Source organism: Arachis hypogaea, chromosome 12 (assembly GCF_003086295.3).
Source record: "Arachis hypogaea cultivar Tifrunner chromosome 12, arahy.Tifrunner.gnm2.J5K5, whole genome shotgun sequence".
Classification (NCBI taxonomy): domain Eukaryota; kingdom Viridiplantae; phylum Streptophyta; class Magnoliopsida; order Fabales; family Fabaceae; genus Arachis; species Arachis hypogaea.
In genome coordinates, this window is record NC_092047.1 from 6,452,438 (window position 1) to 6,596,616 (window position 144,179).

At 31.3% G+C, this 144,179-nt stretch overlaps 12 protein-coding genes and 1 non-coding gene across 19 annotated transcripts; 10 read left to right on the plus strand and 3 right to left on the minus strand.

The window, feature by feature from the left end:
* Positions 1-2,108: 2,108 nt before the first annotated feature.
* On the plus strand, positions 2,109-6,663 carry LOC112729575 (uncharacterized). The gene is made up of 7 exons (XM_072210125.1): positions 2,109-2,505; positions 2,993-3,178; positions 4,114-4,246; positions 4,968-5,085; positions 5,241-5,277; positions 5,789-6,056; positions 6,217-6,663. Exons 2-7 carry the CDS (start codon positions 2,993-2,995, stop codon positions 6,300-6,302), a joined length of 828 nt encoding a protein of 275 aa, XP_072066226.1. The 5' UTR covers positions 2,109-2,505; the 3' UTR covers positions 6,303-6,663.
* A 105-nt stretch (positions 6,664-6,768) lies between these two features.
* On the minus strand, positions 6,769-13,861 carry LOC112726593 (granule-bound starch synthase 1, chloroplastic/amyloplastic). 2 transcript variants are annotated; one of them, XM_025776035.3, is made up of 14 exons: positions 13,537-13,861; positions 12,198-12,574; positions 11,806-11,886; positions 11,609-11,707; positions 11,428-11,517; positions 10,959-11,022; positions 10,777-10,877; positions 10,574-10,683; positions 10,132-10,375; positions 9,855-10,031; positions 9,048-9,239; positions 8,843-8,929; positions 7,919-8,047; positions 6,769-7,079 (listed from the first exon to the last, which is right to left on the minus strand). In XM_025776035.3, the coding sequence occupies exons 2-14, from the start codon at positions 12,546-12,548 to the stop codon at positions 6,963-6,965; spliced, it is 1,842 nt and encodes a 613-aa protein (XP_025631820.1). In that variant the 5' UTR covers positions 12,549-12,574; positions 13,537-13,861; the 3' UTR covers positions 6,769-6,962. The 2 variants fall into 2 exon arrangements, with proteins under 2 accessions (XP_025631820.1, XP_025631821.1); XM_025776036.3 differs by having other exon boundaries at positions 13,611-13,730.
* Positions 13,862-16,996: 3,135 nt separating this feature from the next.
* Positions 16,997-17,992, minus strand: LOC140176593 (protein MAIN-LIKE 1-like). The gene is made up of 5 exons (XM_072208116.1): positions 17,861-17,992; positions 17,671-17,815; positions 17,538-17,634; positions 17,233-17,320; positions 16,997-17,140 (listed from the first exon to the last, which is right to left on the minus strand). Exons 1-5 carry the CDS (start codon positions 17,990-17,992, stop codon positions 16,997-16,999), a joined length of 606 nt encoding a protein of 201 aa, XP_072064217.1.
* A 2,086-nt stretch (positions 17,993-20,078) lies between these two features.
* On the plus strand, positions 20,079-29,727 carry LOC112726595 (uncharacterized). Of its 2 annotated transcripts, none has more exons than XM_029290532.2 (20): positions 20,079-20,263; positions 20,356-21,796; positions 22,231-22,542; positions 22,669-22,908; positions 23,026-23,143; positions 23,204-23,361; positions 23,460-24,099; positions 24,313-24,377; positions 24,510-24,611; positions 24,712-24,854; positions 25,436-25,491; positions 25,601-26,256; positions 26,383-26,573; positions 26,671-26,968; positions 27,072-27,359; positions 27,468-27,577; positions 27,715-28,045; positions 28,434-28,841; positions 28,920-29,166; positions 29,379-29,727. In XM_029290532.2, exons 2-20 carry the CDS (start codon positions 20,378-20,380, stop codon positions 29,402-29,404), a joined length of 5,808 nt encoding a protein of 1,935 aa, XP_029146365.1. In that variant the 5' UTR covers positions 20,079-20,263; positions 20,356-20,377; the 3' UTR covers positions 29,405-29,727. The 2 variants fall into 2 exon arrangements, with proteins under 2 accessions (XP_029146365.1, XP_029146366.1); XM_029290533.2 differs by having other exon boundaries at positions 20,114-20,234.
* A 582-nt stretch (positions 29,728-30,309) lies between these two features.
* On the minus strand, positions 30,310-30,381 carry TRNAC-GCA (transfer RNA cysteine (anticodon GCA)). Its single transcript has one exon. It is a non-coding gene; the product is annotated as a tRNA-Cys (tRNA).
* A 1,477-nt stretch (positions 30,382-31,858) lies between these two features.
* LOC112726596 (pyruvate dehydrogenase E1 component subunit alpha-3, chloroplastic) lies at positions 31,859-34,666 on the plus strand. The gene is made up of 3 exons (XM_025776042.3): positions 31,859-32,356; positions 32,899-33,679; positions 34,084-34,666. Exons 1-3 carry the CDS (start codon positions 32,123-32,125, stop codon positions 34,359-34,361), a joined length of 1,293 nt encoding a protein of 430 aa, XP_025631827.1. The 5' UTR covers positions 31,859-32,122; the 3' UTR covers positions 34,362-34,666.
* Positions 34,667-35,670: 1,004 nt separating this feature from the next.
* On the plus strand, positions 35,671-42,335 carry LOC112726597 (uncharacterized). Of its 2 annotated transcripts, XM_072210127.1 has the most exons (5): positions 35,789-36,915; positions 37,281-37,594; positions 38,714-39,440; positions 39,546-40,556; positions 41,833-42,335. In XM_072210127.1, exons 3-5 carry the CDS (start codon positions 38,727-38,729, stop codon positions 42,160-42,162), a joined length of 2,055 nt encoding a protein of 684 aa, XP_072066228.1. In that variant the 5' UTR covers positions 35,789-36,915; positions 37,281-37,594; positions 38,714-38,726; the 3' UTR covers positions 42,163-42,335. The 2 variants fall into 2 exon arrangements, with proteins under 2 accessions (XP_029146367.1, XP_072066228.1); XM_029290534.2 differs by having other exon boundaries at positions 35,671-36,915; positions 37,281-39,440.
* Positions 42,336-42,473: 138 nt separating this feature from the next.
* Positions 42,474-46,314, plus strand: LOC112729576 (uncharacterized). Of its 2 annotated transcripts, none has more exons than XM_025779749.3 (3): positions 42,474-44,074; positions 44,180-45,211; positions 45,816-46,314. In XM_025779749.3, the coding sequence occupies exons 1-3, from the start codon at positions 43,331-43,333 to the stop codon at positions 46,143-46,145; spliced, it is 2,106 nt and encodes a 701-aa protein (XP_025635534.1). In that variant the 5' UTR covers positions 42,474-43,330; the 3' UTR covers positions 46,146-46,314. The 2 variants fall into 2 exon arrangements, with proteins under 2 accessions (XP_025635534.1, XP_072066227.1); XM_072210126.1 differs by lacking the exon at positions 45,816-46,314 and adding an exon at positions 45,331-45,733 and having other exon boundaries at positions 43,190-44,074.
* Positions 46,315-53,212: 6,898 nt separating this feature from the next.
* Positions 53,213-57,178, plus strand: LOC112726598 (two-component response regulator-like APRR9). 2 transcript variants are annotated; one of them, XM_025776046.3, is made up of 9 exons: positions 53,213-53,399; positions 53,561-53,762; positions 54,416-54,577; positions 54,664-54,794; positions 54,902-55,048; positions 55,264-55,417; positions 55,507-55,924; positions 56,064-56,616; positions 56,786-57,178. In XM_025776046.3, exons 2-9 carry the CDS (start codon positions 53,588-53,590, stop codon positions 56,897-56,899), a joined length of 1,854 nt encoding a protein of 617 aa, XP_025631831.1. In that variant the 5' UTR covers positions 53,213-53,399; positions 53,561-53,587; the 3' UTR covers positions 56,900-57,178. The 2 variants fall into 2 exon arrangements, with proteins under 2 accessions (XP_025631831.1, XP_025631830.1); XM_025776045.3 differs by having other exon boundaries at positions 53,230-53,399; positions 53,484-53,762.
* A 229-nt stretch (positions 57,179-57,407) lies between these two features.
* LOC112726599 (NDR1/HIN1-like protein 12) lies at positions 57,408-58,823 on the plus strand. Its single transcript, XM_025776047.3, has one exon. It carries the CDS (start codon positions 57,668-57,670, stop codon positions 58,412-58,414), a length of 747 nt encoding a protein of 248 aa, XP_025631832.1. The 5' UTR covers positions 57,408-57,667; the 3' UTR covers positions 58,415-58,823.
* Positions 58,824-97,958: 39,135 nt separating this feature from the next.
* LOC112726600 (metal tolerance protein A2) lies at positions 97,959-101,758 on the plus strand. The gene is made up of 3 exons (XM_025776048.3): positions 97,959-98,240; positions 98,498-98,585; positions 100,096-101,758. The coding sequence occupies exon 3, from the start codon at positions 100,096-100,098 to the stop codon at positions 101,380-101,382; it is 1,287 nt and encodes a 428-aa protein (XP_025631833.1). The 5' UTR covers positions 97,959-98,240; positions 98,498-98,585; the 3' UTR covers positions 101,383-101,758.
* A 25,181-nt stretch (positions 101,759-126,939) lies between these two features.
* LOC112726601 (transcription factor bHLH67) lies at positions 126,940-131,211 on the plus strand. 2 transcript variants are annotated; one of them, XM_025776049.3, is made up of 4 exons: positions 126,940-127,607; positions 128,205-128,948; positions 129,499-129,981; positions 130,759-131,211. In XM_025776049.3, exons 1-4 carry the CDS (start codon positions 127,575-127,577, stop codon positions 130,837-130,839), a joined length of 1,341 nt encoding a protein of 446 aa, XP_025631834.1. In that variant the 5' UTR covers positions 126,940-127,574; the 3' UTR covers positions 130,840-131,211. The 2 variants fall into 2 exon arrangements, with proteins under 2 accessions (XP_025631834.1, XP_025631835.1); XM_025776050.3 differs by having other exon boundaries at positions 126,982-127,823.
* Positions 131,212-136,763: 5,552 nt separating this feature from the next.
* On the plus strand, positions 136,764-141,734 carry LOC140176594 (uncharacterized). Its single transcript, XM_072208117.1, has 6 exons — positions 136,764-136,856; positions 138,628-139,703; positions 139,797-140,086; positions 140,424-140,484; positions 140,564-140,618; positions 140,814-141,734. The coding sequence occupies exons 1-6, from the start codon at positions 136,764-136,766 to the stop codon at positions 141,732-141,734; spliced, it is 2,496 nt and encodes an 831-aa protein (XP_072064218.1).
* Positions 141,735-144,179: the final 2,445 nt, after the last annotated feature.

Sequence of the window (144,179 nt, forward strand, 5' to 3'; positions counted from 1 at the left end):
TAGACGTCAGAATGTGAGGAGAGATTTCAAGTTTTGAAGTAGAAATTGACTGTAATACCTGTGTTAGTATTGTCTGAACCTAATGAACTTTTTGAGGTGTATTGTGATGCATCGTTATTGAAAGATTTAGGGTGTGTGCTGATGCAACACCGAAATATTGTGACATATGTTTCACAACAGTTGAGACCACACGAAATAAATTACTCAACTCACGACCTGAAATTCGTTGTAGTTGTATTGGCGCTAAAAGTTTGGAGATATTATCTGTACGTAATTAAGTTTCAAGTTTTCTCTAACTACAAGAATTTGAGATATCACTTTGACCAAAAATTTAAAAATATATTAAGCATGTCATTCAATCATTTCAAAATTAGAATTATTTAGAATTGTTGGAGCATAATATTTTTTTTTCTCGCTTATGATGAAGATATATTAAAAAGGTTTTACTACCAAATATACAGCTGTTATCTGCCTATATTACCATTTTTATGAGAAAATCCGACAATCACAACAAAAATATAAACATTCAATTATTTATCGTTGGATATTACAATTTGTCGCTAAAATCAACACAAATATAATCTTGCATTTATCATCAAATTGTTCCAACAAAAATTTCAACAGTAATTCCTGTCCTAAATTCTAAAATGTGAACCCTAATAATATATCAAAACAACTTATTATTAGCCATATATGGCAGTAAACTCTTCTTTTCTCTTTCTCAGTTTCTCACTTTTTTCCCCTATGGCATTGAGTTATATATAGATAGCCCTACAACTTTCGGTGATACTTGATTACATTTTGAAACGGGGTGTTAATCATATAATGATGTAGTCTATTCTAATATAATAAAGAAAGAAAGAAAAAAAAAACTAAAATCATTTCAAATGAAATGCCTTTATTCTTTATAGCCCTAGCACAACAAGAAACAAACTTTGACCCTTTATTTTAGATTCACAACTTTAGGATTAACTTTCTCCATAAATGATGAAATGGATTGAAAGGCATTATACAAATATAACTTTTTTTGGGTTGCCCACATATCCTCCAACCTGACATGTCAAGGACTAATTTGTCGCGGATCGGACCTCCATTTAAGAGTCTGCCGTTGGCCAATAAATTGCTACATGCACAAGCCGGGATTCAAACTCCCGATACTTGCTTAAGTGAACAAGTGAACTGAGTACTCGACTAACCTATGTTGGTTGTTATACAAATATAACTACTATAGCACACTTTAAATTAAAAGGTGTACTTCGCTTCCTATGGGTTCTATCACTACATTTTCATTTCTGCATGAACTAATCAATTAATTATGATCATAGTTTAGTGACACATTCTAGTTTTCAAAAGCAATAAATCTAAGAAACAATTAAAAAAACATATAGTTAATAATCAGTTGATATAAATTTTGATATGTACTTTTCGGAATTTGAACATAAATATTTTGAATATTTAGATGTGCAATTTTTTTTAACTAGTTTTCATTATCCCCTAACAAGATTACTAGATTAGTTTCAAATTAAAACAAGGACTATTCACTTCACATTGATTGGTAAGGTTTACTCAAATCAATGGCCAATCAATTACAATGATAGAGACTTGAAAGAACCTAAATTCTGTAGTTTCTTTTCATTTTAGAATGTTCAAATTTGACATAAGCAAAATTGAAATAAAACTACTTGCAATCTCAAGTTAATGACATATTTTGAAATGTATAATGAGGCCAAATATATAACTCTATGAATATTTGAATAATAAGTTCTTATATTCCCTCAAAACTCTTTTCTTTATTATTATTATTATTATTATTATTATTATTATTATTATTATTATTATTATTATTATTATTATTATTATTATTATTATTATTATTATTATAAAACATTTTATGAACCCAAATTTCTAATAAATAAAAATGAAATTTTTTTCTAAACATATCTATGATCTAATTATGAGAAGTGATTAAATAAAGAAAGTGACAGCGAAAAGTGAGAAATTTGCTATTAACTTAGAAACTAAAGATCCCTATATTGATTTTCCAAAATGTATTTTTTTTTTCTGGAAAAAATAGAAAAAATAGCCTGTTTTAATATGATTATAATAATTTGATTCTCTGTAATACTCTCAGAAATAGAAATTTATCCTGTCATGACCCCATTTTCATTTTCACCACCTTCTGGGAAAAAAGTAGCTGAAGAAAGAACTATACACAAAGAAATAAATTTGCAAAGGAAAAGAAGAGTAAAAGGGGAACACATACACATTATAGAAAAGGATTATTATTTTATGTAATATCAAAATTATTATCATCATCATCATCTCCTCAAGTTCTACAACAACTTCAAATGAAGCAAGCATTTTGAAGATACATGCATATTTGGGAGAAGAAAGTTGAATAGAGGAACATGAATTTTAGAGCACAAGATAAATATGTCTAGTGCTCCTATACAAAAACAGCATAAATTATTATAGCACAAAGAAAGTGGTGTTATAGAAGAAAAGGTTTGGTCCTTTACAATTTTTTATTATTTTATTTTATTTTTATATATATTGTATTATTATATTCTCTTTTCTCCTTTGTGTTGCAATTGATTTATGTTAGAGATTTTATTATATATGATGCCTCATCTAATATGAACTCAAAAAAGAAAAATGATGAAGCCAATGAGTTTCTGAGAATGATGAAGGAAATAGCATTTAGTTTAAGCTTACTTTCATTTTTTATTATTTCTTGTTTCAGTTATACATATAATTATTCATGTGTCGTCTTCTTTTATTAATTTAAATTTTTAAAATAAATAATTTTATGATAATTTTATTTTGTAGATTTTTCTTGCCGCCTAATTCAATTTTGCTAATTTTTCATTTTAAATTATTGTTTGGACCTTATATTATTTTTAATTTTTTTTAAGCCTTTGTTTTCTTGCTGTGTATTATTAATCACATACATCATATCTCCCAAAAATTAAAAGAAAAAAAATTATTCCAGATGGTGGATTGTAACAACAATACAAGGAAACACAATGATTCAAGTTCTAACAAAATATTTGTTGGAGGGTTGGCTTGGGAGACTCAAAAGGAGACACTGAGAAGATATTTTGAGCAATTTGGAGATATTATAGAGGCTGTTGTCATAACAGACAAGAACACTGGAAGGTCCAAGGGTTATGGCTTTGTAAGATTAGTTTCTCCTATTTAAAGGGTTTTGCTCAATTTATAATTAGATTTTATATTTTTAAATTTTGTAATTTATTATATTTTATAAATTAATTAAAAAAACAGGTTTTATTAAGAATAAATATTCAAATTGATTTTTCTAAAATTTTGAATCAGACAATTTGATTTTTAATAAATTTTTATTTTTTATAAATTCTCAAAATTATTTTTCTCAGATAAATTGATCCTTTCGTTATTTTAAAAAAAGATTAATTTATTTTATAGTGATATTTTTTAATTTGGACCTAATTATTTTATAATACAATTTGTTACTAATTTGTAACATGCATATTAAAAATGAAATGAATGACCAAATTATTTGACGAGGATAATTTTGAAAAGATTTTTAATAAATAAAAATTTGTTAGAAACCAAATGTCTCATCTAAAATTTTTGGAGACCAATTTGATTTACTCTTTTATTAACTTAAATATTACTAATTAATTGTTTATATTTTACAAACTTTTTTCAACTGATTCTCTCTCATTTAAAATTTTTATGATCCAAGCTCCTACACTATTAAATTTGCTTTTAAAAAAAGTAATTAAATAATACAGGATTTTGATTAATAAAAATATAAATATGTGAAGTATAGAGATCTAATTAAAATATATATATATATATAATATGAAACTTTTAATTATCACAAACTTTTAAACTATGTAAAACTAATTAAAAATTGCCCTAAAGTAGAGGGACTCATTTAACCTTCTATTTTAAATCCTCACATATATCTTCTTTATATGGTATATTTGCTTTACTAATTGATTTCATTTAGCATATGATCATATATATAGTCAACAATTATTATTATTATTATTATTATTATTATTATTATTATTATTATTATTATTATTATTATTATTTGGTAATAATTCTCTGTTTTTGCAATAGGTCACATTCAAGGATCCAGAGGCAGCAAAGAAAGCATGCCAAAATCCATCTCCAATAATTGATGGGAGAAGGGCAAATTGTAATATTGCATCAACTGCTGCAAACAAGAAACACTCACAAACTCCTCAACATGGTCTCAATTTCCTTCCATTCTTTTTTTTTTCCCAACCTTATTTAATTGCTTTTTGTTTCTCTTTTTTCCTTTTCTGTTTTAATTTTGTGAAAAAATAATTGTTTCATTTATTTTTCACAATATTTTAAAAATAAATAACACTTCAAATAAAAACAAGAACAAAAAATCTTACTCTTTCTTTTCAATATAATGATGACATACCTTTCTTTTCTTCATTTTGAGTCCTTTCCATCAGTTTAATCTATTTATCTCATTCTAAGAGGTAATCTATTGCAGCCTTTAACATTGTTTATCATTTATCAATTAAATATTAATTAAATATTTATTATTTAAATTAATTTTCAGGGATATATTACTCTAGTTTGGATAAACAACTTAATTAAGCTCTTTTTGAAAAAATAATTTAAACAATAAATAACTATATTAAAAGTAACTTATAAATAAGTTATTTTATGTTTGGATTTTTGGTTTTAAAAGTGCTTATTTTATAAAAATGTGGTAAAAAGTAATAATATTATGAGAGAAGTTATTTTTTTTTACTTCTCTATAAGCTCATAAATAGCTTTTTAGAAAGTCGCAATTTAGTTTTGAAAATTGCACCTGACATTAATACTACTACTTTTCATAAGTCAAAAGCTCAAAAAAGTTACTTTTAAAGCTTCCCGAACAGCCCTAATAACAATAACAATGAAATTAACTTCTCATCTTCAATTTGATGCAGAAAGGTTTAAACCAGTGGCTGGAATATTGGCTTCCCCTTCTCATCATCATTTTGTTCCTTCATCAACATTTTTCCATCAACCTAATGAACAATTCAGAATTCCTTATCCAACTTATAGGTAACATATAAAAGCACCAGGCAATGTGTACTCTTTTTTTAATATATTATTAATAATAATAATGATTAGTTACAGGTTAATATTTTGCCTTCTTCCTATATTGTCTATATTTTCATTATTAATTTGCCTTTTTTTTTAATATCATCTATTACCAGATATAATGGATACTCACAAGAAACAATGGTCCCTATGGTAAGTATTCATGTGCAAGTGGATGCTTAAATAATAGAAAAAAAATACTAATCTTCTCGAAAAATTTTGCCCAAAATTTCTTTTTCTTTTTCCACTCCTATTTTTTCATATTTTTTACTCTAATATTTTATAATATATTGACATGCATGTGACTAGTTTGGTTTATGATTTAAGATTTAAAAGAAAATTTTAATTTTGATGCATTGTCGATATAAAATAATTTTACACGTATATCTAATTTTTATATCGTCATATCAACAAAAATAACTATTTTTTATATTGATCACGTGAATAATCATTCAAAAGAACGAATGTAATTGAATGATTGTGTAAAATATTTTACATTATCAGTCCATAAAAAAAAACCTTAAAAAAATAAAAATTATTATTACATAATATAAATTTAAATTACAATTCTTTATTTCATGGTGCATATTATTGACTATGCCTTATATATAGTGGGCAGATTTATTTCTTTTGATTTTTTTTTTTTTTTTTTTTTTGGTTTCAGAATTGTTATGCTATCTATGGAGGTCAACAATTCTCACCTTACTACCCTTCCAATAATGGGGCAATAGGGCCATTAGGGTTTATCCCTAATATTTACCCTTTGAATGCTCAATATGCACATAGATATCATAGTCATCAAGGTCATGGTTTTAGGGTTCAATATCCACAAATGATGCAAATTCCAGTTTTACCCCCTAGAAGACCATATGGCTCACCTGGTATCTTGACTTTTCCTCCTTCAATGCCACCACCACCAATTACTAATTCAGGTGAAAAAATATTTTGATCTTTTATGTGTATATTATGATTATTATTTTTTTAAATTTCTGTAATAAAAAATAAAATTGATTTTGAATTTTAATATTGAAAATTTTGAAATATCTTGCTTTAATAATTGACATTGGCTATTTCTATTATTAAATGTAACAGTGACAAGAACTGCTACTAAAAAAACAGAAGTGGCAACAAGAAAAGGTGCAAGTGCTTCAAGACCCAAAAGAACTTCTTCTATCTAAAATTCATCAACTTAATCTCCATATGGATAGAGAAATTATGTGTTGAAAATAATGATGAAGATGAGAGAAGGGTTCAAGGACAAGAAATTAAAGGGTTGATAATAGTGATATATACTTGAATACTTGGTGATATGATTCATCAAAAAAGAGGAGGGACATAGATTATTATTATTATCAGCAACATATATATCAATCAAGGGAATGATTCCAAGAATGATTCAACTTGGAAGAGTTAATTGCTCAAGGAATAGAAAAATGTACATTATTTTATATGAGAATTAATATTGTAATGTTGTGCATGCCACTAACTGACCTTATCCCAATAATACCCAATAATTAATGGATAATTTCAAATTGTTAATTACTAAAAGTTATTATAAAGGGGTAAGTATAGTAGCATCCAATGATACATATATAGTCCTACTTTTTGACAAAAAAATAATTAAAATATGTGAAGATTATATGATGGATAAACGCCGCTAATTGATTTGAAATTAATAAAATTAAACTACTTTTATCAAATATACAGAAAAACCAAAAATGGAAGGAGGAGTATATATAATTCATCAAACTCAGGCTATATATATAGAGTAGGAATTTTTTCCTCATTATATGAAGGAGAATTTTTTCCTCATATATCCTTGTTGATGTTCTTATAAATTATGGAGCTGCAACATTCTCCTTTGCTTGTGGAGCAATTTCTTCTCCATCAATTCCAGGTTCATTGCCAGGAACTCCCAAACTTAAAAGTACTTCCTCCCACTTCTTAGCAGGACCCTAAAAATCCCAAATAAATAAATAAATAAATAAAATAAAATGAAATATCATGTCCAGGTAAAAAATATAGCTTGGATTGTCTCTAATAAAAGCAATATTTATAATTTCAAAAGAAAATAGAATATCTCAAATTTAGACGTGCTCTTTTATAAAAGTAGATACTAGATAGAGCTCTAATTGAACAAGCGAAACCAATATAGGTTGACGTTGGTTTGGTCTTGTTCTATTGCGAGTGTACATTTAAATATGACCATGTTAAATTCGTATTATTTATATATATAGATGAGTTAAAATCCATTTTGGCCCCAAATTTTTGACCGGCTTTAATTTCGACCCTCAAATTTATAGTTATCCAATTAACACCCTCAAATATTAGATTGTATCCCAGGTTTACCCTGTAGCTATCTCCATTAATGGAGATCTGATGCGGCACGTTAAGTTGACAAAGTGTGTATTCACGTGGCACCCAACTTGCCAGAATGGATGTTGTGATGAGTGAATGACGTGGCAAAAGTTGAATGAACTCAATTTCTCCAGCAAAGTCTAGAGGGTTGCAAATTGAGTTTATTCAACTTTTGTCACATTATTCACTCATCACACATCCATTCTAGCAAGGCCACGTGGATATACACTCTGTCAACTTAACGTGCCACATCAGATCTCCGTTAACGGAGATAGCTACGGGGCAAGCGTGGAGCACAATCCAATATTTGAGAGTGTTAATTGGGTAATTATAAATTTGGGGGTCGAAATTGAAGCCGATCGAAAATTTCAGATGCTAAAATGGGTTTCAACTCAGAGATAGATGCTTTATTTTGGTTATTATTTTGATTAGTCACCTTCCATGAAAGATCTTGAGCCATGCAATTCTTGATCATTTCTGTAAAAGCTCCAGTCCCATACACCGCAAGAGCCCTTTTAACGGTCTTGGCAATTGCATCTACATCCGAAGGATCCACAGCTTCACACTAAAACAAAGCACTCAAAATTTATCAGAGGAATATTAGGAAACCAATATTTTTTAGACAATATCAGTTAATTTTTTTAAAATTATTTTGTTTATATTTTAAATTCTAGATCCTAAACTATAAATCTTTAATCTTAAATATTAAATTATAAATCCTAAATCTTCCAAAAGATAAAAATTTTAGAATTAAAAAAAATTAACTAATGTTAAATAACTAAAAATTAATTTCCTATATTTTCTTTAATAATAATAATAATAATAATAATAATAATAATAGTTTGTGCTAGTACTCAAGGACTTGTAATTTAGTCTTCTATTTAAAATTTTGTGAAGGAAAAATATGGAAAAAAATATTTTATTGTTTTCACTTTTTTTCCATGAAATTCTATAAATAATACTGAGAGTAACAGACTCTAAAATTACACTTAGAAACTAATTCATTGGATAGAAAAAAAGAAGATAAGAAACAAAAATAACATAGAGAAGTTATATATGTTTCTGTCCATGTATGTTGCATTGTCTAGAGGCCAGTTTTTTATATAGACTGAAAATTAGGAACAAAATGCACCTTATTAAATTGTGAAAACAATAAAGTTCTGTCTTTTATTTTCATCTCGTATTTTTATTTATTTTTTTCTTCATAAAATTCTGAAAACTGAAAATACAAACTACATGCATCTTAAATTTCCTATCCTAAGATATTGTCTCTAAGTCTAAATACCTGTGTCTCTGCTACCAAATGCAACCAAAGCTAGCATGGGAAATTTTCACATTATGAAATGATAAAAGGTGTTACCTCAACATTGAAGGGACCCATCTGAAATCCTGTGAAACCTTCTTGAACTGTGTCAACTAATCCACCAGTTGAGGCAACAATAGGTACCTAGCATATAATGAAAAATAATACAAAGTTTAAGAAATATATATATATATATATATATTACCTTAATGATTGGATTAATAATAAATATCATAGCAAGTAAAATTTAATTTAATCATACAGTTCCATAGCGCATAGCTTGTAGTTGAATAAGACCACAAGGCTCAAATCTGCTAGGAACCAATAGAAAATCAGCACCAGCAATGATCATATGAGCTAAAGGAACATTGAATTTTGCAACTCCTCTGGCCTTGTCTGGGTATAATGTTTCAAGTTGTTGAAGCTGTTTCTCCATTTGTTTCTTTCCTGTTCCCTAATAAGGCAATATAGGAATAACACTAATACACCATACGGATACGGAGATACGGTAATATTACAAGATATAATACGATTTTTTGTATAGCATATAAAGTTAAAGAAGTAATTATAGGGTGTTTATTATTCACATGAAGATATCTTTATACGAAGATAAAAGTTAAGATGTTGATACATGTTATGTTAAGCAGTTTAGTCAAACATGTCAAAACTATTTAATAATTTTTAGCTATCATCTTTATATGAAAATATTTTTACGTGAATAATAAAATCAAAACTTATTCAAGTACAAAATTTTTTAAAGTTAGCATGAAAAACAATCTAAAGGGTAAAAGCGTTTTTGATTTGTGTCAAAACTATCCCTGAAAATTTTTTATTTTGTCCCTAACATTTTACATTGAGGTAACATCTAGGGACGTTTTTGACACAAATCGAAGACGTTTAGGACAAAATTAAATGCAACTAAACATTAAGAGTATTTTAACAAAAATTCATAAATATTAAGGAGAAAAAATATAGTTTACCCTAATCAGAAGTATCAATGAAAAAGGGTTGCATATTATGTCACATTGATTTTTTTTTAAATAAAAAATAAGAAAAGAAAAGAACTTACAAGGGCTACTATCTGAACATTCTCCTCAATCAATTGGGGAATAGCAGCTACAAGAATATCAGAACCTTTTTGTTCTTCAAGCCTACCAATGAATCCAATGAGAGGAATGTTTCTATCTATTGGCAATCCAACTTCAGCTTGGAGAGCTTCTTTCAAAATATATTTTGCTTCCAACACCTAAATTACAAGACTTTGTAAAGGATTTTTCATATCTTTAGACAATCTTCTTATGATCCATACATAACAGAGTTTAAACACAACTATTTCCAGTTATTACCGTTGAAGTGTCGTATCGGACAGCAATATATTTATCGGTGGACGGATTCCACTCCTGCACATCCATGCCATTGACAATTCCAATGATGCCGGTTCGGCGAAGGATGTTGTCCAATTCAACTCCTTTGTCAGGACCTGAGACTAGTTCTTTAGCATAGTATGGACTAACAGTTAACACCATGGATGATTCTATGATTGCAGCTTTCATCCAATTAATTTTCCTTCCTATTACTGGTTTAACATGTCTGCATGATTAGATCAATATAAGTAGTTAGAATTTGTAATTGGATACAATGGTAACAACTCATAACTATTGAAAATCACTAAGGTTTTGACAGGTATTATGTTAAGTAATTTAGTCAAATATATGAAACTATTTAACGATTTTCAATTATGATCTTTACATGAAAACATTTTCGACTAATTACCAATATTAATCATACCCATCAATGAAGTCAAATGAGCTTTTAAATTGGTCAGGGAGATTGAGAAGCGAGAAGTCTTCGAATGCGAATCTTCCTTGGTAAGCAATGTTGTGGATACAAAAAATGACCTGATAAATTGTAGCATTCACTGAAAATGAGTTGATTATCAATGCATAATTAAGTATTAAGTAACTAATTAACCAATGTTATTTAGACCTTACTTTTGCATTCTTATAGATGCCTCTTGATTGGTACATGGATTTCAGGTAGCAAGCGAGAAGGGCCGTGTGCCAATCATTGGCGATAAAAATGACATCTTCGCCTACGTAAAATATAAAATAAAATAAAACAAAACATCATAATTAAGGATCTTATGCTGATTGATTAAGAACTTAATTCTTACCATATGGCCCAGAAAAGTATTTATTGCTCTTAAGATTCAGAACCCTTGGTGCTTCCAATGCTGCCTACAACATTGAAAATATGGGAAAAGTAGGAACATAAATTAAACTAAGACATTTGAATTCAGATTTAGATACAGAGACATTAGATTAATGTAAGATCTTTCATGTAAGGTAGCCTTGTTACACTTATAAACTGCTTATAACTGATAAAAATTGAGACAAAGAGTAGATTTTCCATGGCGAATAATGTGTATCTTTTTTTAAACCATCAATCTCATCCCAAATTAAAAGTATGTAGGATAAAGTTTAATAATGTTAATTTCGTCCCTAACGTTTTAAAACAGGTGACAGATTAGTCCTTTCATACAAATATCCATACATTTTGCGACGAAATTATGACTTTCAAATCTGAACGGACCCTTAATCTATAGTGTTTATTTTTTTGTCAGAAAAGAGATATAGAAGTACCTGGCAGAACAAGCTAAAACGTAGTTCATTGTCTTGGTAATCTTCCCCTGCATAAGGTCCATAAACTTTGGTTCCGGTTTTGCCCCAAACCTTCAAATTTAGTCCTTAATAAGTTCTTGAATTTCCCAACATATTCAGAGCAGAGTATAAGGGAAAAAAAAATCAAGGAATATTTTCCAACCTTCTCAAGAAACATAGGGTGATCGACGAAGACACGATCAACTCCTCTTTTATAGCAATGGAAGAACCGAACCTTTTCTGTTCTGTCTCCTACTTTTACCTGTAATAAGAAAAATCATAATGCATTTAGACATAGAAAGAACACAAACTTGGTGAAAAACATGATTCTTCATCATATTTTCAATTCTAGGATTATACCTCAACTTGAATACTTGTATCCCATGCATCTTTGTACTGATCATATCGCGGCGTGATTGTCATAACTCGATGTCCATTAGCCTAGACAAGGATTAATTAGAGGTAGTCTTGCACTCATTGAACCCCAAACATGCCAATCAGTGCAAAAAGCTAATGTTATAGGAAAGAATTAAAGCTTTTACTTTGGTTATTGACTTTGTAATCACGATTCATCTTAATCCTTGAATATTTCCAAATGAGATTCGTCTCGTCATTATAGATCAGTTGATGTATCACGTTAAATAACATGGTCAGACCACATGTCATTTCACGTGACACATCAATGAAGTATAATAATAAGACTACAATGACCTACAGAACATAATTCAAGTGACTAAAAACAAGAAGCTTACTGCCAATGCTGGTGGCAGACCTCCGATTACATCGCCTAAGCCGCCGGTTTTGCTCCAAGGAGCAACCTCAGTTCCCACAAAGATCAAAGTCATTCCACATATGATAACACCTTTAGGCTTACCTCTCTTGCTTTGAAGTCCCATCCTCTTTGATTTTGCTGCACTAACTTTAATTTGGGTTCTGTTCAGAATCTCATCCACTTGGTTCAAGACTCTTAGTCCATTATGATTGTTGGTGTGCTTTAGTTCCATGGGTGACACTTTAGACTCACATGAGAAAATTGGTCCATGGGAAACATATGATGAACTTCTTGAGACTAAGTTGCTTGAAGCAGTCATCATTGTTGCCATCTTTAATTCCTTTGATTCTCAAGAATCTGAAGGACATCAAAGATTCCATCAAAATTAGAATGAGTATCAAAAAGACGAGCCAACCCGTGTACGCTTGACTAAAAACCTTTTAACTCGCGAGTTATATGAGCCAAGCCAAATTGACCTCCTTCTAAACGAGTTGTGATTTTAGTGGCTCAACTCGTCCATTTTTACGAGCAATCCGAGCCGACTGCTTGTTTTGAGGGCTCTAAGCTGCGTTTGTTTATAGAGACAAGCACTGAGACAGGGACACAGAGACACAAAATCGTGTTTGATAGAGGAAACATGGAAAGAGACATTGTATCCAGAGAGACTGAATTCAGTGTATTTTGTGTCCATTCTAATAAGAATGACACGAAGACACTAACAATGACACAATTTATTTTTCATTTTTTCTTTTATTATTCTTGTTAATTTTTCATAATTATATTTTTTATTATTATATTTTTTATTTTTTCTTTTGTGTCCACTCTAAGAATAAATTGGATTTTTATAATTTTGTGTTTCTGTCTTTTATGTCTTGTTCTCAGTGTCTTGTCTTGTCATGTTCTCATAAACAAACGCAACCTAAGAAACATTCACCATCATAGTCACTCATTTTGAGTTGTAACATTTTCATGTTGTATGACAAATTAAGACTCAGGTCAAAAATGCTTATTAAAACACACATTCAATGCTAATCATTACATGTAAATATTTCTAATCATTACATGCAAACAATGCTAGCCATCATCCCAAAATCTCAACACTATTTCATTATCTCTGAACTCAAATTACTGTGTACTACTAAATCTTCACTAAGTTGTCATGATTTCAAAGTTCTTAGCTATTAGATATTCAAGAATGGAAGCTAATTGAGGAACCATTTGTTCCTCATAAAACTCTGTTCAATTGAATGAACATTGCCCATTAACAGAACTTGAACATATAATAATACTCAAACATGGAATTGGAAGTTAGCACTAACCAGAATATGAAGCACAAAGAGAATTTGAGGGAAGCAGAAGATAGAGGTAGTTGAACTCAGCTTCAAGGACTAACCTGAAGTTTCCACCATTAACGCAGAACAATTATTAATTAATATTATATTGTATATTTTATTGCTTCTAAACGATTCACATGAGGCTGCAACATTATTTATAGTGTACTTCTTAGTACAGTAACATGCTTCTATATTCCACGTGGCAACCTTAGAATAATTGTGGTGTACTACATTGCTTTTGACGCCTCAAATATTACTAGAGGCTTAAATCATTTTGAAAAAAAAAAAGAAAAAAATTGGGGATGTTTCTAATTTTAGGGACCAATGAATAAAAATTGGAATATGCCCTCGTGTAGAGTAAGGTCAATTTTTCGTTTTGGGCTTTTTCTCTGTTTTGATAGCAACATTTTTCGGCTAATTTTTTTGGTAATGGATTGGAGAGGTGTATAATGTATAATTATGGAGAATTGGTGTATTTTTTATGGATATGGAAATAATTATTTTTTTTAATTAGAAATTATAAATCAGAGATTTAAATTTGGGTAAGGGTAGAAAACTGAGGGTCAGATTTTGGGTAGAGTAAAAAATTGAGTCTCGATTTTTGGGTAGAGATAGAAATTTGAGGATAAATTTTGAGTAAAAAAAAAAACATTCAAAATTTCCAAATCGAAGAGTCCGATTTGCATGTTTCAAAAATTTTTTAATGTTAAAGCACAAATTTAAAGGTTAAATTTGTAAAAAAAAAAAATTTAAAAATTAAAAATCACAAAAATATGCTAACTATCCACGTTATTTTTACCAACTACACTCCAATACAAAAAATAAAAAGCGACATTTTTCATTGGAAGTTTCTCTAATTATTTTTACTTTTTTAATTGTTATTCAACTGCTCGTATACTTGTCTGTCTGTGATTTTTTTAAACACAAATACAGAGACAAATACATGAAGTAAAATTATAAAAATGGGACCGAGGTAAGAAAAAATAAAATAATAATGTTATAATATACATCACTTTTGGTTAAGTAATTTTTTTTCTGCCATGATATTTTTTAACTTGCTAGATCAATTACTTATTTGTCACAAATTAAAATTTTATTTAAAAATTTGTAGTTAATTATTAAATTACTACATGTATAAAATAAAATTTAAATTTTTTATATTTATTTAAACAAATAAGTACAGTAACCCAGATGAGTTGGTTTTTCGGTTAAGTGTTTTTGATAGAGCTAGATAGATGTAGCATGTTATGAATGGTGATAATAGATAGAACTTAGAAGCACAAAAGAGGTAAGTTGGGTGGATAAGTTTGAAAAACTTTGGTTTTCCACAACAACTTGGTGGAGACATATCCATCTATGTATACCCAAAGCACCCAAATGTAACAGAATGGACTGGTCCCTAACTCAAACTGAAGAACTTGTTGGTAGCGTTTGTTTTGAGGTATTGAGACAGAGATTGAGAGACTGAGATTCAGTATCGTGTTTGTTAGTTCAGAGACTGGTACTAAAATTTCTGTTTCTGTCTCTAAAATTTCAGTATTTCAGTACCTCCAAAAAATAGGGACGCAGGGGACTGAAATTTTTAGAGATGGAGACTGAAACTTTAATAACATTTTATACCTAAAATACTTTCATTTCAATTAATTAATTCCAATTTTATCCTTTGTGCAAATTAAATTAGAGTTCTATTCTTGTTTCAATTCCTGTCTCCCATTTTGCACCAAACAGAATACTGAGATTTATTTCAATCACTGTCTCTTAGTCTCAGTCTTTCCGTCTCTGTCTCTCCACTAAATGCTACCGTTAAGTTTATGGTCCAAAAAATAAAATATTCTAATGACCAAAATAAAGAAAAAGATAATAAATGAAGTTGAATTGATCTAGTAGTTAATTCATTTATCTACTTAAATAAAGGGCAAAAAATAGAAATAAGCCAATAGGGGGGAATTTACACAAATCAGCCAAACTGAAAATTGCTTCACGAATGAGCCAAAGCACATTACTATATAATTCGAACTAGCATAGTTCGAACTACAATAACACATAATTCGAACCGAGTAAGCTCGAATTGCTTAGAAAAAATTCACACTAATTCGAACCAAGATGGTTCGAACTAAAAACACACATAATTCGAACTAGGTGAGTTCGAATTATACAAGGAGAAGCTTCCCAAAGTAATTCGAACCATGTTGGTTCGAATTACACAAACCATATTTCGAACTAGGCTGGTTCGAATTAGTGAGCACCAGACCTGTATATATATGGTTGTAAACGTGAGTTGCTCTCATTAGAGGGTGTAAGATGGCTAGTGAGGAGAGTTTCGTAGTGTTGGTTCACCACAAAGGATCGATTAAGAGGAAAACTCGTTCCGGTGTGAAGTTCACCGATAAGGATCCTCTCTGTATTATCGTGAGGCCTACGACGAGCTATGATGACCTTGTTAGGTCTGTACTGATGAAACTTGGTCTGGAAGGTGCGAAGCGGGTTAAGAAATTTTTCTATCGCATTCCAATCACGGTGCTCCAGGAAACCGTGAAGTATGATTGTTTCACGATCGGGAGTGATGAGGACTTGCAAGTCATGTTTCATTGTCGCCGGCAGTTTCTGGAAGTGAGGACACCAGAACTGTTGGCAAAGTTGGTTGATGTGGTATCCAGCTCAGGGGATTCGAACCGGAATACCACCACTTTAGCCACAGCAGCCAGTTCTAGCTCCAGACCTGTCGTTGCTTCTTCGTCCGTCCCTGCGTACGAGCCACCGGTCCAACCTGTCGCCTCCCCTTCTTTCGCTGTTGATCTCAATGGCAGCGTAGGCGACGAGGTCAGAACAGGAGAATTTCTGCCGACCTCTTTACAGTGCGCTGCACCGCTTGGGGTTGGAGATGGATTGTTGGGTGATGCAGAGGACGATGACGTCAAGTCGGATATGATTGATGATGACAGTGACGATGATATTGGAGCGAGTAAGCCTGCCGGGGCGGGAGGTAGTTCTAGCTCTGGCACACAGCAGTATCTACCACATTTTTCCTCTTTGGACTTGGATGCCATGAGGCAGGAGGGGGTTTCTGGGCAGCCTGTTGGATTTGGAGCTAGAGATGCGGAAGGGACTGCTAGTCTGACAGAGTTCCAGGTTGGTCAGTAATTTCAGGATAAAGATGAGGCCCTGTTAAGTGTGAAGACTTACAGCATCCGCCGAGGGATACAGTACAAGGTAGTGGAGTCTGACTATCGCCGGTATGTGGGCAAGTGTTCTAAGTTTGGGAATGGGTGCACATGGTTGATTCGGCTGAGTCTCCGGCAGCGCAAGGGCATTTGGGAGGTCAAACGGTACAATGGACCTCATACCTGTCTTGCCACCTCCATCTCGAGCGACCACAGGAGTTTGGATTATCATGTGATATCGGCGTTCATTATGCCAATGGTTAGGGCTGATGCATCCGTCAGCATCAAGGTGCTCCTAAATGCCACTCTATGATGGCAAAGTATATCAGTGACGTCACAGACCGCCACAACGCCGTATGCCGAGGCTCCAAAGCCTCTGGATGCACAACCTGAAGTACCTCGGGGCTACTATACGGCATCCAGATAAACTGCACAGAGAACTCAACATTGTCAGGCCAACTCATGCACCCAATTCATAAAGTTTGGTTAACTAAATAAACTTAGGCAGTAGCGTACTCACCTCCCTGTCCTGTAACATGTCTATCATCAGCCTCCACATCTGCACTCTAGGACCCTTCTCGCTACCGAAAGGGTTGTAACCTGACCACCTGCATCTCACATGTGTCTTATGGCTAATTAAATGTGTGAGAGATTTGTAATACATTATTAATAAACATGGAATTAGCTATGTTAAATTGAAATAGAGAAGCCAGAATAAAGTACCTCGAGGCCAACGGCCAGCTGAACGTGTCATACCCTGCAGGCCTAAACCTAGGAAAGCGCCAGAAGATCCAGGACTGAAGTAGCTATAGTGGGCCCGCTAACTTGACCACATGTCTGTTCGCCACTCGGCACATACACCAGTACAACCATGCCAGTGCTGCAGACCCCCAGCTGTAGGTACCCATCTCATCAAGCCTACCTACGTAGGGAAGCCATCTGATGTGAATGCGGTTACCGGACTTGTCGGCAAACAGCTGCGTGCCTAACAACATCATGATGTAGGCACGAGCAAATCGCCGCACAGTCTCCTCATCGGCTCCCTCGGGGCACTCTCCAAAAGTCTCCTGGAACCAGCTGCAGTTTACTGCGTACTTCTGAACCTGGCTCGGAGGAGGAATCACTCCAAGCAACTCCTGGAACCACACCCAAGCTGGACGGCCACCCTGGATGTATATCTGGAAATCTGAAAGGCAGTCGCTGACATAACGCCTGTCCACTGGCAACCCCAACTGGTATGCCACGTCCTGAAGTGTGATCGTGCACTCTTCGAACGGCATATGGAAGGTGTGCGTCTCCGGACGCCAGCGCTCGACGAAGGCACTGACAAGGGCCTCATCTAACCAGAACTATCTATCGTTCAGCCTCGCAAGATGGTATAATCCGGCCATCTGCAAGTACGGAACGTATCTCTCATCGAGTCGCATGCCCTGCTGCCGCCGCATGCTCCTGATGCATCGCTGTGGCTGCGCATTACATGCACCACATTATTAGAACCAACTTGATAACCAATGACAAAAATAACCAATATATCAAACCACTAAAGGAAACCGCTAACAGAATCTACATGCAAAACCAATATATCAAACCACTCTGAAAACCACATGCTCAAACTGCTAACATAAACCACAAAGAAATCCACTTATGTCAAACACATGCAAAACCACTATCACGAACCGCTTACAAAAGCACATGGTCAACCACTTCCAATACCACCAAAATAAACCGCCAAAGTAAATCATCAACAAAACCGCATACAAAAGTACTAACAAAACCAATACTAAAAACACCTTACCTAAACCGCCAACAAAAGCACATGAATAAACCACTATTATAAACCGCATAAAAATACATTAACGAAAACCACATGCAAAACAACTATCATAAACCACACAACTAAACCACTAACATAAAACCACTAACATAAAACAACTAACATAAACCACTAACATAAAACAACTAACATAAACCACCAACTAAATCACCAACTAACCCGCATGCAAAACCTCTCAACTAAACCACTTGCAATACCACTACGATTAACCGCTAACATAAACCGCCACTAAAATCGCATGCAAAACCACTAACTCGGATATACCGCTAGCACGAAGTTTTTTATGTACTAACCTCGTCGTTGATGACCCCGCCTATATGAGCAACTCCGTCCAACCAATATAACCTTGTCGGATCATCCCCCATTGGCTGAGTATTCCGTTCAAGTCTTTGTCGGATCGAACCCGGGTCGTTTTCTCTGGGATTTAGTGGGGTATGAGGATGGAAAAGTGATTCGAGTGGGGCTGATTCGAACTCCTTTTATAGCTGCAAAACGTGTAATTCGAACCAGCCCAGTTCGAATTACTACTCGACGAAAACTTTTACTAATTCGAACCATGTAGGTTCGAATTACTTTGTGAAGCGTGCAAGTACGTAATTCGAACAAGCCTAGTTCGAATTACTCTCAAATCTAGTTCGAACCATATTGGTTCGAATTACATTCATCAAGTGTTATATCCTAATTCGAGCTACCCTGGTTCGAATTATGTGTTATTGTAGTTCGAACCATGCTGGTTCGAATTATATATTAATGTGCTTTGACTCATTCGTGAAGCAATTTCAATTTTGGCTGATTTGTGTAAATTCTTTCCTCCCTTGGCTTAATTCCGTTTTTTGTCCTTAAAAAAATATTGGAGGTTTAAATCCCACTTTATACATATAACAATTTATTGACTAACTAAAAACTCTTAAATATAATACTACTTTAATTGGATAGCCAAATATATAATACTACTTTAATTGGATAGCCAAATATATTGTCTCGTAGAAAATCATCTCTATTATTATTATTATTATTATTATTATTATTATTATTATTATTATTAGTAATAGTAGTAGTAGTAGGCAAGAACAATGAAATTTTTTATATGATAAATTACTAAAATAATATACAAATAAGAATTTAATTTGAATGCATTAATAGTACAAACAATTTTATACAATTGTCTAATATATTTATGTATTTAAATGATCTTTTAATTAATAAATTTAAAAATTAATTATTTTTATTGATATAAAAATACATAAGTAATTATGTGTATAAAAATTTTATATTGATAATACATGAAAATTTTAAAATAAATTAATAAAATTTGGTAAATAAAGATTATAAAAAAAAGGGTTTAAAATAAAAAATGTTGCACAAAATATCAAATAATCTCATTTTTATTAACAGAAAATATTAACTAGACAAATGTAAATAATAATATGTCAATATTTTTTATCAACAAAAATGGTGATTTGAGGATTGATTTTGTTTTTTTATGTTTTTTCTCCAACATCATATTTGTAAAATGAAATCTAAATGTCAGTAGTTTTCGTAAATGTAAATAATAAATTATTTTTTTTGGTGGAAAATTTTTTTTATGACATATCTGAAAGAAATTTTTTACAAAAAATAATCTAAAAGTATTTTGGAATTTGGATACAAAGCTGAGGAGGTTGATCATTAACAAAGAAGGAAGCTGTGTAAGTTTCACTGAATTTGATTATGCTGTGTAAGTAATCATGTTCTTCTTCTTCTTCTTCACTATTTCAGTATATTGTGCTGAGAAATTTAAAAATTAAAAAAAAAAAAAATTGAAATCAGAATTGTGAAAGTTGCATTGCCAATGGAGCTCGACATCCACTCCTTCCTCCCTTCCGACGAAGAAGATGACGCCGCCGATCACCACCGCCGCACCGTCGACGACATCCTCAACGACTGTTCATCTTCCTCTTCTTCTCCCTCTCCTCCTTCTTCGCCTTCCACTTCTTCTTCTAAACCCTTCCACCCGCTGCAAAATTCCCAAACTACCCTTCCGATCCCTCAATCTCATCTTCATCAGTATAATTCAGCAAGACCCGCTTCCTTCTCTCGGGTCAAACCTCATGACCCGTTTTCCAACCGAGTCACGCGCCCGCCGCCGTTTTCCTCGCTGCTGGGCGGTGTTAGGTCTAATGCCAAGCCTGGAGCCGCGCTGGCGGCGGCTGCAGCAGCTTCTAGATCCGTCCCGACGCCGCATGCCGCGGCGATTAAGTCACGGAGGAGTTTGCAGAAGCTCGCGGCGTTGGGAAGTGGGGAATTGAGTAGTTCGATCGGTGGAATTGGCGATGATTCTGATGTTTCTTCTAGAAGTGAGTTGGGAGAGGGGACTAGTGACAGATTCGAGGGGTTTGAGTCTGGTGTGGTTGAGAAATTCGATGAGTTAGAAAGGAAAGTTGAGGATTTTAGGGATCATAGTGAGCGTAGCGATGGTGTTGGTGTTGTTGATACTGAGGTTGATGTTGGTGCTAACATTGGGGTGGAGAATGATTCTGAGAAGAGGGATTTAGATGAGGTTGACAATGAGAATGATGATTCTGAGAAGAATGTAGTTAGTTCTGCACCTTTTGACCATGATGATGATGATGTTGATAAAGAGAACGAGAAGAAAATTGATGCAACTATTATTACTAATGTTGTTGTTGATGATGATCTTGATGTTGGTGAGAAGAGGATAACTGAGGATGGATTGAAGAGTGAGATCATTATGGTAAGAGAAGAGGTAGTGAATGATGGTGCTTTTGTGGAAGAGAGTAAGAGTGAGGTGAATGATATTGTAGGTGATGGTGATGGTGATGATGGTGGTAGTTTGGTAAGTGATAATGTTAGTGAGTTGGTTGAGGAGAGGCTTGAGGAGCTGGAAAGTAAAACGGCTGCTAAGATAGCAGAGAAGAAACTAGAGTCTTTGAAGAAGCCGCTTGAATTGGCGGAAGAATTGGAGAAGAAGCATGCTTCCACTGGTATGCATTTGGAAGAGGGCGCTGCTGCGCAGCCTATGAGACTAGAGGGCATTAGGAGGGGCTCCACAACACTTGGATATTTCGATGTTGATGCAGATAATGCTGTCACTAGGGCCATCTCTTCCCAAGCATTCAGGCGGGAACATGGTTCTGCACAAGTGTTGGCAGCTCATGCCAATTACATTGCAGTAGGAATGGCCAAGGGACTCATTGTTGTAGTGCCAAGCAAGTATTCCATTCATCATGCTGACAGCATTGATGGAAAGGTTGGTTTCTAATCCGGTGATGCTTTATTTTATGCTACTTCAAGTTCATTGCTCAATGAATCATGGAGGTTTACATTTTTTTCTTGCAAATATCTAGTGTAATATGCTAAATGATCTATAACTTAGTTAACATTTCATTTCTGTATTTTAACATCTAAAATTTCTATATTGGATTTTATGTGAGAGCAGATTCTATCAGTTTTTGAGCTGAAATATTGGAGTTGCTTCCCATAATGAATGAAAAGTTAATATTGCAAGACAAAAGGTTTTATATGTATATTAAAAATAAGAATTAAACTAATGAAAACAAATTTTTCGTAAAGATTGAGAGATAAAAAAATACTGGTCATGCTTTCCTATACGCATTTGTTTTATGGTAAGATTTGAGTTCAGGCGATAATTCCATTTATCAATATATTTCATTTCCTTGTTAGATGTTGATGCTTGGTATGCAAGGTGATCGAACACATGCTCCTGTAACATCCATGTCTTTCAACCAGCAAGGAGACCTTCTTTTAGCTGGTTATGGGGATGGTCATGTCACAATTTGGGATGTACAGAAAGGTGTAGTGGCAAAAGTTATTAGTGGAGAGCATACATCACCGGTGGTACATGCATTTTTTCTTGGACAGGATCCTCAGAATACTCGTCAATTTAAAGCCGTCACTGGTGATTGTAAGGGTCTGGTTCTCTTACACAGTATCTCAGTGGTCCCTTTGCTTAATAGGTTCACCATTAAAACTCAGGTAAATGGAATTTGTTATCCATGTGTAATGTATATAGCGTAGTATTATCTAGAGGACTTGTGAGTTAATTTAATATTCAATAATCTCATGCTTCTGTTCTTTGTGGAACTTGTATTAATTCTTTAGTGTCTTCTTGATGGGCAAAAAACGGGCTTGGTACTGTCAGCTTCACCACTCCTTCCTGATGAATATAGTGGTAGTGCGTCACCTTATTCCCAGGGGAGCACCACAGCCGCAGCCAGCAGTATAAGTAGTATGATGGGAGGTGTTGTTGGAGGAGATGCTCCTTGGAAACTCTTCAACGAAGGCTCTTCTTTGGTTGAAGAAGGTGTCGTTGTATTTGTCACACATCAGACTGCTTTGGTGGTATGAAGCTCAGATGTTTGTGCTGATTCCATGTACTTTTTATACTTTAATTTTTCCTTCATCTTTGTGGAGATCCTTTGTGTATCGTCTACTGAATATGCTAAATCTTTGTTATAGGTACGACTAAGTCCTACATTGCAAGTTTATGCCCAACTTTCTAGGCCAGATGGAATTCGGGAGGGTTCCATGCCATATACCGCATGGAAATACATGGCACAAACATGTAGTTCTGCTGGTATGGATTCATTATGTTATATATCATGTTGACTTGTTTCTAAAGATTCCTCTCTTGCAGAAAATACGTCGGCTGATGCTGTTGAAAGAGTATCGTTGCTTGCAATTGCCTGGGAAAGGAAGGTTCAGGTTGCGAAATTGATAAAATCTGAATTGAAAGTATATGGAAAATGGTCTCTTGACAGTGCAGCCATAGGTCTGGCATGGTTAGATGATCAGGTACTAAATCATCAATTGTCTTCCCTTTTTCCCTTCCTTTATCTCTTTCCTTGATGTTTAGTCATAAGGGTATTTAAGAAGATTTTGATCTTCTTCAGATGCTGGTAGTTCTCACTTCAACTGGACAAATGTATCTATGTGCCAAGGATGGAACTGTGATTCACCAAACAAGCTTTGGTGTAGACGGTATTGGAGGCGATGATCTGATTTCTTATCATACTCACTTCATCAATATATTTGGAAACCCTGAGAAAGATTATCATAACTCTGTTGCTGTAAGAGGAGCTTCTATTTACATACTTGGTCCGATGCATCTTGTTGTTTCCCGTCTTCTTCCCTGGAAAGAACGTATTCTAGTTTTGCGGAAAGCGGGTGACTGGATGGGTGCCTTGAACATGGCAATGACTCTTTATGATGGCCATGCTCATGGGGTTGTTGACCTTCCTAGAACCTTGGACGCAGTGCATGAGGCCATAATGCCCTTCTTGTTGGAGTTGCTTACATCATATGTTGATGAAGTATTCTCCTATATTTCAGTGGCCTTCTGCAATCAAATTGGAAAACTGGATGAATCGAGTGATTCAAGTAGCAGAAGTAATTCGGTGCATTCTGAGATAAAGGAGCAATACACACGCGTTGGTGGAGTTGCTGTTGAATTCTGTTGTCATATCAAACGGACAGACATCCTTTTTGATAAAATTTTCTCGAAGTTTGTGGATGTTAATGTTCAACAGAGAGGTAACTTATTGTCTTAGTTTTGTCTGGTAAAATGGTAGGATATCTAATAAAGCTTCTATTTTCACTTCTTATTTCTCTCTTTTTGTGCACAAGCCTCAATAATTCTTTTGGTTAGTGAAAGATCAATAGTTTGTTGGCATGCTCTCACATTTCAAATACATTCTTTTCCTGTTCAAATGGATAATACTGCAAATATTTTTAATATTTTTCTAGAAACATTTTTGGAGCTTCTGGAGCCATATATTTTGAAGGACATGCTTGGATCTCTACCACCGGAGGTATTAGCTCATGTCAGGCTTTTTGGCACAGTTGGATATGATACAATAGCAAAACTAAGTTTTGGCTTTTGAATTTTCATTCTTAATTCTTCTAATACCTTTCTTCTTTGTATTTCTGTCCCTCTTCTCAAGATTATGCAAGAACTGGTAGAGCATTATAGTGCTAAAGGTTGGTTACAGCGGGTTGAGCAATGTGTACTTCACATGGATATTTCATCATTGGATTTTAATCAGGTTGTTGTTAGCTCTTCTAAAACCTCTTTCCTTGCCCTTTATTTCTTCTATTGGCCTAACTGTCTAACTGTTGAGTGCTTATATTTGATACATTGTTTAGGTGGTCAGATTATGCCGGGAGCATGGCCTGTATAGTGCCCTGGTGTATCTCTTTAATAAAGGACTAAATGACTATAGGGCACCTCTGGAGGAGCTCTTTGAAGTCTTACAAAATAGCCAAAAGGATAGTGCTGTTGCACTTGGGTATGTTACATCTGTCGTTTTTAATATATTATTCTTGTTTGCCTTCACTCTATCCATGTAAAACATGTTGATGCAGAACATTTGTGGACTTGAGAAATACAAAGATCTTGTCAATAGACTTATACATTTTCTTTCAAAAAAGACATATATAAAAAAAAAAGTTTTGAGAAATGTAATTATCATTTATGAGTTGTAAAGTTGTCTTGATGACAATGTTAGGAACCTAATTAATCATGGAAATATCTCTTAAACATTACGATTGAAAATGTTCCTCCTCCTTGTCAAACATCCTGTGGCAGAATAACGTAACCATTTCAGTATTTCTTTTTCACTGGTTGTGCCATTAAATAAAAAGGATCTTCTATTGAAAAATGAAAATATGCCTTTCTTATTTGAGCCTAGTTCTGATATTCCATTGGCCTTCAAATGCTAATAAAGTGTCTAGGCTTACTTGGTGGCTGTCTCTACTCTCTAGTACGTACAAGTAAACTGACAGCAATTTATTTACTACATGTAGGTTTGTTTCTGCTTCTAGCAGGTGATTAAATATACTTTACTTCTTTTGCCTCTTGTTTTAACAGGTACAGGATGCTGGTTTACCTCAAGTACTGTTTTACAGGTCTTGCTTTTCCACCAGGTAATTATTTTCTCGGTTCTTTTATCTTATTTCATTTTATTTGTCGTCTCAATTAAATGTATTTCAATAGTTCTCGCTAAAGATTATCCCTCCCTTCATATATTTACAGGCCGTGGAACTATTCCTCCTACACGCTTGCAATCTCTTAGAAAGGAACTTGTAGAGTTTTTGTTAGAAGACTCTAATGCTTCGAAATCACAGGCAAAATCAAACTTAGTTGCAAAACAACCCTGTCTGAATGTATATCTTCTCTTAGAGTTGGACACTGAAGCTACATTAGATGTCCTTAGATGTGCGTTTGATGAAGATGAAATTTCAATTACTGGTTCATCTTCACTGAACTCGGTTGATCAATCCATTGAAGAAGCAAAAGAGGAAAATGGTGTTACTGAACATCAAAGTACTTTGGTTCAGAACACAGTAGATGCTCTTGTTAAATTAATTGATATGAAATCTGTTTCACCAGACACGACCTCTACCAGTGGTGATGATGGGTTGAAGTGGCCATTGAAGGACATGGGTTATCTGTTTGAGTTCATTGCCTATTATGTCGCTCTCCAAAGAGCTAAAATCTCAAAGGATGTACTGTGTCAAATATTTGAATATTTGACATCAGAGAGGTACTCTGCAACAAATGTCTTGGTTCATGGTTCAACTCCAAAAAATAGAGAGAAACAAGTGCTTGCACTTTTGGAAATACTGCCTGATTCAGACTGGGATTCATCATATGTACTAGAACTTTGTGAGAGAGCTCAATATCACCAAGTGAGTACATGGACCCTTTTGATCATATTAACCTCTTGTTGCCCCAGATGTTTAGGGGTACCAAATATTAACTTTTATCTGGCTAAGTAGTTATTATTTAACCATTTTATTTTTGATGGGTTTTAGGTTTGTGGATTTATTCATTCCATTAGACATGAGTATGTGGCTGCACTGGATAGTTACATGAAAGATTTTAATGAGCCTGTTCATGCTTTCTCCTTTATCAACACAATGCTCTCACGGTTGACTAACAACGACCATGCTACTATTCGATCAGACATCATATCTCGAATTCCTGAGTTGGTTGAACTAAGCAGGTGATCCTCCTTTATGCTACATTTATGATTTATTTATTTCTATTTATCTTGCCTAATATTCCTTGTTTACATTTATTCCTTTTTCAATTGCATGCAGGCAGGGCACATTTCATATGGTTATCAGTCATTTTAGTGATGAAAATTCTCGTATCATCACTGAACTTCACTCTCATCCAAGAAGTCTGTTCCTTTATTTAAAGACACTCATTGAGCTTCACTTGTTTGGTACCCTAGACTTGTCTAATTTGAGAAAGGGTAATCTTTCTAATGAAAAGCCAGTTAAGGATGACTCACAAGTACTAAGTGATTATATAGAAAATATATCTAATTTCCCCAAATACATTCGTGAAAATCCTATCCATGTACCGGATGATCTGATTGAGCTTTACCTAGAGGCGAGTACTTGTACCAATGTTTTTTCTTTGACAAGATAAAGTGATTTTTCTTATTTTATTATGATTAGTTGTGGTGGGAACTTACCTTAGTTTGGTTTTGCAGTTACTATGCCAGTATGAAGGTGGTTCAGTTCTCAAGTTTCTTGAAAAGTTTGATAGCTATCGCGTGGAACATTGTTTACGCCTATGCCAACAATATGGCATTATAGATGCTGCTGCATTCTTACTAGAAAGAGTTGGTGATGTGGGTAGCGCTCTTGTACTTACGCTCTCTGATTTGAATGATAAGTTTGTTGAAGTTGATGATGCTGTGGAAGCTGTAGTCTCAAAACGTTCCTTACGTGGTTCTTCCCATACAGAAGTTTTCAACGCTGTCTTAAGAATGAAAGAGGTTTGTATAGCTGTTTCTGGAATCTTTAAAGACGCAACTGTGTTGGTTTTGCTTATATATTTGAGGGGTTAAGTAATCTAACATGTTTTATGGTCATTAATCCGACAGGTAAATGACATGCTCAATTTACTACGTGCCTGTATTGGTCTGTGTCAGCGGAACACCCCTCGACTAAATCCTGAGGAGGCAGAAGCTCATTGGTTTAAACTACTTGACTCGTAAGATTAATATCAATATGTTTTTCCTTTTTGCTTATGTTTTTATTTATTAGTTGATTTGTAGCTTAGTTACAAAGTGCTTAATAAAATGAAAAGTTCTATTATTTGATATTAACTACCTTTCGGTTATCATTCAGATTTTGTGAGCCATTTATGGATTCAAATGTTGAAGAGAGAGCATATGAAAGAAAACATTATTTTGGGATGCTAGATGGACCGGAAAATTCACTACTGGATAATGAAAGCTATAAGAGCAGATGGAAAATCTCTAAGTCTCGTAATGGTCATATAATGAGAAAACTGCTAAGCCAGTTTATCAAAGAAATTGTTGAGGGAATGATCGGTTTTGTTCACCTTCCAACTATCATGTCTAAACTGCTTTCTGATAATGGAACTCAAGAATTTGGGGATTTCAAATTTACCATATTGGGCATGCTGGGAATATACGGCTTCGAAAGAAGAATTCTGGTAAGTTAAACATGTTTCATATTTTTAATTGGATCCTCTTATCAAACTCTACAAATGTATATGCGTCTCTCTGTGTTCACTGAAAATTCACTATTGAAGGTTCAAATAGAATTTTGTCAAAAGTTGCTTCAATAAACATGGCAATATGTCTTCAATATGTGTTTCAAAACTTCCATTCTTTCTTGTATTTGTGGGAAATTCATTTTGTACTGAAAAATTGTCTTAAACTTGAAGACCTACATCAGTTTTTTAATGGATTTGAATATTGCTGAGAAAGTTGCTTGTTGCATTTTATTATCACATTTGGAACTTCTCGTTACTTGCATTATGACCTTAAATCTTGAGGTAATTAATCAAAATCTCGTCTTTCTGTTTCTTCTGCCCTTAGGATGCCGCGAAATCCTTGATAGAGGATGATACATTTTATACTATGAGTTTACTCAAGAAAGGGGCCTCTCACGGATATGCTCCGAGGACTATACTGTGCTGTATTTGCAATGGCCTGCTTACGAAGAACTCCACTAGCTCTGGAATTCGAATTTTCAACTGCGGTCATGCAAGTCATCTACACTGCGAAGGTTTAGAAATCGAGTCATCAAGAAAAGGATCTATATCTGGATGCCCGGTATGCATGCCTAGCCAGAAACCCCAGCAGTCTAGAAACAAATCAGCCATCGTTGACAATGGCTTGATCAGCAGATTCTCTACAAGACGCCAACCCCCACGTGGAAGCCCCATTCCTCCGCATGAAAATGATTTAGCAGAGAATTCTTATGGACATCAACAGATATCACGGGTATTTACACACAAATCACTATATATCAAGGTCATGAACTTTCTGGAGATTTTATTAACCTTAGTGTTGGTTTTGCAGTTTGAGATCTTGAACAGCTTGCAGAAAAATGAGAGATTTATTCAGATAGAAAACTTGCCTCAATTGAGGCTTGCCCCACCTGCTGTATACCATGAAAAGGTAAATAAGGTGATAGATTTTCATGCCGGGGAAAGTAGCAGTAGTAGTTCTGCAGTTTTGGAGAAACAAAGTAGAAACAACAAGCAAAGCCGGGAGCTAAGAGTTAAGGGTTCATCAATCAGATTTCCCTTAAAATCAACTATATTTGGTAAGTATAATTTTATTCAAGAAAACCAGGGGCTGATTGGTGCCTATTTTTACTGTTTGGTTTAGTATAATTTTGTTTTTTGTTTTTTTTCACAAAATCTTAAAAATAGAAATTATTGAAAGTGAAAATAGAAAATAAAAATCGAAACCAAACGTGTTGATTTTACTTTTTGCTGGTGTTTTAAGATTTCTAACATGGGAACCTGTTTGCAGGCAAGGAGAAGAATAATAAGAGGTGATTTCTATTTTTTTCAAGGACAGAGGGAGCAGTGTTTTATGTGAGACAGAGGTTTAACACTAACCAACTAACTGTACAGGCTAACATTAGATACATCTTCCCTTTTAGTTTTGTCTATAAAGCTTTGGATTTCAGTAGTCGCTTCAGGAAGACAGGAACCATTATTATTCTTTTTGTATCTTATTCTACTTTATGTACATGCTACTAACTGTTGTAACCACACACACAAGGTTTTATGTGTATGCTGGAAAGGTCATTGTAGTAAGTGTGAGATATATTCTAATGTGATGAGGGAAACTTTTGATTCCTCTCCTTATTTTGTAACTTTCACACTTTCCTTCCTCCTTTTGCTTGGATAAAAAAAAAGAAAGGAAAAAAAATAAGAAGAAGAAGAAAGATTCATTATTGACATATATGTAAGGCTTTTGGTTGGGTTGATATACCCCTTTTTAATGTTCAAAGACCAATGTTCAGCCAGAAACTGAGTTTAACTAATTAAACTTTCCTCAAACAAACTAATTCATTAATGTTTTTCTTATGCGCCAGATATCAACATTTTGTAATTATAAAAGAGTGACCCCTTTTTATATTTATTTTTTCCTCTCATAATAATCATAGTTTTAGAAGAAAAATCAAAAGGAGGAAAACAGAAAGAGCAGTCATTTACAATATCATAATCAAACCGGGGAAAAGGGGGTAGGATAATCAACAAATTAATCAGACATTCTTAAACTTGTAATTGTCTACTTACAATGAGAGATGAGTGAATGTAGCAAAGAAAAATAAAGGCAGGCATCATCATAGAATACCATGGAAGAAGAACAAAATTGTAATAACTTAGAAGAAAAATAAAGGCAGGCATCATCATAGAATACCATGGAAGAAGAACAAAATTGTAATAATTTTAGGGCCCAACCGGGTTCAAACCGGTGACCTCTTGATCTGCAGTCAAATGCTCTACCACTGAGCTATGGACCCAATGTTGTTAAATAAAAAGACATTAAAATTCTTATAGGAAGTTAAGATCTTACAGAATTGTTGTGATTATGAAAAGGACTTGAAAGATCCATTTGCATTGCCAGGTCGACAGTTAACAAGGATCACATGATCATGCCATTGCACTCCATTAGCTTTATTAATTTAGTTCAAGCCACCCTCCCAATTTCTAACATTGCCTTTGTCTCTATCCTTAAAGTTCATGATCACACATCATTTTACAGCGACCCTTGAATAGTTGCAATTGCAAACCAGTCAAATATTTTATCCGTCAACATTAGTTTTCTCTTCCTAAAATATAAATGCATGTCCTCATATTGTCTATGTAGAATGAATAATGTTGGTCATTATAGGATTTAGGAATTTCCACAAGAAATTACCAAAATTTGAAGCAATCCCATATCATAATCAATTCCTTTACATTTTGCTCCAATGTTTTTGGATGTGTGATGTAATAAGAGAATTCATACTACACTAATATAGTAATATCTAAGTCCTTCCCTAGCTGAGAAAATAACAAAGGACGTTACATATTTGTATAAGAAATTTCACTTACATTCAAATGCCTTTTCCCAAGTTCATACCTCCTCAACCATAAGATTGCAAGTTTATTATTTTATTATTAACTTATTATGTATCAAATTTATATAAAATTAACTTACCAATAGGCTTATCCTCTTGGTAACTAGAAAAACAAAATAATTAATATAGGGTTGAGATTTATTAGAGTACTTTTTATAAAGTATCTTTTCTTTATTTTTTTATACAAAATCCAAATATTAAATTTTAATTAAAGAAAAGAAAAATGCAAAATCATTCATACATTTATGAATTCTTGTTGAGGAGTGGACTAAATTATAAGAGTATGCGAATAATTCTAGCAAATGTAGGAAAAGTTGGTTGGATTTTTGGTAGCATCGGCTTCCTCCTCTTTATTACATTATTTGTTGGCTACCACATGAAATTTGCACATTTTATCGTGAGTTTAATTTTAATATATTTATGTAATTGATATAAAAAATAATTATTTTTATTAAGATAATGTTATATAATAAAATATACATATAAAATTATTTTATATTAAAATTGTATTAAAATTAAATTGGTATATTATTTATACACTAATAAATTAATAATAAAAAAAAAATAAATATATTCTTAAATTTTTAGTTCGTAGATATTTAAGTTTTTAAAAATTTAAAAATACATTTATGTTTTTTATTTTTTCAAAATCTAAACACATCGATTCTTTCCTTCACTGGATCTGACATATCTAACAAAAAAATCAAACATAACTTTTGTTATACTAATTTGGCCAATATAAATGTACAAGTAAAAATTTTTTAAAATAAAACAAATTAAATTCAAAAATTAATGTGTCTAAATTTTAAAAAAATTAAAAATTTAAATATATTTTTAAATTTTCAAAAATTTAAATGTTTGCATTCGAAAAAAAATCACTGATCAATTTATTCTTTCCTCTTGACAATATTACATATCCAAATTCCAAAGCTTAATTCGATTATTGCTAAGTGGCATAGCTTCGTTTCCTCCGCCACCCCCTTTTAGGCTTTCAGTTCCCATTTTGGTTCTTGTGAATATAACTTCTCATTTTTCCCTTCCATTCATTCACATTTCTTCTCTCAGTTTCTCTCATTCCCAACATAAACATTGCAGTTGCAGACATTTTCCTCGTTCCCTTTTTCGTTGCAGTCTAGAAAGAATGTCTTTGTCTGCAACCAAGTTCGTGCACCCCATCACAGCTCCTCCCTCTACCAGATCCAGTGACAAGCCTCTCTTTTCCACTTTCTTTGGATCCAATCATACCAAGCTTCGCTTCAATAAACCTATTGTAGCTGCTCAACGCCGTTCTTCATCGGCAGCATCTACGTCTTCGCCTGTTGTTGCTGTCTCCGATGTTGTCAAGGAGAAGAAGCTCAAATCAGCCTCCAATCTGGTGCCCCTTTATCCTTGTTTCTTCATTTTGTCATTCAAAATATCTTCTTTTTGTGAATAGCATTATTTTTATGTGATGGGTTTTGGTTAAAAAACCGAACTTTTCACTCAATTCATGTCCTTTTGAATTGTACCCAGTTGGGTTTATATGCTGCATGATTCGAATCAACCTCCAATTTGGTCACCCTTTATTATTGTTTGCTCATTTCACGTTCAGAATCTCTAAATTACTGAACTTTGCACTCAATTCAGCTACTTTGAGTTGGTACCCAATTGGGTTTATAAGCTACATGAACTTCGCTCAATTTATAGAAAAAGGGAGATGTATAGTTTGGACTCAATTTACTTTTTACTATATTTGAGATGTATAGTTGCTTCACACTTTGCTGATGTAGATTTATTTGTTTTGTTTTTGTCTTGTTTTAGCTAACTGGCTTCTTAGTATTGAGAATAGTATTCTTATGATGTTTGGTATTGCAATATTGGTTTGGGAATATGATTTTTGATTATATAGAGATTTTTATTTTGACTTTTTGTGAGCAGCTAATTACTAAAGAGGAAGGCTTGGTGCTCTATGAAGACATGATATTAGGTAGGTTCTTTGAAGATATGTGTGCCCAGATGTATTATAGGGGCAAGATGTTTGGTTTTGTTCACTTGTACAATGGCCAAGAAGCTGTGTCAACTGGATTCATCAAGTTTCTTAAGAAGGAAGATTATGTGGTGAGTACGTACAGGGACCATGTTCATGCCCTTAGTAAGGGGGTCCCGGCTCGTGAAGTGATGAGTGAACTCTTTGGGAAGGCAACGGGTTGCTGCCGAGGTCAGGGCGGTTCGATGCATATGTTCTCAAAACAGCACAATTTGCTCGGTGGGTTTGCGTTCATTGGTGAAGGAATTCCAGTGGCCACTGGGGCAGCCTTCTCCAGTAAGTACAGAAGGGAGGTGTTGAAAGAACCAGGTGCTGATGAGGTGACATTGGCATTTTTCGGAGATGGGACTTGTAACAATGGACAGTTCTATGAATGCCTTAACATGGCAGCTTTATGGAAATTGCCAATTGTGTTTGTGGTGGAAAACAATTTGTGGGCTATTGGTATGTCACACCTCAGGGCAACTTCTGATCCGCAGATATGGAAGAAGGGACCGGCGTTTGGAATGCCCGGGATCCATGTCGATGGGATGGATGTCTTGAAGGTCAGAGAGGTCGCAAAGGAGGCAATTGAAAGAGCTAGAAGAGGAGAGGGACCTACTTTAGTGGAATGTGAGACTTATAGATTTAGAGGACATTCGTTGGCTGATCCTGATGAGCTTCGTGACCCTGGTGAGTATTTAGATTAAGATATATCTAGTTGCAATATGTTATTAATTTTGAAGTAAATATGTTGATCATGATCCTTTGCATTTATCTGCAGTTACATTATGCATGACTGCATTTGTTTAGGTCATATAGATTTTGATGTGTGCACCCCATCTTCAAGGTGGATAAATTTTTTGCATTTGTGCATACTAAAATTTGTTGATGATGGAAAGTCGTCTCACTTTTTCATTGGCTCTTTGTAAAGGCTTATAACTTTGTCTAAGAGTTCTCTTGACTAAGCAACCAGTTCTCTTGATCACTTAATATTTAATTGCTTCTTTGTTTGCCAAATTTTCGTACTCATAAACTATGGTGATGGCTTAATGCTCTGAATAATTGCTAATCAGAATCTGTTTCTTCTTTGGCAGCTGAGAAGGCACACTATGCAGGCAGGGATCCCATCACAGCACTGAAGAAATATCTTTTTGACAACAAGTTAGCCTCTGAACAAGAATTGAAGGCCATAGACAAGAAAATCGAGGAGCTACTTGACGAAGCGGTCGAGTTTGCCGATGAGAGCCCTCTCCCTCCCCGCAGCCAGCTTCTGGAGAACGTATTTGCCGATCCAAAAGGTTTTGGAATTGGACCGGATGGAAAGTATAGATGCGAGGATCCAAAATTCACCCAAGGCACTGCTCATGTCTAATCCTTTCAATTCTGACTATCTATCTGCTTGGTGGTTTCATTTTTGTATGCATGTTCTTATTTATATGCTTAGTAGTCATAAAAAAGTTACTTACAGAATGTATTATTGTTATTATTACCTTTTTCTAATATAAACAGGATTTGTTCTCTAGGTTGGTTTATTGTTGGTTGAACTAGTGTCAAGAATGATAATCCCCTATCGTTTGATTATCTTGCTTTGCAGCCTTTGTAGCTTTTATATTATCTGGACCATGTAAAATAACATTGTAGTTTTACATCATTTTGCTATTGCTGTTGGTTCATTCACCTTTTAAGTTGTCCCAAATTTGCTAATTATAGTTGGTGTTTGATTTGGTTTAGAGAAAGCTCAAACTATGATTTGGTGAGTGTAGACTTTGTTTTAACACATTTGAACACAAACATTGGTGTTCGGTGTTTCTGCATTCTGCAATACTTGAGTTGAATTTGTTGATGATTATTATCATTATTGAACCTTGAATTTATTGTTGTGTTGCTTAAAAAATCGGTTAGCTAAATATTTTGTTGCCGTAAATATTTTGTTTTTTTGGTTGCTGAGTTGAGTAACAATGCTAGGAAAGATATAGATGTAAATCAAAATAAGGAAAATGTTTATCAAATCCAAATTTGTTCTATAAAGATATAAATGAGGAAAATATTGATCAAATCCAAATTTGTCTTATAAAGATATAAACACTGACTTTGAAATCATCTTTTGGATTTGATTTACCAATTATGTTATATTTTTACTCGTTCTTGCTCATTTAAATTGAGAAATTATTTTGTTTTAGAGACTAGATTATTATCACTTTTTGCATCATTAGTTATGTTTAAGAATTGATATTTGATTATTATATTTGTAAAGACTTGCATTTTAAGTTTCAACACATTTTTTTTAATTTTATATATTTTTTAATTATGATCTTAACTAACCCTACTTTCCTGCCTATGATACTACACAGTCCTAACAACCAGAAAGCATTTCAAATTCAAGATAAACAATACCCACGTAAATAACAAACTGCACTTATTCAGGAACTGGATTTCTTTCAAACACCTCCCCCTTTACACGATCTATTTCTCCAATGAATAACGGTATTTCATCTCTTTCAACTTCAGTACCTTCGTATACCTTCGTATATATAGTCTGATTTTTATTAATAAAGTGACCATTATTATTATTATTATTATTATTATTATTATTATTATTATTATCATCTAGTTTACTAACAAATGGCCCATTTATTTATTATTCTGATATAAGGAAAATATATATTCGTTACCAAAAGAAGGAAAAATATAGTCACCAAAAAAAAAAGAAAAAAGAAAAATATATATTCCAAAATTTGCTGCTTGTTTTAGATTTGAAATTTGAAATAAATCACATACATAGTGGTTCCAATTTTCATCGATTTTCAACTTCCTGATCATAAACTGAATCGCCGTCACCATGGCCAAAAGCAACGACGTAGGATGATGTTGATGATGAATTGATGATGATGTAGGTTTCTAAGCATTACCGTAGAGCATATGATCTGATAATATGTGATTCGGCTGCATTCAAACATGTCTGCTCATTTGACCACACTTGGATACCTCATCTTCATCAGAAGCAGAAATTCTTTCGGGAAGAGGCTCGTCAGAGGAAATCATTCATCCTACCCAATTCCAAGCGACCTAAAACATCCTCATTGGTACAATCTTGTCCTCTTGATCATGATGCAGAATCCATCACGGAAAAATTAGTTAGAGGGATTTGCAGGCACTCGGACCTATGGACACCCAAGCAACAACTAATATACCTTGACCTCCTCCTCTCCGAGTACAGCCCTTTCAAGATTATGGATGGTGGAAAGCTGCTGGCTAACCCATGGGACATGCCTCCTCCTTATCCAACAAATTTTGCAATCCTCTCTTCGTCGTCTTCGTCTTCGTCACATCTTATGGCATTCCCTTTGAAGAAATGTGAGCCCTTGGACCTCTATGAGTCCCTTCGGAGTTATGTTGCCCTTAAATACTCTGAGAGCGAGGCAGAGAGAGTAGAAGGCCTTTTCAAAATGGTAGACAAATTGCGCAGTGAAATGCAGCGTGATGACCTCTCTCTACCCATTCGCCGTGACTGCCTCATCCAGTATTTGAAATGCGTTTGCATGATTGAGCCTTTGTTCCCCATGACTACCTCACCCAATCCACCTATCTTTGTTTGGTACAATGCATTCAACCCACAACAGGACTCTTCTCAGCACAACATCCATTTCGAGAAGGCCTCTGTTCTCTTTAACCTGGGAGCCCTCTCCACCCAAGTTGCTCTCTCCTGCGATCTCACCACCATCCAAGGCCATCGCCTTGCCAAGGACGCCTTAAATGATGCTTCACATTGGTTCTCCAAACTGTCGCATGAGGCTGAGAAGGCATCTGCCACCATTGAATTGTCAGTAAACTGTGCCAAGATGCTGCGTGAGATAATATCCGCTCAGATTGCCGACTTGGACTGGAATTTTCCTCATTCCTGTTCTGTTCGATCATCATCATCTCCGGTAGGCGATAATATGAACTAGCACATGAATCTAAATTAAGTTCTTAAAATTTCAATTGTCTTTATTTAGTCCCTAATTGTCTCTATCTAATTTCCAAACTTTACTAACGAACTCATGTTAGTCCTTGAAACAATTTTCAATGCACCGGACAGCTAGATACCACATTGGACTCTGTGAAAATTGTCCCAACTACTAATCTAAGTCACGCTTGTAAAGTTTGGAAACTAAATAAAATCAATTGAAACTTCATAAACTAAATTAATTCTATCCTGTATATATAATCATCTAGTTCTTCAGCTGATTATTTTAATTGATATCATCATATCAATCTTGATTTGTTTAATTGTGTGATTGGGATGATGCAGGCTCTTCTGCTTTATCAGAAAGCTTTTGATCTGTCGACACTTGAGCCTTTAGCTGAGACTTTTGTTCAATCCTCGATACCTCAATATCTGAAGATGAAAACCTGCCCTGTTGTAACTGATCCAGGTGATATCACTGAACAATTTCTTTCAGGGTATGGTAAGGCTAAATCCCTGCTTGTAGAGGGATGTCAACCACCATGCTTGGATATTAAGGATGGGAATCTTGTGGCCAATGCAACCTTGGAGGCAGTAAGGTTGGCGTTGAAGGAGATGAACTTGCAGGAGTCCAAACCACCACAATAACATTACCATATGTAAGCTTTAGGAATCAACTTTTTTTTTTCTTTTAAACTAAATAAGCTTTAGGAACTAATTACTCTTGTTCAAAACTATTCCTTCAAAATTTATTGTTTCTATCTACACAATTTTTATGATGTGCTGCAAGGTCCATTGATGAGTTCTGCTTTGTTCACTGCGGTTTTCTTACTTAACCAGGTTGAAGGTTCACTAATCATTTTGTATTGTTGGTAAACTATTCATGATTAAATTAGTTTGATGTCATCTGGTATAAATTTCTTTTCTGATGATATGTGTTTCTATAATAACTTAGATAATCCCAAATTCAAAGTAATAAAACAAAAAAATAATGAATTTCTTCTCTGGTATTGAATAATTTTGTACAAAATCCAATTTTACTGTGCAGATGAACAAAATTTCTTCTAATTTTTTGGGCTTCACCACTTTGTATTTTGTAAAAACTTTGCCTGTGTCAACATTTTTTCTATGAAGGAGATGATGATCATGAGATTAATAATGATATTGATGTTACGTGGGATCAAGATTATTCATCCTGCTTTGTTCAAACCATTTTTTTTTTTTTGCTTTAATTCATTTCAGAAAATTGTTCGGTTCATAGTTTAGTCTTTATGTATAATTGACATGAGTTTCTTTCTTTTGTTGGCTTTTCATTAGAATAGTTATTAACTACATATTTTCTTCTTTTACTCTTATTATTTATTATGTTTGTAAAGACTTACATTTTAAGTTTTAACTTTTAACACATGTTTTTAATTTTATTTATATAATTTTATATATTTTTTAATTATGATCTTAACTAACGCTACTTTCCTGCCTGTGATACTACACAGTCCTAACAACCAGAAAGCATTTCAAATTCAAGATAAACAATACTGACGTAAATAACAATACTGCCTATTATTATTAGCTCTACGTTAAAACTCAAATTTAGTCTACTAACAAATGACCCATGTTTTTTATTAATCTAATAAAAGAAAAATATATATTCCAAAATTTGCTTATTGTTTTAGATTTGAAATTTAAAATTTGAAATAATCACATACATTGTGGTTCCAATTTTCATCGATTTTCAACTTCCTGATCATAAACTGAATCGCCGTCACCATGGCCAAAAGCAACGACGTCACCATGGCCACGAGCAAGGAGGATGTGGGATTGCTGAACCCGAACCTGGACAAGATGCTATCAATCCCACTGAAAAAGAGTGATCCGGTGGAGCTGTACCAGCCGTTACGCAAGTTGGTAGCTACAAAATTCTCAGAGAGCGATGCAGAGAAAGTTGAAAGCGTTCTGGAAACCCTAAACAAATGTCGCAGTGACATGGTGGAGCGAGGGGACCTCTCCCTTCCCATGCAACGTGATTGCCTCATCCACTACTTCAAATGCCTCTGCATGGTTGAGCCACTCTTCACCGCTGACTCCGACGACTCCGACGGCATCATGTTTTTCTGGTACGACGCCTTCGACCCTGACTATATATGTGTGGATGGAGTCTCCTCCCATAAGAGTATCCAATTGGAGAAGGCTGCTGTTCTCTACAACCTTGGCGCCATATACAGCCAGATTGGAGCCTCTTGCGACCGCACCACCGCCCTTGGCCGTCACCTTGCAATGGATGCCTTCAATGCCGCCGCCAAATTCTTCTCGGAACTCTGGAAGGGTTTCGCCAAGGACATCTCCGCCACCTTCGACTTGACTCTCCTCTTCACCGAGACGCTGCACCAGCTCTTCTCCGCTCAGGCTTCCGAGCTCAAATTACAGCAACAACTCGACGACGACAAAAGCAACAACGACGCCAGTTCCGCTTTCCAAAAACATCGATGTGCCCATTTGTTTAAATCGGTCTGTCTTGACTCTTAACACTTACTGATTTTGCATTTATTTTTTCACTTTGGATTTTCAATAGGATGATGTTGATGATGAATTGATGATAATGATATGACGTAGGTTTCTAAGCATTATGGGAGAGCATATGATCTGATACTAAGTGATCCGGCTGCAACCAAACATGTCTGCTTATTTGACGAAACTTGGATACCTCATCTTCATCAGAAGCAGAAATTCTTTCGGAAAGAGGCTCGTCAGAGGAAATCATTCATCCTACCCGAACCCAAGCGACCTAAAACATCCTCATCGGTCCAATCTTGTCCTCTTGATCATGATGCAGAATCCATCACGGAAATATTAGTTAGAGGGATTTGCATGCACTCGGACCTGTGGACACCCAAGCAACAACTAATATACCTTGACCTCCTCCTCTCCGAGTACAGCCCTTTCAAGATTATGGATGGTGGAAAGCTGCTGGCTAACCCATGGGACATGCCTCCTCCTTATCCAACAAATTTTGCAGTCCTCTCTTCTTCGTCTTCGTCTTCGTCACGTCTTATGGCATTCCCTTTGAAGAAATGTGAGCCCTTGAACCTCTACGAGTCCCTGCGCAATTACTTTGTCCTCAAATACTCTGAGAGCGAGGCAAACAGAGTAGAAGGCCTTTTCAAAATGGTAGACGAATTGTGCAGTGGAATGCAGCGTGATGACCTCTCTCTATCTGGTCGCCGCGACTGCCTCATCCTCTATTTGAAATGCCTTTGCATGATTGAGCCTTTGTTTCCCATGACTAACTCACCCAATCCACCTATCTTTGTTTGGTACAATGCATTCAACCCACAAGAAGACTCTTCTCAGCACAACATCCATTTTGAGAAGGCCTCTGTTCTCTTCAACCTGGCAGCCCTCTCCAAACAAGTTGCTCTCTCCTGCGATCTCACCACCATCCAAGGCCATCTCCTTGCCAAGGACGCCTTCAATGATGCTTCGCATTGGTTTTTGAAACAGTCACATGAGGCTGAGAAGGCATCTGCCACCATTGAATTGTCAGTAAACTGTGCCAAGGTGCTGCGTCAGATAATATACTGGAATTTTCCTCATTCCTGTTCTGTTCGATCATCATCATCTCCGGTAGGCGATAATATGAACTAGCACATGAATCTAAATTTAGTTCTTAAAATTTCAATTGTCTCTATTTAATTTCCAAACTTTACTAAGGAACTCATGTTAGTCCTTGAAACAATTTTGCTGTCTGACTTAGTTGTAATTAGAGCTTTTGGCTTAATTATGCCAGGCTTTGCTCTAGTAACCATAGGATGCTGATTTCTTGGTAAGGGATTAGTAGAAGTAGGGGGAAGGGGAGTTGTGTTTCAATTCTAGAATTTGGAATAGAATTTGGAGACACTGAACTAGATGTGGCCTCAGAAGATATGTCAGTAGTGTTAGTATTGAAATGAAGGTATGAGGCAGTGTGTGAGGCTTCATCAGAATTAATTGTAGAGTGAGGGTTATTGGAGACTAAATCTCTATTAATAAAAGGCATAGAGTTAGTAAAAGAGGGATAAGTGACATATTCATGAACATTTTGTTGAGATATTTGAGTTAGCATTAGTGCAAAATTTAGGAACGTTTTGATAAAAAAAACAATTGATAAATCATCATTAGAAGATGTATTAGGTAAAGAAAATAAAGTAATAAAGGAGAAAATATGTTCATCAAAAAGCACATTTCTAGATATATAAACTTTACCAAAAGGGGATAAGCACTTATATCCCTTATAATTTTGCCCATAACCAATAAAAATGCATTGATGTGATCTATAATTGAACTTATTTTTGTTATATGGTCTCAAGTGTGGATAACAGAAACTACCAAAGACCTTCAAATGATTATAATCTGGAGGTTGATTAAACAAATTCTCAAACGGTGACTTACCATCCAAGATAGTTGTAGGCAGTCTATTAATCAGAAAAGCTGAAGTTAAAACAGCCTCATTCTAGTAAATTAGAGGCATTTTAGCAGTAGAAAGCATAGCTAGAGCCATTTCTGTGAGGTGGCAATGCTTTCTCTTAGCCCTGCCATTCTGTTCATGAACATATGGGCAAGAGAATCTATGCTCTATGCCATGTTGTTGTAAAAAAGATGTAAAAGCATTTGATAGGTATTCCTTTCTATTATCTGCAAGTACTTCATAGTATATCTTGTAAGGTTCTTAATATATGCTTTATATTGCACAAAAGCGTGAAAAACTTCAGATTTGGTAAGGTTTGGGGACTACATAAAAGGAATTGAAACTTCATGAACTAAATTAATTCTATCCTGTATATATCATCATCTAGCTCTTCAGCTGATTATTTTAATTGATATTAATCTTGATTTGTTAAATTGTGTGATTGGGATGACGCAGGCTCCTTTGCTTTATCAGAAAGCTTATGATATGTCGACACTTGAGCCTTTAGCTGAGAATCTTGTTCATTCCTCGATACCTCAATATCTGAAGATGAAAACCTGCCCTGTTGTAACTGATCCTGGTGATATCACTCAACAATTTCTTTCAGGGTATGGTAAGGCTAAATCCCTGCTTGTAGGGGAATGTCAACCACCATGCTTGGACCTTCTCTCGGAGATCAGCCCGGTCAACATTAAGGATGGGAATCTTGTGGCCAATGCAACCTTAGAGGCAGTAAGGTTGGCATTGAAGGAGATGAACTTGCAGGAGTCCAAACCACCACAATAACATTACCATAGAGAAAAACTATGTAAGCTTTAGGAATCAACTTTTTTTTTTTTTCTTTTAAACTAAATAAGCTTTAGGAACTAATTACTCTTGTTCAAAACTATTCCTTCAAAATTTATTGTTTCTATCTACACAATTTTTATGATGTACTGCAAGGTCCATTGATGAGTTCTGCTTTGTTCACTGCGGTTTTCTTACTTAACCAGGTTGAAGGTTCACTAATCATTTTGTATTGTTGGTAAACTATTCATGATTAAATTAGTTTGATGTCATCTGGTATAAATTTCTTTTCTGATGATATGTGTTTCTATAATAACTTAGATAATCCCAAATTCAAAGTAATAAAACAAAAAAATAATGAATTTCTTCTCTGGTATTGAATAATTTTGTACAAAATCCAATTTTACTGTGCGGATGAACAAAATTTCTTCTAATTTTTTGGGCTTCACCACTTTGTATTTTGTAAAAACTTTGCCTGTGTCAACATTTTTTCTATGAAGGAGATGATGATCATGAGATTAATAATGATATTGATGTTACGTGGGATCAAGATTATTCATCCTGCTTTGTTCAAACCATTTTTTTTTTTTTTGCTTTAATTCATTTCAGAAAATTGTTCGGTTCATAGTTTAGTCTTTATGTATAATTGACATGAGTTTCTTTCTTTTGTTGGCTTTTCAATAGAATAGTTATTAACTACATATTTTCTTCTTTTACTCTTATTATTTATTATGTTTGTAAAGACTTGCATTTTAAGTTTTAACACATGTTTTTAATTTTATTTATATAATTTTATATATTTTTTAATTATGATCTTAACTAACCCTACTTTCCTGCCTATGATACTACACAGTCCTAACAACCAGAAAGCATTTCAAATTCAAGATAAACAATACTGACGTAAATAACAATACTGCCTATTATTATTATTATTATTATTATTATTATTATTATTATTATTATTATTATTATTATTAGCCCTACGTTAAAACTCAAATTTAGTTTACTAACAAATGACCCATGTTTTTTATTAATCTAATAAAAGAAAAATATATATTCCAAAATTTGCTTATTGTTTTAGATTTGAAATTTGAAATAATCACATACATAGTGGTTCCAATTTTCATCGATTTTCAACTTCCTGATCATAAACTGAATCGCCGTCACCATGGCCAAAAGCAACGACATCACCATGGCCACGAGCAAGGAGGATGTGGGATTGCTGAACCCGAACCCGAACCCGGACAAGATGCTATCAATCCCACTGAAGAAGAGTGATCCGGTGGAGCTGTACCAGCCGTTACGCAAGTTGGTAGCAACAAAATACTCAGAGAGCGATGCAGAGAAAGTTGAAAGCGTTCTGGAAACCCTAAACAAATGTCGCAGTGACATGGTGGAGCGAGGGGACCTCTCCCTTCCCATGCAACGTGATTGCCTCATCCACTACTTCAAATGCCTCTGCATGGTTGAGCCACTCTTCACCGCTGACTCCGACGACTCCGACGGCATCATGTTTTTCTGGTACGACGCCTTCGACCCTGACTATATATGTGTGGATGGAGTCTCCTCCCATAAGACTATCCAATTGGAGAAGGCTGCTGTTCTCTACAACCTTGGCGCCATATACAGCCAGATTGGAGCCTCTTGCGACCGCACCACCGCCCTTGGCCGTCACCTTGCAATGGATGCCTTCAATGCCGCCGCCAAATTCTTCTCGGAACTCTGGAAGGTTTTCGCCAAGGACATCTCCGCCACCTTCGACTTGACTCTCGTCTTCACCGAGACGCTGCACCAGCTGTTCTCCGCTCAGGCTTCGGAGCTCAAATTACAGCAACAACTCGACGACGACAAAAGCAACAACTACGCCAGTGCCGCTTTACAAAAACATCGATGTGCCCATTTGTTTAAATCGGTCTGTCTTGACTCTTCACACTTACTGATTTTTCATTTATTTTTTCATTTTGGATTTTCAATAGGATGATGTTGATGATGAATTGATGATAATGATATGACGTAGGTTTCTAAGCATTATTGGAGAGCATATGATCTGATACTAAGTGATTCGGCTGCAACCAAACATGTCTGCTTATTTGACGAAACTTGGATACCTCATCTTCATCAGAAGCAGAAATTCTTTCGGAAAGAGGCTCGTCAGAGGAAATCATTCATCCTACCCGAACCCAAGCGACCTAAAACATCCTCATCGGTCCAATCTTGTCCTCTTGATCATGATGCAGAATCCATCACGGAAATATTAGTTAGAGGGATTTGCATGCACTCGGACCTGTGGACACCCAAGCAACAACTAATATACCTTGACCTCCTCCTCTCCGAGTACAGCCCTTTCAAGATTATGGATGGTGGAAAGCTGCTGGCTAACCCATGGGACATGCCTCCTCCTTATCCAACAAATTTTTCAGTCCTCTCTTCTTCCTCTTCGTCTTCGTCACGTCTTATGGCATTCCCTTTGAAGAAATGTGAGCCCTTGGACCTCTACGAGTCCCTGCGCAATTACTTTGTCCTCAAATACTCCGAGAGCGAGGCAAACAGAGTAGAAGGCTTTTTGAAAACGGTAGACAAGTTGCGCAGTGAAATGCAGCGTGATGACCTGTCTCTACCCGTTCGCCGCAACTGCCTCATCCAATATTTGAAATGCATTTGCATGATTGAGCCTTTGTTCCCCATGACTACCTCACCCAATCCACCTATCTTTGTTTGGTACAATGCATTCAACTCACAACAGGACTCTTCTCAGCACAACATCCATTTCGAGAAGGCCTCTGTTCTCTTCAACCTGGGAGCCCTCTCCACCCAAGTTGCTCTCTCCTGCGATCTCACCACCATCCAAGGCCATCTCCTTGCCAAGGACGCCTTAAATGATGCTTCGCATTGGTTCTTGAAACTGTCGCATGAGGCTGAGAAGGCATCTGCCACCATTGAATTGTCAGTAAACTGTGCCAAGATGCTGCGTGAGATAATATCCGCTCAGATTGTCGACTTGGACTGGAATTTTCCTCATTCCTGTTCTGTTCGATCATCATCATCTCCGGTAGGCGATAATATGAACTAGCACATGAATCTAAATTTAGTTCTTAAAATTTCAATTGTCTCTATTTAGTCCCTAATTATCTCTATCGAATTTTCAAACTTTACTATTGAACTCATTAGTCCTTGAAACAATGGAAGCTCCTCAAGATGAAAAAGGGTGTGAACAATGAACAGTGTTCTGGATGAAAGGTACCCATGGAAGCTCCTTGATTGATTTGTTCTTTGTTCAAGCCCATGGTACCCATGCATTGATTGAACTACACTGGTACTGCAGGAAAAAATCCGTAATCTCCTGCCTTGACACTGCCGATACCAAATACCAACCAATGTTTAGTCCCTTCTTGAGTGTTTCAATTGCTGTTCCACAGCATGAATGTAATTTAAATATGATATTTTACAAAATTGTCATTTTGAACACTGATTTTCGATGCAGAGACTGTGAAAATTGTCCCAACCACTAATCTAAGTCACGTTCGTAAAGTTTGGGGACTAAATAAAAGGAATTTAAACTTCACAAACTAAATTAATTCTGTCTTGTATATATCATCATCTAGCTCTTCACAATTTAACTTGATTTGTTAAATTGTGTGATTGGGATGATGCAGGCTCCTCTGCTTTATCGGAAAGCTTATGATCTGTCGACACTTGAGCCTTTAGCTGAGAATCTTGTTCATTCCTCGATACCTCAATATCTGAAGATGAAAACCTGCCCTGTTGTAACTGATCCTGGTGATATCACTCAACAATTTCTTTCAGGGTATGGTAAGGCTAAATCCCTGCTTGTAGAGGAATGTCAACCACCATGCTTGGGCCTTCTCTCGGAGATCAGCCCGGTCAACATTAAGGATGGGAATCTTGTGGCCAATGCAACCTTAGAGGCAGTAAGGTTGGCATTGAAGGAGATGAACTTGCAGGAGTCCAAACCACCACAATAACATTACCATATGTAAGCTTTAGGAATCAACTTTTTTTTTTCTTTTAAACTAAATAAGCTTTAGGAATTAATTACTCTTGTTCAAAACTATTCCTTCAAAATTTATTGTTTCTATCTACACAATTTTTATGATGTGCTGCAAGATCCATTGATGAGTTCTGCTTTGTTCATTGCGGTTTTCTTACTTAACCAGGTTTAAGGTTCACTAATCATTTTGTACATGATTAAATTAGTTTGATGTCATCTGGTACAAATTTCTTTTCTGATGATATGTGTTTCTATAAAAACCTAGATAATCCAAATTCAAACAATACAACAAAAAAATAATGAATTTCTTTTCTGGTATTGAATAATTTTGTACAAAATCCAATTTTACTGTGTGGATGAACAAAATTTCTTCTAATTTTTTGGGCTTCCCACTTTGTATTTTGTAAAAACTTTGCCTGTGTCAACATTTGTTCTATGAAGGAGATGATGATCATGAGATTAATAATGATATTGATGTTAGTGGGATCAAGATTATTCATCCTGCTTTGTTCAAACTTTTTTTTGGCTTTAATTCATTTCAGTAAATTGTTCGGTTCATAGTTATAATTGACAAAAGTTTCTTTCTTTTGTTGGCTTTTCATTAGAGTAGTTATTAACTAACTACATATTTTCTTCTTTTACTCTTATTATTTATTATTTGCAACTCTATAAAAACTCGTTATGTCTATTTTATAATTCTATTTTGTAAATCTCTCTTTTATTATTGGCAATTTGCTAGATCCTCTAATGATTGACAATAAAATCTTAGTAAATCATTGTATTCTATCGCGATTTACATAAATTAGAAATCATTGTGCAACGATTTACATTCATATAAATAAGAAAATATATAACCGATTTTGGTTTAGGATATTTAAATAATATTGGTTTTTAAATATTTTATTTCAATTATTTATCCTAAATAAATCATGCATTTAAATAGCTAAAATTAAAGCCATGCAAGTATTCTTTCTCCTTCGTTCTTTTTCTTTTTTTTATAAATTTTTAAAAGGTGTTATTCAACCAAAAATTAATTAAAAAAACAAAAAAGTTCAGAAGAAAAGAAATCAAAAGGATAAGTATTGTTTTGGTTCCTTACGTCGGAGTCGAACTCGTTCCTGGTGTATATTTTGATTTAAAATCATTTTTAAAGTCGTATTTAAATTTAAAATCGTCCTTTCTAATAAAATTTTTTAATTTATTTCTAAACTACCCCTATAATAAAAAAATTATAAAATTAAAAAAAAAAAACACGTTGAGGGAGAAAGAGAAAAGGGTATTCGAAAGGGGGGGAGGAAAAGGGGGAAGGGGGGAAGGAGAAGGGGGAAGGGTGGGCATCACTGCCACGGTCGCCGCCACTGTGCCGTTAGGAGGGAGATCCGAGGGAAAGAGAGAGAGCGTGGAGTTGAGGGAGCAGAGAAGCGCGCCGCCACCTCCAGACGTCCTTGCCGCCGCCGAGGAGAAGGAGAGGAAGAGGAAGGGATGCTGTCCGCGCCCTGCCACCGCGTCAGTTCCCCGCCGCCGTGCTGCTTCGCCGTCTATGGGGAGTCACTGCCGATCCGCCACGAGCCGCCATCGCAAGTCAACAACGAAGAGAGAGAGAGCCGCGAGGAGGAGGATCGCGCCACCCAGTCGTCGTCGTCCTCGCCGCGCCGCCGTCGAGCCCACTGAGCAGAAGCCCATCACCGCCGTTTGCACCTCTATCGCCGTCCGAGAAGCTTCCATGGCCGTTGCTGTCGAGCCCACTGAGCAGAAGCCCATCACCGCCGTTCTGCTTTCTTGCTTTCTGTTTTCTTGCTTTCTATTTTTTGTGTTCTTGGTGGTGGTGTTGTTGTTGGTGTTGGTGTTGGTGTTGGTGGTAGTCTTGCTTTCTGTTTCTGCTTCTTGGTTTGGTGTGGTTTGGTGTTGTTTGGTGTTGTTGCTGTTGTTTGGTGGTGGTGGTGGTGGTGGTGGTGGTGAGGGTATATTTGTCCAAAAAAATTAAAAGGACGATTTTAATACGAAAAAAAAACGTTAAGTATGATTCTAAATCGGAAATTACGTTGGTTTCCATGGTATTCTTTATTTGATTAAGCCAATGAATTGCTGCATGCACAAAAAGAAATTTGAAACCATTACTAAACCCATCTCATCTAAATCTAACATAATTTTTGTTAAAAAAATATTCAAGCAGTAGTAAAATTTATTATTTTTAATTAGTATTTTTTGTTATTAATTTAATTTTTTTATAAATAATTTAATAATATATTTTTAATTTATATTTTTAAATATTAATAATCAATTACTAGTCAAAAATAAATTTTTGACTTTCTATCATTCGCCCTAAACTTTTTCTTTTTTTTATTATTATATTCCTCCTATAATTAATTAAACTAAGAGTCCATTTGAAAAGTAGCAGAAACTATTTTTTTTTTACTTTTGAATTATGAAAAGTCACAGTACGCGTGTTTGGTACTATTTTAAAAAGAGCTTTTAACTTTTCAAAAAGTTAATTCATAACTTTTTGAAAAAATAGAAATATATGACTTTTCCTCCTCGATAAGTCATTCCATCGTTTACGTAAAAAAAAATAACATCAAAACAAAAAAAATCTACTTTCATTCTTGGCTCTCTAAAAAAATACTGAAAATATTAGCCCTCCACCACTATTTTCACCCAAGGTTCCATCTGCTAGAAGCATTGGCCTTCCACCATTATTTTCACGTAATGATATCTGCTGAAAATATTGACCCTCCATTACCATTTTAAAACAATGTTCCATCTGACCACCTATTGTATATATTTTTCCAGTTTTTTTTTTATCATTTTACCCCTCTATTTTTATTATTAAATTTGTATTTAACATTGTGTGTGGTATAAAATCGACTAAATCCCCAAAATGATCCCTCAGATTGGGCCCCTGCACCAATTTCACCCCTGAGTTTCCAATTACACCATTTTGGTCCTCGAGATTGAACTCCGAGCACCATAAAAGTCCCCAAACCTATTTCCGGCCTGAGTCAACAAATCGGAGTGCTGATCTGGCAAGTAGCTGCCACGGTGGATGTAGAAACGGCTATATGACATGGACATTTGGTGAATTTGCTCCAATATAGTCCCTACTCCCATTTATAAACCCTAAACTCAATGTGAACCCTATCTTTTTCATCTTTTTCTTCCACTTCCACTTCTGTCTTCTTTCTTCTTCTTCTTCTTGTGACAAATGATGGGTAGTGCTAGTCACGTAGTAGGGAGTTCGAGCCGCTCCTCTTCAACCAGGAACTGGACAAGAACATCAAGTGCAAAGTCTTTTTCCCAAATCAACATGGTTTGTAGGATGACCATGCACTTCGAATTTCTCATAACCATTATCACCAGCCCAAATTAGATGTCAATTTTTAGACTCCTTCCTAACCTTCTCAAGCCTACTTTTGATAACTAGTGGTAGTGTTCCCACGTGATTTTCCATCTTCACTTTATTCTTAGCCATTATGCGCATTACAAACATTCTGATTTTCTCGAGCAGTGTGATGATTGGCTTTTCTCGTGCTTCCTTTATCTTTGAGTTAAATACTTCACATGCGTTGTTGCAAATAGAGTCCAACTTCAGCTTGTGACTGAACTTTAACCTTGTCCATGAATCCTCTGGCCATTTTTCTAGATATGCCCAGGCATCCTCGTTAAGCCTCTTAATCTTATCCATTAACTCCTTGAACTCCTGGTGCGTAGTGACCCGTGCACAATCCCACAACAATCCCCTTAGCTTCAAGTCTTTCCATTGTTTGTTGAAATTACACCACAAATGTCACACACAGAAACGGTGATGCACATTAGGCATCACCTCCCTCATGGCTAGAATCAGACCCTGCAACAGAAATTGAGATAACATAGCCATGTTGAGTGAGAACACATAATGATTCACCATAACAGTCCCTAACTTTTACCCCGTGCACTATAATAGACCCTGACTTTTAAAAAATGCACCATAACAATTCCTAACTTTCACACTGATTCACCATAATAGACCTTAACATTTATATCGTGCAAACAACATAGTCCCATTCCAATTTTGCAGAATCAGTTCATATTCAACCCAAATAAAATTCACCAAATTGATTTCAAGAACAACTCATAAACGGTTGCTTATGCTATTATGCAGACTTCCTGATTTCAAGAATCAATAATCAATATATCATCATTATTAACCAATGTTAGTCACACACATACAAAATCAAATAAATAATCATTATTTCAATAATCATTAAGCTTTTTGGTGAACAAGCCACCAACATTCCTTCATCTTGTCATACCCAAGCTTTTTATGGTAATTTCTAATATATAAAACATCTAATGTATCTTCATCAATATCAGCCAAACAACTTTTCTTATTAGGAGAATAAACCATTCTTCCTTCTTTATTTTTTTCAAAGCTACCCCATGATGGAACATAATGTCAATTAGATTTTTCATCTGCATCAGAAATAAAAGTTGTACACATTAACTCAATGACCATGGTCACAACCCAAAAATCAACAGATTGCATTTTATGGATGGTAAAAAAAAAACTTTCCCCTGTTTCATTAGGCAAAAGCAGAGCATGTTTAAAACCCATATCCTAACAGAACAATATATGAAACCCTAAACCTTTATCAACGATGAAAACACCCCACCACAAACAAACAGAAAGCCAACTAAACCCTTGAAAATCAAGCTATGATTTGTCGAAAAAAAATAAGGGCACTATGTACTCACCTCAATAACAACAACAATGATGTTTCCTCAATAACGGCACTGTGAATTCCACGGCGATACTAGCAGTCCCGCAAAATTGTTGAACTCGCAAACCCTAAATCACCACACAGCCTTCACCATTGTCAGAGGAAGAGGGAGTCTAAGTGTTTCAGTGTTGGAGAAAGGAAGGAGAAGATTGTGAGTGATCAAAACCCATATGGCTCTAACGTTTTGTTTTCTTCATTCATGTAAAACGGTGACGTTTTACTCTCCTTAGGCGCCAAAACCCTAAACGACACCGTATGGAACATCCACCGTGGCAGTCACTTGCCAGATCAGCACTCCGATTTGCTTACTCAGGCCGAAAATAGGTTTCGGGACTTTTATGGTGCCCGGAGTTCAATCTCGATGACCAAAATGGTGCAATTGGAAACTCATGGGTGAAATTGGTGCAGGGGCCCAATCTGAGGGACCATTTTGGGAATTTAGTCGTATAAAATCTTAGTTTTAATTTTTTTTCATGTGATTTTATTTTTATATAGCTGCTATTATTTTTATAGTTAGTTATAGCAAGTTCTTGACCCCAATAAAAGAGGAGGGAATTTAGTAGAAGTAAAAAAAATAAAAAACAGCAACAAAATATACATTGACACACATTTCACATTTATTTTTTATTTTTATCTATCATATCATACACAATAAAATAGCAAACACTAACTACACAATAAATTTTTTGGCATTGCCATCAAGATTATTGTGAATTAAAATTTTATTACTATTTACCACATACAAAAATACCATTATAGGTGAAGATGAAGTAAAAGAACCAGTTTCTACCTAAAAAATAAAACTAATAAAAGAGAAAATAAGGAATTAATTGTCTAAACAATTGTAATCTTAGTGATTAGGTTATAGAAAATCAACATTTAATATTAAAAGGTATTTATTATCATTGTTATTTTAATATTATTTTTTGTAAAAAAAATTATATTTTTTGAGTTATTTATTCAAATGCTACAACTTTAAAATAAATACTTCTATAACTAAAAATTCAAATACAAAATAACTTATTTATAAATTATTATTAATAAAAATTCTTATATTTTAATTTTTTTTAAAAAAATTATTTAAATTATTTACCTAAACTAAAACCTAAGTCAATCGCATTTTTAAATTCCATTTAGAATTTAGATTAACCGCTTTAGTGTAATCTATTTCTGCCTCCCATTAGCTGCGTCAAATATAAAAAGCAAAAAATAAATGTATTTAATAAAAAATTATAAATAATAAATAATAAATAATTTAAATGGCATAAACTCCCCATACTCAATTAAGAGGTTACGGGTTCGAGTCTCCTATTTTTCCAAATTTGTCAATGAGTAATAACTCAAATGGCATAGTCTCTCCATATTCAATTAAGAGATTGCGGATTCGAGTCTTCTATCTTTGGTAAAAAAAAAAAAAAAAAAAACATCCTATCCGAGATAGACTCCTCCACGTGTTATCCAAACTCACCAAGCACAAAATAAATGTCTTTAATAAAAAATTATAAATAATAAATAAAAAAAATAGATCAAACTAAATCCAAGGCATCCTATCCGAGATAGACTCCTCCACGTGTTATCCAAACTCACCACAAGACCAAGAGAAGCAGCTAAAGCCCAAACCCCAACGCCAACACGTGTTCATTGGTGGACCCTAAGAAAGAGAATCCAACTCCTACTCTTTTGCGTAGAAGTTAGAACGCAAGATTAATTTTAAAAAATTATTGTTTTATTTGTATCTGTAATTCTGTATCAATTAAATATTAACACACACTATGTTTTAAATTATTAATTACTTAATTAGTATGAATTAATTTCGATTTATCATAATTTTAAAAAGGAAATTTTTATTACATTCATTCATCTGTAACTTTTATTTGAAACATATACTTGTGATAATAGCTTGATAACCTCGAATGCATAAGGTTAAGAAATCAATTTTCACATTTTCAAAAAAAAATTGGAGATACTATGTGATAAGAAAATTTTAATGTGTAATAATTTATTAGTTAACAATAAATATTTAAAAAAATTAAAAATAAATAAAATTTATTATTTTTTATTAATAATTTTAATTATCAATTTAATTTAATTAGTGTAACAATTTATTTTTAATTCATATTTTTAGATATTATTGATTAATTATTAATTAAAAATAATAAATCCTGCTAAATGGCAAATTAGCTTTTTTTGTTGACATTAAAAAAATTATTATTATTATAAAAAGTAAAATAAAATTGATGGCTGGAATTGAGCCAGGTCAGCATGTCCAGTAGGCAATAGCATTGGACCTTCTGATCATCCATTGAGAATGAGAGAGAGAGAGAAGATATTTTCTGCGATTTTTGCGGTTCACAGAAGAGAGAGAATAGTCAGTGAATAGTAACGCATTGGAAGGCGATTTATTCTTGCGATATTTTCTTACTTGATTTTCTCTTCCCTCCACGCACCTATCTACCTTTTCTGTGAGCGAGGTTCGTTAATCGTTACCTTCCTTCCTTCCTTCCTTTCTACTTTCTCTGTAAAATTTCTCTATCAATGTTAATAATGTAATGTAGCATGTTGTTGTTGTTGTTGTTGTGGTATTTTGAGAATGGATGATGAGGTTCAAGCTTTTACCATTGCTGCTGCTCAGAACGATGACGGTGCAAGCACATCCAGAATGAAAGGGGAGCAAATCGCGAAAAACGAGGACTGTAACGGTAACGGTGGCGGTGAGGAAGTGATTAGGTGGGAGAAGATTCTGGCGCGGAGGGTGGTTAGGGTTTTGGTGGTTGAAGCTGATAACTCTACCCGCCACATCATCACTGCTATTCTTCGAAAATGCAGTTATTCAGGTTCTCTTCTTTTCTTATTTTTGTTATTCATACTCAATGATTCAGTAAAACAAGTTGAAAATTGAAAATTTATCCCCGGAATCATGAAAAATAAATAAACTTCATTAGATCGCAGTTATAAAATTTTATACTAATTATTTGACATTGTTTGATCTATAATGTTTTTTATTTAAATATGATAATTAATTATAATTCAGCTAGATTGATGAGATTAGAATTGCATTCGTATAGTATGATGATTAAAATGTATGCATGGTACTTTTTTTAATCCAAAATAATAATTATAGTAAATTGTGGCACTTTTGTTATTTATATGCTATCTTAAGATGATATTATTTATTATTGTTTTAGTAACTGAAATTAGTTGTGATATATGATATGATATTTTAAATACAGTGTCGATCCAAAATGAATAGCAAAATCACCAATTTAAGGGTCCCTTATCGGATGCCTTTCGAAAATGGACTTCTATTCAACCGTTTTTTATTCTAAAATTTATATATGATATTGATAATAATATTTGGAAGACAAGGGGAAAAAACAACTGATCTATATTAGTATAATTCTTTACATCATTTTGGTGGCTTTTTAGTATAATCTATATGCAGTTAATCTACCCAAAAAAAAAAAATGCGGTAATTTTTTCCATGCAGTTATTGCTGTTTCTGATGGATTAAAGGCATGGGAAGTATTGAAGAAGAAAGCAACAGACCTAGATCTCATCTTAACAGAAGTGGATTTGCCCGCAATATCCGGATTTGCACTCATTACTTTAATCATGGAACATGATTTTTGTAAAAACATTCCTGTCATAAGTATGTTTTTTACTTGTCGTTGTGTGTTCTTAATTTTGCTATTAGATTTTAAATGGCTAATGGACTAAAGTTTATGTAATATGCAGTGATGTCTTCTCAAGATTCGGTTAACATGGTGTTGAAATGCATGCTAAAAGGTGCAGTCGATTTTCTTATAAAGCCTGTTCGGAGGAATGAGCTTAAGAACTTATGGCGGCATGTATGGAGAAGGCACGCTGTATGTACATCCTTCAACCTCTGTTTTTCTACATGTTTCTTTCTGTTAAAGAGTAGCTTGTTAGTTTAGCTTACAAGTGTCTCTCTCTTTGTATATTGTATATACAGATTGACAAGCCCCCTCAAAATACGACATTTCCAATGGAAAAACTTAAGACTGTTTCGCAAGACAATTCTACAAGCAATCAGTCTAGTGCTTTTGTGGCTTCTTTGCAAGAAAATAATGGATGTGGTGAAAATTTGAGTGAAGCTCATGTAAGTTCAATCCTCAAAATTTAGATTGAATTTGCCTTCTATATGTGTCAATTTTATCTGTTTCACTATGGATGTCACGCTTAATTTTTTATTTTCGTTATTCTATTTATTTACTTTATGGTAATTTGCCAGCACAATAGCACAACTATTTTTAGTTAAGGTTGCCTTTATGAGATTTCAACCATAAATTACATGTTTTGTCAACGATTTAACAGAGCACTTGCACTTCGTCATTTTTGGAAGCTGAGAACGCATGCATGGAAAAACGGCAAGATGCCTCTGAACTGAAATTGAATAATGTTGATGTCGTGCACCATGAGGTGTCCATCAACCATGAAAGTAAATCAAGTAAGCATAATGATGAAATAGGTATGTGTGAGTTCCTCTCATTTTCTATAATTGGTTAAAATATGGTATCCATGGTGTGTTGCTTATTGGCAATTATGTCTTGTATACAGAGAGATCAGTGGGACTTGTATCAGAGTCTGCAATCTGCAACAAATCTCTTAAATCGACAGATTTAATGATAGAAAGAGACCATTGTTTTGCTGAAATCAAAAGCCAAGATGAAGTTCTAAGAGCTGAATCAAGCAGAGCCAATCCTAATATTAATGTAGGGATTCATGGTTGTACCGGTTCAGTGGTGGAGCCCTCTAGAGGAGCTACTGACTGGATGATTGACACATTTGAGAATATCGAAAAACCTATCAATGAAAACTGTAGTTATAGTGGTGATAATACAACCAAGTCTGTTTCAGATACAAAAATGGAACTTTTGTTAAGAAGTGATCTTTCTGATGGCTCATGTAAACAAGCTAGTGAGATAACTGAGGAAAGACAAAGATTGAAACATTCGGACACGTCTGCTTTTTCTAGGTGAGTTCACTGTTTCTTGTTATTTTCTTTTTTATTCTTAATTGATATTGAAATACCAAAGGAATACATCTTGGTATAATGCCTTAATCGGAAAGGCGAAGTTCTTCGCTGAAGAGGGTGACTATATTTCTATATGCAGGTATAGCGGTCATAAATTGTTGCAGCCTTCTTTCCCGTTACCTTTGATTACCTCTTCCAAAGTAACCAACAATGATCAAAATTCTCAAGAATCTCATAAATCATCTGGAAATACTCTAGATACTTGTCAGTATGGAAGCACAGGCAAAAATGAAGAGAACAGGTCCACTCTGGTCATTGGTCAGTATGGACAATTCGAACCAAAATCATCAAGCAATGAATGTGGACTCTTCCCTTTCAGCAAGGCTACTTCTGATATTAAGTCTAAGGAACATTGTAACATTTTATCCTCTACCGGTCAGAGTTCGGGTAACAGTTTATCTTCTGATGCTGCAAAACATAAAAGTAGTATCGCCTATGAAAGCGTAGGCAGTGGAAGTGATGGAAATGATACTTCGAATGTGGTACCCAAGAACAATCCTGAAACTTTTAGCGAGTGTGTTCGCCAAAACTATGATGGATTTGGAGGAACAAACTTTCATCACTTTAGTCAAAGACAAGCGGCCCTAACAAAGTTTCGACTAAAGCGAAAACAGAGATCCTATGGGAAAAAGGTACTGCAACTAGTGTTAGTTACTAAAAAGAGCTTCTCTAACATTATGTATGATTTCTTGGTTTGGAAACTCAAAGAAAGATTCGGAGAACATTATTGGGTACAAGTTCGTTGGCTTGACCTATATTTTAAGATCTTTCAAATGTTTATTGGTTTGATTTCTTGTACAGGTTCGATACGAAACCAGGCAAAGATTGGCCGAGCAGCGCCCTCGAGTGAAAGGGCAGTTTGTCCGTAAAGTACTAGATGGTGATCTGGTACCTGACTCTGGTGGCAATTCGTAATCCTTCTCATTTCCTTAAACTTGCTTGCACTTATAGTTGATTCTAATACTTATTGTTTTAACCATGTGATTAGATGTAGGATTTAGTAGTGTCTCTGGTTGAATTTATTTTTCTTCAATCATCAGGCAACAAGTAGGGTGATAGCTTTAAGCATTCTTCTTGTTTTCATCTGGCTTGTTATTTTAACTATCATTGAACTTTGGAGTTCTGTTATTTATTCTTGTGTGTGTGTTGATTGTGTCCTCGTTTGAGTTGAATACCAATTTAAGGTTGTGAGTATATATATATCTGTGTGTGTGTGTGTGTGTGTGTAAATTCCTGTGCATAAAGAATGATAGCTTCTTGCTTTACATTACTCCACTTGTTATCTTCATTGTTAATTTACTGCATTCTTTTTTCCGTAGTTATATATCAAAAGCAAAGAAATTAAAGAAAAGATAAAAGAAGGTTGAACAAAATGAAAGCAAGGCACAAAACATAAAAAAGAGTAAAACACATAAACAGTATAATTGCACAATAGTGATCAATGTTCAACCATTGATCTTATACTCTAAAATGACATAGCATACACATTTTTAAGCTTTATACTTCGATTCCAAGTCTCCTTATTATTCCATCTCATCATGCTAGAGATTTCGTAATTCACTTTTTTTCACTTCTTAAGTAGCCTCCACAACTCAACACCAAGCCCTCTTTCTCATTTCAAGTTCTCTTCTATATCTATCTCTCTCTCTCTATCTTATCTATCGTAGAAGACATATTCGCATAATGGCAGAACATCGTCCTCATCATCAAATTCAAACTGATGATGATGATGAACCAACCCATCACCACCAACGCCAACATGGTCATCCCCATTTCCAACCAAAAATGAACCCTCATCAGAGGAACATGCACATGGAAAAGCCTAACATGGCTAATCCTCGCTACTATGCTCCCATGAATCGTCCGAAGCGTGAACATTACCTTTGCCTCATTATCACCCTCCTCTTACTTGGCATCATAATCCTCATCATCTGGCTTGCCTACCACCCAACCAAACCCCACTTCATGGTGGCCAGCGCAGCCATCTTTGGCCTCAATGCAACATCACCACCCCTCTTGGCCATCACCATGCAATTTTCAATCCTTATAAGGAACCCTAACCGTCGTGTCTCAATCTATTTTGACAATCTCAATGCATTTGTGTCCTACAGGGACCAACCAATCACACCACGTGTAATGCTACCACCACTTTACCTAGAGAAGCATAGCACAGTTGCATTATCCCCGGTTATCGGAGGGTCGCCAGTGCCAGTTTCGCCAGAGGTGTCAAACGGGTTAATCCAAGATGCAGGTTATGGTGTGGTTGGCCTTAAGCTTGCACTCCTTGGAAGATTGAAGTGGAAAGCTGGTGACATAAGGTCAGCACATTATAGTATCTATGTCAAGTGTGACATGTTGGTGGGTTTGAAGAAAGGTTTTGTGGGACAAGTTCCTCTTCTTGGATCTCCTATCTGTAATGTAGATATGTAATAGAGAATTATTTATATAATTCATTTTTTGTGTATTGATTTAAAATTTATCATCATAGGCTAGATGGAGTTTGACAGTTATTTTAAGTAAAAAATTGCACTCCATTCTCTAATAATAAGATGATAAGTTATAAGTAAATACACACAAAATGAATAATTCTATCAATATTTACTGTGATATATTGGTATATATCTAGGTGTGATAAGGTAAAATGTGTGAATGTTAATCTTGCTCCTCCATTTTGATTTGATTTTTTTTTTCAGAAGAGTCTTGCTTTTTGTAGTTGATTGCATGTGATCACCTAAGGAAGAGATGATAGAACTTTGAAAGTCACATTGATGTACAATATTTTATATTATCATTTTGTCATCATATATATTATAATAAATATTTTAATATTTGGTACTCATATTTTGATTGGTTCCAAATTGTTTCTGATAGGATTTGTAATAATGCTTTAGCCTAAATAGCATTACTTTTTTTTGGTTTTGTTTTTTGGGGGGGGGGGGGGGGGGGGGAGGAGTGTTGCGGTTGGAAGTACATGTAACTTCATGTAGTGAATTTTTTTTATCGCATAAATACATACATCCAATTATATAAAGTGCTTGCTTTTATAAAGTGAAAGGAAACACATACTATGTGCCATTTTAGCTCTTTTTGTCTTTGCTTGTTGGCAGGAAAAGAGATAATTGAACTTATTCGGTAAGGAAGGAAGAAAGAGAGGTTAAATTAGTGTTGAATCTTTGTTAAACAAGACATATTATAAAGACAAGAAAATTAGTATTAGAGACAAGAAAATTCAATGTACTTTAGTTTTAATGGTAGAGGATACAAATCTTATTCATGAATAAGTGGGGGTTTCCGAAATTTGATTCATTACTTGCAAAAAAAAAAAAAAAAAAAACTAATAATTCATTTACAGCAATATACTCCTTAGCTTTGACATTTTTTGGGGTCTAAATTTTTGGAAGAAGTTGTAAATAATTTACTCTACATTGTTATATTAATAGTATATTAGGATTAGTAATTCACGAACTTTATCCTAGAATATAGTTTTTTCTTTTTTTTCACGTATCATCAGCATTTTCATAATAAACTTAATAGAATTTTGCTAATAAATGTTTTTATAAAATATTAGAATAGTTATTAGGCCTTTTTAATATAAAAAAGAATAATAACAAGCTAAAAGTTAAACATTTTCTATACATTTATTAGAAAAAAGAATATATTTTAAAAATTTTCAACTGAAATTACCTTGCCAAATATCCTAAAAAAATTCAATTAAAATTACAAGAATAATGTGGCGTAGAGATAATATTTAATTTGATTCTCGAATTTGTATGCGAATTTCAATTTAGTCCTTAAAATTTTAATTGTCTTTATTTAATTTTTAAATTTTGCAAACATGACTCATATTAGTCTTTGAAATCATTTTCAATGTACATAACTACATATATTAACGGAACACTAATATAGACAATCAAATGTTATGCTTGACCCTGTTAAAATGATGTGGTTTTGGTTTTAGGACTTAAATAGCAATAAAAAAAAATTGTAAGTGATGTTTATAGAAATTTTTTCTCCCAAAAAGCAAGTGGTGCAGTATTATTTTCTGACTATTTGAATACTAAAATTGTATTATTTTATAAGTTCTGTAGTATTTGACTGGCTATATTAATATTTTATTAATGTTTATGTGTATAAAATTCTCTCAAAAATTAATATGAATTATACTTATAAAGTTTAAAATTTAAATAAAGATAATTAAAATATTAGAGATTAAATTAAAATTTATGTATAAATTTAGAGGCAAAATTAAGTGTTATTTCATTTAAGGTGCCTGTCTTAAATTGCTGCGATATTGATGAGATGTTGATAGTACTCATATATATATATATATATATATATATTGTTAAGTGTGCATGGTTGATTTGTCCACGAATTAAATAAATTAGACTGCAACTTTGTTACTCATCAACTATTAATTGGGAAGTTCCTTGTACTCATCACTACATATAAGGCATTTATTAAAGCTCAATTTTTATGGACCAGTAAACAAAGCTTAGTAGTATATTTTTATGAATGCTGAACCAACGGAGATTGATTTAAGTGGTAAGCTGATCGAATTCGTTTAAACAAATTTCGATTTCAAAGTTTAGTGTATGTAATTATTTTGTTGGGAGACTTACTCACCACAGCAAGGTACGTCACTTGAGTCGGGTCCAAATTATATTTTATTTTCCTTCCTTACAACCCAAGAAAGGACAAAAAAAAATTATATATTTTATGAATGCTGAACTAAATTTTCAAAACTCATGATTTATACTTTATAGCACATGGAATGAATCTATGAAGGAGAAAATTAGTCCAGTATAGAATGCTCATAGTAATATTTAAATCATATATAAATATATTATGGGATTATCAGTTATTAACATATTTTTAACAAATTATTTTACACTTTTAAATTAGTGTTACAATATTTCAGAATATATAAAAATTCTCATAAGGTTAAAAAAAACCTTTGAATATATGAATTTTTTATAAGTCTCTACCAAAGAAAAAAATATAGAATAGTTTTAACAGTTCCGTTATATATACAAATTTTTTTGATAAACAAGTCTAAACAAATTAACTCTAACTCAACAAAACCTACTTACATAACGCACACGTGAAATTATGATATTTTTCTTCGCGTTTCTCCTCCAATATTTGTATCTCGTGTTCCTCCTTCTCCTCCTTTCTTCTTTGTCAACTTTTTTTTTTTCGTTCCTCCTCTTTTTTCTTTGCGTTCATTCTTCTTCGCGTGTTTAATCCTCATCGTTGTTCTTTTTATTGCTGCATTTTTTTCCTCCTCCTCTTTCTATTGATTTTGTAACATTATGTATTTTTTTCTTCTTTGTTTGATTTTTTCCTCACAAGAAGAATTATAAGAAAATAAATTAAGAAGATGAAGAAGAAGGAGCAGCAGAAGATGGGGAGGAGGAAGAGGAAGAGTTTTGAATTCTGCAGAATTTATCAGAATACAAATACATCGAAAGTTTTCCAAATACACCGAAACGAGAATGGAACAGATTTATCACAATGATAATTCAGATTTAGAACTCTTACACCGAAAGTTTGCTACAAATGCACAAAAATGTTTATTTTAATGCATTTTTTTTTTCTTTTTTCCCCTTATTTCTTTCTTTCTTTTAGTTTAATGAATGTAGGTTCATCATCTTTCAAGTAATTTTGAAGCATTATGTGTTTCTTCTTTCTTTGTTTGATTTTCTTGTTTTTATTCTTGTTAAGAGAGTAAAACAAAAAGAAACTTGAGAAGGTAAAACAAGAAAGAAAAGATAAATAAGAAAAAAAAGAGATAATGATGATGATGAAAAAGAAGAAAAAGTATCAGCAGAAGATGAAGAGGAGGAGGAGGAAGAGTTTTGAATTATGCAAAACTTATCAGAATATAAATACACCGAAAATTTTTCAAAATACATCGAAAGTTTTTTAAAATACACCGAAACGAGAATGGAACATGTTGAGTTTGGAAAACTTGAAATATGATGATGATCAAACATTGTTAAAAATAATAAATTACAAAATTATTAAATAAAATTTTAATTCAAAATTAGCTGATTAATAATTTTGTTAATATGCAGATTTCTGTTGGGCCAAAAATCACAACAAGCCCAATGTAATATTCAGTCTTGTACAAAATTCTATTTGATGAATGGTTGAATTATTACTATGTTAGTTGGGCCAGAAAATTACTGAGCAAGCCCAATTAAATCTTTGTTTCAAGACCAACAAGGCTTGGTCCGAATTAAAAAGAAAGAAGGAAGGAGTAGTGCATGTTTGGTTTGGTTACCCACTCTCCTCTTTGAATGGAATTCAAATTCATTTAACTTAGTTTAATTGCATTAGTAATAGGAGAGAGAAAATTCAAAATTGATTTGATTGCATTAAATGACTCCACGTTACTTTATGCATAGAAGAAAGGAAGTGGACTTTAATTGATTTTAATTCACTCATTACTTCCAAAGTTTTCTCTTTCTTCTCTCTCTTCTCTCTCTAGTTTTCGGTTACTTCACTGACAGGAAAGAAGCTTGTAGAAGCAAGCTAGCAGAGGAAGAAGAACAAAAGCTATGAAGAAGCAAGCGGCCATGGTGATGATGGCCCTTGCAGAAAGAAGATCTACAGTATGGTGTGGCTAGGATTTTTGCCAGTAAAAAAAAGAATTGGAAATAAAGTCTCAAGATCTCCATGCCTAAAATGGTTGCCATCTGATTCAGTCAAAGAGGAAGATCTCTGAAGTGAAGCTCGTCTCTACTTTTTGTTCATCCATCACAGAAAGTAGCTACTGTAGCTACGTGGAGAAGAAGCAAAAATAGAGCAGATGGAGCTGTCAAGCATAAAGGGTTCATCAAGAGTCAGAATTCTTTCTTGGAGACAAAGTCTAGATGGAAGACTCAGATTGATGACGCTTGATGAGAAGGGATGAGAGAGAGATAATTGCATGTTGATTTGCGTTCGGTTTCCCTCTCTCTTCTCTCTGTCCGAACCGATTTTGATGTTTGAAGAAGAAGAAGTTGGCTCGGTTGAACCGTTTCAACCTTGGAAGCTTTCCCTTCTATAATAAGGGTGAACGGCCAAGACTTGAGACAAGAAAAGTAAGCACAGAGTTCGCATAGCTACCCAAGCTAACAGAAGTTCTTCTCCTTCAATGTGTTTCATTTTGTATTTTCTTTAAGTTTTGTCTGTCTGAGTCTCATGGTGAAAAAGGCAAACTATGTGAGGTTTGTAAGAAAAAGCCAATGAGTGGAAAAAGGCAAAGGGTACAAAATTAAAGAAAAAGCCATAGATTTCTTAGAGGTCCTTTGTACATCTGTGTTATGTATCATGATTCTGTGGGAATTCCCTTGCAAGTTGGGTTAGCACTTAGCAATTGAAAGCTTGGTAGGTGACCAAGTCAAGTTCAGGATTGGGGATAGATTCTGGACTTGTCCCAGATAGGAAGGGTAGTTCCTAGGGAGAATTGGTGTTTGTAATCAAAGATGATTATAGTAAAATTCCATCATTGTTGTGATGGAGACTGAATGTAGGCTGTATTGCACTTAACAGCTGAACCAGGATACTTCTTGTTGTGATTCTCTCTCACTCTTCTACTCCATTTCTGTTTTTGTTGCGTAGGAGACAAAATTGAAAAATATCTCCTGACTGGTTATGAGACAAAAAAAATGTCTCTTGACTAGTTACGAGACAAAAATAAGAAAAATCTCCTGAAGCTATTTCAAAGGGCAGAAAGTAATACTCAGCAAAAAGGGGCTAAGATTCAACCCCCTCTTCTCTTAGCCACTGATTACCATCAATTGGTATCAGAGCTTGGTCTCAAAGAGATCAAGCTTTGTAGCTTGGAGAAAAGATCCTGATGGCAGAGAACAGTGGCTCAAACCTGGTGGTCTATACGTTGACAGAAGGACAGTCAAGCAACAGACCTCCACTCTTCAATGGAAAGAACTACACCTATTGGAAGGAAAGAATGAAGATTTTTGTTCAATCAGTAGATTACAGACTCTGGAAAATAATCCTGGAAGGTCTTCAATTTCCAACCACTACAGGAGCTAATGGTGTGGTTTCTCTGAAGAGTGAAGCCAGCTGGACAGAAGAAGACAGAAAAAAGGTGGAGCTCAACGCCAAAGCTATCAACTTGCTCAACTGTGCGATCAGCTTCGAGGAGTACCGACGGGTATCAAGATGCACAACGAGAAAGAAAATCTGGGACAATCTTCAAATCACTCATCAAGGTACAACCCTTGTAAAGAAGACCAGAATAGACATGCTGAACAGAGAATATGAAATATTCTCAATGAAGGAAAGAGAATCGATAGATGAACTATTTGAAAGATTCAACATCATCATCAATGGCTTGGATGCTATGGGGATCACATATCCTGAATCTGTGATTGTGAGAAAAATTTTGAGAAGTCTCACAAAATAGTGGGAAACTAAGGCAATAGTGATATCTGAGAGTAGCGGCCTTGATTCTATGACTTATGATGATTTGAGAGGGAATTTACTTGCCTTTGAAAACATATATTTGAAAAAAGATACAAAAAGGAAAGGAATAGCTCTCAAATCTGTTACTAACCCTCTGGATGATGAATCCAGTGATAACTCATATGAAAATGATTTTGTTTTGTTTGCTAAGAAATTCAGAAAAATGGTGAAACTGAAGGAAAGGTGCAAAGGAAGCGGCTCAAGAAAACCAAAGAAAGACTTCAGTAAAGTGATCTGCTACAACTGCAAAGAGGCTGGACACTTCAAATCTGATTACCCTAAACTAAAGAAGGAGGAGAAGCCAAAGAAGGGAAAGAAGAAAGGACTGATGGCCTCTTGGGAAGACTTGGAAAACGACTCTGATGAAGATGAAGAATCGAAAACCAAGTCTCAAACTTGCCTCATGGCAAATCACATAGAGCAGGTAGTTTTTCATAACCCTGACACTGAAGATCTTCATATCATGATCGATCATCTTTCTGAAAAAATCAGATGCTTCCTAAGTGAAAACCAAGATCTTGAGTCACAAATTTCTATTCTAAAAGCTGAAAATGGTTTTCTCAAAGATAAATTAAGGGAAGTTGAAACTGCTGTGGATCTTGTTGAAGAAAACAAGCAGTTGAAAGCTCAACTTAAAAGTTGTGAATACCACCATTCTGTGACTACTAATCTAAACTATTTTGAAGAAAATGAGTGGCTTTATAAAGAGATAAAGAGACTTAAAGAAGACTTAGCCAATTTTACTCAAAGTTCAGAAAATTTAAATCAACTCTTGACTAGTCAAAAACCTCTTTATGATAAAGCTGGGTTGGGATTTCATAAAACTGCCAAATTTTTTGAGAAACCTTCTTTTGCAAACATGGCATCATCTTCAAACGATGTAAGGTTTCAAAACCCAACAAGCTTTGTAAAAACAGCAACTCATAGATTTTGTAGATTATGCAACCAGAATGGACATTTTCCTATTCAGTGTTTCTTTGGTGAAAGAATGATTGGAAATAAAGTTTGTAAAATTGTTTGTGACTATAATGGCTTGGGACAAAGAAGATGGTTTAACGTCAAAGGATCCAAAAAGATGTGGATATCTAAGGTCACTTGAGCTTATTTTGTAGGTGTGCCTAACATCCAAGCGAAAGGACAACATGTGGTATATGGATAGTGGATGTTCTAGGCATATGACCAGAAAGACAACCTTCTTCATTAAGCTTGATGAGTATGATAGAGGGTTTGTCACTTTCGGTGATAATGGAAAAGGAAAGATAGTGGCCATAGGTAAAGTTGGTAAGAGTTTTTCCTTCATAAATGATGTTTTACTTGTTAATGGGCTGAAACACAATTTACTAAGCATTAGCCAATTATGTGATCTTAGATATGAAGTTATTTTTAGAAAATTGGATTGCTTAGTTATTTGTGAAAAATCTGGAGAAATTTTGTTTGAAGCTAAAAGGTGTAATAATGTGTATGAATTGACTCTTGAGGATTTAAAAGATCAAAAAGTAGTATGCTTTACATCACTTAAATTTGAAAAATGGCTTTGGCATAAGAAATTAGGTCATGCAAGCATGTACCAAATTTCTAAGCTTGTTAAGAAAAACTTGGTGAGAGGAATTCCTAACATTAAATTTGATAAGGATATTACTTGTGATGCGTGCTTGTCATTTAGGCAAACAAGTAAAATCATCTTTTAAACCAAAAGATGGAATCTCCACTAAAAGGCCATTAGAAATGTTGCACATTGATCTTTTTTGTCCCACTAGAACTCAAAGTTTAGGAGGAAAACATTATGGTTTGGTGGTGGTGGATGACTACTCTAGATTCGGTTGGGTACTCTTCCTAGCTCATAAGAATGATGCTTTCCATGCTTTTTCAACTCTTTGTAAAAGGATTCAAAATGAAAAAGATTTGAAAATTGCCCACTTGAGAAGTGATAATGGAAAAGAATTTGAAAATCAAGATTTTAAAAAATTCTGTGATGATTTTGAAATTGCACATAACTTTTCATGTTCTAGGACTCCTCAACAAAATGGGGTAGTTGAAAGAAGGAATAGAAGCCTTCAAGAAATGACTAGGGCTATGCTTTGTGAAAATGCTGTTCCAAATTTTTTGTGGGCTGAAGCTGTAAATACAGCTTGTTATATTTTGAATAGGACTATCATTCGAAAAGGATTAAAGAAAAATCCTTATGAGCTATGGAAAGGAACCCCACCTAATCTTAAGTATTTTCACATATTTGGATGCAAATGTTTTGTACTTAACAATAAAGAAAATCTTGGAAAATTTGATCTAAAATCCTATGAAGGAATGTTTGTTGGATACTCCACCACTAGCAAAGCATTTAGAATTTACCTCAAGGAACATAGAACCATAGAAGAATCCATACATGTGTCATTTTGTGATACTAATTCAATTTTCAGTGCCCTTTTAGATGATGATACAGGAAGTGAAGCTGATATGAACCATCAACCAAGTCAAGAAAGTCCTAATACTGTCCCAAGTGAAGAATCTGTCCGTCTAGAAATGTCTCATCAGGATGGAGGAGACATTTCAGTTTTGTCTCCTGAACCAGTCAGAGAATCCGGAACAGAACAATCTGCTGAAACTCATCAAGGCAGATCCTTACCTCACAGGCCAAGAGAATGGAAGTTTTTGAAGGGTTACCCCCATGATTTTATCATTGGTGATCCTTCCCAAGGCGTACACACTAGATCCTCAAGCAAGAAGCAATTGAAAGCTAGCAATGTTGTCTTCTTGTCCCAATTGGAACCTCTCAATGTGAAGCAAGCTCTTGAAGACCCCTCTTGGGTCAAAGCCATGGAAGAAGAGCTAGCTCAATTTGAAAATAATGAGGTTTGGACACCTGTACCAAATCCAAATAGTAAGAAGGTAACCGGTACAAAGTGGATCTTTAAAAATAAATTGGGTGAGGATGGTAGTGTTGTTCGTAACAAGGCTAGATTAGTGGCCCAATGTTACGATCAAGAGGAAGGTATTGATTTTGATGAGTCATTTGCCCCGGTAGCTAGAATGGAAGCAATTAGGTTGCTTCTTGCCTATGCTGCCCACAAGGGATTTAGAATGTTCCAAATGGATGTTAAACGTGTTTTCCTTAATGGTTTTATAGATAGGGAAGTATTTGTAGCTCAACTCTCTGGTTTTGAAAGTAAAGAATTTCTAAATCATGTTTTTAAACTATCAAAGGCTCTTTATGGCCTTAGGCAAGCTCCAAGAGCTTGGTATGAAAGGCTTATTGCCTTCTTGTTGGAAAATAAATTTCAAAGGGGCACCACCGACACTACTTTGTTTATAAAAGAATCTAATGATGATATTTTGCTTGTTCAAGTTTATGTGGATGACATAGTATTTGGTTCGGCCAATGAAACCTTGTGTGAAGAGTTTGGAAAACTTTTGACTAGTGAAGAGTTTAATGGGAGAACTAATATTCTTTCTTGGTCTCCAAATTAAACAAACTCCTAGTGGCATTTTTATTCACCAAGGTAAATATGCAAAAGAATTAATCAAGAAATTTGGCCTAGAAAGTTCCAAACCAATATACTAAACTTGAAAAGGATGAAAATGGCAAAGATGTGGATGAAATACGGTATAGAAGAATGATAGGCTCACTCAGGTATCTTACATCCTCTAGGCCGGATATTGTTCAAAGTATGGGTGTATGCTCAAGGTTTCAATCTCATCCAAAAGAATCACATCTTTCGGCTATCAAAAGAATCATTAGATACATTAAGGGAACATGTGACTTTGGCTTATGGTATCCTAGATCTAATGATTTTTGTGCAGTAGGGTTTTGTGATGCAGATTATGCGGGAGATTAGGTGGATAGAAGAAGCACATCCAGAATGTGTTGCTTCCATGGAAGCTCACTAAACATGTGGTCAAGTAAGAAACAAGCCACTGTTGCTCTATCCACAGCTGAAGCTGAATACATATCTGCCTCTGCGTGTTGTTCTCAATTAATTTGGTTAAAAACTCAGTTAGAGGATTATAAATTGAAAATCAATAGCATACCTTTATTCTGTGATAATATGAGTGAAATAAACATTTCAAAAAATCCTGTTCTGCACTCTAGAACTAAGCACATTGAAGTTAGATATCATTTTATTAGATAACCTGTGCAAAAAGGTACTTTGATATTCAATTTGTGAAATCTGAAGAACAACTTGCTGATATATTCACAAAACCATTGTGTGAAGATAGGTTCTGTTCATTAAGGAATAGTTTGGGTATGTTGGATTTAAGTTTTGTTGAAAAATTGTGATTTTGATAAATCTGTTTGTTTTTGTCTCGTAGGAAGCAAGGAGACAAATCTGGATAAGCAAGCCATGAAATAGGGGGAGACTAAACACTGCGTTTCTGAACATAAGGCCTACCAAACTCTCTTGGACCCACTCCATGACTCTGGCCCGTTTTCAGTTGTTCATCACATTTTCTTTAAAATAATTTTTTTTGGAGGTTATCACATCATATCTTGATAGGGGGAGTTCATGTCAAATCATAATCTTTTCCCTTATTCCCTCTCTTGATTCAAGGAAAAGATCTTTCAGTTACTTTTTAATTTTAAAAACTTCCTTGATGATAACCTCTCCATTAAATGCCCATTATTCTAATAAACCTCTCTCCACTTAGAATTTAATGCAGTTGCAACCTCTCTCCACATTCTAATCTATTCGGCCATCCCTTCATCTTCTCACTCTATACCTCTTCCACCATCATCATGAGAAAGAAGTTGGCTACAAGAAAAAGTAACCGAACCTGTTCTTCCAAAATTCTTCCATCCTCCTCTGCACCCCAAACTCACACCCATATTCACATACACTCTGCCTCATCCTCTTCACCATCCCCCTCTTCACATTCAACCGAAGCCTTGAAGAAGAAAGTCATTCATCAAAGAACTTCTTCATGAAAGAAGATTGGAAAGGAGAAAGGGCCTATGGCCAAAGAAGAAGAAATCTCTCAATCATCTCCACCCCCTTCACCTCCAAGGCAATCAACGCCTCATCCCTCTGGCCAAAGTTCTCAGAGATCAAAGAAATATATTCTCTGCAACACTAGAGAACCAACAAACCTGGATTCGCTAGACTTCAAAAATAAGTTCAACAAGAATCATTCTCACTTCGATCCGGCTCGGTTCAACTCTTGTGCTGCCTACGAGTTCTAGTCAACCGTCATTTGTGTGCATCTCACATAGTGAACCTGGAGACTCTGAGTGCAAAAGGAATTAATTTTTCTACTCTGTTTGACAATCTCAAGTGGACTCCACTGTTCAAGATTTAAAAGCCTGTTTATCCAAATCTGGTTCGCGAGTTTTACGCGAACATGATGTACCATGATGGAGCGATTCATTCTTATGTCAAGAAGGTGCATCTGACTTTAAACAGAGAGACTATCAGTGCTGCATTAGGGTATACAGATGAAGGAGCCACAGCATATATATCAGGGAAGTGGGACTCTCAAGTTGGGATTTCCTATTAGATTGCCCTAACTCAAGTTTGTGAAAATTTCTCTACACTAGATGGGACTGTTCTGACTCATAAGGCTCTTGGTCCAGTGAGAGCTCTGCTTCACCGAATTATCAACCACATTTTGATGCCCAGAGCGGCTCCTATCAGAGAGTAACAATTTGTGATATCCTAGTTCTCTTTGCTATTCTTACTTCATCATCTATTTCATTTTCTTATTTAATGGTGCGTCACATGTGGGACTGTGTACGCAGTGATAAAAAGGTGAATCTGCCTTATGGTATTTTTCTCACATGTATCTTTGAACATTTTCATGTTGATTTAATCAATGAGCCTGTAGAAAATAAGGTGTCTACCATCAAAGGAGGAGGAGTTTCTGAACCCGTGAAAGGAAATAAAGGAAAAAGCTCGATGCCCTCCATGTCTTCGGATAGTAATCTTGAAAGCCGCCTTCTGAGCCATCTAAGCTTACTGAATCCATCAAGGACATTCTAAATGAGCTTTCAAACATGTGCAATTTGATGGTGCGTTCATGCAAAGAAGCTCGTAAGCATACCTACAAAAATGAGAAAGTATGGACCAAATGTAATGAAAGAATCAACTTGCTGCTCAAGAGCTTTGAAAAGGATATGGCTCACTCCGACAATGATCTCTCTGACTCTGATGTAAATCTGTCTGATGCCTAACTATTAGGCTCTCTGCTACCCAGTTTTTTGAACAAACTCTATTTTACTGCTCCTTTGGCTTTAGTATTTTTTTTTTGAACTGTTTGTTTATGGATGACTGTACTCGGCCACTTTGAACTCCTTTGTTTCTGTTAATCAAATATTTTGCATATCCATCTGGCTGATTTTATTTTGCATCCCTCTTGATGACAAAGGGGGAGGAAAGGTGAAAAAGGGGCTGATCCAATGATTTTTTTTTATTTTGTTGTTGTTGATATAATGATTTTCTGATAATGCTGCTCTAACAATTATTCTGCCAATTTTTGATATGTTGAATGAACTGTGTATTGCTGGATTTTTTGCTTGATTGAATTGATTGGCAGGAAATCTTTTTGACAGGAATTATTTTTAAACATGTTAATATGAAGTATGTTGAGTCTTGGTTATTTGTTGAAATGTACTCTGAAGGTACTCAGGCATACTTTAAGTTTATTTTTATTGTGAGCAGAAAATTATTTAGAAGATAACAAATCAAGTTTTGATTATCATTTTACATCTGCTCAAAAATCAAGTTGTTCAACATGTTATTAATATTCCATATGTTGAATACATTGTAATCTTTTGGAACTATATTAAGCTTGTTCTAAGCATGTTACAGGTAATACTTCCACTGATAAAAATAGCACATATCAAGGGGGAGCTATGTGACAAATGGAAAGGGGGAGGATCCAAAAATCTTCAAGGAAGTACTCATAATCCTTACCCTTTTTCAATTCAATTTTTAATAATGTCTGTCATCAAAGGGGAGATTGTTGAGTTTGGAAAACTTGAAATATGATGATGATCAAATATTGTTAAAAATAATAAATTACAAAATTATTAAATTGAATTTTAATTCAAAATTAGCTGATTAATAATTTTGTTAATATGCAGATTTCTGTTGGGCCGAAAATCACAACAAGCCCAATGTAATATTTAGCCTTGTACAAAATTCTATTTGATGAATGGCTGAATTATTACTATGTTAGTTGGGCCAGGAAATCATTGAGCAAGCCCAATTAAATCTTTGTTTCAAGACCAACAAGGCTTGGTCCGAATTAAAAAGAAAGAAGGAAGGAGTAGTGCATGTTTGGTTTGGTTACCCACTCTCCTCTTTGAATGGAATTCAAATTCATTTAACTTGGTTTAATTGCATTAGTAATAGGAGAGAGAAAATTCAAAATTGATTTGATTGCATTAAATGACTCCACGTTACTTTATGCATAGAAGAAAGGAAGTGGACTTTAATTGATTTTTATTCACTCATTACTTCCAAAGTTTTCTCTTTCTTCTCTCTCTTCTCTCTCTAGTTTTCGGTCACTTCACTGGTAGGAAAGAAGCTTGTAGAAGCAAGCTATCAGAGGAAGAAGAACAAAAGCTATGAAGAAGCAAGCGGCCATGGTGATGATGGCCCTTGCAGAAAGAAGATCTACAGTATGGTGTGGCTAGGATTTTTGCCAGTAAAGGAAAGAATTGGAAATAAAGTCTCAAGATCTCCATGCCTAAAATGGTTGCCATCTGATTCAGTCAAAGAGGAAGATCTCTGAAGTGAAGCTCGTCTCTACTTTTTGTTCATCCATCACAGAAAGTAGCTACTGTAGCTACGTGGAGAAGAAGCAAAAATAGAGTAGATGGAGCTGTCAAGCATAAAGGGTTCATCAAGAGTCAGAATTCTTTCTTGGAGACAAAGTCTAGATGGAAGACTCAGATTGATGACGCTTGATGAGAAGGGATGAGAGAGAGATAATTGCATGTTGATTTGCGTTCGGTTTCCCTCTCTCTTCTCTCTGTCCGAACCGGTTTTGATGTTTAAAGAAGAAGAAGTTGGCTCGGTTGAACTGTTTCAACCTTGGAAGCTTCCCCTTCTATAATAAGGGTGAACGGCCAAGGTCTGAGACAAGGAAAGTAAGCACAGAGCTCACATAGCTACCCAAGCTAACAGAAGTTCTTCTCCTTCAACGTGTTTCATTTTGTATTTTCTTTAAGTTTCGTCTGTCTGAGTCTCATGGTGAAAAAGGCAAACTGTGTGAGGTTTGTAAGAAAAAGCCAGTGAGTGAAAAAAGGCAGAGGGTACAAAATTAAAGAAAAAGCCATAGATTTTTTAGAGGTCCTTTGTACATCTGTGTTGTGTATCATGATTCTGTGGGAATCCCCTTACAAGTTGGATTAGCACTTAGCAGTTGAAAGCTTGGTAGGTGACCAAGTCAAGTTCAGGATTGGGGATAGATTCTAGACTTGTCCCAGATAGGAAGGGTAGTTCCTAAGGAGAATTGGTGTTTGTAATCAAAGATGATTATAGTGAAATTCCATCATTGTTGTGATGGAGACTGGATGTAGGCTGCATTGCACTTAGCAGCTGAACCAAGATACTTCTTGGTGTGATTCTCTCTCACTCTTCTACTTCATTTCTATTTTTGTTGCGTAGGAGACAAAATTGAAAAATATCTCCTAACTGGTTACGAGACAAAAAGAAAATGTCTCTTGACTAGTTACGAGACAAAAATAAGAAAAATCTCCTGAAGCTATTTCAAAAGGCAGAAAGTAATACTCAGCAAAAAGGGGCTAAGATTCAACTCTTCCTTTTCTTAGCCACTGATTACCATCAGAATAGATTCATTACAATAATAATTCAGATTCAGAACCCCTATAACGAAATTTTGCTACAAATGCACAAAAATGTTTCTCTTAATGAATTTTTTCCTTCTTCTTTTTTTCTTTATTTCTTTCTTTCTTTTAGTTGAATGAATGTAAGTTTATACGGCCTCTTCTAAGTAATTTTGCAGTGTTATGTGTTTCTTCTTCTTCTTTGTTTTATTTTTTTTGTTTTTATTCTTATTAAAAGAGTAAAACAAGAAAAAATTGAGAAGGTAAAATAAGAAGGAAAAGATAAATAAGAAAAAAAAGAAGATGATAATGATGATGATAATGAAAAAGAAGAATTGAAGAAGTAGCGGTAAAAGATAAGGAGGAGAAAGAGGAAGAGTTTTGAATTATGCAGAATTTATCGAAATAAAAATACACTGAAATTTCTTAACAATAACATATAAATTTCTTAGTTTTTATACCGAAATTTTGCTACAAATATACAGAAATATTTTTTTTGAATGATCACGACATACAAACTGAGTTTGAAAACAACACACAAAAATGATTGAATTATCAACAAAAACACATTCAAATTAATTTTGGATCAGGCATCGTCATCAATATGGTAAAAATTCTACGATAACGATAACAATAATAACGATAACAATAACGACGATACGTATAAGAAAAAGATGATGATGACTATAACGATGATGATCATGATGAAGAAGATGATGGAGGAGAATGAAGAAAAGGAAGGAGAAAAAAAATTCTAATGAAAAAAGAAAGAAGAAGAAGATAAGAAAGAGGAGGTGGTATTGGTAAAGATGATAACGAAAGAGAAAATAATAAAAAAGAAAATAAAGAAGAAGAAGACACGAAATATCAGAGATAAGAACGACGACAATTAAAAAAAAAAGAAAAAAATAAAAAAAAAAGCTTACAGTAAAAAAAGGAAGAACGTGTACAATAGAGGCGCGAAAAAAAAAACATGGGCACATAACTGTAAGTGACCTGTTTGATTGATTAACTTGTATATAGAGATTTATTTTTAAAATATTAGGCTCTTATATGTATTATTGTATTACCAACACATATTGCACGGTTGATTGGCCTTGTCCAATAGCTATATCATTTGCATTTGCATGTCAGTCCAACATAATTGTACTTGTGAGTTGTGATGCCAATCATATCATATTCATACTTAAATACAGTAAAAAAAATTCCAGGATTCATAAGTAAAATAAATTAGTTTGACTTAATTAATATGGAACTCACACCAACACCTCAATAGCAGGAATTATAATATTTTCAGAGTCTTTTTTCTTAATAATATAATGTTCTTTCATTCCAGAATTCAAAATTTAATCTAATTTCAATTTTAAAATTAGCCAATTCTATTAATTGTGAATTTGTCTTTAGTGATATTTGTTGTAAGATTTAAGATTGCTCTTTTCAAAAGATGATTGGTCAAGCTGAATAAAAAAGAGGAGAATCTAATCCCAATTGACTACACTAGCAAGGTACCAGTAATAACACAAATCACACACAACGGCAACTCACAAAATGCTTCTACACTAATCCAACCGTTTCTCACTTTGCTGCATGTTTTAAATAGTATAAAAATTTGTTAGTTTGTTAAAATTAGTTATGTTATCATATTTATGATTAGCTAGTTAATTACTCTTTGAAGCTATGTATAAATAGACTAACTTGTATCAGAAAAAGTTAGTTCAATCACATTTTATTTCTGTATTTTTTTCTCATATTAAGAATTAACAAAAAATTTTCTCTCTAAATCCAAATTCTTGAGTCTCTTCCTGCAATTCGAACCTCACCTTTCACAATTTCTAATATAGATATATAGATATATATAGAATATGATTAAATTAATTAACATATTTGAATAAACAATAAGAGTATAATCAATAAACCAATGTATACATATATAGGCTGTTAAATTTTGTCGTTTTCTCTGAAGTCTAGAGCACACATTGCTGTCAATGGTGTTTTGTGGTGGAGACGGGTGACAGATACATCTAATGGAGACAAATAATAAATTAAATGATAATAGACTTTGGAAATTTAATCTTGTATCTTCTTCTTCCCTATGAAAACTAAGTTTCTTGCTACTGGTTCATTATCAAAAGAAGAAAGTTACACATTTTGTACGTAAAATTAAAGAATAGTAGTGCTATAACATGGTAAAATATATTTTCTTCTTTTCAACAAATTTGAGTCTATTTCTGATTTGGAAGATTTTTGTTTTGGAGAACAGGAGAAAGACAACACACTAAGAATAAAATACAAAAAAATTTACAAATTATAAAAATTTAATTTATTCTCATTTTTTTCCATTCAAAAATTTTGACAAAAAAATATAATAATAAAAATGTAATTATGAAAAATTAACAAGAATAATAAAAAAAAAATAAAAAATAAGTTGTGTCTCTTGTTAATGTCGCTGTGTTATTTCTGTCAAGATAGATACAAAATACACTAATTAAATGTCTTTGAACATAATATGCTTGTCTATATGACCATTTTATATGTGTTCTTATCTCAATACCTTGTCACTATAAACAAATTTTAGCCTATAAATGATTACCATCCTTTAATGTATTTTTCAAAATCTTCAAAATCCAACATATTACAAGATAGGCAAACCATCTTAAAATAAAATAAAAAATCACAAAAAAAATCTATAACACCATAAAAGAATTGAAACTTAAAAAATGAAAAGAATAGAAGGGTGACAAAAAAAAAAGAGAGAGACCGCTATTTTAAGAAATTAAAAATGAGATTACAAAGAAAATAAGAAAAGGTCACTGCTGTCTTCAGAAAATGGAAACAACAGTGACACTCTAAGAAGAGAAATAAAAAATCCATGGTCATCATGGAATTTCTTTTTCTCTAAAAAGAAACATGCAAATGTTCCGAGCAATATGAAGAATTATATTTTATTATTTATATAAATTAAATAATCATTGAGTAAGAATTGGTTTATAGGAACAAAGAAATTTAAACCCAACCCCCCCCCCTTCCAATTTCATCCAGTACCAAAGGAATATTATTTAATTCTCTTGAAAAAAAAAAGGTTGATTTTACCAAAAGAAAACCTCTTAAAAATACTTTAATTCTTACCGAGTGGATTAATTTTCGTTTTGAGGAAGAAGATTTCCCTAGTTCTATTTTCCTTTCATATATCGGCGTTTATAATATTCAGAGTAACAGTAAAAAATTAATTAGTTCTTAATTTAGTTTCATAAAGTCCCTAAATACCTTTCATAGTAATAGACCATGCCATTAACCACTTCTGTTCCAATAGAGGCATGGCATGGTAATCAGATTTTAGAAAGCTGCTATGCTACAATTTTTTTAAGGGGAGTTTTGTTTTTGTTTTTTTTTTTTTTTTTTTTTGTCTAAATTGTCTAAAAATAAAAATAGAAAAAGATGGAATCCACTCTTTTATTTTTGAATTTTATATCTAAAATTTAGGTACTATAGAAAGTACATTTTTTAAATTTTTCTGTTGTTGAGCTAAGTTTGATTTTGGACTCATATATGATGACAAACATTATTTGGGATAAAAGTCCAAGTTAGTTTAATGTGTGTGCTAAGTGATGCAAGTCCATTTATATGTTACTTCAGCCCAAGTTAATACTGCTTTAACAACTTAAAGTATTACAACTCCAACACTTTAAGCCCATTACTTGCAAATAAGCAACAGATCAGCACATAAGCCAAGATAGAGATCCGAAAGTTCTTAGATTGAACACATGTAAAAAAGGTAACATCTGTCAATACTGGGACACCTGTAACACCAAGACAAAATCAAGGATAGTTGGGGACACTTTCACTACAAGGACGTCAGTAAAGCAACATTTAGAATATGGGAGAGCAAAACACAAACTTGCACAAGAGTAGAAGCAGTAGAGCTGCTCCTCGGATAGCAGAGATAACAGAGTAGAGGGAGAAAGAAATGTATGCCAAGGAAGAAAGCAAATTCAAGGACAGCAGAGGTGGTAGAATGGCTCCTCAACTAGCAGAGTTAGTGGAGCAAGATGGAAAAAAGACTGCATGTCCTCAGAGACAGTTCCAACGGGTTGATGGTACGAGGAATTAGAAGAGGCATTGAAGAACAATTTGGAAGAGCAAGATGATATAAAACAGGCCTCACTTCACCATTGGAAGACAAGAAAAAGAGAGCACATTCAAGAGTATCATCTCAACACTTGAGCTGATTTTTTTTTTCTTCTATTAGAGCTTCATTTCTGATTTTATTTGTTATGGCGATCTTATGTCATTTTTTGTATTGAGAAAATGCTGATTATGTGAGTGAAAAAGTCATGAGAGAAAAGGCAAGAAAGATGCATGAAAGAGCCACTGAAAATCTGTGTAATTGAGTTGTTGAACTAGGACTAGTTCTCCTTGTCATGTTGGGATAGCACTTGGTGAATTTGAATCTGTTTAGGCTTCCTTTCCAAGTTGGGACAACACTTGGAAAGCTGAGCTTTGGTGAAGAAAGCTTAGTGGTAGATACTAGTTGAATTAAGTTGTGATTCAATAGTATTGGTGAATGTAATCAGTTGATTATAGTGAAAATTCTACCATGGTTGTGGTAGAGACTGGATGTAAGTTTCATGGCACCTAGAAATCGAACCAAGATACATGCTGGCCTCTTTCTCTTCTTTCCTTCTCTGTTTCTTTTCTACATATGAGACAAAACAAAAAAATCTCCTGCATATTTAGCTTCCTCTAAAACAGAGAAAAAGAAGCTCAATTTTGAGATAACTTGATTCAACCCCTTCCCCTTCTCAAGTTCTAACAGTTCCTTCAATTGGTATCATAAGCAAGGTCTTAAGGAGTCAAGCTTCACAACTTAGAGCAAAGATCCATGGCCAACAATATGGGTCCTAACATCATGGCCTACACACTCACTGAAGGGCAGTCAAATAATAGTCAATGGCAGCAACAACTCTTACTGGAAAGAAAGAATGAGAATTTTCGTGCAATCAATTGACTACAACATTTGAAAGATTATTCTCAATGGACTAAACGTTCCAACCAAGCAAAATTCTGATGGAGAAGTTGTGACAAAAGAAGACAATGAGTGGATAGAGGAAGAAAAGAAGAAGGTTGAACTCAATGCAAAGTCAATCAATCTAATGCACTGCACAATCAGTTTTGAAGAATACAGAAAAGTTTCAAGGTGCAAGACGGCTAAAGAAATCTCGGACAAGCTCAGAGTCACCCATGAAGATACTAAACAAGTGAGGGAGACCAGAATTGATACGCTGATGAAGGAGTATGAAATGTTCAGTATGAAGGAGAACGAGAGCATCGATCAAATATTTGAAAGGTTCTCAATAATCATCAACAATCTGAATGCCATGAGAAAGAGCTATTCGGAAAAAACCTTGGTTAGGAAGATCTTGAGGAGTCTTACTAAGAAGTGAGAAGTAAAAGGCACAGCCATCTCTGAAAGAAATGATTTGATAAAGATCACCTATGATGAGTTAAGAAGCAAGCTGCTGGCCTATGAAACTACTCACATGTCTCAAGACAAAGATGACAAAAAGAAAAGTATAACACTAAAATCAAGAATGACAGTCAAAGAAGAGGAATCTGATGACAGTTTCTCAGATGAAGAAATGGTACTCTTTGCAAGACAAATGAAGAGATTACTGAGATTCAAAAACAAAGGTAAAGGAAGTTCTTCATCTAAAGAATTCAAAAAGGATCAAACCAAGTTCACCTGTCACTACTGCAAGAAACCGGGTCACTTCAAGTCAGATTATCCTCAACTAAGGAAAGGCAAAAAATCAAAGAAGGACAAAAAGAAAGTGATAATGGCAAGATGGGAAGACTTGGAAAATGACACTAGTTCTGAAGATTCAGATCAAGAGGCTCAACTATGCTTGATGGCCAATCACGCTAATGAAGATGAGGTAGATCTTTTTGACCTATCTATTGATGAATTGCACTTCATTATCAAAGACTTTATTGTGAACTCTAAGAAACTCTTAGATAAATATGTTAAATGTAAAAAAGATAATGAAGCATTGAGAGCTGAAAATAAAATTTTATTAGAAAAAGTAAAGGCAACCGAAGCTTGTGATGAAATTTCTTTAAAAGAAGAAAACAATGCTTTAAGAGATGAATTAAACAAATTCAAACTCAAGCATTCAGGTCTCCACTGATTTAATTGCTGAAAATGAAAGGGTGAATAAAAAAAATTAAAAGCCTTAATGAAGACTTAGCAAAATTTGTTCAAGGTTCACAAAATCTTGACAAATTACTTGCTGGTCAAAGATTTGGTTGTGAAAAATCTGGACTTGGATTCAAAGAGAAAAGCAAGGCTGTTTTCAAACAAATTGTTAAAAAATTTGAAGCTTCCTCTTCTAAGATTGTCAAACCAAAAACTTTCAGTAAACCATAAAAATCAGTGAGCAAGAACCATTACTATAAGTGTAATAGAAAAGGTCATGATTCTGAACAATGCTTCATCTTTCTAAGGTCTTTTGGTAATGATAGTAAACTATATAAAATTGTTCATGATTATAATGCTCTTGGGCAACCAAGAAGATTTCACATAAGAGGATCCAAATGAATTTGGATACCTAAGGTCAGTTGAAGAACATGCAGGTTTGCCTTACATCCAAGAAGAAATTGGACATGTAGTATCTTGATAGTGGATGTTCAAGGCATATGATCAGAAATGATACTTTCTTCATCAAACTCAACAAGTATGATGGAGGATTTGTCACTTTCGGAGATAATGATAAAGGTAAAATAATTGCCATTAATTGTGTGACCTTGGATATGCTGTAACTTTTAGGAAATTAGATTGTAGGGTCATTAATGAGAAAACAGGAGCTGTTTTATTTGTTGCAAAAAGAAGTGATAATGTTTATGGTCTCACACTAGATGATCTTAAAGTTCAACATGTGACTTGTTTCTCTTCAATAGAATCTGAAAAATAGATGTGGCATAAGAGATTAAGACATGCTAGCATGTTCTAAATCTCTAAGCTTGTTAAAAAAGGTTTAGTAAAAGGTCTTCCTAACATTAAATTTGATAAAGATATCACTTGTGATGCTTGTCAAATGGGTAAACAAACAAAAACCTCTTTTAAACCTAAGGAAGATGTCTCAACTAAGAAATTATTGGAGCTGTTGCATCTAGATCTATTCGGACCAACTAGGACTCAAAGTCTTAGAGGAAAAAAGTTATGGAATGGTTATTGTGGATGACTACACTAGGTTTGGTTGGGTGTTCTTTCTAGCTCATAAACATGAATCATTTTCTGTTTTCGAAAAATTCAACAAGAAGATCCAAAATGAAAAGAGTTTAAAAATTATTTCAATTAGAAGTGATCATGGCAAAGAATTTGAAAATCAACACTTTGAATTTTTTTGTGATGAACTAGGCATATCACACAATTTTTCATGTCCTAGAACACCATAACAAAATGGTATTGTGGAAAGAAGAAATAGAAGTTTACAAGAAATGGCTAGAGTTATGTTGTGTGAATATGAAGTTCCAAAATTCTTATGGGCTAAAGCTGTGAATACAGCTTGTTATGTTTTAAATCGAACCCTCATAAGAAAATTTTTGAAAAAAACTCTATATGAACTTTGGAAAGGACATCCACCTAATCTTAACTACTTTCGTGTGTTTGGTTGCAAGTGTTTTATACTGAATATCAAAGAAAATTTAGAAAAATTTGATCCTAAAATACATGAAGGTATCTTTCTTGGTTATTCCACAAATAGCAAAGCTTATAGAGTATATAACAAGAACTCTAAAACTATTGAGGAGACCATGCATGTCACATTCTGTGAGTCTAACTTTATTCCTAGTGTTTGTATTGATGATAGTCCAGGTTTTGAGTTGAATTGACCAAGAATATTGAGACAGTTCAACAAAATTCAAGTCCTCAAGAAACTGTATCTGCAAGCAATGAAAACACTAATTCTACAGGAAACAATTTGGAATTATCTCTTGTCGCAGCAGAAAATCCTGATGCTGAGGCAATTGTTGATCAAGAGGAACTTAAATCTTCAACCCAAACCAGAAGGCCTAGAGAATGAAAATTTCTGAGAAATTATCCTGAAGAATTCATAATAGGTGATCCCTCCAAAGGAACGACTACTAGATCATCTTTGAAAAGAGCCGAATCCAACAAAATAGCTCTTATATTAAAGATTGAACCTCAAAATATCCAAGAAGCACTTGCTGATCCATATTGGGTATTAGCCATGGAGGAGGAATTGCAGCAGTTTGAGAAGAATCAAGTCTAAACCTTAGTGCCTCACTCAAATGGAAAGAAAGTCATTGGCACAAAATGAATTTTCAAAAATAAATTGGGTGAAGATGGAACCATTGTCCAAAACAAATCAAGATTAGTGGCTCAAGGCTATGATCAAGAGGAAGGGATTGATTTTGATGAATCATTCGTACCTGTAGCACGAATGAAAGCCATCAGATTGCTCTCAGCCTATGCGGCTCATTTTGGCTTCAAGCTATTCCAAATAGACGTAAAGTGTGCATTTCTAAATGGTATAATAGATAGAGAGGTCTATGTGGCTCAACCTCCTGGATTTGAAAACAAAGTCTTTCCTAACTATGTTTTCAAACTAGCTAAAGCCTTATATGGTTTAAGACAAGATCCCAGAGCTTGGTATGAAAGGCTTAGCTCATTTTTAATGAAAAATAATTTTCAAAGAGGAGCCACTGACACCACTCTATTTATTAAAAATTACAATGATCATTTTATTCTGTGCAAGTTTATGTTGATGATATCATTTTTGGTTCTGCTGATGAAGCTTTGTGTGCAGATTTTGCTAAGCTCATGACAAGTAAATTTGATATGAGCATGATGGGAGAACTAACTTTCTTCCTAGGCTTACAAATCAAGCAAACTGCAGAAGACATTTTTTGTTCATCAAGAAAAATATGCCAAGGAACTTGTCAAAAAATTTGGGCTGGAATGTGCTAAGCCAATGGGAATCCCATGCATCTAAATATCAAGCTTGATAAAGATGAACATGCTAGAGATGTTGATGAGACTCGATACAGAGGGATGATTAGTTCTTTAATGTATCTAACCTCCTCAAGGCCTGATGTCATACAAAGTGTTGGTGTGTGCTTAAGATTCCAATTAAAACTAAAGGAATCTCATCTCTCAGCTGTTAAGAGGATCATTCAATATGTGTTTGGTATCACTAATTATGGTATCCCAAAACTGATTTCTTACAATTAGTGGATTATTGTGATGCAGATTTTACTGGGAACAGAACTGATAGAAGAAGCACAAGTGGCATGTGTTGCTTCTTTGGAAAATCACTCAATGTATGGTCAAGTAAGAAACAAGCCACAATGGCACTCTCCACTGCCAAAGCTAAGTATATTGCAGCCTCTTCTTGTTGCTCTCAATTACTATGGTTGAAAACTCATTTAACTGATTATAAACTGAAAATATCTAATATTGTATTATTTTGTGACAATATGAGTACTATAAATGTTTCAAAGAACTGTGTGTTGCACTCAAGAACAAAGCACATTGAAGTTAGATTTCATTCTATAAAAGAACATGTACAAAATAGAAATTTAGATATTTAGTTTATTAAATTTGAAGATCAATTAGCTTATATTTTCACCAAACCATTAATTGAAGAGAGATTCTACAAATTGCGCACTACATTGGGCATTCTTGATTCATCTAATTTTTCTAATATTTTGGTTTAAGCGTTTTGTCTCATAGTTCGATGTGAGATTATTTTGGACAGATGATGAGTAGGCTTCACTAACTCATTGTGAAGCTACATGAACTTGTTGATGGCATGTTAGACTTACTGGATCTGGTGTGTTTGCTCATTTATTATCAAATGGGCAGCCTATGTTGAAGCACCTTGGGCCCAATCTGGACTTGGACCTCATAATTCGTTTTTGGTCCCAAAACTTAACATTATTTTTTAAGTTGAGATTTCTTTCAAATTGCTTTTCATTTACACTCCAATCATTTTAAATTAAATTTTCAAATTACAATGGTTACAGCGGTGAAATTCAAAGGTATTTAAAGTTTTTATTTTTATCCTTTTTTCAAGATGAAACCTTTGCACTATCCAAGGCCTATATTAATGTTCCACTACATGCACTCTTTCACACTCAATTCCTCCACTGCTTCACTCCACTCTTCATATCCTGAGTCTAACCAGTGTTCTATAAGTATGGCTCGCAAGAAAAGAGCAGTTCGCAGAGGCTCTCATAGTGGTGCTCATTCCTCCTGTTCTCAACCCTCCACTCCTGTGTCACTAAACTCTCAATCATCTCCTTCTCCATCTCCTACCAACTCTCCTTCTACCTCTCCTCCAAATACCGCTCCTGAAATGGCACGCACCAAGACCACTGCTTGCTGCCCTGGCATTGCTCCTCGACCAACCTCCACTCCGTCTAATGTTTCACAGCCCAGTTCATCTCAACCCAGTTCTTCCCGGGGTAAGAGACCAATTTGCGAAGAAGACGAAGAGCTTCTATCATCCTCTGCTCGCCATAATTGCGATACAGTCATCGACTTTCATTTTTGCTCTATTTATGAACCAAAACTTTCCAATTTCATTACCTACAAATCCTTCTATGCTGACTTCCCAACAGAGTCATTTGATCGTCGTCGTTATAATTCCTTCATGAACTACATATTTTTCTGCAAGGACATTTACAAGCGTACTCTCTATCCTTCTAAGCTTGTCAATCTAGACAAACTTCGTAGAAAAGGTTTAAACTTTGCACCCCTATTTGCATGTCAAGGATGGATTCCCATCCTATCCATTCGTGAAAATGTTTATCCTGATCTAGTGAAGCAGTTCTATAGCAACATGTCCTACAAGGAAGGGAGAATCACTTCCTTTGTTAAAGGTCACATAATCATTCTCGACAAGTACCACATCAGCAAAGCCCTAGATTACCAGGACAGGGGACTTGATGTGTTCACCTCTAGCAAGTGGGATGAATCTCTCAATGTGTCATATTTTGAAGCCCTAAGTACTGTGTGTGTCAAAATTTCTCTCCTTGAAGGTACCACTCTCACTCATAAATCTCTTGGTCCAGTCCGTGCCCAGTTGCACAGGATTGTGAACCATATCATTTTGCCTCAGAGGGGCTCTTTTCAGCGAGTCTCCTGTGACATACTAGTTATGTTCGCTCTTCTCTCTAAAATTTCAATTTCTTTTGCTTACTTGTTAGTGAGACACATGCATGCTTGTGTTAGTTCTAAAAATACTTTACCTTATGCAATGCTGCTCACTAAAATTTTTCAATATTATAATGTTAATTTTAGGATTGAGATTTCTAGAGACTGTAACTCTTACATCAAAGGGGGTGGTGCAGTAAAAAGAACAGCAACCAAGCGCCACAACACTGATGAAGGCACTAAAGTTCCATCCATGATGAGAATCCACTAATTCCCACGTCCAATTCCTCTAATATCTGAGTCTTGACAGGTATCATGAAAAATGTGCTCCAAGAGTTCATCAATCTGATCGATCTTCTCATCAACTATGGAGCCGAGCGCAAGAGGAATGAAGTTATGGAAGAAAATGCGCTCAAGAAAGCTAAAGGGAGGATTCAGATTCTCTGGGATTATGTGGAGGACATTGAGGCTAGCCTTACAACCACTGATAATGAGGATGATGATGAAGCCTCCGATGATTCGAACTCTGATGCCTAGATTCTTTCATCTCTTCTGTGATTTGGATTGTTTTACCAGGACTCTTTTTCTTTTATTTGGATGGTTGTAACCCGTAACTACTTTACTGCTTGATAACTCTTTTATTTGGTCACTAATAGTTTTTGCAGGGTCTTTTTCTTCCTTGATAACAAAAGGGGGAGAAAGAAAAAAGAAAATTTAGCATGTTACCATTGGCTGCTTAGGTTATGGACAATGATGCTTAATATTTATTACTGTTCTTAACTTTAGTTACTCTATGTTTGGTGTTAATTGCTCTATGCTTTGTGTTATTGTTATGTAAATTGCTTTGTGCTTGTTGTTATTGTTACGGTGATATATTGCTTTGAAAATTGTTCTTGGCTGTTCTAAGTTTTATCCGGTTGAAGAGAAAAGCCATGATTAAGGGGGAGAAATGATAACTGTGAGGGGGAGTACTACACACTTCGGATGGTCATCAAAGGGAAGTGCTCTCAACTCATTTAAATTAATATTTCAAATTTAATTATCCACTTTTATCATGTTTATCATCAAGGAAGAGATTGTTGAGCTAAGTTTGATTTTGGACTCATATATGATGACAAATATTATTTGGGATAAAAGCCTAAGTTGGTTTAATGTGTGTGCTAAGTGATACAGACCCATTTATATATTGCTTCATCCCAAGTTAGTATTGCTTCAACAACTTAAAGTGTTACAGCTCCAACACTTTAAGCCTATTACTTGCAAATGAACAATAAATCAGTACATGAGCCAAGAGAGAGATCCGAAAGTTCTTGGATTGAACACATGTAGAAAAAGGTAACATCCGTTAATACTGGAACAGTTGGGGGCACTCTCACTCAGGGACGTCAGTAAAGCAACATTCAGAATATGGAAGATCAAAACACAAACTTGCACAAAAGCAAAAGTAGTAGAGCAGCTCCTCGGATAACAGAGGTAATGGAGCAGAGGGAGAAAGAAATGCATGCCAAGAAAAAAAAAAAGCAAATCCAAGGACAGCAGAGGTGGTGGAATAGCTCTTCAACCAACAGAGTTAGTGGACAAGATGAAAAAAGGACTTCATGCCCTCAGAGACAACTCCAACGGGTTGATGGTACGAGAAATTAGAAGAGGCATTGAAAAATAATTTGGAAGAACAAGATGATATAAAACAGGCCTCGCTTCACCATTAGAAGACAAGAAAAAGAGAGCACATTCAAGAGTATCATCTCAACACTTGAGCTGAATTATTTTCTTTTAGTAAGGCTTCATTTGTATTTGTTATGGCTATCTTATGTCATCTTTTGTATTGAGAAAAGACTGATTATGTGAGTGAAAAAGTCATAAGAGAAAAGGCAAGAAAGATATATGAAAGAGTCACTGAAAATCTGTGTAACTGAGTTGTTGAACTAGGACTAGTTTTTCTTGTCAAGTTGGGATAGCACTTAGTGAATTTGAATCTGTTTAGGTTCCCCTCCCAAGTTGGGACAACACTTGGGAAGCTGAGTTTTGGTGAAGAAAGCTTAGTGGTAGATACTAGTTGAATTAAGTTGTGATTTAATAGTATTAGTGAATGTAATCAGTTGATTATAGTAAAAATTTCACCATAGTTGTGGTGGAGACTGGATATAGATTTCATGACACTTAGAAACCGAATTAGGATACATGCTAGCCTTTTTCTCTTCTTTCATTTTTTGTTTCTTTTCTGCGTATGAGATAAAATGAAAAAATCTCCTGCATATTTAACTTCTGTTAAAACAAAACAAAAGAAGCTTAATTTTGAGCTAATTTGATTTGACCCACCTTCTCTAGTTCTAGCGGTTTCTAATTATTTGTTGAGATTTTATTGAAATAAAGATTAAAGTCTTAGAGACAAAATCAATCTATTTGTTTTATTGTCTACCTTTATTTTTAGTATTGTCAATTTTTTATGACTAAGATACTCTAAATAATTCCCTCCTACTTTAATTATTGATATTGTATTCTCTCAAAAAATGCAGTTTGCTTTTTATATATATATATATATATATATATATATATATATATAATTAAATATTATAAATAATATAGTCAAACTAGAATTATGTTTATTGTCAAAATACGAATAAAAATACAAAAATATCGTGGTACTTAATTTTTGATGTTCCGATTATTTTGTTACAAAAAATTTAATTATTTTATTGGTTGATTATTCTGTTGGAATAATATACAAAACACTTATAAATATACTAATATATTAAAAATATGTGTAATGGTTAATTTAATTGGTGGATAATATTTTATTTTTATAAGATATTTTTAAAAAATTAACTTTAATTTATTGATAATGTAAAAAACTTTATATAATGGTTTAATCACATTTAATTTTTTTATGATTATTTTTATTGAAATAGTGATATGTAATTAGATGCAATTAAATTTATTTTTTACTAATAACATATTAAAATTAAAACTAATTAATATTTCATTCACATAATACTAAAAAAAGTTATCTATCTGGAAATTAATTTTGACATTTAAAAATTATTCAAGTTGAGATAATGATTTATGGCATTGGGGACAAAAATGTTCAGATAACCTTATTACGAAGTTCAAAAGTTTAATACAAGTATGTTTTTATTTTTTTGGTATGTATTATATATGTAATATATGTATATTTTAAAAATAGACAAGTTACCTAAATAAATTGAAATACAACTAAAATGATTCAATTATAACTTTTTGCAATTCATTATCTAAATAAATTTTCTTACAATTATATGTAAATAAGCATAAACAGCCTAGAGGCTTGTAAAATCTGTGGGAGGGAACCGCGCTGATTATACATAGCTAAACTTTTTATATATTAAGACAAATGTAAAGTAGTTGAGTGTCATTTTTTACAATAAAAAATGAGGAGAGTTACTGTAGTTACATATTTAAGTATTTAACTTTATCTTAAATAAGTTTTAAATTAAAGAATTAACATATTTTATTTTATTAAGTATTATATTTTTTTATATCTTAATAAAAAATAAAAAATAAAAAAACATTAATTTGATTGCTATATCAAAATAAAATTATTTAAAAATTTTATACGATTTGTTTATTAAAATAAAACTATTTATAATAATTTTTTTTTATATTTTATCACGTTATTTTTATTATTAAATTTATATTTAACATTATGTGTGGTATAAAATGTCAGTTATAATTTTTTTTTTCACATATGGTTTTTTTTGTGAACTTTCACATATGATTTTGTTTTTATATAGTTTGTTTTTTATAGTACAGTAAGTTCTAGATTCTAATAAAATATACATTACACATATTTTGTGTTTATTTTTTATTTTCACCTACCATATCATACACAATAAAACACTAAATATTAAACAATAACTATACAATAATTTTTTTACCTATTATATTCTACACAACAAAATATTTTTATTTTATATTAATTTTTACGCTACTAATCTATGTGAAATGAATCCTTAATCATCATTTAAATAAGATAATTGAGTTTAAAATATAATTTTATTGTTCTCTCCCTCTGATACAGTATAATAATTACTTTATATTTGAAGTGTAATTATTGTACTGTATCAAAGAGAGAACAAAAAAATTGTATTTTAAACTTAATTATCTTATTTAAATGATGATTAAGGATTCGTTTTACATATATTGGTAGTGTAAAAGATTAATATAAAGTAAAAATATTTTGTTGTGTATGATATGGTAGGTGAAAAAAATTATTGTATAGTAAGTGTTTAGTATTTTATTATGTATGATATGATAGATGAAAATAGAAAATAAATGTGAAATGTGTGTCATGTATATTTTATTGGGGTCTAGAACTTCCTATACTATAAAAAAAATAGCAAACTATATCAAAACAAAATCATATGTGAAAAAAATAGAATTAAAAATGAGATTTTATACCACACACAATGTTAAATACAAATTTAATAATAGAAATAGAGTGGTAAAATATAAAAAAAATTTTTTATTATAAATGATTTTATTTTAATTAAAAAAATGGTATAAACTCTTTAAATGGTTTTATTTTGATATAGCAATCAAATTAATTTTTTTTTGTATAAGATATAAAAAAATATAATACTTCACAAAATAAAATAAGTTAATTCTTTAATTTAGAGTTTATTTAGGATAAAGTTAAATATGTAACTACTTTAAAAATAAAAAATTCTCTCCACTTCTTGTTATGAAAAATGACACTCAACTATTTTATATTTGTTCTCCATTATTATATGTATAATTGATAATTTTTTTCTTACAAATTCTATAAATTTTCGTTTTTCTCCAACAATTTATATATGATTATTTTTTTTAGAGATTGATATCAGATATTTAATATATTTAAATTTTAAATTTTATTTTAAAAACACTTACAAATTTTTTCTTTGCAAAACAATTTTTGACTGCTAAACCTAAATGGTTGATCTAGCAATCCCATTAAGAGAAACTTGCTAATTAGTAATCTATATATATGGCGATATTTTATTAGAATATACCATAGAGCACAGATCATAGACCATGGACTATTGCTCAAAGCCATAATATTTATTGATTTATTTATTATTATTATTTTCCAAAACACACGTATCTTAGTACGAGAGATATTGAAAGGATGGGTTTATACCACACTAATCAGATTATGTAGAAGTTTTGGAACAATGATTTTTTTTTTTTTGAATTTAAAGTAAGCATTTGTTATTTTAAGGTATTGAAATCGAAATTGGAGAACTGAAATTTAATATTATATTTATTGATGCAAAAATTAATATTAAAATTTTTATTTTTATTTTAAAATATCAATGTTTCAGTATCTCTAAAAAATAGAAGACACGTAAGATTAAAATTTTTATGAATAAAAATTAGAATTTTAATAATTTTTTTTTCTCAAATGTCCTCGTTCAAAATTTTATATTTTAAATTTATTTTTCACTTCTAACTTCACCACTCAATTTAACAATAACAAAATAATTTTATAAATCAGATTCTTCAGTAACAATAATATAAAAAACAAGAGCAGTTTCATAAAAAATAATAATCTCAGAATAAAATAAAAAAAAAGAATGATAAGACAAAGAAGTGACACCGTAACGTAAAATTAGAACAGAGACAACACAGCAAGCACAAAAGACAAAGATGGCACAGAGATAGAGAACAGAAGTGCAATAGATTTGACCCTAAGTGCAAGATCGGTTATAGTAGGTTTGACTCTATCTACTTCGCAGACAGTGAAGATGACCATGACAAGAGAAAGAAAAAGAGAAAGAAAAACGGAAATAGATAGATCAATTTAGAGTTTTTTTTTTTTAATTAATAAGATTATTTTAATAATTTCAAATATTTTGATATCTATTTTTATCTAAAATCAAATAAGATGTATATTTTGTTGGGGTTTAGAACTTGCTATACTATAAAAAAAAATAACAAATTATATCAAAATAAAATCATATGTGAAAAAAATAGAATTAAAAATGAGATTTTATACCACATATAAGATTAAATATAAATTTAATAATAAAAATAGAATGATAAAATATAAAAAAATTTTCTATTATAAATGATTTTATTTTAATTAAAAAAATGGTATAAACTCTTTAAATGGTTTTATTTTGATATAACAATCAAATTAATTTTTTTATTTTTTATTTTTTTGTATAAAATATAAAAAAATATAATACTTGACAAAATAAAATAGGTTAATTCTTTAATTTGGAGTTTATTTAGGATGAAGTTAAATATGTAACTACTTTAAAAATATAAAATTTTCTCCACTTTTTGTTATGAGGAATGACACTCAACTATTTTACATTTACATTTGTCCTCCACTATTATATATAAGAAGTTTAGCTATGTATAATTGATGGTTTGTTTCTTACAAATTCTATAAATTTTCGTTTTTCTCCAACAATTTATATATGATTATTCTCTTTTAGAGATTGATATCAGATATTTAATATATTTAATTATTAATCTATATATGGCGATATTTTATGAGAATATACCATAGAGCACAGATCATAGACCATGGACTATTGCTCAAAGCCATAATATTTCTTTATTTATTTATTATTATTATTTTCCAAAACACACGTATCTTAGTATGAGAGATATTGAAAGGATGGGTTTATACCACACTAATCAAATTATGTAGAAGTTTTGGAACAATGATTTTTTTTTTTTTGAATTTAAAGTAAGCATTTGTTATTTTAAGGTATTGAAATTTCTATTATGTAGAAGTTTTGGAACAATGATTTTTTTTTTTTTGAATTTAGAGTAAGCATTTGTTATTTTAAGGTATTGAAATCGAAATTAAAGAACTGAAATTTAATATTATATTTATTGATGCAGAAATTAATACTAAAATTTTAATCTTTATTTTAAAATATCAATGTTTCAGTATCTCTAAAAAATAGAAGACGCATAAGATTAAAAATTTTGAGAATAAAAATTGGAATCTTAATAATTTTTTTTTCTCAAATGTCCTCGTTCAAAATTTTATATTTTAAATTTATTTTTCACCTCTAACTTCACCACTCAATCTAACAATAACAAAATAATTTTATAAATCAGATTCTTCAATAACAATAATATAAAAAACAAGAGCAGTTTCATAAAAAAATAATAATCTCAGAATAGAATAAAAAAAAGAATGGTAAGACAAAGAAGTGACAACGTAACGTAAAATTAGAACAGAGACAACACAGCAAGCACAAAGAACAAAGATGACACGGTAGACTATCGGCAAAAACAAAGATAGAGAAGAGAAGTGCAATAGATTTGACCCTAAATACAAGATCGGTTATAGCAAGTTTGGCTCTATCTACTTCGCAGACGGTGAAAATGACCATGATAAGAGAGAGAAAAAGAGAAAGAAAAACGGAAATAGATAGATGGATTTAGAGTTTTTGGTTTTTTAATTAATAAGATTATTTTAATAATTTCAAATATTTTGATATCTATTTTTATCTAAAATCAAATAAGATGTATATTTTGTTGGAGTTTAGAACTTGCTATACTATAAAAAAAATTAGCAAATTATATCAAAACAAAATCATATGCGAAAAAAATAAAATTAAAAATGAGATTTTATACCACACACAAAGTTAAATATAAATTTAATAATAAAAATAGAATGGTAAAATATAAAAAAAAATTTTATTTTAATTAAAAAAATGGTATAAACTCTTTAAATGGTTTTATTTTGATATAGCAATCAAATTACTTTTTTATTTTTTATTTTTTTGTATAAAATATAAAAAAAATATAATACTTGACAAAATAAAATAGATTAATTCTTTAATTTGGAGTTTATTTAGGATGAAGTTAAATATGTAACTACTTTAAAAATAAAAAAATTCTCTCCACTTTTTGTTATGAAGAGTGATACTCAACTATTCTACATTTGTCCTCTACTATTATATATAAGAAGTTTAACTATATATAATTATTGATGGTTTCTTTCTTATAAATTCCATAAATTTTCGTTTTTCTCCAACAATTTATATATGATTATTCTCTTTCAGAAATTGATATCAGATATTTAATATATTTAAATTTTAATTTTTAAATTTTATTTTAGAAACACTTGAAGGTTATATTTACATTTTAAATTTTATTTTAGAAACACTTGAAAGTTACCGTAACAACTTTTTCTTTTTTAAACAATTTTTGACTGCTAAACCTAAATGGCTGATCTAGCAATCCCATAAAAAAAAAACATGCTAATTATTAATCTATATGACGATATTTTATGAGAATATACCATAGACCGTGGACCATGGACTATTGCTGAAAGCCATAATATTTCTTTCTTTATTTATTTACTATTATTATTTTCCAAAACACACGTATCTTAGTATGGATTAAAAGGGTGGGATAAATTCATTTATTATTATTATTTTCCAAAACACACGTATCTTGAAGTTTTGGAACAATGATTTTTTTTTTTTTAAATTTAAAGTAAGTATTTGTTTTAAGGTATTGAAATCGAAATTGAAAAATTGGAATTTAATATTATATTTATTGATGCAGAAATTGATACTAAAATTTTTATTTTTATTTTAAAATATCAATATTTTAATACCTCTAAAAAATAAAAGACACATGAAATTAAAAATTTTGGAAATAAAAATTAGAATTTTAATAAATTTTTTTTTCAAATGCTCTCGTTTAAAATTTCATATTTTAAATTTATCTTTCACCTCTAACTTCACCACTCAATTTAACAGCAACAAAATATTTTATAAATCAGATTCTACAGTAACAATAATATCAAAAACAAGAACAGTTTCATAAAAAAACAACAATTTTAGAATAGAATAAAAAAAATAGTAAGACATAAAAGTGACACCGCAACGTAGTTAGAACAGAGACAACACAGCAAATACAAAAGATAAAGATGACACGATAGACTATCGACGAGCATAGAGATAGAGAACAGAGCTGCAATAGATTTGACCCTAACTGCAAGATCGGCTATAGTAGGTTTGGCTCTATCTATCTCGCAGACGGTGAATATAACAATGACAGAAAAGAGAAAGAAAAAGAAAAATAGAAATCGGTGGATGGATTTAGAGTTTGTTTTTTTAATTAATAAGATTATTTTAGTAATTTCAAATATTTTGATATTTATTTTTATTTAAAATCAAATAAAATATTGAGATGTAATTTAATTTTGTATATTTTATATTAAATATAATATTAAAATTATTTTAATTTTAATTTTTTAATTTTTGTCTTTTAATTTCAGTCTTAATATCTCTTTCAAACGTTATATATTAAAGTTTAAAAAAAAATAAAATAAAATAATAAAAAAATATCTTACATGTCTTCTAGAGTTTGGATGAATCAATAATGTATGTGTTGGGCTGAGTCAGTTTTTTTTTGGTGACTTGATGGAATTGTTTTTGGGCTGAGTCAGTTTAAAACAATTATGGTGCCTTTATACGATAGTCATATTATATAATGCCATGTTATAACCATATGAGGACCTTATCTCTTTACTGTTAAGAATTTGATTTTAGTTTTGGGTATGAAAAACACTTAAAATTTTACACTAATTATTTTATTATTTATTGAAGTGTTTATAAATTAATTAAAAAATTAGTTATTAATTTATTGTATACGATAAAAATAAAAAATAAAAAAATTAGTTCACACTAAAAATTAATAATTAAATTAATTATGTATTTATATATAAATATATATATTATTTAATTTATTTTTAATATATATTTTATATTTTAATATATACTTTATAATTATAATTGATTTTTAGTATTCAGGTAATATAATTAAAAAAATATGACAATTTTATAGAATTTTATTAATTTGTATCTTAAGCATATAAGTTAAATATAGTATAAAAAATATTATAAAAATTAATTTTTTTATTTTTTTATTTTTTTGTATAAGATATAAAAAAATATAATACTTGACAAAATAAAATATGTTAATTCTTTAATTTGGAGTTTATTTAGGATGAAGTTAAATATGTAACTATTTTAAAAATAGAAAATTTTTTCCACTTTTCATTATGAAGAATGCCACTCAACTATTTTATATTTGTCTTCCACTACTATGTATAAAGAATTTAGCTATGTATAATTAATGGTTTCTTTCCTACAAATTCCATAATTTTTTATTTTTCTCCAACAATTTATATATGATTATTCTCTTTGAAATTGACATCAGATATTTAATATATTTAAATTTTAAATTTTATTTTAGAAACACTTGAAGGTTACCATAACAATTTTTTCTTTGTAAAACAATTTTTGACTGCTAAACCTAAATGGTTGATCTAGGGTTCAAAATTTCATATTTTAAATTTATTTTTCACTTCTAATTTCACCACTCAATTTAACAACAACAAAATAATTTTATAAATCAGATTCTACAGTAACAATAATATAAAAAACAAGAGACAACACAGTAACGTAAAATAATAATCTCAGAATAGAATAAAGAAAAGAATGGTAAGAGATAGAGGTGACACCACAAAGGACAAAGATGGCACGGTGGACTATCGACGAGCACAGAGATAGAGAACGAGAACAGAAGTGCAATAGATTTGACTCTAAGTGCAAGATCGGCTAGAACAGGTTTGGCTCTATCTATCTTGTAAACGGTGAAAATGACCATGACATGAGAGAGAAAAAGAAAAAAAAAAACGGAAATTGGTAGACGGTGAAGATGACCACGACAGGAAAGAGATAGATCGATTTAGAGTTTTTGTTTTTGAATTAATAAGATTATTTTAATAATTTCAAATATTTTGATATTTATTTTTATCTAAAATCAAATAAGATATTGAGATGTAATTTAATTTTATATATTTTATATTAAATATAATATTAACATTATTTTAATTTCAATTTTTTAATTTTTGTCTCTCAATTTTAGTGTTAATATCTCTTTCAAACGTTATATATTAAAGTTTAAAAAAAATAAAATAAAATAATAATAAAATACCTTACATATTTTCTAGAGTTTGGATGAATCAATAATTTATGTGTTGGGCTGAGTCAGTTTAAAACAATTATGGTGCCTTTATTCGATAGTCATATTATATAATGTCATGTTATAACCATATGAGGACCTTATCTCTTTACTGTTAAGAATTTGATTTTAGTTTTGGGTATGAAAAACACTTAAAATTTTACACTAATTATTTTATTATTTATTGAAGTGTTTATAAATTAATAAAAGTTTAATTATTAATTTATTGTATACGATAAAAATAAAAAATAAAAAATTAGTTCACACTAAAAACTAATAGTTAAATTAATTATTTATTTATATATAAATATATATTATTTAATTTATTTTTAATATATATTTTATATTTTAATATATATTTTATTATTATAATTGATTTTTAGTATTCAGGTAATATAATTAAAAAAATATGACACAATTTTATAGAATTTTATTAATTTGTATCTTAAGCATATAAGTTAAATATAGCATAAAAAAATAAAAATATTATAAAAATTAATTTTTTTTATATTTTTAATATATAAAAAAAATTAAATGACAAAATAATTTTATAAATCAGATTCTACAGTAACAATAATATAAAAAAGAAGAGGAATTTCATAAAAAATAATAATCTCAGAATAAAATAAAAAAAAAAATAATAAGACATAAAAGTGACACCGCAACATAAAATTAGAATAGAGACAATACAGTAAGCACAAAGAACAAAGATAGCACGGTGGACTATCGGCAGCACAGAGATAGAGAACAGGTGGACTATCGGCGGCACAAAGATAGAGAACAGGTGGACTATCGGCGAGCACAGAAATAGAGAACAGAAGTGCAATAGATTTAACCCTAAGTGCAAGATCGGCTATAGTAGGTTTGGTTCTATCTACCTCGTAGACGGTGAAGATGACCATGACAAGAGAGAGATAAAGAAAAAGAAAAACGGAAACTCGGGTAGATCAATTTAGAGTTTTTGCTTTTTTAATTAATAAGATTATTTTAATAATTTCAAATATTTTGATATCTATTTTTATCTAAAATCAAATAAAATATCGAGACAGTCACAAAAACATAAGATATTGAGACGTAATTTAATTTTATATACTTTATATTAAATGTAATATTAATATTATTTTAATTTCAATTTTTTAATTTTTGTTTCTCAATTTTAGTTTTAATATCTCTTTCAAATGTTATATATTAAAGTTTAAAAAAAATAAAATAAAATAATAATAAAATATCTTACATGTCTTCTAGAATTTGGATGAATCAATAATGTATGTGTTGGGCTGAGTCCGTTTAAAACAATTATGGTGCCTTTATACGATAGTCATATTATATAATGTCATGTTATAACCATATGAGGACCTTATCTCTTTACTATTAAGAATTTGATTTTAGTTTTGGGTATGAAAAACACTTAAAATTTTACACTAATTATTTTATTATTTATTGAAGTGTTTATAAATTAAGAAAAAAATTAGTTATTAATTTATTGTATACGATAAAAATAAAAAATAAAAAAATTAATTCACACTAAAAATTAATAATTAAATTAATTATGTATTTATATATAAATATATATTATTTAATTTATTTTTAATATATATTTTATATTTTAATATATACTTTATAATTATAATTGATTTTTAGTATTCAGGTAATATAATTAAAAAAATATGACACAATTTTATAGAATTTTATTAATTTGTATCTTAAGCATATAAGTTAAATATAGTATAAAAAAATAAAAAATATTATAAAAATTAATTTTTTATATTTTTAATATATTAAAAAAAATTAAATAACAAAATAATTTTATAAATCAGATTCTACAGTAACAATAATATAAAAAACAAGAGCAATTTTATAAAAAATAATAATCTCAGAATAGAATAAAAAAAAAATGGTAAGACATAGAAGTGACACCGCAACGTAAAATTAGAACAGAGATAACACAGCAAACACAAAAAACAAAGATGACACAGTAGATTATCGGCAAGCACAGAGATAGAGAACAGGTGGACTATCGACGAGCACAGAGATAGAGAACAAAAGTGCAAGATCGGCTATAGCAAATTTGGCTTTATCTACCTCGGATGGTGAAGATGACCATGACAAGAGAGAGAAAAAGAAAAAGAAAAACGGAAACGAATAGATCAATTTAGAGTTTTTGTTTTTTTAATTAATAAAATTATTTTAATAATTTCAAATATTTTGATATCTATTTTTATCTAAAATTAAATAAGATATCGAAACAGTCACAAAAAAAAATAAGATAGTGAGACGTAATTTAATTTTGTATACTTTATATTAAATGTAATATTAACATTATTTCAATTTCAATTTTTTAATTTTTGTTTCTCAATTTTAGTCTTAATATTTCTTTCAAACCTTATATATTAAAGTAAAAAAAAAAATAAAATAAAATAATAATAAAATATCTTACATGTCTTCTAGATTTTTTTTTTTTTTGGTCAGGATGTCTTCTAGAGTTTGGATGAATCCATAATGTATGTGTTGGGCTGAGTCGGTTTAAAACAATTATGGTGCCTTTATACGATAGTCATATTATATAATGTCATGTTATAACCATATAAGTTAAATATAGTATAAAAAATATTATAAAAATTAATTTTTTTTATATTTTTAATATATTAAAAAAATTATTATTATATTTTTAAAATGTGTCTTTAGTCTTTACAACAAAAATTACGTAAATCCGTAGTATTATTATAAATTCAAAGATAACTAAGACTACATACACCACAAAGAAATCTCAGAACCTCCACACTCAAATCCTGGTGAGTACTAATTATTCTATTTCCATCTCAATTTTTTAACCCTTTCCTTTCCTTTTTTTTTTTAATTTTCAATAAAGATTCTGTCTTTAATTTCTTTTAAAAATTGCCTTTAATCTTTCTTTCCCCCAGTGATGTTGGTTTGGTTTGGGTATCGTGTATATATATAGTATATACGATATACACAGTATATTCTTCAATCTCGCGAAGGAGATAACACTCATAAACGAAATCTTTGTTTTTTTTTCCTTCCAAAAAAGGGTTTTTCTCTTACTTTGCATGGAAGAGAGGTGGATTGCCAAAGCCTGAGCTAGAAAGAAGAAAGAAAAGTCGCTTTTTGAATCCAAGGTGAGTAGTACTACTATTAGAATCTTTCTTTTGTCTTTTCAATGCGATTTGTGATTGAATATCAATGTTCATATCTTGTTTCATCAATTGCGTTTGTGCTGTTTGTGTTAATGCTTCTGATGAATTGGTTTTGGTTCTGCTTGGTTTTTTTGGAATTCATGTTTATGCAGCTCTTGATTTTGAACTTTTGATGCTCCTTTTGCATAATTTACGTCTGTTAATGTGAATTGTGTAATTGTTTTGTAAATGTATGTTTGTTGTAGCTATAACCAGCTCATTCACAGTGATTTCAATGTGAATTTTGTTAATTGATTAACGACACCCACCACCTGTTTGTTCTTGGTCTCAGCTCGGTTATGTCTTTTTCTTATTTTATCTTTTGCGGAAGTGAAATTAATTAGTGAATCAATTATTATCTTGCTCTTAACAACCACATGACTGATTAAACTGTTCAATGGTTGGTAGATTTTGGGTTAACTATTTTATTTGATAATTCATATCCTTGCTCTTATATTTGGATTCAAGATTAGGGGGTTGTTAGATCATAAAGCAGTTACTTGTATATGATGTTCTTGAGCTAAGGTTGCAATTGGAGGCTTTGCAAGGCCTTTTAGTTTGATGAGTTTAGTCACAATAACGATACATGCTCCTGAACAATTCTGAAAATGTATCGTGATCTTCCTTTAGTAGGAATTTAAATTCATATTGGTACTCATTTGATCACTTGTAATTCCACGATTCAAAGGGATTTTTATCAGGCGCAGAGCTAGGTTAGTTTTGTAAGGGGGGCCAAAATTAAAAAATCATGGGGAACTAAACTGAAAAATACAGATAATCTGCATGAGACATTTGAAGGTTGGGGGTCATCATCCCCCTTTGCTTATATGAGGCTCTGACTCTGATTTTTATGTCTCTAATGATGGCATTGGTGTTTTATTGTTTAATATCTGTCATTTATGTTCCCTTTCTTTGTCTATTCAACTGCTCAGCACAGTCTTAAATAAATAGTAGTGGTAGTTGAAAATGAAATATCAAACGGTAGCCTATGGATTGTAGTAATTGTTTAATGAAGTCTGAAAATCACTTTTTTGTGCCGGTAGTGACTTGTTATGTACATCAAAGGGTAGTATCAAATTCAGTCATTAATTGAATTGTGTCATTTAATTGAACCACAAGAGTGGAAATTCTATTGAAATTTCATCTACATTCAATTTGTTTGAGGATTGGTTTAGAAAACTTTATTAGCCAAATATATAATACAAATTCTCTTAAGGGTATCTGATGCCTTTTAATATGATGTATATAATGGCTATGACTAATAGTGGATTATCGATGAAACAGCAGCTACTCATAGTGGTTTCATCAAGCCTTTTCATCATATTGTCCATACTCCCTAAATTGTTGATGCCTGCTGTTATTGGTGTTGCTTCTTTAATGATAGGAGGAGTGTATGCTTTTGTTATATTTTCTTTCCAACTCTAAAGATTGTATTTTCGGTAATATATTGTAGATGGAAGCACATAGCTCTAAGGATGCACAAGTCATTCAAATAAGTGAAGATCATGATGAAACAAGGAATCCAGGAGGGAGTAAGATCTGTAGTGAAGCGCCATGTGGTTTTGCAGATGCAGGATCCATCTCTAAAGATTCTGAGGAACGATCAACTTCCATGCGAAAGCTTTTGATAGCAGTGGGCCTTTGTTTTGTTTTCATGACTGTTGAAGTAATTGGAGGGATCAAAGCCAACAGTCTTGCAATATTAACTGATGCGGCACATTTGCTTTCAGATGTTGCAGCCTTTGCCATCTCCTTATTTTCGTTATGGGCTGCTGGATGGGAAGCTACCCCCCGCCAATCGTATGGATTTTTTAGAATAGAGATTCTTGGAGCTTTGGTTTCCATCCAAATGATATGGTTGCTTGCTGGAATTCTGGTATACGAAGCAATCGACAGAATGGTAGCTGGTCCTCGTGAGGTGGATGGCTTTCTAATGTTTTTAGTTTCTGCATTTGGTCTAGTGGTCAACATCATCATGGCTGTGCTATTGGGCCACGATCATGGACATGGACATGGGCATGGGCATGGGCATGGCCACGGCCACGAACACGGACACGGGCATGAACACGGGCAAGAGCATGGCCATGATGATCATGGCCATGGCCATGGATTCACCTTGTCTACACATGATCATCATCCTCATCATCATCATCATACAAGTGACGTGCACCATCTTGCTCATGATGATCACACACACCATGGTGATGAAAACTCTCCAAAAGAGGGACATCATGGGCATAATCATGCTCACCAGGATGTTACTAAACCACTTCTTGGTGAACCTGAACCAGAGAAGAAGAAGCGATTTAACATAAATGTACAGGGTGCTTATCTCCATGTCCTCGGGGACTCTATCCAAAGTGTTGGTGTAATGATCGGTGGAGCAATCATATGGTATAAGCCTGAGTGGCAGATAGTTGATTTGATCTGTACTCTAATCTTTTCGGTAATTGTTCTGGGGACGACTATCAATATGCTTCGAAACATATTGGAGGTACTGATGGAGAGCACACCGCGAGAGATCGATGCTACTAAGCTGGAAAGTGGGCTGCTGGAGATGGAAGAAGTAGTGGCTGTTCATGAGCTGCATATATGGGCCATAACCGTCGGTAAAATCTTGCTAGCTTGCCATGTTAAAATCAGACCCGACGCCGATGCAGACATGGTCCTAGACAAGGTTATTGACTACATCAAAAGGGTCCATAACATCAGCCATGTTACAATACAGATAGAGCGTTAGTTCTTTTTTCCGTCAGGTGTTGAGATTATGAGGGAAGGATTTAGTTTAGACTTGGGGCATTATCATGTTTCTAGAACTCAAATTTCTCTATGACAATAATGCTAGCAGATTTTCTTTAGCAGTAGCAGTTTTTAAGATTGTTGATATTGAGAATTAGATATTTTGCATGCCAAATTTTCAAGCTACTAGACATTGTAAGCCAAATTTTCGCCATATTCCATAGTTCTTAGCATTGTATTGGATATTTTGAGTTGAATTGTTACCTGGTAGTTGAATCTAAACCATTGAAATGATCCTAAATGGTTAAGATCCAAGAATTTCTGTACTCACAAAATTACAAGGTTCACTGAAGAATTGGCCAGTTTGAAAGTTTGAATCTTTGTTTGTTGCATCACAAGAGTGCCTTGGTCATATAAAAAATCCATTGTTACTTCTAAGAATCAAAAGGGTCCCCATCACACAGATTGGCACCTGCAAACTGTGTTTTAGAGTGTGTATTTTACTGACAAATTCAATGTCACAAGCACGTGAGACTGTAACTGTTTCTCAGAAATTTGTTTTGGTGATGGTGGCTATGACAAAATTTTACACCTCACTCTACCTAATGTAACTTTTTAGTGTCTATATGGATGGATAGTCACATCACCTGAATATATATATCTCTTAAGGTAGATTCCGTTTGAAATTTTCTCTCTTTGTTGTAAAGGGGTGTTTGTATTTAGGTATTTGAGTGGGATATGATTAAATTTAATTAGTACACGTTCATTTTCTGGGTGTTTGTTTCATTTTTGCTTTTACAAATGAGTATTCGTGGGGATATAAAATTTTACCTATTCGGTGGTATGGTAAGAGAGAAACTCAGAAAATTCAAATAAACAATAAAAATTTATTTAAAATGTAAACAGATCAAATAGTAGATAATCGACTTTATTTTGTGAAATAAGGCTAAATTGTTATTAATGGATATGAAGTTAAGGATGATAATACTACTTGAATCTGCGAGTATTCACCTACAGGACGAATTGTCTCTGTTTTCGTGGCAAATTTTGTCATGGGACGAGTGAGTCGGAGTTAGTATGTACCTACTCAGATAAATATATAATTATTATAATATATAAAAAATAATGAAAAAAATAAATTTATAAAGTTATAAAGTAGGATTTTAGTTAAGCATATAATATATATATTGTCGTTCATTTATATATATATTTTAATGTTAGAACCTAAATTTTATCAATTTAAATAAAAACAATGACTAAAAAAAATTTAAAATGGACATAACAAATAGACAAGAGTGGAACGAGTTCTAAATAAAATATGATATAGAAACTGGTTGGATAGCGCTAAAATCTACTCCTATCCGTCCCATTGTCATCCCTATGTATGGTTGGAGTTTGTGTGTTTAATAATTTTTATCAAAAAATGAGTTCTTGCTAATGCTACTTATGTTTGAAATTTATGTTATATGACTGAGTCAGTTGCTTTCACCGGGACAAAGATTTCTAACATAGTAAGGTGTGTGCTTGGTTTATAGTTGTTCAACCACAACTTAACTAATTAACTACAAAGCAATGCAACCTTCTTTTTTTTGTAAATTCTGTTCAAACAATGATATATCAAATTAAAATTTACTTTGTTTACTTCAAACAATGATTTGGAATAATCATCCATTGTTAAAACAAACAAACACACTAGTTTCGGTGAATCAACAAAGTTAGAACCTGCTCCTTTTCTCTCCTACACATGAAGTCCTTTGTAAAATTCGAGAAGATTCTTTGGTCAATGTCTGATGAGCAAAGAGTTGAGTAACAGAGATTTTTGTATATTATGTAAATATTTATTTCAAAATTTTTCTATAGTTTTAGAAAACCTTTTTAATAATTTTGTCCAACTAACGTAACTTTGATGGATATATAATTAATTTCTATATTTTATTATTAGAATTGTCAATACTTGAATATTTTACAGTATAGTTAAAAAAAAGTAAATACTAAATACTAACATATTCTGAAAAAAAAATAAGAAATGCAATATTTTTCTAAAAATCAATTTGTTATTAAACGTAAAAAATATAAAATATAAAATATAAAATAAAATATTTTAAATTTTAAATCTTAAATTTGAATAAAGAATTAAGATTTATCTAATTAATAAAAAAAAGTACTCTTCACTTATTAGAAAACGTTTAAAAATAAACCTTAAAAGTAATATTTATTGATAAATAGTGCTATTTTGTTACGGGACAAAAATTAGTGTTGCCTAGAATTCACAAATATAATATATATTGTGTGTGTGTGTGTTTTAAAGGGTATAGACAAATCCAAGTTTTGCAGTGTCCTAAGATAGAGAGAAAGCTAAGAATGCTTCCTATTATTGTGATTGATGTCGTACAAATGATCATATAGGAGTTCCGATACTGCATTGCTTATGAATCCACAGTAACAAGGCAACAATGTAGCACCAAGATAGTATTCAAGTGATTTTTTGGTGGTGTTTCCAAGTTTTTTTGTTTATTTAATTTGTCCAAGGTAAAGTGTTTTCAATTTTTCATAGCAATCATGAAAATTGGTGACATGACATTTGCAGACAAAGGAAAAACATCCTAAAATTGCTCCTACCCCAATATAGACGGCATCTACAGTTATACATTATTATTATTATTATTATTATTATTATTATTATTATTATTATTATTATTATTATTATTTGTGTATTGTATAAGAAGAATATTGAATTTATTTATCACTTGTTTTTTGTGAGTTTATTTGACAGATTTAATGTGCATAAATGACATTATTCGATAAAAGCATGGATCATTCTAGAGATGTTCATGGATCAGATTCGATCAGCATATCCGCAGTGTTTATCTGAATTCAATCCGAAAGTTGCGGATATAGATCCGATTTGCAAAGTTATCAGATCGGATCGGATTTGATTCGCATACTAATAGGATTGGATTGCGAATTTTGTATAGATATTCGTATATCCAATCCGCATATCTGCGTATCCACAAAAATAAAGAAATAAATAATTAAGTAAATATTTTTTTATGTTTTATTTTAACTAATAATTATCATATGTATTATATTATTTTAATTTATTATTTAAAAAAAGTATGTTTAATACTTTTTAAGAGTAAACATATTTAAAAGAATAGAAAAAATAAATTTTATTGCTATTTTTTAATAAAAATAAGCTTTTTAAAAATATTTTTGTATTTTGTGGATATATCCGATATCCGATCCAATCTGATCCGCAACTGTGCGGATCGGATCTAAGTTTAAAAACTGCGAATATTGGATCTGATCTGATTCGATGATTTTAGTGCAGATCGGATCGAAATTTTGGCCATATACGATCCAATCTGATCTGCATTCACCCCTATATCATTTTAGAGAGCATTAGACAACACTTTAAGAGTTGGATAGAGAAGATTAATAGAAAAGAAGAGCGAAAAAAGTAGTTGACTAGGTTCTTGGCGGTAACTTAGAATATTTAAAAAGAAAGAAATGAAAGAATTTTTAAGAATAAAGAGATAAGTGTGTCCTTGTCAACAGACTCTTCTTGAGCTATAAAGAGTGATATGGTACTAACTTATTTGGTTATTGATGACAATATCAAAAATGATAATAAATTGTTTGTAAGCTGATTTTGTTATAGTCATTTTTTTTGGGTATTTTTTTTTGGTGTCTAAAGAACAAAAAAAAACACAAAACAATAAGACATAATGATTTGCTAAAAAGTTTCATAAGATTCAGACCAGATAATATGATTAGGATTACTTCTAAATTTATATCTAGCTATCCAATCTGCAACTTTATTTGTTTTCCTATATATCCAATCAAATTGCACGTACTAGGATTTTGATAATAACTCCTGAATTTCATTAATTAAATCAACAATTTCATATTTACACCCACCAGGAGAGTCATGCAAAAGATGAAAACTGTCCAGACAATCTGTTTCACACACTATGTCTCTCAATCTGCAATCCCAAGTTAAAACAAGGCCTCTCTAAACTGCAAAAAATTCACATCGGATGATCAACATGAAGAAGAGCTACCAGAACAACCCACAGTCCAACCCTCATTAGAATTTTTAATAAGACAACCAAATCCAGCCAAGCTCAAATCACTAAATAAACTAGCATTACAATTAACTTTAAAGCTATTACCTATAGGAAGTTTTCAAGACAAACGGTTCCTGAAGGTACTAAAAGAAGTACCCCTGTTCATATATAACTTTAGATCCATGACTGTGCTTCTGATGAGAGCAACCACCTTGTGATATGTCCAATCATTTTCAACATTCAAAATGTCATTACACCTATGCCTCCACAATCACCACACTCTGGCCCTTAAAAGAGTCTCCTTACCAGACAAGACCTTCCGAAACCAGGCTTCTATAAAGAAGCCTTCAACCGAATCAATAACCCGAGGATCTAGAATGTAGCATGTGCCAAATAACTCTGCAATATACACAACTTCTAAGGCATTGTTCCATTGCCTCCGCAGGCACATTACATCTCTGGCACATAACCAAACTAGCTAGATGTCACCTGAAACGAAAGACTTCCATTGGGAGAGCGTTATGAACCCCAAACCACACAGTCAATTTGATCTTTTTCAAAAGTTTCAAGTGCCAAAACTAATTTCAATTGCTATTTTTATTCCAATTCAATTTATTTTTTAACAACCAACGATAACCCTCTCTTGCACTATAAGCTTTTGTCTCTGCAGGTCACCAACTCCGCCCTGATTCTATGTCAAACAAAGTCAAATAGTGCAGGCAGTGAATGAAATGCTTGACCTTAAGAGGAATTGTCGATGTAAGTCTCACCACCTTCCAAGATCCATCATGCCACAAATCCGTCACTATAAAATCAGACTCAGGTATATGAACATAGAGAACAAGATCACAAAATCTTCTAAAAGGAGTCTACTCATTATATCACACAAATTGTTGCACATCCTCAACATTTCATCTAAATCAATCCTTGAGAGCATCAAATGCTTTGAGAATGTTCTTTCAAATGGCTGAAGCATTTTGACTGTTGTTGTTACCAAAAGAAAGTTGATTTCCAAAAATATTTATGCATCATAATCTGAATCCACAACTTGTCTCTATCATTGAAGCAATCCCAAACCAATTTGCCAAGAAGCGCTATATTAGCTGAATAGGTATCCCTAACACCCAAAGCCACCTGTCTTTTTAGGAGTTATAGCAACATCTCACTTAACTAACGGCAACCCCCTCCCATTAGTTTGGCATCTCCATAAAAATTGTTTCATAAAAAAATCTATCTTTTCACAAGCATACTTTAGAAGAAGAGTAATCTGCATATTGTAAACCGGAATAGAAGTCAATACCGATTTAACCAAACAAAGTCTTTTTGCCTTTTTCAATAAACACCCCTTCCAACTAGTAAACTTCTTCTGAATCCTTTCAATAACATCCTGAGCCATCTTTTTGGAAGACTTTTCATGTCCAATATTCACTCCTAGATATTTTCCTAAAATGCTGACAAAGTAGATAGTAGAAACTCCTCTTTTCTTCTCTCAAAAATATTCTTTGAGCATTGAACCTTAGATTTATTAAAGTTCACCTTCAATCCTGATGCTTTGAAAAATAACTTCATAGTCCGCATAATCTCCCCTACCTGAGCTTTCGAAGCTTTACAGGAAAACAGGAGATTATTAGCAAACATCAAATAGAAGATTTTAGGGCCATGCTTGGAGACCGACACAGGTATCTACAATCTTTGAGAAATTCGATGAGTAATAAAACAAGCAAGAGCCTCCATACGAAGCACAAAAAGATATGGAGACATGGGATTCTCTTGCCTTAAATCCCTCTTTGGGTTGAAATTCTGAAGTCTCTCACCATTTCACAAAATAACCAAGGAAGATGACATCATATAGGTCATAATAATATTAATAGTAGCACTCGAAAAACCAAATCTGACTAACAAAATTTCAAGAAATCTCCAATTCACCCTGTCATAAGTTTTCTCTAAATCAATCTTAAAAGCCATAGTCCCCTTTCTAGACTTAGTGTTCCTCATAAAATGCATAATTTTTTGTGCAATAATGATGTTCTCCGTAGTTTCTCTTTCTGGGATACCATCCTGGAGCACGTCAATGATCTCCGAAAAAAATGGTCTGATCCTGTTCACCAGCACTTTTGTAATAATTTTGTAAAGAACATTATATAAACTAATGGGACATAAATCTCTTAATAAATAAGGAGCTTTCACTTTAGAAATCAGAACAATGAAGGTCTCAAAAATAGCGAGATTTAAAATCTCGCCCTCAAAGGCTCTCTTGACTAACTCCCACACATCATAACTAAGAGAGTCCAAAAATTCTTTATAAACAGAGCTTGAAAACCATCCAGCTTCGAAACTTTGGAAGAATTCATGGTCATTACAGCTCTTTTCACCTCTTCTAACGCCATCGGTTTAACAAATTTTTGACAGGCCTCATTGCTAAGAGAGGGGTAGAAAAAATCTCCCATAACATTCAGATCAATATTCTTCTTTGTAAAAAATAGTTTTTGAAAGAAAGAATTTTTTCCTGCTCAGGTACCTACGTCTGAGTGGTCTAAATTCCATCATCTAATAACAATCCATAGATTTTATTCCTCTTTTGTCTAATAACTATTTGCAAGTAAAAAAATTTAGTATTTCAGTCACCACGTCGAACTCATTGTTCTCTAGATTTTTAATATTACAGAAATTCTTCTTGAAGAAGGATAGAATTTAGCTCCTCATAAATATCTTGCTCTTTCACCTTCAACTCTGAGTCTTTTTTATTTTTGAAAAAAATCTGAACATCATTTAGCTACCTCTCCAATTTTCTTTTTTTAACAAAAAGATTTTTAAAAATTTTTTTTATTAAAAGTAAGTGTATCCTTCTAAATTTCTAGTAAACTCCTGATAACATCAATAACTTTTTTATTTTTCAGAAAAAAGATACCACCAAGACCTTAATAATTTATTTGGTATTATAAAAACAATAATGCTAATATATTTATAGAAGATGAACATAATTTTAGATTAAAATAACATTATTGGTATTGTTAAAAGTTCAAAATGATATATATATATATATATTTTGTGCTACCAAGTTGTTAAATAATAAATACAGTGGCCTGAGTGTTAACCTAGTAGTACAGACATAAAGTACATCACTTACCCTTGGAGGCAAGAAAGGCATCTATGCACAGTGTCTAGTTTATACATGTTATTCAGTAATTGACCTACTAAGCGTCTTTTCAACTTTGAGTGTTTTTAAAGATATAAATATTTATATTTTTTATTAATTAAATTTTTTAGATAAATAATTTTATATTATATATAATATTAAAATTTTTATAAATTAAATATTTAAAACCAATTTTTATTATCTGAAAAAAATCAACATAAAAAAAAGTTATACATAATTATTACGCTTCAAATTTAAAAGAAGTTTTTGAATAAAAAAATATATTAAAAATATAACATTTTATATATTTTTCTCTGTTAATTTGATTTTTTTTTTGGCATAAATTACTTTTAAGACATGTATCATGTATGTACAAAAATTGAGTTATTTATTTATTGATGACTTTGTAATCTGTAATCAACTAATCATTTAAATCTCTTCCTTCAACCTACTTGCGTAGCTTATGAGTTGAATAATCAAAGCAAAGCTAATGAAAAATGTCTTTTAATTTTCTGTTAATTCCTCTGTTAGACCATTTTGGCACGGAAAAGAATACAAGGTAAATTTGATTTTAAATTCAAAACATACGAACATTATTTTTAAAACATCATATGTGAGGAATAATCATTATTCCAAAACCGGAAAATAGGAAATTACACTCCCAAAATTATTTATTTGTTGTGATAAATATAAATGTCCATTCTTTTAATCAAATCATTTTGGGCGGTTCAAAAATTTAATAGTGAAAGGTGTAAATTTTTTAAGACTAGACTGTATATTTATGAAACCATAAAAATATAATGTTTGTACATGTATAAATAAGAAAAGTGTTACTCGAGAATAATACACACAACAATAACAATAATCTTTTTTTTTATATACTGCTAATATTCTTTTTTTTTTCTCTCTTTACGTTATTATATATATTAAATAAATATATGAATCATCTCTATTATATTGAATTAATTATATTGATGAATATTAACATTAGAGTCTTCTATTTATACGTCTTTATTTTATATTTAGTACATCTTCCTTATTTATTTATTTTACAACATGTTATTAGCACGAGACTCTGGTCAAATTTTAGGAAGACTTAGATAATAAAATTTCATTATGTCGAAGCTCTCTCATCTTGAATTTAATTATCTTGATATATCTGGAAACAACTACTTATCATGGATACTAGATGTCGAAATCCATCTTGATTCAATGGATCTAGGAGATACCATTAGGGCTAAAAATAATGCATCCCAAAAGGATAAAGTCAAAGTCATGATCTTCCTCCGTCGTCATCTTAACAAAAGATTGAAAAATGAATATCTCACACTAAAAGATTCAGCAGATGTGTGAAAAAATCTTGAAGAAAGGTATAATCATCAAAAGACAGTGATACTTTCTCAAACCCGATATGAGTGGACGCACTTACGTCTACAGGATTTTAAATCCATAAATGAATACAATTCAGCAATCTTGCGAATTACCTCACAAATAAAATTATGTGGGAAAAAGATAACTGATAATGACATGTTAGAGAAAACTTTCTCGACCTTCCATGTCTTGAATGTGCTCCTACAGCAGCAATATCGAGAAAAAGAATTTAAAAAATATTTTGAGTTAATTTCTTGCCTTCTTGTTGATGAGCGTAACAATGAATTACTTTTAAGAAATCATGAAGCGCACCCAGCTGACGCCCCCCTATTTCTTGAAGTAAATGCGACAAATCATAACCCCAAAAGAGGTAAATGACAAGGTTTTGGTGACAATAAAATTTATGAAAGGAATAAAAATTATATTCACATATGGTGATATAGCTATACCATAGAGGTCTGCAAAACAGATGATTACAGCAACATCCTCTAATCACGCTAAAATACTAGCGATACATGAAGCAAGTCGTGAGTGTTTTTGGTTCAGGAGTTTGATCCAATATATTCTGTCATCATGTGGACTGATTGATCATAAGATAGCTCCAATTATTCTGTTTGAAGATAATACAGCATGCATTGCATAACTTAAAGGGGGATACATCAAAGGTGATAGAACAAAGCATATTTCTCTCAAATTTTTCTTCACTCATAATCTCCAAAATCAAGGAAAAATTGATGTCCAATAGATCCGTTCAAGCGATAATCTGGCATATTTATTTACAAAGTCACATCTAAAATCCTCCTTTGAAAGATTGAGACATCAAATTGAGATGCGCCGATTTCGAGATATTAAATAATGGTGACAAGAGGGGGAGATTGTACTCTTTTTTTCTTAGTCAGACTTTTTTCTATTATGTTTTTCTAGACAAGGTTTTTAATGAGACATTCCCCATCACGAAAGATATTGTATTCTTTTTCTTTCACTATTTTTTTTTCAATTGGGTTTTGTAACACCCTAACTTTTAGCACCTCATGATCGCACTAAAAGTCCAGGAGTCACCTACCTCTACTCCTTTAATTTCATACTATATTTATTTAATATTGAGCCTTCGCGAATACGAACCGAAATCTTTAATTAAGAAAACGGAAAATTTTTACTTTTAAATCACTTAACCATAAAAGTATATATTCACATAGCTTTATATACATAGACTTATGTCAAAAAACCTCAATTACAAATCCTACCCCTCTAAAACTAAAAACAATAAACGACGAGAGGGAAGAATAAGACTAAACCAAATACAGAAAATATGGATACATATATACATGATGTTCAATCGCAGCTCCGCGCCAAGGATTCCTGAACCTGTTACTGAAAGAAAAATCTATAGGGGATTTTATTTTTAAATTAACCGTTTTCAATTTAAGAATGCCCAAAAGTATAGTAAATAATTACAAATATATTAGTAATTATAACGTTATTGAGTTTTGATTTTTTTGCTCTGGATGATTGGCTGTGATTGTGATTGAGTTTCTGGTTGAGAAAGTGAATGGTAATTGATTTTGATGTTACTAAATAAATGATTTTACTAGGATTGGAATCATATGTCGATTATTGAGAACCTTGTGTTTGAAAAGCGCTGATGGAATGTTGGTAAACTGTCGAGAAGTTATGAAAGTGAGGGAGCCCATAAGGGTGGTGAAGTAGAGTTTTGAGGAGGGGTTCCGCCTGTTTTCTTGTAAAAACAAACAAAAAAGTGATTTTATTTTGAAAACTTAATTTTTACATATATTTATATTAAGAAATGCTCTTTTTATTGTAAATCCAATTTATAAACCTATTTTAAGAAAATGATCTTATGTTGAAAAAGATCTGGTTGCATATTTACTCATATTGAGGAAAGGATTTTGTATTCAAAGTCTGAGTTATAAAATTTATACTAAGGAGTGACTTGGATTTGAAACCGTTGAAAAGAGTTTGGAAAAATATTGGTTTGATTCATTAGTAATTATTGGTTTCATTCAAGAGCAAAGGATTTGAAAGAAAGCTAAATTTTATTGAAATAGAACGTGGCTTAGTTTTAAAGGAAACAATTTGATTATTGAGAATTATTTGATATTTGAAAATGGTTTGATTATTGAAAAGGATTTGATATTCGAAATGATTGAGAGATTGTTTAGTTGAGACTTTGAAAGGGTGGCATAGCCCGAATTTTAGAGAAAATGCTGCCAAATTTTTATAAAACTCTGAGACTTTATTTAAAATGTTATTTAAAAGCAAATCTTATTTAAGAATATTATTTGATCTCGATTTATTACCAAAAGAATTTTGTTTTCAATTCGATTTATTAAGAAAATGTAACACTATCTGGGTAAGAGGCAGGGTGAAGATGTCCCCTACTCCGGGTACGCGGGTAAGATGCAAGGGTTGAGGCGAGGTCCCACTTGCTCTGTGTTTGATGTTTTGTCCAATGGTTAGCTACCAGGATATGTTGGGTTGGCTGTATAACCGACAGATGAGCTCATTAGCCATAGGGCAGACATGCATCATATGCATTTGCATGCTTTATTTGGGTTTGAATTTATTTTGGTTTGCCTAACTGCTTAACTGTCTCTAACTGCTATATGAGCTACTTGCTGTAACTGCTACCTATACCTATATTTTTCTTGTCTGTTTTGCCTGTATTTGTTCTGGTGTGGTACTTTTGAGATTGAATTTTGGTGCTGAATTGATGATAGTGTTGGTTGATTGCGTAATTGGTTTCTGATTAAGGTTTAGTAAAGTATGAAATATCAAACTGGTTTAGCATAGGTTTAATGAACCTCTGTTTGGAACAAGTTGGTCATTCATACAGTTAGGAAACTTTTAAGATTCTTTTATAAGAAAAGTGAGTTTTGGATTTCTGGATACTTAACTTATTTCTCTTTAAATATCTTCTTATGACTATTCTGAAACTCAGTGGTGAGACCGTGTGTTTAGGTTCTCACTCCCCTACAGTTTTTATATTTTCAGGACGGACGAAGAAGTTTGCAGAATTTTTGTTAAGTTTTTAATTATATATGTTGTTTTTGTTTGTATACATATGTTATAAATTTTCCCTCGCCTTTATTATTATATTTTTGTAAGAGGGATAGGAGTTGTGACTGTAATAATATGTAGGTATATAATGCTTGTAAGTTGTCTAAGTAAGAAGTTTTGCATATATGTATAAGCTTGTTTATTTTCAGTTAAAAAGTATTTCTGTTTTTATTAAAAAGAAAACAACGATACGATTTCGAGTCAAAGGCTCCTATTTTATTATTAAGTATATGAAGTTGTCATAATACTTCTTGCTATTAGAATGGTGCAGCGGGAAGCGTAACATTCTAATAGTGAGGGTGTTACAGGTTTTTCTTTAGTAAGGTTTTAACGAGACATAATATTAAATGGACATCCAATGAAAGTGTTGTGATAAATATGAATGTCCATTCGTCCAATTAAATCATTTTCGAGGTCCAAAAACTTAATAGTGGACGGTGCAAAAGTTTCAAGGTTGGACTCCACATTTATGAAACCATGAAAAGAGAATCTTCTATATGTATAAATAGAAAAAGTGTGGCCCGAGAATAACACACAAAGCAATAACAATAATCCTTTTTTCTTTATATACTGCTAATATTCTTCTTTCTCTCTTTACGTTACTATATATATTAAATAAATATATGAATCATCTATATTATATTGAGTTAATTATATTGGTGGATATTAATACTAGAGTCTAGGGGTGAACGCAGATAGAATCGGATCAGATCGAATATGGCCAAAATTTCGAATCGATCCGTACTAAAATCATCGGATCATATCTCATATCCGCAGTTTTTAAGCTTAGATCCTATTCGTGTGAATTTGATCGGATCGGATATTGGATATATCCGTAAAACACAAAAATATTTTGAAAAGCTTATTTTTATTAAAAAATATCAATAAAATTTATTTTTTCTATTCTTTTAAATATGTTTACTGTTAAAATAATATCAAACATATTTTTCTTAAATAATAAATTAAAATAATACAACATATATGATAATTATTAGTTGAAATAAAATATAAAAAGAATATTTACTTATTTATTTCTTTATTTTTGTGGATACGCGGATATGCGGATACCTACACAAAATCCACAATCCGATCCGATAGTCTTGCAGATCGGATCCATATCCGCAATTTTTGGATCGAATTCGGATAAACACCGTTGATATGCGGATCGGATCCGATCCATAAACACTCCTACTAGAGTCTTCTATTTACACATCTTTATTTTATATTTAATACATCTTATTTATTTATTTATTTTACAATATTATTATTATTATTTTAGTTTTTCACGGTATCTCTTACCCCAACAAGTTAAAAACTAATCCGTTGCGGATTAAAGCTCTATTTAAGAGTTTGTCGTTGGCCAATGGGTTACTGCATGCACAAGACAGAATTCAAAACCTCAACATTTGTTTAAATGATCTGATGAGTTAACTATTAGACTAATCCAACTTTTTTAAAATTATTTATTATTAAGAGATAAATATTCACTTTAAGATTTTGGTTCTTAAATGGGGTAAGTATAATTTTAGTTCTTATGATTTTGACCAAAAATTAAAATCATTCCCAAAAAATTTTTTACGTAATTATCCTAATATTAAATTTAATTTTAAAATCATTCTTCCCACAAAAAATATCCTTATGTTCCTTATTCTCTTTCCTTCGTATTCACTCTGCTCCAAAAAGCTTTCTTTTTCCCTCTCCATCACCTCCTCCATCACCCTTAATTAAATATAACATCAAGTTTATATATCTCGTATAACTAATTAAAGTCCCTAAAGAAATCCACCGATAAAATACAAACATATATATGAAGCATTTTACAAATTTAGTTAACATGTAATTATTTAAAGGCTATCAAAATGCCTCTCGATTTTTGAATTTGCCGATAAAATATTCTTTATTTTTAAGATATTAAATATATATTTTTAAAAAATATTTTAGATATTAAATTTTAATGTGATTTTTAATAAATATAAATTTAAAAATGAGACATTTTTATTTTTAGAAATTTATAATTTTATGTTAAGTATATTCTTTTATTTTTCCAACAAAAATGTTATTTGTACACTAAAATTAACCACTAAAATCAGCCACTAATATATTTGTGTATAAATATATGTGTGGTTTAATTTATTTTCAATATATATTTACATTTTAGCATGTATTTTATACTAATAGTTGATTTTAGTAACTAATTTTAGTGTACACGTAAAATAACTCTTTTTTCAATCATCAAAAATACTTTTAAAAAATAAAAAATTTTAAAGATTAAATATTGATTTAATTTTTTATATATATTTTTAAATAATTATCCAAATATTACTACAGAATTTTGAATCAAATGCATAAATATTTTGCTGAATACAAAAGTCGAAGATATTTTTGTTTGCATTTTCAAAAATTACAGGTTATTTTGGTAGTTTATTCTTGTTTAAAATTAGGTGGATATAACTTAATTGATGCTACTTTTATTATGTACGTGAGTGAGATAATAAAATGTCGTCCTTCATATAGGGTTTTAAAAAAGTGATGTTGAAATAGCATCATTGAGAATATTACCGTGGGAAAGGGAAATATTATGACACTAAAATTCGCCTTATACGACAGAATATTTGCTGTGGTATGATAACTATCAAAGTAAAAAACAATATTTATATATCACATTGGTCCAGCATGCATAAGAAATTGTCCGTATTAGGCCTTAACGAAATTTGAATGTGTAAATTGTATATCTCATAGGGGATTATCATTGTACCAATTGACTCGGCAGAAAAATATAAATAGTGGATAATGTTTGTAGAATTTTGAGACCAACCATTGGTTCGTGACATTTTCTTGATATATATATATATATAATATAAAAAAATTATATAATTATTTAATTAAATTTATATATTTAAATAATTGTTTAGTATAATAAATTTTAAATTTAATTATTTGTATTTGATATAATAATATACAATTAGTTATATATGTAAATAAAATTCTTTTATATTAATATATATATATATATATATATATATATATATATATATATATTATATCTGTGTGTGTGTGATTTATGATATTATTTTTTTAAAGTTTAAATTAATAGTAAAATACACGTGACTAATTGTATTTTTAATACGTTTTTTTATGCAAGAATTTTTTTTGAATTTTTATATAATTTTTTTTATTTGTCTTATGATAAAATTTTTTATTTTTTATTAGAATCACTAAAAATCAAATTTTTTACTTTTAGGCTATAAAAAATTTGATATTATGTTATAATATTATTTTTTTTAATTTTAAACTAATAAAAAGAGGTATATATATGTTACTTTTATAATATCTATTATTTGGTATTTAATTTTTTTTAATTTATTTTTTATAATAAATTTTAAAAATTATTTATTTTTATACTTTTAAATTGAATATTAATTTATAATTTTTATTTTGGCAAGTTACACTTTATCGTTAAGACATATAGCAAAATTTTATATATACGAGCTATGAAGCACAGACATTTTACTGAGTTGTCGTGTCTGCCTGTCGGACACATTTTAGACACGACACTCAACGACACTCGTCCGACATGCGTGTCAGTTGTGTCCAACCGTGTCTTAATAAAAACTAAAAAAAATTTTCGGATACGCCTAGACACATCTAAATACCATCATGTGCAGTATGTCCAGTTTTATTCTTAACATATATTCTTAAAATAAGTTTAGATATAGTATATATTATTATTTATTAAAACAAAAAATATTTTAAATACTTGATATAATTAAAATAAGACATTAAAAATAATTAAAAAAATTTAATTTATATTTTAATATCAATAAAATATCAAAATATCATTACGATTTATCTAAAAAATACTTTATATTTCATATGCATGCGTGTTCCCGTATCATGTAAGATTTTAAAATTTACGTGTCACGTGTTTCATATGGTGTCGTGTCTCGTGTCCGTACCAGTGTTCGTGCATGATAGTATATGAGATACGTGGTTAAGATACTAGGTTATTCATTGCCTACTAAGCTATCCAGATTAAATTATAGTAGCCACCGTCCACACTTTCTCTTTTTAACTTACAAGAGTGTCAAGTCTAAAGCTACTTAAACATTTGAGAACCAAATTTGTGATTCATCAGTTAGTGTGGATTTTCAAGATATAAATGATGATAAGCGACGACCAAACACTAAAATTGGAGGTATCTGAACGTGACCTTGTTTTGGTTTAACTAATATTCAAGTTGCCCGACATATAACATGTTTCAAAATATAATATTCAATTTGCATAATTTAAGCCACATATATATAGTTATTTTTAAATGATAATGTAAATTGAGTTTCAGTTTATTATACATAATTTACACGTTTAAACATTCATGAATAACAAAGCTAGCAACTGTTAAAAACTAAGATTAAGAGCACTTTATAGTACTATAAGTTTAAAGTACCATGTATTGCATTATATTATACATAATTTTTTAATTTAAATTTAAAAAAATTTGAAACATTTTGGGATTAAGTGAACTAAAATTAATTTTAAAACCTAAAAATCCACCTATTTAGCTCCAAGATGGGACAAATTGGCGCTTTAATCAAATTGATTGACATTCTAAGAACTTCTTTTCTATTTAAACCAATAAACAATTACAATATATATATTGGATAATGCTTCTAGAATTTTGAGGCCAACCATTGGTTCATGACATTTCCTAGACATATATATATATAATTATTTAATTAAATTTATATATTTAAATACTTGTTTAGTAGTAGATTTTAAAATTAATTATTTTTATTTGATATAATAATATACAATAATTAGTTATATATATAAAACCCTTTTATAGTAATAGTATATATATATATATATATATATATATATATATATATATATATATATATATATATATATATATGCGTTATGATATATTTTTTTAAAAGTTAAAATTGATAGTAGAATGTACATGAACAATTATATTTTTAATACGTCTCTTCATGCAAGGATTTTCTTTTTAATTTTTGTATAATTTTTTTTCATTTTTATTTGTCTTATGATAATTTTTTTTATTAAAATCATAAAAATTTGAATTCTAAATTTTAGAAATCTTTTACAGTACTAGATTAAGAGCACTTATAGTACTGTAAGTTTAAAGTATCATATATTGCATTACATTATACATAATTTTTTAATTTAAATTGGAAAAAAATTGAAACATTTTGGGACTAAGTGGACTAAAATTAATTTTAAAATCTAAAAATCCATCTATTTTGCTCCAAGATGGAACAAATTAGGGCTTTAATCAAATTGATTGACATTTTAGGAACTTCTTTTCTAATTAAACCAATAAACAATTACAAAAAATATTTATACAAAATTACTACATGTGTATACATGTGTATGTATAAAAAATCAGTTATCAAATTAATCACAATATAATTATATATTATTTAATTTATTTTTAATATATATTCTTTATATGTGACTAATTTAATAGCTATTTTTTAATGTAAATATAATGTGGTTGATACTATATAAATTATCAGATAATATTAGAAAAATAAAAAATAATTAGTTCAAATAATTTAAATTTGTCTTATTTAATATTTATTTGTGGTAAAAATATTAAATAAAACCAAAATAATAAGTTTTAACCATTTTTTACTAATATTTTTGATAAATTATATATAAAAAAAAGGGAAACATGGAATAAAACCAATCTATCCTTCGCTCACTAATTGGCATCACGCTTAGAATAATAATTTATGTCAATAAATTTTTTTTGGTGATATTAAATACTATAGATATAAAAATAATAAATAAGTCTAAAAGACTCCTTTAAATGTGGCCAAGGTATAGGACAATAGGATTATATTAAAACAAAAAAGATATAATCGGAGACACAATTAATACGAAAAATAGAACCTTAGCTAATGTCATGAGGCCAAAGTCCAAAATTTAATCAATTTCTTAGCAACAAATTCCACAGCTAGCTACATACATATGTTCCTGACAACATATAAACGAGACAAACAAGGACGAAAGGTGGATTTTAACTAACAGTTTTTGAACTTCTTTTCATGCAACAAAATCCCGAAATTCTTGATAGAATTGTGAATCTGAAATTTGTTAGAGTTCAACGGAAAAAGTAAAAGTTTAGGCACAATCATAGCTAATGTTTATGTTTACGTGTCATGTTCATGTTTCACATACATGATGAATTTTTAGATTTTTTTTTATATTAATTTGTTTGTTGTTACTGTCATTTAACTGAATTAATATAAATATCTAATGAAAATGAAGGATGAATTTTTGGTTAGAAAGATAATACAATTGAATATTCTTAAAAATTTTAAAGTTGTGAGTAAATAAGTGATATAATAGAAAAATACTTTTGAATATATATTTTTTTTATATTAATATATACGCATGCATGTCATCTCATTTTTACGTAAATAAAAAACAACGTTTACTCATTAAATTTGTTAGCTGCTCAACCGATTTATCTTATTTACCATGATTCATGAATAATCATAAAAGATTTTTCCCTTATTTTTAGTAAAGAAATTTATGATAAAATAAAATAAAATAAAGTCAGTATTTATTTGTTACATCACTCAATTTTTATTAAGTGTAATAGTAAACAATAAAAATCAATAAATAATTACTTGTTAGATCACTCAATTTTTGCTTAAGCAGGTTTGGAGGCTTAGTGTATATAACTATTCTTGCTAAACGACTTATTCATCACATTCAGATGTGTACTTAAGGTGGAGTTTGGATTTTTTTTTTTTTTTTGGTGACTAAGATCGAGTTTGGATTAATAGGGGATAAAATGACAGATACTAAGTAAGTAACAAAAAAATTAATAAAATCCAAAAAAGACGATGTTAAAATGCAGTCGTGGAGCAATCTGTTAAATTTGCCAAAAAAATAGATCGATCTAAAATTTTGAACTGGTCAAACCACAAATTTTAGTGAGCCGGCCGGTCAACTCAAAATTTTCTTTTTTTTTTTTTTTAAGAAAAAAGAGAAGTGGTGATTACTGTAAGAATATATGTACAAAAATTTAAAATTATAATTTTCAAACACATTTCGTTTACTTTCTATTCTCTTTTTTTTTCTTTATTTATTTTATTTTGTCCTCTCATATATCTCATATATATATATATATATGTACGAAGGTAAATAACTTGTTTCTATCACAAATTTATGTTTTTATAATTGATTTTATTTAAAAATTAAATTAAAAATATTATTTTTTAATTTTTATAGTAATTTAAAAATAGATATTATTATAGACAATTATTGGCATTGAGAACTTAAAAATAAAAGATTTATAAAAAAAAAATATGTTATAATTTAATTAATTTTTTATTTGAATATGAATTATAATTAAATTTTTATTAAATTATTTTTTTTAAATAAAGTGGGCTGACCAACCGCTCGATCAGTCTATCATAAAATGGGAGCAAATTAGCATTTTATGATTGTTTTATTTTTATGGGCTGACAGGTCTCGCCTTGGTTTTTAGCGAGTTTTGGATTTGGATACATAAATATAAGTTAAAAAATTTCGAACACATTCAGCGTATATAATTTTATTCTTAATATATATTTTTAAAATAAATTTAAAAATAATATACGTTATTATTTATTAAGACAAAAAATATTTTAAATATTTTATATAATTAAAAAAATTATTAAAAATAATTAAAAAATTATTTTATATTTTAATATTAATAAAATATCAAATTATTATTATAATTTATTTAAAAATATTTTATATGTTATATATACTATATTTCTGTATTTTATAAGATTTTAAATTTTATGTATCTACATATTTTTATCATGTCATATTTCGTATCTGTATCAATATTTATGCATTATAGCAGGATAACCCGCTTACACTTATATACAAATGATATAACATTGAACAATGAACACTATACTATATATCGTCATGTATAACATTTTGTTACGTTGTACATTATTGCATTTAGACAAACATTAAACCCGAAGTAAGGCATACTTTTTTCGTTTTACCGCAAGAAATTAAATAACCCGTAAAAATAAATTTGAGGGGTAGAAACTAAATTTACACTATTTATAAAATAGCGAAGTTTATAACTTAAAGCCAAAATAAATAGAAAAAAGACAAAAATTTAAAAGGGTCAAAATATTAGATATATAATTATTCTTGTTCCTTTCTCTATATCAGCTTAGGTTTAAAAAAATAATTTTATAATAGAAAAGAAAAAAAAAAAAAAGAAAAGATATAAAATGAATAAACTTACTAAATTTATTTATAGTTGCGGTGACAGAGGCCATGAATATGATAGCAGTAGTGGTGACCACAACATTAGTATTGGAGTTTTAACGATGGTAAAAAACTGATTTATTGATACTGAGGTTAAGACTTAAAGAGAGAAGAATAATTTTAGAAAAAAAAAATGCTATTAAAAGGTTTTAAAATATTAAAAATGACTTTAATATTAGTAAGCAAAGCAATTCTTTATACTCAATTTAATGTTTGTATCTGTTAAAAAATTTCTTAAAGTTTGCGTAAATTTTTATATGATTTTTTTATGTTATTTTTTTTTTGAAATTTTTAAATAGTAAATTTATAAAATTTTTAATCCAATAAAAAAAGAGATATAAATGATTATGTGTTTGCAAATGCAATTTCAAGTGTTATTTATTTTATTTGAAGAATTATATTAAAAAGCTGCTATATAGTTTTTTGAAGGCGTACGTGGCATGGTCCCATACCATGTGCTGTATAAATTGACAATTAGTGGCACTTTAGCCTGGATAAAATTGAACGTTCAGTTTTGACTCTTTAGAGCAGAGACAATGTTAGAAAAAAACAATTTTGTAAAATTCTAGTTTGACAACTACTAGTCAAGTAATATTAAATGTAGTTTTCAACAAAAAATATTAAAATTAAAAATATTATATTTTAAAATGTTGCTAAGATTTATTCTAATTTCCTTCATCTTATAATTAATTTATAATTATATTATATACATACTAAAAATTCACTATTGTGTATTTGTATATAAATACATATATAATTTAACTTATTTTTAACTTTATTTTTTGTATATATATATCTTATGAAATGCGGACACTTTGCTGAGTTGTCGTATCCACGTGTTAAACACATTTTAAACACGATATTTATCAATATTCGTCCGACACACGTGTTTATTATGTTTAACCATATCTTAATAAAAGATAAAAAATTCTTTTCGAAACACACTTAGACATACTTAAATACCGTCGATTATCAGCGTATTTAGCGTTATTCTTCCCAATATGCTTAAAATAAATATGTTAACCTAATGAAACGTATGGTTTAAATAAATATTTTAAAATAGAAAAATTAAAATAATACTTAAAATTTCTTACAATACAATCAAGTACAAATAAGTAAGGCACTATAAATGAATATGTTAACCTAATGAAACGTCAATGCTATAGACATAGATAATAAGAAAGTAAGAGGATAAGCTCTAAACATGGACACTAACAAATTTAGTGTATTGTCTAACAAAATGCCAATGCTAGAAGAGAGCATCCAATGTGAAAAATGACAACCAACAATTAGAATTTCATAAATAAAATTGCTAAAACATAAGGCACTAACTGTAATTCTGAACCTTGGTAGTAAATGATTTTGATACAAAATTATATTATTAAGTTATAATATTTACAGGGTGAATTTGTTGAAGATTTAAATGAATCCATCCGGGATATATGTCAGGATTTACAAGATACCATCCGAATATTTTTCTTTTACAGGCTAGAGTTCTTTCAAGTGGGGCGTTTCTGGGCTAGTCTCACCACCAAGTCTAATTATAATTGTTCCAAGAACTGGACCCAATTAATTGTTAGTATTGTAAGTGTGAGGAGTGTATGAAATTAGTTCCACATTAAAAAATAATAAAAAATTTATAAGATGAAAGACCCATTATTTTAATACTTTAAGATTTTGAGTTAGATGTGATGTCTTCTCATCTTTTCAATGGTTGAGAATTCTCCACAATTGACCCAACAAAAATGTAATGTATTAAATAAGTTCAATTTAAAATAATAAAATATAAAAAATTATTTTTTTAAATATATATTTTATATATAAATATATTATTTTATTATATTCAATTCAATTTCAGTAAAATTTCGATTAAGTTTTTTAATTTTTAGAATCTTAATAATTACATGGTTGGACCATACAGAGTTTACAGGGCAAGTTACTTAAATAAATAGATTTGAGAAAACCTTTACTCAAATGTGCAAAACTGGATCTGGTTACCCGTATGTGCAAAAACTCATTTCTATATAAACCGTGGCAACCCACCACGGTTTCAAAGTGTGCATAAACCGTGGTGAGTCAGGGCGGATTATGAGTGAGAAAGTTTGAGTGTAAACCGTGGTAGGTCACCACGGTTTACTAAGGAGGGCTGGCATGCATAAACCGTGGTGAGTCACCACAGTTTATGAAGAAATGGCATTACACATAAAACCCTTAGTATATATAATATTAATTATCTAAAATATAGTTGGTACGAGTATATATATTATCAAAAAATTAATTTTAAGATGAAATTATTTGGTAGTATAATGTATAATGAGACTCGGAAGTGATTTAACTATTTAAGCAAGTATAAATCAGCTACTTCTTAGTTCTCACCATAGCTACTTTTGGCAGGGTGTTTATTTTTTCAATTTTTTAACATACTAATAAAAGACAACTTCTCACAAATTATAAAATACCATAAAAACTTTTTGCAGATTAACAAAAAAGAAAAAATTAAAATATAAATAAATTTTTTTCATAAATTGCAAAAAGCCTAAATTTCATATTTTATCTAATTTTAAAATATTATACCAAATTTAAATTCATATCTATAAATTTGTAGTCTCATATTTTATCCTATAAATATAATATTATTTTTTGAAAGTTATTTATATGTACTATTTGTATTTCTTTGTTTCATTTATCAAACTTTAGGGCACAATAAAATTTAAAGATATAAAATATCCTATTTGTTAGATTTTATTGTGTACTCCTTTTACAGACACAATTTTTTTATGTATTATTATTCATTAGATTCTGTTTACCATAAATCCACACTGAATTCTTATAAAAAATTTATTGCTAAAAAATACCTTCTTATCATCAATTGGCAAATCCAATTGGTAAGTTATTCTTTGCAGCATAACAGTACTATAACAGTACTGTACTCACTACATAACATATAAAAGGTATATTTTTTCCGTTATCACCTTTTAATAAATATGCTAATAAGAGGTTCATTCAATTTAAACTAATATTATTTAAATTAGCTAAATGGTATAAATTGGTGACCTTTATATACAAAATAATACTATAACGCAAAGATATATTCTATCTATTATTTCCTAATACTAGTAATACAGTGAGCGGATTACATCACAAAAGAAAAGAGTTAATGCATTTAATGTGTAATGCCATTTCTTCATAAACCGTGGTGATTCACCACGGTTTATGCACGCCAGCCCTCCTTAGTAAACCGTGGTGACCTACCACAGTTTACACTCAAACTTTCTCACTCATAATCCGTCCTGACTCACCACGGTTTATGCACATTTTGAAACCGTGGTGGGTTGCCACGGTTTACATAGAAATGAGATTTTGCACATACAGGTAACAAAACCCAGTTTTGCACATTTGAATAAAGGTTTTCTCAAATCTATTTATTTAAGTAACTTACCCGAGTTTACATGTCTCTTATATTATATATCCTTCATTTTTTTTCTATTTTTTTTATAGGACTAATTTCTTTTCTTCCCTGTACTTACGGATAAATACATTCGACACGTATCTTCCGTCTGTCAATTTTTTATATTATCAATTATAAACTTATAGATCTAATTTCTTAAAGGCTTATATATATATATATATTAAAAAACGTATATATATTTATCACAAAATTTTATCAAAATATTATTATTCAATACTTATTTTGTTAAAAAACCTACAAATAAATTGATCGCAAAATTTCTGAAGAATGTATTATCTTAATACTCATATTTTATATGGTTGACAAATTGGAAAATTAGTATACAGTTTAAAGACCAAAATACTATGCATGGCGGAATAAAGTCAAACCCAAAACAATAAATGAAAATATACAAAATCCATAAGAAGTAATAAAGTTTTTTTTGAAGGTGTTTCTGGCATGAAAACAGCTAGCTAAACGTTATTTTGAGTATTTTTGTGATAGATAAATGATCCATCCATCATATCTATCCGACCACACAATCCATGGAAGCCCTTTCCAAAGCTCTGCTTAGCCTGCCTTGCCGTACACTCTCTCCTTCTCACTAGTCAATATACATGAGAGAGAGAGAGAAATCAACAATAATACAATTTTCTTTTATTCTTTCTTGTTTATGGATATATAGATTTTTTTTTGTTGCTTATTAAATCTCTTATCATCTCACTTTAATAAGTCAATAACTAATTTATCGTAAATTTGAATTTATTTAAAGATTTGTCATTAACCAATGAATTATTGTATTTTAAAAAAAAAAAATTCGAACTTCCGATACTAAATTAAATAAATAAGTGAATTGACCATTTAACTCATCTAAATTGGTATGTGTATATAGGTCTTACGTATATATAGATCTTATTTAAGCATTTTCATACTTAAAGTAATAATTGAATTATTGACACTTTCTTTTTTCAAAGTTAAAAATGAGATTCAAATTCAAAATCTCTAAATAAAAATAAAAAGATTATATCATTTGAATTATAGCTTGTTGATAATTAAATTATTGACACTTAATTAAAAAAATAATCACTTCAATTCAATTACACACTCTAAACTAGCAATAGTAATATATAAATTTACTTAATTAAAACAAAAATAATCACTTGAATTCAATTACACACTTTAAATTAGCAATAGTAATATATAAATTTACAGATTTGATCTTAAGATTAACTACTTATAAATCTTAATTATTACCCACTTTTATATATATATATATATATATATATATATGTTTCAAACTCAAACTAAATGAATAAATTTATTAAAAATATAATAATTCAATTTAGCGTCTGCATAGTACGTCAAATTTGTTTTAAGAACCTTTTTTTTGTTAAAAATTTAATTTTTAATAAATTTTGATTATTAAATTAATTTTTTATTTTATTAAACAGATTAGTTTTCACATCAAATTTAAAAATTAGATAAAATCAGTTCTTATAATAAAAGTATACAAATCTCTAAAAAATTTAAAATTCTCTAATTAATTCTTTTATATAAAAAAATAACAATTAATTTGTTGAACAGAATAAAAAACTAAAACACAAGTTCAAATAATTAAAATTTATTAAAAATAAAAATATCATATAAAATATTTTCTGAAAACTAATTCCGAATATTACTTCTAATATTTAGACCTTATTATAGCAAAGAGAGAAGGGGAGAAGAGAGTCCCACAACCTTGTGTCCCCCCTGCTGGACAAAAAACTGCCACCGCCAATAATGCCTCTTTGGGACCTTATTAGTTATTGGAAGATTTTCAAGTATACCGTTATATCGATGTATCAGTGAAATTTTTAATCGTTGATCTTAATTATATATATTATATATATCTTTTATAATTAAGATCAACAGTTAAAAATAACTGAAATACCGATATAATAGTACACTTGAAAATTTTCCTTAGTTATTTAGTCCCTCTCTTTTTTTTCTTATTTTTTGCGTATCTTACAAATTAAAGACTAATTTTGTATGAATGAAAATTTTATTTAAAAATTTATTGTTGACTAATAAATTATTATATATATAAAATATAATTTAAAATTTCAATACTTAATTAAGCGGACGAGTGAATTGACCGTCGGCTGGAGTAACACAAATTGATTTCTTGTAACCTCTTTATGTATTCACAACTTCAAATGCATCATCTTCTACTACTATATACCAGCATACTACTATATTAGTAGTGTTATTATCTATTCCTAAAACCTCAAACCCCATTTCTCAATTTCCCACCTTTCATTTCTTACCACCTTCCCTTCCTTTCCTTCTTAGCTTCCACTACTGTTCCATGTTTCAACTCTTCTCTATCTATCTAGGCCCCAATCAACAACCACCGTTGTTTAATTTCTTTCTCTCTCTCTCTCTCATCTTCCTTTCTTTCTCTTTCTCTTTCTCATTCTCAAAGTGCATAGTAGTAACAAGCATTTATTACATTCCTCTATTGATATATAAAGGGGGAGAGGGAGAGTGTAATAGGGTATATATGAAAGTGCACAAGAAGAAGAAAGGAATATAGTGATGATACTCAAATGGGGTCCTATACTCCTGCTTCTGCTTCTGCATTACATTAATTACCATTCTTTTCATAGTATTCATAAGAAGGAAACACTATATATACTATTCTAAGGAATGTTGGTCACTCTTCTCATCTACTAGAAACAAAGAAACAATTCAAAACCATTTCTACTATTCATTATTCTTCTTCAGCCTTCAATATGGAGAGCCTCCAAGGACCCCTCAATTCATGTGTATGTTTTTTAATTTTAATTATTTTCTACAATCTCCATTTTCTTTTTCTATAGACTCAAGGAATTGAGGAAAAGGTACCACTGCCATTTTGCTCATTTCAAAACACTTTTGCATTAAATGCAACATTGCATTGCCATTATTACTTTTTTTTTTTCTTCTGAGAAAAACAAAAGGAGAAAAAGATGTATCTTCTGTGCTCCCTCTCTGCTGAAAAGGTTCCCTTCTCTGTTGACATTCTACTTCTGCTCCCCTATTTTATTTATGTTTTTTTGACTTTTTTTTTTCTCTCTTCAATTCTGCATATATAGCTAGATAGACTTATAGACTTGACCCTTTTCTAGCTCCATCCCTCCATTAATGGTAGCATAATATATATTCCTTACTTCTTTTTGAAAGGTTTACTTTATTTGGTGTGTGAGAACTGAAAAATAAAAAGATCCCAATTTTATTTTATTTATTTTTTTTATAATTATTATTATTATTATTATTATTATTATTATTATTATTATCAAGGCTTAAATAAATAAACCTAGTAGTGTAGACAAACAAAGACAAAAAAAAAAAAATTAATTATCTTTATTTCTTTTTTCTTGTAGTTCTTTGGTGAGTCACATTTGGAATTGAACTATTTAGAGCAACAAGGTTTGGTTTTGGATTCAGAATCAGCATTGAGGCTTGAAGAAGAAGAAGAACAAGTCTTAATGATATCAAGCTTAGAAGATAACATGCCATTCCTTCAAATGCTTCAGAGTGTGGAATATTCTCCAAACTACTCATCACAACAACAATGCTTCTTCCCTTTCAAAGATCCAACAAACTTTCAAACTCTTCTAAGGCTTCAACACTTGAAAAACCATAACAACAACAACAACAATAATAATAATGTTCAAGAACTTGATCAAAAGAGTTGTGTCACACATGATGTCATGGTAGAGATGCAACAACAACAACAACAACAACAATCACATTCACCAGTGAAATCTGAGAGCTATGAGCTTCATCAACAACACCACCAAGCTTCAGCCTCAGCTTCATGTTGTGTTGAGAATAATAATAACAACACCACACCAACAAAAGCTATTACTGCTGCTACTGAGAAGTGTGGTGGAAGAGGAAATAGCAACACTCAAGAAGTGTGCCAGAAATCCCAACAGGTGGGAAGTGTTGCCACAACAACAAGGGAGAGGAAGAAGAGGAAGAGAACAAGGCCTGCCAAGAACAAAGAAGATGTGGAGAATCAAAGAATGACTCACATTGCTGTTGAAAGAAATAGAAGGCGCCAAATGAATGATCATCTCAGTGTTCTAAGGTCCCTCATGCCCCCTTCCTATATTCAAAGGGTATGTTCTAAGTTTATATTTATGAATTATGAATGTATGTCAGATTTTGAGTGTTCTTTTTTTTGGCATGAGTTTCTGAATGCTTCAAAATAATTTTTTAACTTACTTTAATGTACAAAATTTCAAGGACAAATTACAATGGAATTATTATTTTATATTCATTACATACTCATTACTTAGTATATTATTATTATTATTATTATTATTATTATCAAATAATAGGTACAAAAAATAACAGGTTACACTGATTTTTCTCTTTGAATAAAACAACCCCATTTCTAAAAAATAGATTCTTTTACTTGGTTCATCATAAAAATTCAATCTTTATACAGTCCCACATGCTAAAGTGTAAGAAAATTTTCTGCATTCTGTAAATAAACAAACCCCATTTCTTCAAAATAGTTTCTTTTGCTTTGTTAATGTTAAAAATCCAATCTTTTTCAGTTTCACATGTTAAAACACAGTAAATTTTTCTTTTTTTTAAAAAAAATATATTTTAATGCTTTATTTATATTTTGATGATGATGAAGTGTTAAATGGGGTGTGGTAGGGTGACCAAGCTTCAATCATTGGAGGTGCAATTGATTTTGTGAAGGAATTAGAGCAATTGCTTCAATCCCTTGAAGCACAAAAAAGGATGAGAAGAAAGAACAATAATAATAATAGTAGTAACAAAAATGAAGATGCTATTGGTTTTGGTTCTTCCTCTAATTCTTCTTCAACAACAAATGGTGGTTATGATGGAATAATGAGATCATCAACAACATCATTATCATTATTATCCACTGAAGAAGGAAACTTTGGTGGTGGTGGTGGTAATGGTGATGAATTAAAAGCTGAGAACAAATCAGAATCAGCAGAGATAGAAGTGACATTGATTCAAACACATGTGAACTTGAAGATTCAATGCAAAAGGAGGCATGGTCAATTGGTAAAAGCTATAGTTGCTTTGGAAGATCTTAGGCTATCAATTTTGCACCTCAACATTACTTCATCTTCTGATGATTCTGTACTCTACTCCCTCAATCTCAAGGTATTACATTGTCTTTTCTTTCATCACTTCATATACATTTCTTTTTCTTTTTTAAATTTTTGGTCAAACTCAAGAAAGTGGAATCAAGTCAGTGTGTACTGTTCTCTTCTGACTTGCAAGCTCAGCAAAAATTAAAAAATTAAAAAAAAAAAAGAATGGCTTCCCTATTTCCAACATTGTTGTTAGTTAATATCTTGATAAATTGAAATTATCAGCTAGTTCATGTTTAGGTTATTTGAAATTCAAAATTTCAGTGCAAAATTTTTTTTATTTCTTCATCTTCCTAATTTCTATAATTCAAAATAATATATAAACAAAAGTTTATTTCAAAAAAGAAGAAAACTATTATTATACAAAAAGTAAAATTTAATGGTATTGGTATTTATAAATTTTTTCTTGTTAATTTGGTTTAAACATTTAAAAAAAATAAATAAAGCCATCCCCTATTTTCATTCTGTGGTTCAAGTTCATTCAAGATGATGATAGAGACAAATTTTACTTTCATTTAAAAAAAAATCTTAAATTAAACCAAAACTACTAAAAAAAGAAAAAAAAATTATGTGTCAATACAACAATAAATAGTATTTTTTTCTAAAAAAAATAAAACACTTTTTTTTTACAGTAATCATTATATCTATCTTAATCTAATTATTATAGAGTAGACAAGCCTTTAATATATTGTTTTTGTTGTAGCACCATTAAATAGATATATATGTACATTCTTTAATTTTTGTGTAATAAATATAAATAAAGTTGGCATGTTGTGTGGTGAAGCAGATTGAAGAAGGGTGTAGGCTAAGATCAGCAAATGAGATAGCTGAAGCAGTTCATCACATATTCAACTTCATTAATGGTTAGCTTCATTATTCTATTATGAAAGAAGAAGCTTAAGGAATAAAAGGACCAAAGCAAAAATGGCAGAAATGGCTGGGAAACGGGGAACACATGGCACTCATTATCTTGTCTACATGTATCAATGTCCATGTTAGGTGATTATATTATTATAGAGGGGGGTTACTACTCCAACTATATACATGTGATCATATATCTATTTTGATATTTGTTTTTGAATCTATGTGTCATGTGTGTGTGTGTGTGTGTGTGGGTGTTAATTTTTCTTTTTAATTAGAAGTCTAATATTGTATGATATGTTTTTCATATTGTAATTTTTAATTGTTTGAGAAATGCTCTTTTTTTTTTAATAATATATAGCTAGTTAGTTATCATTAATTCATGATTATATATTATACTCTTACCCAATATATTTTTTGTTTGCCATTGGATAAGGTCTAAATTTAATATATTATTTAATAAAAATGTAATAGCATTCATTAGCCAAAATCTATCTAAGTTAATATTTTTTTTTATTTTTTGGTTGAAAAGAATAATAAATAAAATTTATTTACATTGATCAGTATATTAATTAAAGAGAAATGTTTGTTAAATCTACTTTATACATAGAAGGATGTTATTATCTTTTTGCAAATTTTGGTTAATGAGATGAAGAACACCAAAAGCTCAATGCATTAATAGAAGTTAAACAAAGAGGATTGCTGAATTTCATCATTTGAATGATCTAGGAAGATGAAATTACCTAGTGTTAGTTATAAGAAATAGAAGCAATAATTATAACGTATTTGGTTTTGAGAATAAGACAAGATAATATATTAAAAATAAAATATAAGATAAAGATACAAAAATTAATATTTTGTATTTTATTTAATAATAAATTAGAATAAAATATAAAATCCAATATATCAAAAATAAAAGAGAACTAGCTAAAACGGAAAATAATAATAATAATAATAATAATAATAATAATAATAATAATAATAATAATAATTTGGCAAAGCGCTTAATTCAATAGTTTATATTATCAAGAACTTCATGGATTTAATTTAACTTATAAAATATATAGAGTCGTATTAGATCTCCTAATAATAAGAATTGTTTCTATTTTTAAAATTTTAATCTAAATTTTTAATTAAAAGACTAAAATATTTATCACCTTAACTAGATTAATATCATCCATTTCATTATTATATTTTATATATTAATGTTTTGTGAATAAAAATCAGATATATATATATATATATATATATATATATATATTTTCATCTATTATCACTTTCAACAATTTTAAAATTGTTTTGAGTAAGATTCTCATTTTTATTAATAAAATACAAAAAAATATAATAATGAAACAAGTGGTGATGGTGATCTTATTCCATTGAAGTGATTATTAATGATGAACATGAATAGGTGATAGTTTAAAATATGATTGAAGTATTTGAGAGATTTGGAAGGATGGATTGTGGTATGGGAATAGGAGTGGGTGGTATGGGGCCAAAGATGTTTCACTTTGAAAATGTTGGAACTCTCATCATTGCAAAGGAAGGGGAATGATGCTTCTCTTTCTACATTGACTTTGGGGTGTCATGTCCCTTAATACTATAAAAATATAAAAAAGTTTCATGATTACAAAATTGGCATGCACCCTTTCTGCTTCTTTCTTTTTGGCCTTCACTTCACGGCACCGTGATTCAGTTTATTGCCAAAATCTTGCAAAATTTACAGAAGAATAAAAAAAAGTAATAATTTTGCAAATAAAGAAAATATGAGGCTAAATTTTTTACTTATAGGACTCAAATGGGTAAAGTCCCTAAAATTTAGGCTTTTTGGGAATTTCTCCAAATATATATGGAGAGTTGGAGACCATTCAAAAAATTGTCAAATCTTAGTGACTAATTTAAAAAATATATATATTTTTTAAAATTTAATTATTCTATTGATTTTTATAATTTTATCAAATTTTTAATTAGATTATATATATATATATATATATATATATATATTCTTTTATTGGGTTTCTATACTATTTTTAATTTTGTAATTAGGTTCTTTTCATATAAAAAACGTTTAAATTAATCTAATATTTCTTCTAAAATACATGTGATAAAAAATTTAATTAAATTTTTAATTATGAATATATTCAATTTGCAAAGAAATATTAAGTTAATTCTAATATTTTTTACACTAAGAATGACTTAATTATAAAATTAAAAATAGTGTAAAGATTTAATTAAAAAAAATATAGAAAATTAATTATAAATTTAATAAAATTATAAGAATTAACAGAATAATTAATTTTTTTATTTATTACCAAAATAAAATCACACAGTGCAATTACATGAATCAATTTTTAAAAATTTTTCTATTACACAAATTAGATGATTCAATTTATACCAGATAAAATTTTTAATTTATTAAAATACAAATCAAACGGTACAAATTGATCCTTAGAAATTAGACTATCCTATATTTTTGATTCACCTAATTAACATCGTCCATAATCTTAGATTACTCCACATTTGCCAATCATGGTGTATTTTGAAAATTAAAGTCTGAAATTATGAGGGCCCTCAAAGAAATTAAATAGTATAATAAATTCTATATTATATATTAACCCTTATTACAATCATAGATAACCCAAAATTAGATAAGCTAAACTAGTTAACGAAATCATTTGCTATGCCAAATCAAGTTACAATGTAAAAATCAATAATTAGTTCGTTGAGCATTTGCTATGCCTAAACTTTACCCCTATGATTTGAAAATTAGTAGACTAGAGGTAATAGATTATGTAAAAGTAGTACAATTTTTATGTAAAAAAGTTTCACACGACACTAACACTAACTAAATAGGACAAATCAAAGTGCAAGCAAAATTCTTTGTTTATGTACAGACTCTAATTTTAATATTTTATACACAGTTCAGTCTCCAGTTATAGATGTACTATATAGTCTTAATTATTCTATTTATTTTTTTATAATTTTACTAAATTTTTAATTAAATATTTATAATTTAAAATTTTATAACTAAACTTCTACGTTAGATAAAATTTTTTAATTTAGTCCTTGCTGATTTTTTTTTTGGTTAAAAATACAATAATATAATTAAAATATTTATTTTTGTATTTGATGTAAGATGAATTGTATAATACCATAAAAATAAATTAATATAAAATTGTTGTATTTTTTTTCTAAAAGATAACCATTAGTAAGAATTAGATTAAATTTTTTATTTACCAGATGAACTAATTATCAACTTTTAAACTATAAATATCTAATAAAAATTTAACAAATACTATATAAATTAACAAAATAATTAAATTTAATATATATTTTTTTCATAAAAAACATATACAGTAAAAAATTATTAATATTAACAATATTTTAATTAATATATTTTTTCTCTAAATTAGTTGCTTCACGCACATATAAATATAGTACAATTAATAAATAAGATTATAAATAAATATTTTAAAATATGTTTTAATTAATGAAACGAGAACAATGATTCCAATTTATTGAATATATAGAGGAAGCAGTTACAATTTTTTATTTTTTATTTTATTTTATTTTTTTATTACCAGTTGTAAGCCATGATGTAAACGTTACCCTAAGGATTCCCCTTTTTTTTTTTTTGGTCAAGGTAAGAATTCACCTTTGATAAGACAGAAATGTAAACTAGGAGCTAGATCCTCTGATGATATAATATCATATTTTTATCCTACCTATGATTAAGACACATGTAGCTGATAACGACCTATATTACAAACATTCGATCTCTTAATATTTAACTTTTTCCCCCCTCAAATTCAATCTTTATACTTTTCTATTTGAATAATAATAATAATAATAATAATAATAATAATAATAAAATTTAATTACAATATTGCTGGTCTTATTAATTTTATCAAATTTACAATTAAATTTTTATATTATTTTTAATTTTATAATTACATCTTTTTTAATATAAAAAATATTAGAATTAATTAAATATTAATTTCTTCACGAATTAAATGTACTCACAATTAAAATTTTAATTAAATTTTTGATAACATATTTTTTAAGAAAAGTATTTTATTAATTTTAATATTTTTGACATAAAAATAATTTAATTATAAAATTAAAAGTAGTATAGCGATTCAATTTTAAAAAAAATATAACTAATTCTAAATTTAATAAAATTATACGGATCAATAAAATAATTAAACCTAAAAATTATAATAATAAACTCTCTCTATAATCTATATGGATAGTTAAAATTGTTTCTTTTATTTAATTATTGTTTGAAGTTATAAAAATGAAATTAAGATTTTCACAATTGGATCATATCTCAACATACACACTTCATCATTATTTCTTGCCTTTTTTTTTTTTAACTCTTGGAAATTTGATGGAAATAATTTTATGAAGGGCATAGAAATTAAGGTGGGACAGAAAATAGCACCATCCGCTGGCAATGCCATGTTTGAACCATTCGTGTGTTATTTCACATTGCCATCATTCCAAACACCAATTACATAAAATGGCAAAGTTATTATAATCACAGATACGTGTCGGAAATTCCATTGTGAAAGGTGTTTGACAATAATAAAGTGATCAAGGTGGTGAAGTCAAACTCAAAATAATCATGAAACTATGCAATCCCAATTCCAATTTCAATTCTATATGAATAGCCCCACACCACAGTAGGTATAATAAGACATTTTTCACAAAATGGCATTTCATAACCAATAATTTTATAAATTAATATGTAGTTATTATTAATATATACGAGAAAAAATAAAAAATACTTAACCAGGTTTTTTTTTTTAATCAAAGATAAGAGTGAAATTCAAATCTGTAAGTAAGTATAAAAAAATTATACTATTTGAACTATAAAAAAATAAATAAAAGTAAAATTATTAATTATATATATTGAAAAAACATTATTTTTTAATTAGTAAAAAGATTATCATGGTAGAATTTTCTATAAGATTGAAAGAGAACTGTTTTTATTTATTATATATATTTTAAGACATTGATTTGAGATTATATATATATTATTCTCTTAATAATGAATTATTTATGTCGTCTATTTCTATTAGTTTTTAAATTTAAAAAAATAGTATTATTATAATATAATATTAAAGTTTTATATCCGAAAAATTTAATAAATTTAAAAAAAAATAGCATAAAGTGAATAAAAAAAGAAAAAAAAGACTTATATAAAAAATTAAGTAAATTTTTTGCTTGAAAAAAATATTAAAATTATAACCATTTATATTATATTCTTCTATCTACTTAAATTTAAAAAAAATTAGTATTACAATATTGTATAATCTTTCGATTTCAATTTCAATTCCACATGAATAGTTGACACCATAAATATAATAATATATAAGATATTTTTAACAAAATTTTATTTTATAACCAATAATTTTTATATTATATGTAGTTATTGTTAATATAAGAAAAAATAAAAATAATTAATTAATTTTTTATTTTAAAATAAAATGAGTAAAAAAAATTATAATGATATATATTAAAAAAAAACATTTTAGTCACTAGACTTTTTAAAGACATTGATTTGAGCTTATTTATAATTAGATAACATATATGTATAATAATTACTCTTAAAAATGTGAGAATAAAATAAGAATTTAATATATAACATGAGTGAGAAAAAAACAAAAGGAAAAGAAACACACATCCCCATGTGCAAGTGTAGTGTGTGTGTCAGAAGGACAAAACAACCCCTCTCCTTTTCAGCACAGCTCGAACCCCAAAGCTTATTTATAGGTAAAAAAAATTATTAAAACATTTTAACTAAAACTCTTTTAGAATATTTATTAATTAAATTCTTCTTTTAATAAATAAATAATAAAACTATCATAATTTTCTTAAAAATATTTTTTATATTAAATATCTTTATAATACACGTAAGTCCGAGGGATGGCAACAGGTACCTATGGGGACGGGGACATGCCCCCAGCCCCGCCCCCACCTCCAAAAACACTCCCCGTCCCTGCTCCGTCTCCGCGACGGGTAACGGGGACCTGGTACTGCCGAATATTCCGATATCCGCGGATATCCACGGGTTTGAAAAAAGAAAAAACAGAATCAATAAAAATTTAAAAAATAGTTCAAAATAAACACAGTAGATATCCCAATTTTACAAATTCAAATCCTAAATCAAATTTTACAGCAATAGAATCTAACTTTAAACTCAAATTTATCAACTAACAGAATCAAAACCATAATTCTAAACTCAGAAATCAAATCCTAAATCCAATTTCATCAATAAAAAATCAAAATAAACATAATATATGTCCCAATTTTACAAATTTAAACCGTAAATTAAATTTTACAGCAATAAAATTATCAGAATAAAAACCATAATCCCAATCCTATAAATCAATTAAATATGATAAAATAATATATTTAATTAAGTTTTTTTATAAATGTACCTGAAATTGTTTATAAATAATATATTTAATTAAGTCCTCTTTATAAAATAAAATAATATATTTTCCAGGCAATTTTACTGTAAGTCCTCTTTATAAATGTACCTGAAATTGTAATCATTCACGAAAATTAATTAAATATGTATGATAAAATAATATATTTATTTATAAAATATATAATTTTTAAAAAATAATCATTTTAATTAATTGTTTTAAATTATTTAACCATTAAAAATTGTATTAGTTTAATTACTTAACTGATTTTTAATTTATTTTTTTATTTTATATCACATCGATCTGATAAATCAATTTCTATAAATTGAGTCGAACCAATTGATTCATTTTGGTTCTCATAAGGTTTAATTATTCTGTTGATTTTTATAGTTTCGTCAAATTTTTAATTAGGTTCCTATATATATTTTTTTAAATTGTATCCTTGAACCAATATTTTTTTAAATAGATTTCTCATGATAGTAAACATTACAAAAAATGTTAATAAAAATAAATTTGCCATTATACCCATGATTTACTCTTTACAAATTACTCATATTCAGTAAGATTCTAACTCTCCTTGCCTCTTTCTAACCTTTCTCCTCCTCTGTTTGACCATATGTGAAAATACAAACATTATATTTATCCATCACATATCTAATTAACGGCCGAGTGTCTTTAACAATCTCATTTGTATACAAAGTTAGAATAAATTTTAATAAAATGATGTAAAAGAGAGGAAAAAGGAGAAAATTTTCTGTAATCAACATGTGAAACTCTACCTTAGCAAGTTTTTGGACTAAAAACCCGATTGATTGAACTGAAAAAGTTTTCTTTTCATCTTTCCATGTTTAGATGGATCTAAAATAAATAGAAAACCATCCTCCCCAATGAACAATAACATTCTTGGATTCGGTCTGAAATGAGGGTCTAATTTTGTAATAAATTCGAATATTACCTGTGATTTGAATTTGAAAAATTGGACAAAATTAACTTTGGTTAATAATATAAAAAGAGAAAGTGACCATTAATTAAATAAGCAATTAAAACGTTCGACCTTTTAGATCCTGAACCATGTTAAATAATTTTCTATTCTCTTCTATTACTTTGTTATATTCACTAGCTTTAGTTGCCATATCCTCTGCTGGACTCCCTGAATTTATACCAAGTTCATTAAAAAAACTTTGAATTTGTGATTAGATGTCCTTAAAATCATTCTTGGTTTTCAACTTTAAAGCTTTGAGATCTTAAAAAAAAATACAAGATGTTATAAGTATTATCATAGTGAATGCAAAGAAGGAGAGGAGAATGATCCGACTTGAATATGTTAACAATATGGTTTATGATTGTAAACCCTTTAGGTTTATGTCCAAATTTCTCCTCCTAACCATGTGAATGATGGCCGTAGACCCTTTAGGTTTATGGCTGCCTGGCTGACTCACCCGGACTTCTCGAATATGGTTAACAATAATTGGAACCTTGCTGGTTCTTGGTCTGCTTGCATTTGTCATTTTCAGAATGCTGTTAAATCATGGAATTTCAATGTGTTTGGAAATATTCATAAAAGAAAAAACAGAATTATGAGGCAGTTACAGGGTATTACTGCTAATATGAACTTCCATAATAATCGGTTTCTCCAAGATTTGCAGGTTTCTCTTTGGAAGGACTATGAGAAAATTCTTATTCAAGAAGAGGTGATGTGGTTTCAAAAATCCAGTTGTAAGTGGATTGAATTTGGGAACCGTAATACCAAGTTTTTTCATGGTACTACTTTAGCAAGAAGGAGAAGGAATAAGGTGGAAAGTCTACAAGACTCTGATGGTAATTGGGTTAGTGATAAAACTGTCCTGGAAAATATGGCTTCTAATTTCTACATCAATCTTTATTCGAATAATACCCCTGATTTTGAGTTTATTCTGAAGGGTTCTTTTCCAGTTCTTCCGCAAGAAGATCTGGACATCATTGGCAACATGTTTTCTTTTTCTGAAATTAAGGATTCGGTGTTCAAGATGGGAAGCCTTAAAGCACCTGATATTGACGGTATTTGGGCTGTTTTCTATCAGAACCAATGGGAGAGAGTGGGCTTTGATTTGTTTAGGCTTATTGAGGGAATCTTTATGAACCCGGCAAAAGTAGGAGAAGTAAATGAAACCCTTATCACGCTTATTCCTAAAGTGGAACCAGTCATCAATCTGAAGCAAATGCGACCCATTAGCTTATGTAATGTCTCCTACAAGGTGATTACAAAGACCCTGATTAACAGGTTGAGAAAAATTATGGATAAGATTGTCAGCCCCACCCAATGTAGCTTTGTTCCGGGGAGACAAAGTTCAGACAACATAATCATTACTCAGAAAATTATTCACTCTATGAGAAACAAGAAAGGCTCTAAAGGATGGATGACAATTAAAATTGATCTAGAAAAAGCATATGACAGGTTGAAGTGGAGTTTCATTCGGGAGACTTTGAATGACATAGGCCTCCCCTTAAACATTATTAAGCTCATATGTACTTGAATTCCTACTACTAGGATGAGAATTTTTTGGAATGGCGATGCCTTAAATGAATTTCAGCCTTCGAGAGGTATCCGTCAAGGTGATCCGTTATCCCCTTACATTTTTGTCCTCTGCATGGAGAGACTGTCTCATCTTATTAATGATGCGGTCAGTATGGGGTTTTGGAAGCCTATTCGACTTAGTCGGGAGGCTCCTGAATTATCTCACCTCTATTTTGCGGATGATTTGATCCTTTTTTCTGAAGCTAGTGTGGAACAGGCTGACATCATCAAGAGAGTTTTGGAAGCTTTCTGTATGAGCTCAGGTCAGAAAATTAGCAGTAAAAAAACTAGAATTTTCTTTTCGAAGAATGTGGGGGCACCAAGTAAGAAATGATATAGGAAATCTCTTGAATTTTTATAGAACAGACGACATGGGTAAATATCTAGGAGTTCCGATCATCCATTCGGAGTAACTAAGGATACATACAAGGAAATTGAAGCTAAGATCAATAGGAGACTTAACAATTGTAAGGCTTCCTCCCTCTCCTTAGCAGAAAGAATCACTTTGGTAAGATCTGTCCTTTCTACCATTCCCTCTTATACTATGCAGACTGCCTTATTGCCTATTGCTACTTGTAACTTTATTCACCGTAAATGCAGGAGTTTTATTTGAGGAGAAACTGAGCAAACTAGGAAAGTCCATTTGTTGGACTGGCGAACAGTGAGCAATCCGAAATCCTCTGGTGGGCTTAGGATTAGACACGCTAGTGAGTTAAACCGTGCATTCATGATGAAAGCAGGTTGGAGATTGATCGAGAAGAAAGATTCTCTCTGGTCAAAAGTTCTGAGGGCCAAGTATAGATGCGGAAATGACACTATTCCTCTTATCAATAGGAGGAAGAATGAGTCTAATTTGTGGAAAGGAATCTGCTCGTCCTGGAATGATGTCCAGGCTAATTCTATTTGGCGTATAGGAGACGGGTCACAAATCAGTTTTTGGGACCATAATTGGTTCCTAAATTAGGAAGCTTAAATAATCTTCACACTCAGGTAAGGGCTGCTTCTGATTCAGGTACCTTACTTACGGATTTCCTCTCCGTTTCAGGTGACTGGGATGTGGCTAAGCTTAAAAGCTGGCTTCCGGACTTGGTGGTTCAAAAGATCTTGGCTATGTCTCCTCCCTCTACTTGGAAGGAAGGCGATCATATTGCGTGGGCAAACTCTGCTGATGGAGTTTTTTCCTTGAAGTCTGCCTATAACTCCTTACAAAATGACCCAGGAATCCAGAATCATATTTTTAAACTCATTTGGAGATGGAAAGGTCCGGAAAGGATTAGGTATTTTTTGTGGCTTGTGGCTCATGACGCCATCCTCACAAATGCCGAAAGGATTAGAAGACACATGTCACAAAATGCAGCTTGTCCAATTTGTCAACACAGAGATGAGACAACTATGCATGTGCTTCATGATTGCTATTTTGCTAGAGCTACTTGGAATTTGTTACAGCCAGGTAACCACATTGCTGATTTTTTCAATCTGAATCACATGGATTGGCTCATCAAGAACTTGTCTATATCTGGAGATTGGGCAGTGAGATTTGGTGCGATGTTATCTTCACTGTGGTACGCTAGAAACAAGCAAGTGTTCGAAGGAAAGAGTTCTAATCCTACAGGGGTTGCTGAGGCTGTTAAGAGTAGGACTTATGATTTCAGCATGGTAATGAAGGCGAGTATTACACCGAAGAAGGTCGATACTAATTGGGAGTTAATTCGCTGGTTCCCCCCAAACGAAGATGCCATTAAAATGAATGTTGATGGATCCTTCTTCAGCCATACGGGGAATGCGAGTTGTGGAGGCCTCTTCCGCAATCATCTGGAAAAGTTTGTTATAGGGTTCTCTTGTAATTTAGGGGCTGTTCAATTATGCAAGCCGAGTTGTGGGGAATTATCAAAGGTCTCCAAATCACAATAGCTAATGAATTTCGGTGGGTGGTTGTTGAGTCGGCCTCTGTGATGGCCATTAAGTTTGCTAATAATGGTTGTTCAGCCCATCATCCTTGTGCACCTCTCCTTGAGGACATTGCTATTCTTGTAAGAAGAATTTCTCTGGTGAGTTGAAACCATATTCTTCGAGAAGTGAATTCGGCGGCTGACATTTTGGCTAAGATGGGTCAGGATCTTCCGTACGAGATTCATGTTTTCGATGCTCCCCTCCTGACACCATTCATGCGCTTTCTTCAGATGCTGCTAGCTCTTTCAGATTGAGAGGATGTAATTAGTTTGCTTGGTTGCTTGCTTTTTCTGTTTGGGATCCTTGACCCCCCAACTCTACCAAAAAAAATCATAGTGAATACAGAAAATCAAATCTCTAATTTTTTTAACACCAACTTGTAATTAATAAATCTCCATAAGTTTTCATTAATGCTGTCACAAATCGAAGAAAGAATTTATAGTTAGGTTAATAATATAAACCATTAGATATGGTGTTATTGGTGGTGCTGATAATAGAATCAACAACAAATAGAAGAAGAAAAAGAATTCCAAGTGCATAACAATGACAATAGAACCAACAATAATTAAAAGGAAAAAAATACAACTAACAGAGAGAAGGATCTCCACATAACTTAAAATTCTGAGCAGAGAAAACTGTTGTGTTGCAAGTAGCAATGATGAAAACCAAAACGGCTTGTAATGGCATGTTTCGTGAAGAAGAGGATGAGGAAGTATGATTTCAGTGAAAAATTTTTAGCAGACACACCTTCAACGGTGGGGATAACAACGGTGAAGCGACACTCTCTAGCAATGTTTTAGTGGTGGAGTTGAGCTCGAGAGATGATTGTGTGCACCAACAAAGAGACGGAGGAGGGAGTGAAGGAAAAGGGTTTTCGTTGTTCTTGAGATGACTAATTTTGTCCTTCTTAAAATTCAAGAGAAAAGACAATTAGGGTTTCAAAAAAGTTAAGGTATCTTTAATTTGGGAACGAAAAATTCTGTTAAATTAAATATTTTCGTCATAACAGGAACTTAATTAAAAAAAAATAAATGGTTCAGTGACCCAATTGAAATGAAAAAAAAAGTATAGAGACCTAATTGAAAATTTGGCAAAACTATAAAGACCAATAAAGTAATTAAACCTTCTCATAACTAATACTACTAAGAAAATGCAAGCAAATACAAATTTTTAAAGGGTTAACTATTAATTCGGTACTCGAAAGATTCAGAGGTCTCCAGAAGATGTTATCGAGAAGACAACCCCTGAATAATTTGAAAATACGACAAAAAAATTAATAAATATTATAATTTTTGTAAGTAATAAAATTTTTTGTATTTAGCAAACGTTTTATCTATTAGATCTAAATTTTTGTGGCAACATTTAAATAAATATTTAGAAAGTATAAAAAAAATTGAAAAAAATTTAATCTTTAGATTTTTCTTTTTATTTTTTAGAAAAATAGGGTCATATGCAATAAAAATATTTTTAAAAAAATTTATTTGACAAAAAATTATCAAATTTTAAAAATAAATTTTTTTTATTTTTTAATAATAATATAAAAATTTATATCAAAATTTAATGTCTAAAATCGTTTTTTAGAATATATATCTCTGGCGAAGACTTATCCATCATTAATTAGTGATACGATTTTTCAGATGAGGCAACTTGCTTCCCTTCTCTACTTCTCCATAATAATCCCAACAAAAAAAATTGGATACATAATATTGGAGCTAGAAGTGTGCACAACAATACAACGCGAACAAGTTCTTAGTAGGTCCAGCATTTTCAAAATAGTATTGCAAATTAGTTAAAATTCTGTTTAATTAACCACATGCATTACCAATTACAGCATGTGATTTTTCTCAAACCCGTGGATTATTCTACATTGAGCATTTCAAATTTATAGTATGTAGCAATCAACGATTTAAATTTTAATAAAGAGTAAAGTATTGTTTTTGTCTTTAATATTTGGAATAAATTTTAAAATTGTCTCTAACGTTTAAATCATCCTATTTAAATTCCTAATATTTTAAAATTGATTCTGTGTTGTCCTACTATTAGGAATTTGTAAACAGAATTGACGGTAGAACAAAATTAAGACGATTTTGAAATGTTAGGAACTTAAATAGGATGAAAACGTTAAGGATAAAAACGATACATAGAAATAAATTTTAATTTTATCCTTCAATAATATCAATTTTTTTTACAGTATATAGTTATTCAATTATTTTTTAATTACATCTAAGTAAATTACACTTAATCACATTACTTTTATTCTAAATTATTTTATTTTTTTATAATTTTACTCTTAAAAATTTTTATTCATCGTAAAATATTTGTAGAATGATTAGTATATAAACTTGTAGAAAAAAATTATACATATACAATAAAATAATGTGATTCTAGTTATTCTACAAATATTTC

Coding starts and splice junctions, on each gene's coding strand:
- LOC112726600 (XM_025776048.3), top strand. CDS start 100,096: ATGGAAGCACATAGCTCTAAGGATGCACAAGTCATTCAAATAAGTGAA.
- LOC112729575 (XM_072210125.1), top strand. CDS start 2,993: ATGGTGGATTGTAACAACAATACAAGGAAACACAATGATTCAAGTTCT. Junction 4,247..4,967: donor CTCACAAACTCCTCAACATG/GTCTCAATTTCC, acceptor AATTTGATGCAG/AAAGGTTTAAACCAGTGGCT. Junction 5,086..5,240: donor ATTCCTTATCCAACTTATAG/GTAACATATAAA, acceptor ATCTATTACCAG/ATATAATGGATACTCACAAG.
- LOC112726597 (XM_029290534.2), top strand. CDS start 38,703: ATGGCCAAAAGCAACGACGTCACCATGGCCACGAGCAAGGAGGATGTG. Junction 39,441..39,545: donor GTGCCCATTTGTTTAAATCG/GTCTGTCTTGAC, acceptor GATATGACGTAG/GTTTCTAAGCATTATGGGAG. Junction 40,557..41,832: donor TTCGATCATCATCATCTCCG/GTAGGCGATAAT, acceptor GGGATGACGCAG/GCTCCTTTGCTTTATCAGAA.
- LOC112726596 (XM_025776042.3), top strand. CDS start 32,123: ATGTCTTTGTCTGCAACCAAGTTCGTGCACCCCATCACAGCTCCTCCC. Junction 32,357..32,898: donor TCAAATCAGCCTCCAATCTG/GTGCCCCTTTAT, acceptor TTTTGTGAGCAG/CTAATTACTAAAGAGGAAGG. Junction 33,680..34,083: donor TGATGAGCTTCGTGACCCTG/GTGAGTATTTAG, acceptor CTTCTTTGGCAG/CTGAGAAGGCACACTATGCA.
- LOC112726601 (XM_025776049.3), top strand. CDS start 127,575: ATGGAGAGCCTCCAAGGACCCCTCAATTCATGT. Junction 127,608..128,204: donor AAGGACCCCTCAATTCATGT/GTATGTTTTTTA, acceptor TTTTTCTTGTAG/TTCTTTGGTGAGTCACATTT. Junction 129,982..130,758: donor TCTACTCCCTCAATCTCAAG/GTATTACATTGT, acceptor GTGGTGAAGCAG/ATTGAAGAAGGGTGTAGGCT.
- LOC112726598 (XM_025776045.3), top strand. CDS start 53,519: ATGGATGATGAGGTTCAAGCTTTTACCATTGCTGCTGCTCAGAACGAT. Junction 55,418..55,506: donor TAAGCATAATGATGAAATAG/GTATGTGTGAGT, acceptor TCTTGTATACAG/AGAGATCAGTGGGACTTGTA. Junction 56,617..56,785: donor AGAGATCCTATGGGAAAAAG/GTACTGCAACTA, acceptor TTTCTTGTACAG/GTTCGATACGAAACCAGGCA.
- LOC140176594 (XM_072208117.1), top strand. CDS start 136,764: ATGGCAACAGGTACCTATGGGGACGGGGACATGCCCCCAGCCCCGCCC. Junction 136,857..138,627: donor CTGCTCCGTCTCCGCGACGG/GTAACGGGGACC, acceptor TAAACCCTTTAG/GTTTATGTCCAAATTTCTCC. Junction 140,087..140,423: donor AGCTTTCTGTATGAGCTCAG/GTCAGAAAATTA, acceptor CCGTAAATGCAG/GAGTTTTATTTGAGGAGAAA.
- LOC140176593 (XM_072208116.1), bottom strand. CDS start 17,992: ATGCCGTTCGAAGAGTGCACGATCACACTTCAGGACGTGGCATACCAG. Junction 17,321..17,537: donor GCGAACAGACATGTGGTCAA/GTTAGCGGGCCC, acceptor TGTGAGATGCAG/GTGGTCAGGTTACAACCCTT. Junction 17,141..17,232: donor ACATGTTACAGGACAGGGAG/GTGAGTACGCTA, acceptor TTCTCTGTGCAG/TTTATCTGGATGCCGTATAG.
- LOC112726599 (XM_025776047.3), top strand. CDS start 57,668: ATGGCAGAACATCGTCCTCATCATCAAATTCAAACTGATGATGATGAT.
- LOC112729576 (XM_025779749.3), top strand. CDS start 43,331: ATGGCCAAAAGCAACGACATCACCATGGCCACGAGCAAGGAGGATGTG. Junction 44,075..44,179: donor GTGCCCATTTGTTTAAATCG/GTCTGTCTTGAC, acceptor GATATGACGTAG/GTTTCTAAGCATTATTGGAG. Junction 45,212..45,815: donor TTCGATCATCATCATCTCCG/GTAGGCGATAAT, acceptor GGGATGATGCAG/GCTCCTCTGCTTTATCGGAA.
- LOC112726593 (XM_025776035.3), bottom strand. CDS start 12,548: ATGGCAACAATGATGACTGCTTCAAGCAACTTAGTCTCAAGAAGTTCA. Junction 11,708..11,805: donor ATACAAGTATTCAAGTTGAG/GTATAATCCTAG, acceptor TTCTTATTACAG/GTAAAAGTAGGAGACAGAAC. Junction 10,376..10,573: donor TCATTTGACTTCATTGATGG/GTATGATTAATA, acceptor CTAATCATGCAG/ACATGTTAAACCAGTAATAG.
- LOC112726595 (XM_029290532.2), top strand. CDS start 20,378: ATGGAGCTCGACATCCACTCCTTCCTCCCTTCCGACGAAGAAGATGAC. Junction 26,969..27,071: donor TGATTGAGCTTTACCTAGAG/GCGAGTACTTGT, acceptor TTGGTTTTGCAG/TTACTATGCCAGTATGAAGG. Junction 28,842..28,919: donor GACATCAACAGATATCACGG/GTATTTACACAC, acceptor TTGGTTTTGCAG/TTTGAGATCTTGAACAGCTT.